General features: G+C 39.7%; 3 protein-coding genes across 9 annotated transcripts; 1 reads left to right on the forward strand and 2 right to left on the reverse strand.

Annotated features, from left to right (window-relative positions):
* Window positions 1-5037: 5037 nt before the first annotated feature.
* Window positions 5038-58022, reverse strand: LOC111580709 (SH3 and PX domain-containing protein 2A-like). Of its 2 annotated transcripts, XM_023288570.3 has the most exons (14): window positions 57722-58022; window positions 51492-51572; window positions 45447-45522; window positions 44658-44734; window positions 43747-43838; window positions 36503-36534; window positions 26456-26584; window positions 15465-15578; window positions 12675-12758; window positions 9747-9864; window positions 9330-9658; window positions 9180-9229; window positions 8210-8329; window positions 5038-8012 (listed from the first exon to the last, which is right to left on the reverse strand). In XM_023288570.3, exons 1-14 carry the CDS (start codon window positions 57791-57793, stop codon window positions 6084-6086), a joined length of 3303 nt encoding a protein of 1100 aa, XP_023144338.2. In that variant the 5' UTR covers window positions 57794-58022; the 3' UTR covers window positions 5038-6083. The 2 variants fall into 2 exon arrangements, with proteins under 2 accessions (XP_023144338.2, XP_054874504.1); XM_055018529.1 differs by lacking the exon at window positions 12675-12758.
* Window positions 58023-61246: 3224 nt separating this feature from the next.
* slka (STE20-like kinase a) lies at window positions 61247-84871 on the forward strand. Of its 4 annotated transcripts, XM_035956487.2 has the most exons (20): window positions 61247-61854; window positions 64683-64847; window positions 67995-68043; window positions 68587-68736; window positions 69597-69669; window positions 70052-70246; window positions 70472-70553; window positions 70789-70920; window positions 71025-72275; window positions 72360-72490; window positions 73021-73144; window positions 73426-73605; window positions 75332-75424; window positions 76988-77059; window positions 78172-78301; window positions 78959-79083; window positions 79180-79374; window positions 79955-80080; window positions 82817-82930; window positions 83107-84871. In XM_035956487.2, exons 1-20 carry the CDS (start codon window positions 61705-61707, stop codon window positions 83251-83253), a joined length of 3684 nt encoding a protein of 1227 aa, XP_035812380.2. In that variant the 5' UTR covers window positions 61247-61704; the 3' UTR covers window positions 83254-84871. The 4 variants fall into 4 exon arrangements, with proteins under 4 accessions (XP_035812380.2, XP_023144335.2, XP_035812381.2 ...); XM_023288567.3 differs by lacking the exon at window positions 76988-77059; XM_035956488.2 differs by lacking the exon at window positions 75332-75424.
* Window positions 84872-84928: 57 nt separating this feature from the next.
* Window positions 84929-114112, reverse strand: col17a1b (collagen, type XVII, alpha 1b). Of its 3 annotated transcripts, XM_023288564.3 has the most exons (55): window positions 113638-114112; window positions 112463-112515; window positions 110192-110242; window positions 109938-110045; window positions 108379-108690; window positions 108213-108269; window positions 108045-108080; window positions 107863-107913; window positions 105957-106103; window positions 105083-105511; window positions 102496-102579; window positions 101848-101910; window positions 101610-101768; window positions 101086-101178; window positions 100959-101003; window positions 99994-100137; window positions 96672-97220; window positions 96532-96582; window positions 96417-96434; window positions 96293-96319; window positions 96132-96194; window positions 95937-96041; window positions 95770-95832; window positions 94915-94950; window positions 94728-94781; window positions 94586-94621; window positions 94464-94499; window positions 94297-94359; window positions 93932-93967; window positions 93685-93756; window positions 93572-93598; window positions 93087-93122; window positions 92964-92999; window positions 92799-92879; window positions 91764-91799; window positions 91572-91664; window positions 91106-91186; window positions 90955-91014; window positions 90791-90850; window positions 90681-90707; window positions 90483-90542; window positions 90291-90377; window positions 90131-90169; window positions 89865-89975; window positions 89658-89777; window positions 89450-89560; window positions 89103-89255; window positions 88901-89020; window positions 88588-88767; window positions 87929-88078; window positions 87512-87793; window positions 86315-86479; window positions 86105-86185; window positions 85945-86028; window positions 84929-85849 (listed from the first exon to the last, which is right to left on the reverse strand). In XM_023288564.3, exons 2-55 carry the CDS (start codon window positions 112503-112505, stop codon window positions 85794-85796), a joined length of 5367 nt encoding a protein of 1788 aa, XP_023144332.2. In that variant the 5' UTR covers window positions 112506-112515; window positions 113638-114112; the 3' UTR covers window positions 84929-85793. The 3 variants fall into 3 exon arrangements, with proteins under 3 accessions (XP_023144332.2, XP_023144334.2, XP_035812373.2); XM_023288566.3 differs by lacking the exon at window positions 112463-112515 and having other exon boundaries at window positions 113638-114111; XM_035956480.2 differs by lacking the exon at window positions 113638-114112 and having other exon boundaries at window positions 112463-112565.
* Between the last annotated feature and the right edge of the window lie 1947 nt (window positions 114113-116059).

Below are 116059 nucleotides of genomic sequence, written 5' to 3' on the forward strand. Positions count from 1 at the left end.
GTGGAGGGAAAATGTGCGGTTGTGTTGTGCAACATTTGAATGATGGCTAAGTTTTCTTGTGTGCCTTTAAAAAGAGAAGTCTGGACAAACTTTGGTGTGTTAGGCTCCTCACTGTGAAAACCAGGAGGAATACCGAGGTTCATTTTCATCTTAAAGTCACTCTTTCGTGGTTGTGATGCCTCTGACGTGAGCAGGTGTAACTAACGTAGATACAAAGCTATCGTGTGTTGGCACGAAAGCAAATACTTCAGTGTGCTTAATATCAGTGCGTGCATTTATTCACTGCTAAAGATGAAATGTTTAAATATCGCCTTGTTCCCTCTGTCTCTGCATTGCATAATACTGGAATTTTGTTGTGAGTGTTGAGAGATGCTCAGCTTTGACATGTCTACCTGGTTTCTTTTTTCTTCCTGACCAAATATGACCTAGCAGAAATCAAACATTGTGGAACATTTTTAATAGAAAAAAATACATAGTATTGAGGAGTGTTATATTAACTGTACATTATGAGGTTTATTTATTTATCAATGCTACTATAAAGAATTATCACTGTTAGTTAGTGTCCAAAATGTAAGAAATATTGTTTATTTGAAGCTGCATAGTGGAAGACTACAGAAAACTTTATTTCCTCGAAAGGCCCTGTGGTTGTCAGCTGATTTTCTCTTCAAGAAGTACTTTGACATTTTGGGAACTGCTTATCCACTTTGTGGTAGAGAGTTAGATGAGAAGATCAATACCACTCTCCAGTGGCTGCATGCAGCTAAGTGCATTAACTCAAGCACTGTACTTAACTACAACTTCACTTGAGTATTACCAAATTATAATTAGATATAATATGTATAATGCTCTTCTTTTAGTCGCTCTAGACAGTGATCTCAAAGCTCCAGTTGCCAGCTACGTTGCATATTATCCGACAAAATATGAGTTAATTCTCGACCATGCTGCAGCTTTGAACAGCTGTATACACACACCAATGCACCAGTTTAATAATTACTGCAACAACAGGACATTTTTTTCTAACATGGTGATTACTTCTTAACTTCAACTTAAGCCATTCTCAGGATGCAGGCTTTCACGTGTGATAGAGTATTCTGACAGTGAGATATTGCACATCACTTTTACATATTGATATAACTGAAATGTAATGCATAAAATGACAATATGGAAACACGGCGTTACCTCAATCTGCAGCTTCGCTAGTTCAACGAAGCTTTAGGAGTCAGGAAGTTGAGTATTTCCCCCAGAAGTTCACAGAGACCAAAAACAGGACGCTAAATGTACTGGACTCAACATTCATCAGGTGAGCAGGAACACAACTCCAAATAAATGACATTGCTTCTGCATAAATGCTGGATGTGTAAATAAGAAACTAGGTTCAACTACGTTTAAAGTTGATGTTACGTTTCATTTACAACTTGTGGCCAAATATTCCGAAAATAACGCTACATGCTACACCTTAGCTTAGCAAACCGACTGGAAACAGGTGATGCTAGCTTGTTCTGATTAACGTAAATCAATCCGCTGCAAAGCACGACCAACGACTTCCTTTTTAACGTCACTGGTTGCCAGGCAACTGGGTCCTGCCAAAAAAAAAAAAAAAAATAGTGCACCCAAGTCCGGTACATAACCCACTGTAAAAATAATGAATTGTCATTTTCACACTTTTTAAAAATCTCAAATGAATTACTAAGCTTTTGCCGTGTCTGTAGGCGTTTTTTTGTTCGTTCGATTTACCTTTGTACGAAGTCATGCTAGCATCGCCTATTTCTTTGTGCTAAATTAAGCTAACTAGCTGCTAGCAATATCACTTTCATATGAGAATGGTATGGATATTTTCATCAGTTTTTTTTTTTATTTCCCAAAATGCCAAATGTTTTAACATATACTACAATATGGTTTTAAAAGAAAATCAAATGGTTACAGCTGGCATTCTTTACCTTTACCTTTTGGTAATATTATGTTTGTTCTTCTTGGGTATATTTAAATTGTGCTTTAGTGAGTAGTTCCATTAATTCTGGCAGCCTGTTATATTTTCAAACGTGACCAAATATTTTCCAGTCCAAACAAAACAAAACCAGCAAGTAAGCGAAGGTGGGCACTGTGTATTTTGGACAAGAGATTAAGAATTGGCTCACAGCTTTGGTTTGCTGGTTTGGGATTTGTATTAGTCATTAAAAACATTCTCAGTGGTTTTTGAATTTGCTAATTATGTTCTGTTTGTTAAATAAAATTTAAGTCGTAATCACTGGCTCTGCTTTGTGTCCGTTATTATTCATAGCATTAAAAAGGAACATTATGAGCACAGACAGCTCTCCTTTAGATGCAGAGGCAGGTACATCCTCTACTTTGGTGACTAATTTGGTGACTCAGTTGCAATAAAAGTGAGAACTGACCATTCCCATTTCACTGTTGTGGTCCTTTTATGTTTCAAGCACAGCAGGAAACTGAAGTCAATCCGGCACAGATGGGGAATGAGAGCATTAGTGCTATAACTTTTTTCCCCCAAAATGATACAAATGTTTGATGATAGGATTACCTCTTATACAGGAAAGATTCAAATTTACATTCAAATTGGGCAGCAGTTTGTGAGCAAAAAGGCGGTCGTCTCTCACATACCCAACACAATCACTCTCCACAGTAGTATACTTGACTAACATCCCGCCATATACTATATGAATAACAAAGGCAAGGGCTTTTAGTAAACGGCTATAACTCACAGGGAAACTGTTTAGAGTAGTGGTATGTAGACCTGGCCAGAGTGAACATCATCTGTTATTTACTACCCTGCGGGCCTGGCTCTAATGCAGCACTGTTTTATGCTGCACTCCAATAGGCACAAATACAGCTCACGACGTCCAGACATGAAACAGGCAGCAGTGGCTGCCGTTCATGGCCAAGTGTTCTCAGAGGTGAGAGGGAAATACACAACCGGGGTCTGTGAAAGTGACATGAATACAGTATATCTCGCCGGTGTCTGTGTACACACAGACTTTCCACTCAGACCTCTCAGTGAACCTGGCTTCAGGCCTTCTGAAGGCTTAAGGGCTTCACAGATTTGTTTGAGCTGTGTCGTGGTATCTCTTCTAGACAGCCGTTTGGTCAAACGCACACACCGTCTATTAAGGGTTTTCAAATTTGTATTCCAAATAGCATGACACTATCGATTTTGAATTTTAACGAGACATCAGACGGTATGAGTTTGTTCCTCTGTTGTAGCTAAGGCTTTAAGCTGTTGGTGCTCAGTGTGATGTAAAATCTTTTCCTCAGTCAGATTTGCAGCATCAAGGGACGATCTGCAAGGAGAAGTGTAATGATATGGAAAAAGTAAAACTTTGTTCATAGTCTGAAATACCAATTGAGTGGCTTGACTCCTAAACTCTCTAAATACTGGGGTGATGAAGACACACATGAAGGTTACAGTGATGCACTGAGATGCTGAGTGCTGCTGCCCTCCAGTGGATATAAACATGTCGAACACGCGGGAGAGAAAAACCACAGGCCAAACATTAGAGATGTGTGATGGGATTAAAAATTTTTTCAGTGCATCAGAAAGGAAATCCCTTTTAACCACCCATTTGATATCCAATAAGTCTGTCTAATCTTCTGCATTTTATAAATAGTAATAAGAACAGACTGGGAGAAGGCCAATAATAATAATAATCACTTTCTTTCACAACAGAGCCACAATATTGAATTTTGACCTTAAAATAGTACAAAAAAATAGCACCAGATTTACATCTTCTTATTTTTGTCATGAACAGCCAATTTAAGAGTCTTCATGTTCTGGAATGATATTAATACGCAAAAACTTGACAAAATACCCTCTTTCCAGAGCATTAAATCACATTTATGTGCGTAATCGGTTTGCTCAGGAGTCAAACTACTGCTTTAAAGATAAACAATCAATTTCCACGCTCACTATAGAGTTTATATGCCACACAAGATGTTCCTTTTGGAAGTCATCACCGTCTTACTGTGTCAGAGTCTCACCTGCACATCTTGCATTTCATTCTTTTTCTCTTGTTGCACCTGTGATTTATCATTTGCATGCTCAGATGAACAAAAGTTTTAAGCACGAGTTCACCAAGCAAGCAATACACACATTTACACACAGCCAGCAGATAAACAAATTAAAAAAGTGATGAACAGACACCCACAATTAGTTCCAAGCCAATGAGTGTTGAGATCCCAGAAGAGAAAACAGCCAGTGGAATAGACATATTTCACATTACATTTGGGTGGCAAATCTTACTTTCTTTCACACAAAAAAAATCCGATATATCAGTGTCTGATTCTACAAAACTGCACCATTGTTTAGATTTTGTCTCTCTGATGATGTCTGAAAGTGACAATATTATGGACTGCAGCCCCACAATGGTAACTTAAACTTTTGCTTTGTCAGTTGACGGCAGATTCAGCAGCCCGGTGACCACAGAGTGAAAGCCATCTAAACCAAAGTCAAATGTGCACGTCGTCCTGACTGGCTTAGTGCTGCGAATGAGAAATGAAGGGAATGCTGGTATGATCTCATCTATTTGCATAACATCATCTCGCTGGTCAAACACTTCAGCTGTGTTGCATATACACAGATGTGGGATTATGTAGACGTAAACACACTTAATGTGGAGACCTCTCACTTATTCCAACTAAGGCATGAATTACTAGTGATTAAGGCCTGTGATCAGTTTTCATTACATTGTTTATTATATGGGACATTCATTTACAATTAATTTAGATGTTAATTACTTCTTTTGCACATGATTTTCAGAGGTGATTGCCTCTAAAGACACTTGCAGCACTAAAGGAATTGGGCTAATTTTGGTTTACAGCTAGTATAAAATATGCAGCCTGAAAGTACAGTAAATTATTTCATCATTCAGCTTCAAATTATAATATCAGTGTCTCATTTCACACAATTACTATTGTTAAAAAACATCTGGTTTGAGTTTGGGAACCAGTACATCAGATAAAAAACCTGATGTGTGGAGAAACTGGTTAAACAAAATAGTAAAAAGGAAAAAAAGAATGTACTACTGATTATTCAAAAGTGCATTTATTAAAGCAATTCTTTTAGCACTTTAGTTATCATCATCACTGGTCAAACCATTAACATAAAACAAAAGTGAGCATCGTTCCCTCCCCTCCAAAAGAAAGTTAGGTCAAATTTACTGCCCAGCAGAAATTCAAAATGTTATTATGATTAATAGAGCAGTTAAGTTTAGAAATGTTGAAGCAGATCTGATTTTCTTTTCAGTAAGAATATCAATAATAATAAAATAAGTATTAATATGCTTTTAAAGAAATGAATAAATACATTTTCACTGATGTTAGGGAAGTTTTAAGTTGGGACAATTTGTCTCTGAAATGAAAAAGAAGAGCTCATCAGTGAATGTTTTAACTTTAAGGGTAAGAAAATACTGTGATAATCAGAGATGCTCACAAATTGTTTCATGTGGACAATATTTCACAATTAAATGGATAAAATATTTCACATAAAGATGACATACAGTATAAAGGGATATAAAAAAACATGCAGCACCAAGATGAGACTAACACAAAGCAGCTTCGGCAACAACTGAGAATTTCTTTAAGGAAAGGACATTAAAAAAACGTTTAATTTCAACAGCTCAAGGCGTCGTCAGTATAATGAATCACTTTGAACATGCAGTAAGCTTTTAACTTCTTAAAAAAGTGTTTAAAAATTACATTATAAACTTACAGAAAAAGGGTTCAAGGAGTAGACACAAAATGACATCTTATTTCAAGTTAAAGTTAACCACTGGAGAATATCATTAATTCACTCCTCCGCTCTCTGGTGTTCTCTTTGGCTGTGTCATTAAGTCCCACTATATTGCTCTTAATGCAAAGTCTCAGGCACTGTATCATGTAGACTCATTTTACCAGATGTCTCATTTCATTTCAAAGTTAAAATTTGATCTGGCTGCTTGTTTTGGCAAAGGTACCGGGTCAGATTTAAATCCTGACTTAACTTCTTAGGGTTAGCCTCTTTCACAAAATAAATGCATCTGTTAGAGTAGTCTTTACACGCATGTCCAGAGTTCTGCCAGCTCCACGCATGAGTGCTAGTGCTTTTTCTCGAGGTAATTTGAGGGAACCCATCCTTTCCTCGGTCTGCCATTGTCCAGAACCTTGCAGTACCACCAGCCGTTGGGGTTTCTTTCAAGAACCTCCAGACTTGTGCCCTCAGGAAACCCCATGGTTTCCTCGTCGCCATGGTAATCTGCTATGGAGACATACACCTCTCTGAGGTTGTTATGGATGATGTGGGGCTTGGGTTTCACCGTGGATACAGGGAGGGCATTCTTCTGAGAGCTGAGGCCGAGGGATTCAGAGCTACCGGTACCGGATCTGTTCCTGGTGGGCAGTGCTATGTTGTTCGGTGCCAGGCTGCGTGGCACAGTGCCAAAAGATGCATTGCGTCGCACTGTGGGGCTGGCGCGTGGGTGATCTGTCGAATTGAGGGACTCATTTCTCCTGAGAGAGCCAACAGGGCTGGGACCGTCTCTGATCGGGGCTGAGATGAAGACAGACTGAGGTCTGACAACCTGCTGCTGCTTGGTGCTATTCTGCTTGAGAGAGCCAAACAAGCTGGTGGGTTTGGAGAAGCCACCGGGAGGCTTGGAGGGGATCGGTGGGGTGACCTTCTTTAGGTTTTGGTTGATGTTGTTCAACGCCCTCACCCTTTGTTCGTTCTTCTCCAGGCTGTTGGACTTGCTCAGGCTTCCAGGTTTGGTCGGGGTGCCGTCAGATTCGGACCCCGCTATGTCATCTTGTTGCCTGACGGGCTCCAGGTAATAAGTTGGAGCCCAACCCTCTGCATCTCCCCAACGGATATACCACCAACCACTTTCCTGCTTCTCCAGCACCTCCACCTCCACTCCAGCAGGGAAGCTGAGCTCAGACTCTTGGACCTTCTCATAAGGATCTGTGGTACGATACAGGATGCAGCCTTCCAGGTCAGAGTCGCCCCGGCTGCCTTTAGAATAGATAGAGGAGAGATCGGATGTGCTCTGAGAAGAGAAGGAGTCCTCAGAGGAAATGACTGAAGCTGTCTCTGAATCTTCACCTTTAGTTTTGGTGCCATTCTTTAGCTGCCCTGTTGGCCGCAGCTGTCTTCTTAAGGTGCTGATGTCCATCTTCTCTGCACTGGACGCCTTGGCTAGCTGTGGTTTAGGCCTCACCACAGGCCTTAGCTTAGAGGAAGACTTGGTGGAGGAGGATGCTTTGATTTCCTCTTGGTCTTTCTTTGGTCTGGACAGATCTGGGGTGGACTCAGTGGAGGCAGATTTGGGACTGGATGCCTCCTCTGCTTTGTTTGAAAAAGGGCTCCCATTCAAGTCGATCTTGAGCTTGTTACCTGCAGGTCTCCATCCACCTGATGTTGGGTTTGCAGTCTTGCCAGTCTCTGAAAAGACACTTGTCTTGGAGGAGTTTGAGTCCCTGCTGCACTGCCTCTCTGGGGTCTCCCTGAAGGGTCGGAAGCCATCATTCTCATAGATACATTCTTCTTCTCCCTCTGCCTCCCCCTCTGCCTCGTGACCATCTTCAAATGACTCGCCCATTTTGAAGGAGGCACTGTGGAGCGATGAAGCTGGAGAGGGTTTGGAGGACAGATGAGATCCCCTCTCGGAGGAAGTGTCTTCATTCTTTGCATCCACCAAGGAACCTTCTCCCCTCAGAAACTCAAACTCAGACTCCATGTCCAGATCGCCAATGGCAGGGACATCATATTCTGGCTCTTCATACACAGGTCTCCCAGGAGACACAGGCGACTCTGGAGCCTCAGACCCGGGGCTGCTGGGAGGTGCAGTTTCCACTGAGTCTTGTTTTTTAACGGGCGGAGCTGGAGGTGGAACCTTTGGGCGGCACAGAGTGCTTGTTCTGCGATTCAGGTTGGGCTTTTTACGTTTGTCAATGTAGGAGCAGGGAGCCCAGCCTTCCTTCTCCCCAATCTGTACATACCACCAACCACCAGAGTTCTTCTCAATTACCTAAAAAACACAAACCAAAAAACAAATCAATCTTTATGTGAAGGCAATTCTATACATTTTAATTTGATTTAGATTTTCCCTTAGAGACCACAGAGGTCTGACTGGGCAATGATGAATAAATTGATACAGCAAGAGCTACATGGTGGCAGTTTATGATTATCTTGCTTTGAAAGTTTAGTTGGAAATGCAGTGCTTACCTCTGCTTTCTGTCCTCCATTGAAACTAATACCATCAGATATACAGGACTGGAACTCTGCAATGGTGTAGTACTCTGCTTCAACTGTAGGGGGCTCTGGTGGGGAGGGCAACTGAAATCCCTGAGTACAAATAAAATAGACATTGGAGTCAGTGGTGGAAAGAACAGTAACTTAATTTATGCAAGTACTGCGTTTATGTCTGCATATGAGGTAGTTATACTTGAGTATTTCCATTTTATGCTACTTTATATTTGCACTCCCCTTCATTGTCGAGAAACATAATGTTCTTTTTACTCCACTATATTTATGACAGCTATAGTGCCTTTCATATCAACATTTTACAGTAAATATTAAATCCGTTTCCAACATTTCTGGCCTGTGACTTTTTACAAAACAAAATAAAAACAAAAATCAAATAAACATTTGTGTTGTTTTGCAACAAAGCAAATATTCGAGAAATAAAGAACAAGAACTTTGCGTTCTCTCCTTTTCTAACCAATTTATCATTACACAACCTCTCAGAATTATCTTGTGACTGCGTATACCCCTCCACTATCAGTAAAACAATGCTTACTTGTTGAGGAATTAATATTAACTACGTACAAATGCCATTTCTAAAAATATCAGTCACAGAAGCCACTTTTCTGCTCAATGAATACTTTAACCTTTAATATTGCAAACACATTTTGCTGCTGCATGGTTAAGTTTCTGAGTGCAGGAAATTAACATTTAACCAGTAAAATTTAAACTAATAATATCAAGCCCTTCTAACACTGTCTATGTACCTTTTTCACTGAAGATTTGTTTTTTCCTGTATGGACTGACAAAAATAAACTACACACCTCATTTACAATTACTAACAAGTTGTATACATTCATTTGCTTCCTTTCAATTTTTATCAACCAACAAAAACTGATCGTCTAAATGATTAAAGAGATGGACAAATGTCTGAAATATCAAACATTCTTACCAAGGTTGCATCTCTCCGTGGAGGAGGTTTTTGCCTGAGAACGGGAGAACCTGTTAAAAAAAAAAAAAAAAAAAACCATACATAGTTATTTGGCTACCTTTGATAACCAATTTTATAGTATCTATCCAAACTGATGTTGACATAACTAACCAATTTCCACCCGATGTGGGGCAATGCGGGCTATAGCTGGTGAAGGAGGCTCTGCTTTGCTTTTTCCATCGTGTGGAGCATTAACAGGACTGGAGTCAGTGCAGGGCATCGGCAAGCTGATCTCCTTCCTGGCGACCTGGGGACTCTCTGGGACACCTTCAGTCTGCACGTCTTTCTCACTCAAAGCTTTCTTGTTCAGCAGGTTGCTAATCTCCATGATGTTTCCGATGATCTCCACGGGGCCCGTCACATTCTTCTTACGGGGAGAGAAGTCATCCTTCACTTTCTTGAGGTAAGAGGCCGGAGCCCAGCCCTCCTTGTCCTGGTACCTGTGAAGGCAGTTGGAAGAGTAATTTTTGTAATGAAAGACAGAAGATATAAGAAATAAAAGTCCGAGGCAGATGAGCAGAGGCGTACCTGATAAACCACCAGCCTTCCAGGTTCTTCTGAATCACCTCCACAATGACTCCTTTCTCAAAAGCAATCTCATCCTTCCCCTGGCTCGTGTAAGGCTGCACTGTTACGTACTTCTCTTCTGCAAAAGCCAGAGCAGAGAAGGACAACAAAGGTAAGATTTTGACAGCTGTGAGACCTTTCAAAACAAAATAATCAATGGAAAAGCGATCTTTTCTATGGACTTTATATATTTATATGACCATACTGCAGTAATATGAGACACGAGCGAACAAATAATTACCATTACATCATTCAGCAATACATCATGATAGATTCTCTTGTGAGACATTGGCACCAGTTTTGTGATATGATACTGGAGAAGAGGTGTATCTTTCTGGATCAGACTTTTGGCAGTAGATTGAGCTGCCAGATGTGCAAATATATGTGCTGCATTTGTATGTCTTCAAGTGTTCTCTGGCACTGAGATTTGTCTATGACTTTTTGTTAAGCTGAGAATTTTATATTACAAGGAATAACTACAACATAATAAAGTTATGCCTTTAAAAATATAGAATTTGTAACCTTAGCAGCATAAATTTCTCTAGAGTTCCACAGGTGGGATGCACTGTATATTAGATAATCGTTCAGCAATGCATCACATAGCAAATAAAATCACTTGGGGTGTTAGATATCATAGGCAATGCATTGTGACAGTATTGTATTTCGAGTTCCAGCCTGATTCCCAGCATAAATTAGGAGCACTGGGGCGCCCTGGTGGTGGAGGATAGCTTCACATTGTTTCGAGTCTGCCTTGAAATAATACTCATATAACTATATGTACATTGAACGCACTGCTGGAGAGTGAGTGATAGGAAACAAAACAGTCCCACTGATGGGCTAAAAACTTCTTCACAGTTCAGACAAAGTTAATTCAAGCTAGAAAAAACAAACAGGTATCTTCTTCCTTCTGTTTGTTACTGTCCTTCCAGCACAGCTCAGCAAGGAAGCACTGTCTGTGGAAAGGGGAAATTTGGCAGAAAGAAGACAAAGTATGAAAAACACCCTTGATTTAACCTCGTATTAGCTTCAGTGGAATTTAGGAGTTTATTTTGTGTCCCTCAACACTTAAGTTCTAAGCACTTTATGGAGGGATCTGTTTGCGTCAAATGTGGACAGAAGAAAAAAGAGAGATTAAAAATTTCTTCAATGCACATATCGGCATTTTTTGTTTTAAGACCTTATTTACTACAATCAGTTATCCATTAAAGGCTTAAATACCCAAGAGGTGTGATTGGCTTGCTCTGGGGGTCAGGCATATGGGTTCTGTAATGCGTCTCGAGACAATTTGACTGTAATTGGCGCTATATAAATAAAATTGAATTAAAAAAATTTAAAAATTAAATGCACTGCATTTAATTTTTTAATATTGCCATAATATTAACCACTCTAATGTAAACAATTTAATACAAAGGGTATTGACCAAGAGAAATTAGTGCACACTGGCCACACTAGTGTCCTAGCAGCGTCCTTGGCTTTGCGACAGGGAGCATCGCCAAGCTCAGCACATAATAGAGAGAACAGGCACCACACTGATTTATGCATTCCCATGAGGCCACGGGGCAGAGCAAAGTCATCGTTTCCTGTCATTATGGCAATTCCTGTCTAAACACAGACAGCACACAGAGAAGAGGTGTGTTCAAAAAGGAGAAGAACACATAAAAAGCTCTAATATATGCTGTCTTCCCAGTGAGTACACAGGAATCAACAGTGTGGTGACAAATCATTCCATTTTCCTTTTCTCCACCCATTTCCAAGGTTGTGTAGGAGCCGAACAGTTTTTCTTTACTTGCACTTCTTTACTCCATGGGTAAAGGATATTTCTGTATGCTTTATTTTCCTACTGCCTGCTTCTTCCGGCCTCTTTGTGTCGGGGGCTGGTAGATCGTTTTTCTCTCGCCAACTTCTTTCAAACAATATCCAGCAGTGCAATGAAGGGAAATTCTGAATCAGATGTTATGTTAACCACAACATGCATCGCCTGCATCAGTGTTATAAATTATTCGTGTGGAGTCAGCAAATATCTCTTTCTCTTTTTTTTTTTTTTTTTTTTTTTTTAAAGCAAAGCAGGATTTCAGTCATAGGGTGGAAACAACTCTCTCTCTCCACTCCAGAGAGCAGCACGCACTGCCAAGCACAAAGTTTGGGCTGAACTCAATAGCCTATCCTCACCCCTCCAAATGCATCTCCTGTGAAAAAAGAAAAAAAAAAAAAAAAAACCTTGGCTTTGCTAAGACGAACATGTGCAAGTTTGTGACTGAATGTGATTTCCTTGCTTTATAAGTGAGACATGATTAAGGCACTTTGTTTATCGGTCAGTACTGGTTGCTATCTGCACCACAGCAGGGTAAATGCCTGTTTCTACACTTTGGTAAAACACACTCATTAGAAATCTACATGCACGCTTCATTTGCTCATAAAAAGCAAAATATGGCTCTAAAATGCAGCATAAAGCATTCCAAAGTCTATTACGCAACTACTTTCAGATGAGTGGGTAGTCTTTTTTTTTATTTCTATGATTCTGAGAAGATTGGTTTTGGCACACAGAGTATAATTATAATGAAAATGCTTACACAGAGCAGTTTTGCAACATAATTTGGGCTTAGCATCAATAAATGGTGTATATAAAGTTGCTGATTTCACCTTTGCTTTCCAGGCTCATTTCATATTAATGTCAGTTAGTGGTTAGTTGTGGTGGATTGTGGCTCATGATAAATGCATTTGCTGGAAGACAACACGGGATGCAAGACTCAGCAAGTATGTGCATGTGGAGAGGAGACAAGTTGAGCCGTGTAATAAAAGAGATAATATATCAGAATGGGTGAGGAGAACAATAACAGAGGGAGAGGGGAAGGGAGGGAGGGAGGTGATGCAGCGTCTATCTCAGTTCACCTCGGCTCTGCTGCCTGCTGATGACACCCCCCAACGTCCATCTCCGGTCCAGCCTCTTCAGATGAGCCTTTTGTCGCTTAGTAACTGACACACAAACAAACACACACACACACACACACACGGTGACCAGACGACAACAAACAAACATGGAGACATGAAGAGCAAGTACAAATGTTACACAAAACAGACAGCACATGAATGACATGGAGCCGACCAAAAAAAGCCCCATTATTAGCTACATGGAGGACATAAAAACAAGACCGCAAAGCAAAACATGGTGGACAGTTAGAGTGGATGGATGGATGGATGGATGGATGGATGGATGGATGGATGGATGGATGGATGGATGGATGGATGGATGGAGGTTACGGGGGAAGTGTTAAACCGAGACATCTTCTCTGTGGCTTGTAATTAGGATGTTGTTAGCATGGTTTTCCCATCCTGTTGTGTTAGAGCATCTGGGACACACATTGCTGCTGCACGAATGCCATCCAATTAATAGAGCAGCTGAGAGCACCGCTGGGTGGAAATGGGAACCTCAGAAGATCTCTATTTTGTAAATAACACAGTGGGAATGGAAATGATATCTGACAGCTGACACATCTTTTGTGAAATTGTTAATAAAAGATCCTTGTCATCAGTAACTACTCTTTCTAACTTCCACTGATGGGAATACTAGCCAGGATCTAAGAGACAGATTGGAATAAATGATTCTAGGCAGCTACCGAAAGCTGCCGGTTAGCTTAACTTTGAACAAAGACTTGTAATGTTACCACTAAACACATTTTGTCTTGTGTGTTTAAATGTACACAAATCAAAGTGTAAAAAAATATCAATTTGCTGTATCACAGGCGATTATGTACGAGGTCCTTTCTCCACCAGTGTCCACTAGTTGCCTGGCAACTGTTCAAAGGCAAGAAATAATCTGTCATATAACGCTTCAAAGGGTGGAAAATTGTTGTTTTATCTTTCAGTTTGATCAAACAAACTAGATATGGGTTGTTTAGATGTGCTGGTAGGCAGATCTATTGCACATATGCAGGGTGGCTGTTTATCCAGTCTTTACACAAAGCTAAGGTAACCAGCTGCTTGCCTCAGTGTCATACTTATATAGGCATCATGTGTCAGTACAAGTGGGATCAATTTCCTCATCTAACTGTCTGCCAGGCAGCAAACAAGCATATTTCACAAAAGCAATCTGTTTATTTCTATATAAAATCTGAGCAAAACGGGGAGGCAGAGGATGTTTATACACTTTTATCAGTTGGTAAACTCAACATCAGAAACTGCCTGAGCATTTAACAAGACTCGGTTTTTGGCTTTTTGAAAGAACTATCACGAATTCAGAAATTTGTGCCTCTTACTGTGACAATGTGATGGCACGGACGGCTGAAGCCCCTGAACTGACAAAGACATGCTTTATGAGTTTCATGCCATTCCTATGACTGAGTAGACACATAAACACTAATTACACTGACAGACTGTTCTTCCAGAAAGCCTCTGGCAGCTCACTCAGCTATCAAACTCCAGCTATCTCTAGATTGAAGCTCCGGGTGCAGACGTTTGCATTTAGGTATGTGTGTATGTGTGTATACCTGTTGAAATCTTCGGTGATAAAAACATAATCTGTGGGTCCAAATGGGGAAAATTGGACATTTTAACATATTTAACATACTGTAAAACCTTAACACAAGTCAAGCTTTGTGTATTCTCTCACTCTCTCCATCCTTGAGTCATAAGATATACAACACCAAGGGGATCCTGGCTTCCATTGTTACAGAGCACACCAATTGTACAGCAAAAGATGTTTGGCCAGAGTGCTGGAAAATCTTGATGTTTGTTTGGAAGTGTAATACGCAACTTAATTATTTCCGTGCCTCCAGTATGTTGGGTTTTCTCTAACAAAATGTTGCATAAATCTTAACAAATATACTGCAGTTACTGCACTACCTGTCAAAACGATCAAAGTCTTAGCATGTGACACTAATTGAGCTCTATTGATCAGAGATTGAAATGTTTTCCCTCAAATATTTCAAAATGCTTGAAGAATGAGACAGCACGAGCCGCACATACACGGCTTGATAACTGCACCTGACAGGGCTGTCAAGATGATTGGATGTTGTATTCAGCTTCACACGGCAGCTTTACATATTCTGGCAAACCAAACTCTACATAGGTGTGTTAGCTATCAAGTTTCTGGATCGCTCTCTGACTCCAGTTAGCCCATGAAACTTAACATCAACACTAATCAGCGATCCACAAAGATGAGAAGACATTGCATGGAAAAGCCTAAGTTGTGTCAGAGCTTGCCCTCATTAATGATAACTGTAATTTAAAGAGCATGGCTCATGAAATGCTCTGTCTTCTTCAATGCTGCTGATGAAAACACATGCTTCTTTCATGAGCTCACTCCATGGCAGTCATATCATTTAATACTACTCTGTATCTTCCTTGTACAGTGCATCGCTGTAAAGCACGTCACTTCAGAGGTTGTGGTCTGGCCTCTCCTGGCACTCCTCCTTGCTGTTTACTCAGGTCTGAATCTACGCTCTGTTGAATGGTGCTTATGATGGCAGGCAGACAGAGAAAGGTGTTCACACCAGCGCGGCCTCAGCTGTTAGCGTAGGCCGGCAGCAGTGAATTAAGGCCGAGTTTTCTCCATTTTGTCACAGATCAAAGCCTGTGGATTTAGGGCAGAGGTGGTGACTGCATGTGGGTATATAACAGAGTGTGTGAGGTAGTGTTTGTGGGTGTGGGTGGGCAGAGACAGGAGCATTTGCAGTAATTTACCCTCCCCAGCTTTCGAGGCGCCAAGCTCCAAGTCGTCCCGTGTGCCGCTGTGTGAGTTGAGATAGGTAGCGGGGACCCAACCCTGCTCCTCTGCGGTGCTGACAAACCACCAACCTGTGGAAACATACACAGACTCAAAATCAGCAGGAAGATGTAGGGCACACCGTCATTAAACAAACATCTCATACAAACGTATTACACAGCGAGATGTAGTAGGTGTGGCCTAAGCTTTGAGTAAAAAGAATTAGAATGTCTTCTGAGATTTTGCAGTTGATTTCTGGCCTACGATAAGATTCCCAGCCCAAAAAGCGTACAAAATAAATCTCTACAAAGACAGATGAAAAATGAACACAGAAGACATGTACTGATGCGAACATTGATCTTGTAGTTTGGCTTTTAGCCCCATTAAATCACTTCATCTTTGTTTTAGCATTTGAGCCCTTATTTGATAAAATATCTGAAATCACAGGGATGAGCTACAAATGAACATGAACATGAGGAACCCGACTGTGTTGCCAAGAGAATCTATAACCACGGTCAGGGCCAAGAGCATTAGAGGGAGCATCATTTGGCTGTGGCTCCACTCCTGACAAGGTCTTGTTTGGTCTAGGTTTCATCAGGATCACTCATGATTTCAGTGGGCAGGACACTGTTGAAGTGAGATAAATATCTGTTTGCTATGTTGCAGTGGATTTGACTTGGTTCTTCAGGGTATGACAGCTTTGCTCTATAGGACAAATACATCAGCTGGAGGTATTTCAGTTTAAAGTTGGACATGAATCAAGTGAGTGGATAGGGTGATCCGTGAAAGTTTATATGTTCACCAATCAGAACATTTTAAATGCTAAATCAGCCACTTTTTTAACCCACACTGACAAAAAAATAACTCCACTTTTGGGAGGCTGTCAGCTCTCTGCAAGAGACCTGGGTGACAAAGTTGGCAGAAAACCCATCCTATATGTGGTGCGCCACACACACGCTATTTGTTGTGGTAACGGGAGTACAATATGGCTGACAGCTGTCTGGACAACCCATAAAGACCATAGGAGTGTTCCATGACACTTTCACAGCTGGTCCAGTCCTCCGGTGTACATTTTTCGACAGAAGTGTTGCGTTATGAGGTAGTTTAGTTGCACACGGTCAATAAAAAGAAGCAGGATGTATTATGATAGGAGCAGAAGGAAGATGTATTGGTTAATTAGTGATCTGGCAAAGGACAATGCAAAATTACAGGATGCTAATAAGGAAATGAAAGTAAAAACATTGTGTGAAATGTGTTGTAATTATGAAAGCATGCATTACAATTAGATGGGTAGCAATTAAAGGCCTCTATGGATCAGAAGCGGTTACATGCTGCGTTTTGGATAGACAGGATGGTACACAGGGAGGCACCCTTTCATCAGCACTCCTGCTTTATACAAAGAAATAACTCTGTACAGTCAAGGCATTTTTGAAATCGACGATTTCAACAAACCATAGCGGAGACACAAACCTCTGCCAACCTGTTGATGAATTCAGAAACATCACGGCTGTCATTACAATTCAATGATTTCTGCTAAGATGACCATAGGTTTGGGAATCTAGTTGTCTCCTCCGGCTATTTCATGTAAAGTTATAAAGACTCACTAATTGTTTAATGCTGGCAATCCTAATTTCTGATGACTAACATGACTGAATCAAATTGATTCCCTGGCCATCTGTCCACTAAATTAAACTGGAATCTAGAGGAACTACAGATATCCTGCTGACAGACTAATGCATGAGTTTCTCAGTGGAAGCAATAACAGACAAAATCTTTCCAGGCCTTTTTGGAACTTACACATGCAATCTCTGTGATTCGTGTGAAGGATGATTCATTTAATTGATGACTGCACAATAACAGCAAGATGAAAAAAACAAACTTGATCAGCTGTACAGTGGGGCTATTTTGCATAGAGTTAGGGTGGGTCCAGATAGGAGGATGTAATTTGGCTCTGAGCACACTGCTGGCCAGGGCTCAGGGACATAACAAGCCATGTAATGTGCTCAGTCTTTGCACCAAAGCTTTGGCTTGAACAAAAGCCCACGCCAACAAATCAGGCCATGTCGGCAGGCCACAAAAATCACAAACTGGTATCTACAACTATCCAAAGGGCTTAAATACTGATTTTTTTTTCTTTCCTCAGTGAATTGAAAGCTTGTGAGAAGAATCAAGCATTATATTTAATTTTACATTAATTATGACAAAATCAACACTTTAAATTGAATTGAATGTGCCAAAATGTTGCAATAGCTAATTTAGTCTCTGCAACATTTAAATATATCAGCAAAGAGCAATATCAGCTATTAATGGTATATTATATTGAATCAACCATTATATATATATATATATATATATATATATATATATATATATATATATATATATATATATATATATATGTGTCTGCTTGGAAGTAGCAAAAAAGTCAGGAGTTGACTCAGTAAAGAAAAAAATCCCTACATTTGCAAATTGCCATTTTCACACTGACATTCCAGTGGAAGGTAAATGTCATGTTCACTTTAGCAAAGTGACACATGATGCAAATGAAAGCAAATATAAGAATAAAGCGTTGGGATGTACTTTAATGGTGAGCACTTAGCTGTAAGTCTGAATATACATGCTGTCATTATAAAAGGCCTGAGCAAATATATGTTGTTACTGATGGCAAGGGCGGCTTTCCCTGTATTTTTCAACCATCCTTCCATATGGCAGGTGCTTAGGCTGAGTTCACTGAACCTCAAAAGAAGCAATAAAAGCACACTAAAAATGCACACACATTACGCAAGTGCTGATTTCCTGGCTGTCACAGCTTTATATCAGACAGGTTGCAATTATATGAAATGCAGGGAAAGAAAACACTGCTACACATCTTTCATCGCATCCACAGTTGATGCATATCGACAACACATAATGACAGCTTTCAGAAACCATGTGGCTGACATGAACTCATTCAATTTATATGCGGAGTTTGGGGCTTCAGATTTCAAATTTAACAACCTCTCATTACCTCATATCATGCTTTATGTTCTGATAATTTCTCTGGGATGTCTTTACCCTATAAGGGCTAGGTGGCAAATGTGATTCTTAACTTATGGACAGTGTCAACTTTATTCTTGACACTGGCATTTGCACAGTCTCAACCACGACACAAACCCTCAGCTGCGGTCATTACAAAAAGAAACAGCTGGTTTGTGGGTCTCCTACTGCCAAAACAGCAATTTTGCAGTACTACACAATGACTAACATCTCGATGAAATCATACTGGTAAGTCGGCATGGTTTTCTGAAATTTGTTAAGCTTCATGTTACCGCAGTATGACCCAGAAGGCTTCAACCTGTCGGATATTAAAATCTCAGACTACATTTTTAAAAAATAAGCAACAGATTGCAAGTTTGATGTCTATGTTATCCGACAAAAGATTAACTGTAGCATCACTAAAATGCAAAATGAGCTCGCATTAATTAAAAGCAGCAGTAAGACAGTGAATGAATGAAGAGGTGGATTCAGCTGCTGAAAGGTGAAATGACAGATAATGGAAATGAGATTAAGAGAGTAATGTGCTCTCTCTTCCTCGCTTCCGATCATCTGTACAGATGTGGGAGAAACGTATGAAGGAAGCATACTTTATGTCTGGAAATATGTGTGTGAGTGAGTTTTGTACGAATACACTCATCCGCACATTTGTCTGATTCTGATCCACTGACTGTCTTGGTTCCCACAGCAGAGAAAGCAGACATACATTACAAAACTACACCTGCATCTTTAATGGTGCTTGTGTATCGTCTCTTGTTGTCTTTGATCAGTTTGTATCACAACCTGCTTTTCTCCGTGTCTCACTGCCTCGCTATAAAAAGTTAAAAAATCTTGGAAAGCTGTTGCAGAGTTCTAACCACAAAGGAAAAAAAGAACACAGCCAAATGCTGACTGGCAATACACTTTGCTAAACATTATTCAATGATACGATTATAGCTACTTAGTCAACATCCTGAGTAAATCAAAAAAAGCTTTTAAAGTGTTTGAGCAGAGTTTAGTTTTGTAACCTTCACCGTTTTGGGGTCATTGTTTGCATAAGACAATAGCTAAGACCACCAGCCTCCAGTGGAGATCTCATATAACACCCTCACACTATAGGATCATGACCACAGACGTGAGCCTCAAATATTACAGCCTCAGACAGGAGTTTGTCTTGACAACGGAGCTGTTTTGCACTACAAGGACACCAAGAGAAACTCAGTGTTTTAAGCAGAGGATGAGTTGTAACTAATTTTGTACCTCAACTGCCTGCTGTGAGGTGCACAGCTCTGCTCAAGTAAATGCCTGCTTCATCCCAATTATCTTCCCTTTTTACAAAAAAGGAAATTATGTTGTCAGCCTATTTCAGACAGCATGACAGAAACAGATCCAGATTTAAAAGTTTCACATTTGGGGAGTTAGATGAAAAGTCAGTCTGTTCATTACATACACAGCCAGCTGCTAGTTAGCTTTGCCTAGAACAAAGAACAAGAGAAAACAGCAAGTCTGCACTGACCAGCAGTGCCAAAATCTGTCTACCAGCACCTCTAAACTTTACATTTTATCTTCTAACATCCTCAGAACTCTACTGGTTGCCTGGCAAATTGCTGTTTTAACACTTTTAAGTAGGTATGGATGAAACCAAGCAGCTTATCACATGTTAATTAGCAAGCTTTAGAGGTGCTGGTGGGTGGATTTTTCTTACAGCTGGACAGAATCAGTCTAGCTGTTTCCCCCATTTGCAATCATTCTGCTGACATTAGCTAACCTGCTGCTGGATGTAACTTCATAGTGAACACACAGATGAATGATAGTGGAATCAATTTCCCTTCTCATCACCAATAAGTGAATAAGTATTTTTCCAAAATGGTCCCATTGATTGAACTGGACTTGATCAAGATATTTCCAAACTCTGTTGAATGTAAATTGAGCTGTTTTGCAGAAATCTAGAAATGCAAGATGAGAAGGCTGCTGAGAAAGATATGTCTCTATTATTTATGTAAACAGATGCCCCTTCCAAACTTTTATGGGGCTGTCCTTTTACTTAACCCATAGCATATTCTACTCCTGAAAGTGCAGATGCAGTGGGCAGACATAATAGGAGCAGACGGTATTTCTAAGCTCTATTTGTCTCGCATACATCTGGAAACTCTATCAGCTTTAAGACCCATGCTTCATTTTTACTGTAATCAACAACAGATTCTCAGCTGCAACAAAGTAACGGGATTTATACAACGCTGGTCTTTTCCTAAGGTGAGTGGAAAACCTATGAAACAAAACTGCAATCTATGAACACAGTCAATCAAGTCTAATTCCTAAGCAATGACATGTATAACACAATGCGACACTGCAATGCTCCTTAATCACTACAAATTCATCATTAACACAAACAGGTTTACAGCTGTAATGAAATTTGGAATCAGCATTGCTTTGTGCTTTGGAGAAACTTCTCACAAAAGAGAGTCCTACATGTCTAGCATGAATATGAGAACCACAGATTCAGCAGCACAAGGAAAGGTTTTTTTTCACGACCTGAAATGATGAGGAATGCAGGGGCTCAGCAGTCCTGCAGATATCTGACACCACTGTTGAGTAGAGCAGGAGAAAACCCCATTCATTTCCAGCTTCTGTATTTATTAACAGTAGATCCAGTATCAAAGCACAAGGGGGAAGGTATCGAGCCCAATACACACACTTCCAGTTTTCATAAAACACTGGGTTTCAATTACCTGGGTGGCTCTGGTACGTGGAGGAGGGGGCAAGACCGGCACAAAACGACTTTCAAGAGCTAATGTTGACCTAAGGAACAACCTTCACTCCCTCCTAGCCTCTGAAAGGATCCCCTCATGGTCTCAATGAAGCAGTAGCCCCTGGCTTGTGTGCTTTCTAGGCTCCATTGATTTGGAGACACAGCAGTCCTTGAGTGTCTGAAAGCCCACCCCTTAAAATGTAACTCAATGGTCAATTCTTAAGTGAAAGAGAGGTACCTTTTTGGCTACACAGACTGATTCCTGTATGCTGTATTATTACTACTATTACTGCCACTTAAATCCTGTTATCACTCCCATTTTTCACCTCCATTGCCTCTGTGACAAGATGCAAGTAAAATAGAGTAGTAGAAAGCTATGTTCAAATGCCTGTTACAAACCTCCAATCTGAGTTTCCATATCTAAAAATACAGGATAAGGTCAATTTCTTGAGATGGTCATTAGAACTTCCTATGTTAGGCTGAAAGAATGTGAAGGATGGCGATTACTCTGAGTGGATAATGTGTCCTCCATCTGCTGGTGCAACTTCTGCTTAAAAAACACATTTAACACTTGGCACGTTTTCTGTATCATGTCTTTGGTGGTTCGTTGACAAGAATTATAGGGTTTTTCCTACATTATACAAGGAAACATGGTCTTGCTGAAACTGCACATACCAAATTGGAAAACTGAAGGTTTGAGCACTGCCAGGCCCTGAGGCTCAACACTGACCTTGCCGTTTATACTCCCACACATCAAAGACAGAAAAATTGCAGTAAACACAATGTTGTCACACTTCAAGGAACCATTGTAGCTAAAATCTGCAACGTAATTGCAGTTCTCTAGTTTATTGAGTATGAGAAACAGCACACTTTTTGGTGCTATAGAAGAAAATCAACTGGCATTCTAATAAGCTGTAATCTCTGGAGCACATCCCAAAAGAGACTGCGAGCTTCAAGGAAATGCAGTTTATTAGCTTTATCAAGGTCATCTTCTCATTTTGTTTGTGCATGATAGCTTAAGAGCTTACTAGAGCTAGCAGCTCTATGAGGCTGTGCTATGGCTCAATGGTACTTTGAAATAAATGCTAATGCCACAATGCTAAGAGTGTTGCAATGACAACATGCTGATAATTAATGAGTCCCATGTTTACCATGTTTGCCATCTTAGTTTAATGTGTTAGCATGCTCTGTGATTAGCTTCGCAGATGTCTGGTCAGAGAGTCAAGAATTAGACAAAAAGAAATAATGAGTTTATGATGGCACCAGATAAACAGTTGAGATTTATCTTGATTAGAACATGTAGGTCTACGCCAAAGTTCATGGCAGTCTATCCAATTATTGTTAAGAATTTTACTGGAGGCCTCCTGGTGACATTCTGGATGACTATCTCCCTCAAATTTTACTTCTATCCATTTACCAGTTGCTGAGACATTTATTTTGGACCAAAGCTGTGGACTTACTGTCTGCTTGCAAGTTCAAAAACAAAAGAAACTGTCCAAAAAAAAGCTCATTAAACTCTAAGTATTTATCTGAAGCTTGAATTTTTGCCAATTCCTAAATACTGCTATATAATTTTATAGATAGCATTAAAATTTACAGGCATTATCCTTCTAAGAGAAACATTAAGTCTCTGTTCTTGGAGTGGACACCAGATGAAGAGGAATCTGTCTCTCTGAACATCAAGCTCCTGCTGAGCTTAGCCCTGAGATCATCTTGCTTCCAGCTTGGAGACAGAGAGCAGTGATATTACTGTATTAGTACATGCTTCCATGTGAAGGTACAATAGACATCCTGCACATCAATCATGCCATGCTGAGGGCCAGATCTGTTTAATCTGCCAGCAGTCTCTGAGGGCTTTCAGCCAGGCAGTCCAACATCACCTGCAGGAATACCCCTTTCTTTCCGGCTTCTCTGTGAAGCATTGTCCAACGTTAAATCATTGTTGCTTGTGAAGCCAAAGGGGCCAATTTTATACAAGATTACTCTCTTGGAAAGTGAAGGCTTTTCCTGAAGTTCCACTCACTCCACCCTGCTTATGTAAGCTGGGACGAGCAGTAGAGATACAAAACATACTGTCCATAGGTGTTGCCAGGGGGTCTTGGGGGAGATGGAGGGACTGATGGTGTTAGTTGCACCTTCCAAAACAGACAGGGATTCCTGGAGTTCATCTGGCAAACTATGATTCATAGAGGCTCATCTAGTTTGGAACGGAGATGTTAAAAGCTGACTGTGTCCACACAGGACTGAAGGCAAAATGCCTGACACTGCTTTTGAGGTGGAGGCAAGCCGGCTGCAATAAATACAATATTTCCAGAAGTGCCTGCAAATTATTTTTTCCTTTCCTACATGCTCAATTAAAGGGCAAAGTTTAAACCACTGAATACAGAGCATTTGAACTGACCAATAAGGCTGCTAGCTTAGCTTTTGATTAACATTTCTCCAATATAGTGTAAACTGAGGAGGCATCCTGGAGGATCCATTAAGCCATTATAATGAACCAACCTCTCTGAACCACTAACTTTGGCAGGAAATTGCTTTTTCCATTTTCTCCCGAGTTTCTCCCTGCACTACTCTCTCCTCCTGAGCCAGCATCTCCCCTGGTAAACTCTTATAAAATAGACAAATAAAATTACTGCAATACGAATGGGGACAAAATTAGTAATTATAGAACAATTTTTAATCGCTTCATAGTTTTTGACAAAACTAAACTGTTACCTGTAAGATTTCCATATTGCTCCATTCGATTATTACTTGATTTGTATGTGTCTTGGATAAATAGTAACTTCTGTGAGTATTATTCCAGAGAAACTGAATCCTTCAAGAGAACCCCAAGCACTCATTGGTTTACCCTGTTTATTTATCACTGCACCTATTTCAAACCCAACCAACCAGCGATAAGTATAAACTGCTACACCAACTGAAACAAAGACCACGACACAAACTGTATCATGAAGCCAGTGCAACGGAAAATACTTCCTTGGCTCGGGACAGCAGGCTGGAAAAGTGGAGAAAGCTGAGCTCGCTTATAGGTCTGACCTAGATTCGCTGCCCTGTCAAAGGCATATATTATCTAATCCAAGGTAAGGAAAAGTCGATAACTGCACTGGGCAGCAGTCACAGTCAATGTCTATGGTACAGTAGCTTTAACAGCAGGACTTCTGTTGAAAGTCTTGGGTGAACTGCAAAAACAATATGGAGCTGTAGTTTTCTATATCTAGATCTGTCTCTGTTCTACTCCTATAGCCTCACACCTTTATACAAAAATCTCCTATGAAATTAATCAGACATATTATTTGGCATTATGTGGCAGCATGACAGAATACAGATATTTTCCACTCAGTGCATCCAAAGACTCAGCAGGGAGACCCATGCTGTTTTAAATCTGCATGGCTTGAAAATCCATACAGGCCTTTTATCATAACAAATGCAGCAGACACTTTTAGTGCCTCTAACTCAGCATATTCACTGCGTAGCTCTGTAATACAGAGATCAATCTGTCAGAAATCATTAAAGGGTTTGCACTTATCCTGCAAGGGAATGGATGCTAAATCAAATGAACTCTGAAATCATCCTAGCACACACCTGGTCTTGTTAGTATTGGCAAAAGGATACGGACTGATGTCAGCCAGCCAAGTGGACCAGCATTAACTGACTTCCATTGCAGGAGGTGTTGAGATTGCCGCTAAATGCTAGCTGTGCTGCTGGAAACAGTCTGCACAGCAGAATGTGAGTGAGGGGGGGAATGTATTTATTTCAGATCTCTGTGAAACTGTCAATGTGTAATAAAGCTGTCAAATAGCCTTAGGATGTCTTCGAAAAAGCCTAGTTTACTGATTCTCTCTTTAGAAATTCATGAGATATCCAATAAATGAATGAGCTGAAGTGAAAGTGGCAACAAAATATAGCTTCCTTCAGAGAAAATGATGAAACAAAGCAATAATAACATGAAACTAAATTGCAGTTAAACCATAGAAACCAAGAAATCATAAATCTTCCATGAGATGTGCACACAGATCACCCACTATACCTATGGACTGAGGTCAGCCGAAATGCAAAAGTGAAGGGGCCTCTTCCTAAATGCACAGAACCATGCAGTTCAAATTCATGGAGGAAAGCACTCATATAAGGCCCCCGATAAAAGGACTTCAAGGTGTTGGAATATCCGCCTCACTGTGGCTCCCCATTGGGTTGAAATCCTACTGGAGCAGGGAGTGAAAACAAATACATGAACCCGAAGGCAGGACACGTGACACTTCAAAGCGATCTCACTCTATGGACCCTCTTCCTTAAGACCAGTGTGGTACTCACACCCATCATGAAACCCAAATCCAGTTGCCTTCCTGGTCACTGTTTCCTCCTCCATCTCTCTTTACCCATCCTCCCTCTGAAGAACACATGAGTCCCATTACTGTTTTACTGTCTCAGCACACCATTAAAGCTGAACATCAGATGTTGTTACTGAGCCTATAGCTCTCCAGTCACTCTTGGGCTCTATATGACAAATTTCCTTGAAGAAATGTGATTCAGACAGGTGCTTAGATCCGGGTGTCAGTTATATGAGTAATAAATCAAGTCTTCATTTTTTCTGTATTGCAAATGTGCTTACTATATATTGTATTTCAGTTAATGCATTTAAAACAAAACAATTAAAGCCTTATTTAAGTCCTCTTCCACCTACAATAGATATAAGCCCTGGTAATGTTGCAGCATATTGAATAACATGAAGCTGTACTCTCGGCTACAGACTCATTAAACATGCAATTTTGTCAAACTGAATGACACAAACTCTAAAACACAATCTTGGTCCCGTCTGCTAGCTCTTTCCAGAGGTTAAACAGCTGACTAAGGACTCTCTGCAGCTGGCATTTGTAAATCCGGCATGTCTTGCTGGCTTTCCATTAAAGTGAGGTGGAATAATTAATATGAGTCTGGAAGACATTCCTCTTGCTAGAGGCAACATTCTGGCCCAAAGCCTAAACCAACAGTGGGAAAAAACAGGGCTGACTGCAGGCCAAAGCGAGCCTCCAGATGGGGCTGAGTAACAGCTAGCAAGCTTTGGACAAAGAAGGTGAAAGGGTTGAGTGACAGAAAAGGGCAGAATGTTTGAGGAACTGCAGACTGAATCATGATTGTTCCTGTTTGTGTCTGACATACACAAGTTATTCCTGCTGAGCATGCCTTTGTTGTGCATTTGTTTTGATTACTCACCACTCTCACTCTTCTCAATGACGTCGACCACCTCGCCTGCCTGAAGACTGATTTCTGCAGGCTCTTGTTTCTCGTAATTGGCAACCACCACATATTGTTCCAGGAGCATGGGGTCCGAACCATCCAGACCTGGAGTTGATGGAAAAAAACATGCTGTCAGCCAGCTGCCAGCCATAGGTCCACGAGAACGACTGTTGGGCACTCGCTGTGCCATAGGCCACTTTGTCTGTAGAGCTCAGCCAATCACAATATTCACAGGGTTCAGTGCATCTTCCCCAGAGTCTAGCCATAGAGCTGCATCCCTCTCCAGCCCAACATCAAGGGCAATGGAGATGCTGAAATTCTAGGAAAAGAACCTCCCTCCAAAATGTCAAGGATCAAACAGTCAACAGCAGAAAATCCATTCTGTTTCACTGAAGAGACCCCATCCTCATTGTCCAACAAAGCTGAGTACAGGTCAGTAGATACACATAGACACATGAACACAGATTAAATAGAAGCAGCAATGAGAAAGCAGAGGGAGATGTAGCAGTGACAGAAAAGTGAGCTAAGCCAGCTGAGGACAGGACAGTAGAGTGGGAGAAAGAAATGGTTTCCCTTAGAAAATAAAACATCTGCTAAAAAGCCTCCTTCTCCTCAGTTAGGGCTGGAGCTGGAGGAAGAGTAGGGGGTTGTGTACGCCAATCATAAGAGTCGGCACTAGGGGCCTTAAATAGAACCAGATGAAGGGGCTGGAGTTGTGCTCAGAGGGATGGCCCTCTGTCTCCATGAAACACTAGAGCTCTGACTGCAGCGTGCAGCCCAGCCAATGGAAATCTTTCTTTCTCTACTTGACTGAGTTAACCATATAAACACCAGCATTGGCTTAGTTTCTTCACATAGCATATGCCTGCTTTCCTAACTGGGTCAGCACCCATCATTTCACCAGATTTTGGTTTTCTAACTATCAGGAAAGAAAAGAAACAGATGTTCTTCTTTCATTTATGAAGGAATTTAAGAAACGTATAGTGCCCGATACTTTACCAGCATCCACGTTTTTTTCCCACCACAAGAGTACGGCTACATTAACTGAGCCCGGCTGAAGCCTTAATCATGAAAAATCCTTAAAACAAGCATAGCCGAAGAAACTAAAGCAGATCTAACAAGTGTCAGCTGGAATCCAGACGCAAACCAGCTGACGTTCAGTTCACACATTAACAAGAGCTTCTACTGACCACCAAGTTCAAAGCTGCAAACAGAAGGAGCTTCTGTCTGTACGCTTTATATCTGTTTACCCTCAAACTACTTCTGCAGCAGATATGTGCATTTATGGTGCGATTTAATAACCAGAAAAGATCTACAAACACTGTTAGGACTACAATCTCTGTTCATGGTCCCACTCGTCTAAATGCTGCTTTTACTAACTGCCGTCAGTTACTGTTGAGCTTTTGACTCACATAATCAGCAAATATTTCCAGCAAAATACTGAAACAAAAAAGAGGCAAGCAAGTCCAAATAAAATACATGTGGTAAACACAGTTTGTGGAAAGAGTACCTCCGTTTTATCCTGTGGATGGAAAGTAAGAAGAGTTAAGTCCAAGAAACTGAAGGCTTGAGGCTTAGATAAGGAATGATTGAGAAGGTCTGGATTAAGCTGCCATTCCTCCAAAGAGCTGACTTGGCAACAGTCCCCCCAGACTTGAGATTAACATTTCTCTCAATCTGGATAATATTTTGCATTCAACTCCGGAGCTCTATTAGAAATGTCAAGAAGCTAATAACTCACAAAAATGAACTCAGCACCATTAGCGTCTCTCATGTCAAAACTGCCAAAGAGTCTGACACTGGAAATACTGTGGTCAGGCTGTGGTTTATGAAGCTTCACGTTATTTATACAAGATCTTTCATCTAACCACAACGCTGGGTGCAGAAACAATGGAAAGAGCTTTATTTAAACACTGCCCTGTTGTTCTTCAATGTATGATATGACAGCAATTACTTTATTTACAACAAACAGTAATATCTATCTTATATTCATATATTCTTATTTCTTTTGACACTATTATCCCTCTGAGCCTTCTGTTGCTCCTGCCTTATTTTTACTCACTGTGGGCTCATTTGTCACTGCAATGTAAAGTCACGTGCCTTTATAGAAACAGCACCACCATGGGCAGAAGTAGAGAGAAGTAAAAATGTCTTCTCTGCAGTATGACACTGCTATGATCGTAAAAATCATTTTAAAAAAAGAAAGAAGTTAAAACATAAATTGAATTTCTTTGGTTCTTTATTTTCCAGAAATTAAAAAAAATGTGGGATCAACCTATACAACACTTTCTAAGTGGTGGTATAATATTTGGAAAACAGTGGCTCTATGCATTATAAATATTTCATTATTATCATTATTACATTTTTAATTTGTCTCCATACTTGTGCCCTATCTGCTCTGTATAAAACAAAGCCTGCAGTTCAGCACAGTTGACTGAAAAAGTCCTTGAATTTTTGGCATTTTTTGCTGGTCAGACTTGAGTCAGTCACGGCTGCTCAGTTGTGCTGAGTAGCACACAATTATTTGCTTTTTTAAAAATAACTGTAGAGTAAACATGTTATTATTCCACAATTTTTTAATGATATATGAACAATAACGTGATTTTGTGTTACGCTTAGACGTGGGGAATTTTCTCAGCAGAAAGACACACCGCACATGATTATTCCAATGACCAGGAAAGTTGAAAAAACTGTTTCTGTTTTGTTTTTACAGGATCTGGTGACATCATGACAAACGGTGTAATTTTGGTGATTAAAAAAACATAATGTTTTTTTCAAAAATGTTTTGTGGTCTAGAAGATTTACATTTTTTTGTTGATTTTTAATGGTTTATGTAAACTCAGACGAATTTAACGCTCAACAAGGACACAAGACAACTGACTCTGACTTAGTTGTTACAGTTGCAGTACAACTTCAGTCAGTTATTTTAAAAAAACAACTTGCAACTACACTTACATATTTGAGTAATTTATTTTAATCAGCAATTGCATTTTATTCATAGTATATCTGCTATTATATCTTGTTCTGCCATATACTGCTTATTAAAAGCATCTGTCAAGTATCCCCAATTTTGTAGACTGCAGAGATGGTCAAGATATGGGTAGTAAATATGGGATTCTGAGTGTGTTTAAATCAAGTTCCCAGCTATCATGTATGGGTTTTGGGTTGTCTAGACTTAGAGATTTATTAGTAAGCAGCACCTTTACTAGGAGTAATTTAAAATTAACTCCTCTTTGCTTTTTCATGACCAGTAATTTTCCCACAGCAGCAACCCTGTGGATTTATTGTGCAGCTTTGCCCACTTAATGCTGAATTTGGCCTTGAAATACGTACTGTCCTGTTGGGAACCCAGATTCAAATATCTTCAAACTTGGACATTGGTTCATTAAAAAAAAAAAAGAGAAAGAAAACACACAGTTTTCAAGAACATAATTTCTCAACAGAGGGACATAAAACTCAGCAGGTCATGATCTAATGAAACCATAATCTATGTCAAATGATGTAAATGTAGCAATTAACTACTGCTGCGAGAGAACAGTCAATGTGAGAGTGAGTAAAGACTTTGTCAGCAAAGTCAATAGGCTTGAAAACACAAAAGCTAATATTTCAGTCTCATTCAGGAAATGAAATGTTTTGCAACAGCAGGAAGACAGAGTCTGAACATGGAGAACATGTGTGAGAAAAATGAGGTGAAGCAGCTCTGGACAGGATGGGTCTAATTTCAAATGAACTTTGTGCAAAGAGAGCTGAATATAGAATGAGCTTTATAAATCAGGGTTTCAGCTAAATGTAGCACTTCAATAAAGTTTCAGCACTACTATCACTCACTCCCTGGTGGGGAGGTGTGCGAGAAGAGTAATACATCACGAGGCACATGGAAGGATTATAAATCAACTAATTTGAAAAAAAAAATAGAAATTACAATTTCATTAAAAATACATGCAGCATATAGCCACATACAGAGGCAGCTGAGAATGCATGAAAACTATTAGGAAGCAAGTAGGTGAATAAAATAGTTAATTAAGTCTTTGAAAATGTAATCAAAAAGATAAATGGATAGTTCAAACATCAAACTTCTGCCGCTCTAAATGACAGTTGCATGAATGAACATTTTACCAAATTTACTTTTAAGTTAAGGTCGGCAAAAATCTGGTTCACAATTTGAGAATACAGCCCTCTTCCCTGTCTGTCTGAACCTCCTTCCATCAGACGAGGAATCATCTAGCTAAAAGTTAATACAGTGGGTCCTAGACTTAAGTCACAGTTCCCTTCCTATGGTGTGATTTAAGTCAATTTTTGCTGTAAACTCCAGTGAAAATGTAAAGAAAGCCGTTACGTGCATCACAACATTGATCCGTTTACATATCTGTACAACTACAGTAACAAAAACAGTCATTAGCTCCCACTGAAACACAGTTCGGTAGGAAAATACCGGCGAAAATGTAAACTAAGTCTGACTTACGCTTGGGAGCCATAATGAAGTTAGCGAATGTAGCATAATCCAACGTGGTGGCAAATGTAAACAAAGCCGTCTTATAGCGCCGCGTGACTACTGTACATACAGTATTCATCTACTTGCCGCGTGTCTACATATGTATTCGCTCCATTTGCCGCGAGACGACATATTCATCCGCTCCATTCGCCAACTAGTTTCACTGAACCAGTTCTGTCGTAACAACGAAACGCCGTACATTAAACCGAGGACGGCCCGTGATCACTTTGCACCTAACGGCGAAATGACGTAAGTCGAGGATGTCGTAAACTGAGGACCTCTTGTATTATCTTGTGGCTTTACCCAGGATTTAAAACTTGCTCTCCTGAGTTTAAGTTCTCCACCTAACTCATTGCACCACCACATCCTAATGCCACTGCTAACTCTGTTGCTCTATGTATAATCTCAGTTGATTGCCTAAAGTCTGCCTTAACTGGCTGAATTTTTTGAGGTTTAAAACCAGAGCCAAGAGAAGGTGCAGAAGTCTAGTTTCCTCTCAGACCATATGAATTATAATATGCTTAAAAGTTGTTGTGGAAGTTTGTCCAATAATGCCCCCAAAAAAATCCTGCTTACCCCAGCTTTAATAGACAGTTCAAATGCTTAACAAATATCTAAGTTTTATATTTAAATAAACACATTTGGATTTACTTTACTGACTGTGAATAATGTGCTACTCGAGTTCATTTGTTAGGGTTGTGTGGTATTTCTGAGAAAATACTTGAGAACTGCCGTTATAGGATGCATGTGTGTTTTCGTATGTATATGAACAGTGACGACCGAAAGCATTTATGAGCCTCGAAAAGCATTTTCTTCTTGGCTTCCATCGCATGCCGCTATTAGCCACTCGCTTTATCTCTCCTCACTCAGATTTATACATGTGCTTCCTGCTCCCACCCTTGCACTCCCAGACGTCCTAACTCCATCCAACCCCCAACCCCACCCCCACTTACCCGTCATCAGCTCCATCCAAAGATGATGACAGTTAAACTTTGCAATAATTCATCACCAAGAGGAGGAAACCAGGGAGTCTAGTCTAAACCGTTTATACCCAGGATATTTTCCCTGTGAACATGTTTCAAGGATCAAGCTTTTTGGTTGATAGCATAGTTGGCACTGGCCTTCACATTTTAGTGCCACATTTTGAACCCATGGGGTAACTTTATGAGAGCAGAACTGGGTTGAGAGGAGTAAAATTTGGCAAAGTGCAATGCCTTTGTTTGGCTCATCAGCAGCAGATGTGCAGCTGGATTAGAAAGGGACACAGAACTGCTGTTCAATGTAGTACAGATGTACTCATGTCATTGAATCAGTATGTGGCCCTGAGGGAGAAGGGGCAAACCACAAATAAATAGTACAGAAACATTCCCCCAAAATCATCATACAGTAAGACAGCCTTCACATGGCAGTTAAAAATGTCTAAATATCTTAATTATCTACACATGATTTGCTGATTTTTCAGTATGTTAAAGGTTTAGATAAACATGTTGACGTTACATAACATATAGTATTAAAGTTGCATTAGATGGACTTTCAACTGCTTATTAAAGGTCCACTGTGCAATTTCTCGTAAACATTTGAAGTTATGTTTACATGTGCTTATCATGTGTTTACATGTTTTTCAACAAAATGCAAATGCGATGCCCTCCTTCCTCAAGAACCATCAGTGGAAGAATTTGACATTTGTATTGTTTACATTCAAGTTTGCTTCAGAGCAGTCTTCTGTTATGCCTTTATTTGCACATTGCAAAACATTTCTTTAAACGTAACCACAACCAAATGCCAATCAATAAAATTAAACCACTGCAGGACTGTGCATCATGTAGGCTGATTTTGTGTGCAAAAACGTGACAACAAAACAGGGACCCACTCATAAAAAGTTGCTCCACAGTGCTACTAAAGGTAAGTAGCTCCACAGGGACCCTTTAACTACAGTACAGACCTTTGCACTGGATCTTGCTAACACAGAATGTTTTCAAAAAGACTGGAATCAGAGTCAAACCGCTAAATTAATGAGTGGGACTTCAAACTAATCCTACACTTCATCAGGTTTTCCAGTAGAAACTCTGACGCCTTCACCACTTGACAACTCGTACACGGAGGAAAAGGAGTGTAACGTATTCCCCAACTTTACAAAATCACAAATAAATTGCAAATTTGTGATCTCATTCTCATACAGAACAGATTCTGCCTCGAACGCTGTGTTTTGAGCAAGAAGCTTAAGCTCTGCCTCCAGGGTGGGAGTCCACTGGGACAAATGGTCACTTATCAGAAACAGAGCGGCCTGTATTGGATATGCTCTGTGCTGCAGGAGGTGGAGCTTTGACAGTCAGAGCTTAGTGGAAACCCTACACATTTCTATGCTGATGTTTTTGCTGTATGCATTAAATGAACAGCACTATATCAGATTTTTAACAACATCTAGGGGAAAAAAGAAAAATACAACATTTGATTTAAATTTGGATTAATACACAAAATGAAATCTTTCACTAGGAGACTCATTATTGTGCATTAGTCTAGAAAAGGGGGGGATCTGAAAAGGCCCAGTTTTCAATAGCTGTTCATTAAGAAAGACGATGGTTGTTTAAGTGATTTGGAAGTGCTCATTTGCCTTAATGACTTCCTACCCCAGTTTGAAATCGTATCCATCTGCAAATACAAACAAACACACAGACCTCTTGACCCACCCACCATCTGACTTGTTAACAGATTAACTCTTTCTCCCCGCAACAAGCATGCTCATAAGCATGCATACCCACATACAGTGTGTAAAACACCCACACAGACACAATCCCATCCACGCACAGAGACCTTGTCAGTCCCCAGAGACCCGCAGCTCAAATAAAGACAGCGAGTCTGCACACATAAACACACTCCCACGGCCTGTGCACAACACTGACATGGTTTCCACTTGCCACGTAAACCTCCTCTCCAGCTGCTTTTCACATGCACTACACCCCCGAGCGCTCCACTTCTTTCTCTCTCCTACTCAATTTCTGTCTGCTGCTCATCTAACTTTTTTATTTCGAACACAGTTAATTCCTAATGCTTTGAAGAAGCTCCTGAACTTCAGCATCCAGAAATGTAAGTAGCAGCATTTCCTTTAGGGTTTGTTATGACATCATATCTCTTCATCATTCACTGTCACTGTCTGACAGTTATTTATGCTGACAAGCTGAATATCAGCAGTCAATCCTGACAACGTCATTATATGTTAGAGAGAAGATAGCATGTCTGTCTTTGAACCTTAAGTAAATAGTGGCTTGGCAGTCAATCACAGACTTCTTCAAACCTCACAAGGCACTAGAAGTCACAAACAATAACTGAGATATGGCTCTGAATCTTACTGAAAACGCATCTCCAATTCCCTTTGAATATACGTCTTTTTATCTAGTACCAGTTCTACAAAAAAGACAAATCACCCATCACTACCAATCACGATGGTAATGAATGTGATGACAATTTTGTCATCAAGACAATGACAAAAACAAAACCATTAGGGAGTGATCATCTCTAAATATGTAAACCGAAGATATTCCTTTGATTTCTTCTGCTTGCCAGGTAAACAGAGTTCCTAGTCGGACCTCTAAATGCTTGCAGTTTTGTGGTCAAGGGCTACATTCTCCTGTTTAGGGCAAACTCTTATGGGAGACATGCACCATGTAATTATGGAAACCGTAAGCTGCAGCTACAGCACAAATTCACCACAGACTCACTGCACTTTATCTGCTGTCCTGCTTTAACAGAGAAATATCAGTCTTTAACCACTAATGTCCGGCATGGGGAGTATGGTGAAAGACTGAAGCTCAAGAATGAAGAACTTGTACAGTATGTGCTACATGTTAACGGCGAATAGTAAATTATCATGAGCACCAGACATAAACTGTGTTATTATTGCTTTCATTGGTAGACTTAATTCAACTGAAGGATTTAGAGAAAGAATAAATGCATGTACATCTTAGAAAATAAATAGTGGATTTAATATCAAACCAAACAATTCAGAACAAAAAAAAGCTAGAACTGTGCGTGCAAACGACAGCCACTATATGACGAACTTTCCAGGCAGCCGATATGAATATAAGTGGAAGCCAATCTAATATCTTGCACAGACTGAATGTAGGCTACGCAGCACACACACACGCACACACACACACACACAGAGAGAGAAAGAGAGAGAGAGAGAGAGAGACACACACACACAGCTGAAATAAGACAATTTTTCCATTTCACTATGTAGCTGGAATTCCCTGTTACATAAAGCCTCAATACCATGGAACACATAATGAAATTAGGTTGGTTTCTTATTTCATTTGGTGGCAACTCCGGCACAGCTTTTCCTCAGAGTAGATCACCCACAGAAAATTCACTTACAGGTCATTGACTAAAACGTTCATAGCCCGGCTATGTCAACTGTGGCACACTGCAGAAAGAACAGCCACAGCAACTTTGCATCTGATTGCAGGACTAACGTGTAATTTAGTAATGCATGTGGGTATTCTGAGACTATGCATGCAAGTGCACGCTCACACCAATACACAACTATTGCACAGCTGTTCACTAAACCCCTCTCACACTTTTCCTGCAGCCTCCTACGCTCCTATCCCCATGCTCAGCCGAGTCACTCACGCTTTCGATCTTCCTCGCATTATCTCACACATACAAACACAAATATATTAATCCAACAATCTCAGAGCAAATACAGAGGCACAAACAGGCGGTATCTTACATCTTTTATTGTTTTCTTAAGTGTTTAGGGCAGGATATATACATAGATATGTGAGTGAAGAGCATGTGACACTGATTTAGCATTGCACTGCTATAGCAATGACAGACTCATTTTGACAATAAAGGGAGATTTTTTGCATTCCAGTTAGGGCTGCAGCTAACAATCAGCTTCATAATCAACCAATCTGCAGATTTTTTTCACATTAATTGTCAGATCTGTGAAAAAAAAATGCCCTAAACCCAGATATAATCAAATTTACTATGTTATGTAACAATGAAAAGTAGCGAATTCTCTCATCTGTGAAACTGAAAGCATAGAATACTTGGCATTTTGCTTCAGAAATATCCCAAAGCATTAATCAATATGAATTAAACTGTTACTAATTAACAGATTACTAGACTATCATTGCAGCTCAATTCCAAACATTCTTCCTACTCATCAAAATCTGGGGCCTACAGTACCCACAATGCAACTCGATCACTGCCAGTATGCTCTGAGATTTTTTTTTTCGTTTTCAAGTCTCCAGTCTGACATCTTTTTGATTAACTCCCTGATACTTTTGTACAGACATTGAGGAGTAGAATTGGCAGAGTTCCATTTTAAAGTTCGAGCGGTTTTGTGCAGCTGTTTGAAAACTGATGGAAACTGTACAATTTCTACATAAACAGACTTCAAAGTCATTTAAGTAAGCAGTATTTAGTTAATGAGTCATCGATTAAGTAAGAAGAACACGATAAAATGGACTGAGTAGAGAATAACTGTATAAAACCCTCTACTGACTCAGGTAAAAAAAAGATTGTCTTACCTGATTTACGTTTTCCGGAGCCTCCACACTCTCTAGAAAAGAAACAACACCAGAGCAACATGGTCAGTATGAGTGTGTGTATAAGAGGTCAAAGCATTGATATGACTCGATCAATCCAGAAACTGACTACAGTTGAATCTCTGCCTGGGACCATTCAAAATGCAGTTGGCACACAAGTACCAGCCAAACCCTTGTTGAGAATGCATGCAGAACTTGACCCACTACCCGAGGGAGGGAGACAGGGTGGGACACATACTGGTGAGTCCCACTGTAAGTATGTCAAGGACAGTAACACAGCAAAGCATCAGCTCTTTTAGCTAATATCCCGTCATGTGTGTATGCATCCGTTCAAATGGTAGACATGGTGTGTATGAGAGTGATGCAGCTGCCTCTGTTCAACAGAACAGCGTTTATTTACTTGACAACAGTATCATATCCCCCCGTTAAGTCCCATTCATGTTCAGATGTGAAAGCGTCTTTCTGTCCCAAAGCCTGGATTGCAACAAAACGCTGAAAGGAAACGCATTAGTATCAATGAACCTGCTCTGTGCTTTGACTCTCATCACAGTCACAGAGCAGAAAATTCACTACACTCACATTTACTGTACATGTCTATGTGTGGTGCAGAACATTGACCTTCATCAGTTCTAAGTTAATGTTTAACAAAACAGAAATATACAATCAATTACTGAAATGAGCTGCAAATAACACAGGCTACAATTGAACTGTTTGCAGGGCTGCACTAAGGAGTGATTGACACAGCTTGGACATGTTTATTGTTGCCACGGTGATTCATAAAGATAATTAAGTTGGCAATATGTCAGTAAAAGTATGTAAAAGTCTATCTACTACATATATATAAGGACTGTTTTTGGGATTGTTTTAACTTCATAAATTATTGCAGATTTGTCTTGTATTGTTTTCTGTATTTGCAGCTCTTTTTTTCTAACTTGGCAAAGATGTCTTGATATGCTTGTGATTTCTCTGTGTGCATGTTTGTTCTGTATTTGCAGTGTGCTCAGCTCTTAGTGCAACCATAATTTAGGCTAGGACAGATCATCTGTAAACTGTCAATGTTGTTCTGTTCAGGTGGAGAAAATATACAGCGATAGTTTTAGTCTGACAGAAATTTCTCATTTAGAAACAAACAGTGAATGCATGATAAATACATTTTAATTATTCATTAAAGTGCATTCAGAATTCAGATTGTTTTGAGTGCTCATGCTTCATTTACTGTAACGCAGGTACATAAATAATGATGTTTCACAAGCACTCAATACACTCAGGTTGATGCGAATTTGCTATGAAGAGGAAATACATAAACATTTCAAAATATTCCCAACCAGACCATTTTAGGAAGTTTGGGCTGAATGCATGTTCTCAGTTTGTGAACTGCAAATAGAGAACTAGCTAGAAAGCTGAGGTTTGACACAGATGGGAACAGGCACCTGGCTCTCTGGAGAGGCCAGCAGCAGGACTGGAGCCATGGCCAGTTATGGATATGAGCACATGTTTGGATAAACCTTGTCCAACATTTGCCAGGTTACAGCCTGTTCATCAGCTCTCTGTGTTTCATTGATTTCAGTTAACAAGAAAACGTTTCACGAGTATTTTGCAATGTAAAAAAAAAAAAAAAAAAAAAAAGTAGATTATTTTAATCTGTAGTACAAAGACGCCATTTCACATTTGGTTTTGCTTTCAGAGGACAAAATTGAAAATGTAAAACCACATTGAAACTATAAAACTGGGGTAGGTCAGTGTCTGGCAAGCGCCACAGCATTACCTTACTTCAAGCTAAGCAACAGCAGTCGTTTAAGAAAAACATTTCTTATCAATAACTGTGTTTGTTGCTTTAGATAAAGTCATTTTTGGCATATGGCTTCGCTGTTTCCAGATGTATGAGCAAATACAAGACAGACAGTTGAGACATTTCTAATCACACACGTAATAGCTTACTACTTAATTGCTTTATTCAAAGCATAAATGATATGCTTAGTTAACTTTGAAATAAAACAACCATGAATTGGACTGCAAGAACAATGTTTATATTGCATCTTCCAGCAACATCCATACTGTGGAAAATCAAATGCAACCTCAGTGCAATATGAATTTTGTAACTTTATGATAGGCAGAAAATACAATAAGGGGAAACATTTATGCCAAGCCAACATAAATAATTGTAGTTTATTGCAAAAAAAAATAGTATAGTCTAAACTGATGACGCACCAAGTAACACTGGAGGCAACTTTAAAATTAACTTTAGAAGAGAAAACCAAATATGTAATAGGTTTTCAAATCAAAACAACGCACACATTACCTATGATGGTTTTAGTTGTTTCTTTGGATGAAAAGGCAGCAAGGTGAGCGACGGAAACATTTAAACATTCAAAATATGCGAAACTAATTGTTTTAGACTTTAATTATTAATATGTGATGCATTCTGTGTTTATTTTTGCCAAAATCTGTTGGGTGGAGATGAAACTGAGGGAAACACTGTAGAGGGCTAAGGAGAAATGATGGGGATAAACTAGATGCCTGACCTGCCCCGCTTGCTCATGACCCTTAGCGCAGAGGTGGAGTAATATTCCTCCCAGGAGGAGACTGAGCACACAGCTCTGGCTCTGTGCGCCTTCCTCCTATCACCAGTAAAATCTAATAGATGAGGGGAAGGTAAGGGGAGGGAAAATATGTCCAAACACTATTAAATGTTTAAGACTTTGTGCCTGCGTTTTTAGAGGTACATTTCAACCTCCAGTTAACAATGGGGAGTCAGAGAAGTTGAGAGATAAGTCTTCGCAACTCATACAGTTTGGTTTCGTCATACAAACACCCATGCCAGGAGATGCACATACAGTAAACGTGCACGAGGGCTGAACACATCATTAAAAATCCAAACCCGTGAGAATCCGTCCAAAGCTAGAGTTGAGAGTAACCATCTGTTTGTGCATAACTGCAGCTCACTCTTTGTAGGTGGGCCTGTTACAAAAAGGAATGTGTGAGATATTGGGCCTTTCCTCACATTTTTCAGTCGAGCCAGAGGACTGAACTATCTGCTTCATGTATACATTACACAGACACTCCTGCATGACCTCAGATTAACCTCTGCAGGAGTAACCCCCAGCTCTGGAGTCAATGGGTCGACGTCATTGAACAGCAAATCATTATGATACAGCACACATCTGATTTGCACACAAAAATGTTGCAGCAGGAGTTTCTGTGTGCATGCTTAAAAAAGGTAATAGTGCTGCTTACTCAAATCCTCACAAAAGTGCACACAAAAGCGCAGCAAACTCATGCATGCTGGCTCGAATCTTCAGCAAAGCTTGGCCATGATTACACTCTGATGTCAGGGTAAAAGAATGCTAGTTTGACCACGTATCAACCACTAATAACTTCCTTTGTGGTGAAACACTGATGTCAAATTAAGCTTCAGTCTGTAAAGAAAAGACTTTCAGACAAATACAGTGCTACTCATAAAAATACATTGCTGTGTAGTTGTATTAATCATGTTCTGTTTACACATTTACAATGTGGAGACAAGAAGCAGGTTCCCACATTAACTTCTGAGGTTAGTACTTGGGCTTTGTATGAGGTTATCATTAGGGTTACGCTTGTAATGATTATCATTAAGATTTCAGTACATTTCAAGGAAATGAAGGTAAATCAGAACAATGCCTTCTTAAATCACAAAGTTATGAGTGTGCATTTGTGTATATGCATGGTAGCTGTACCATCATATATGTAAAAGTGTTCTGACTGCATGTTTTGCACCAGCAGCATGATCACATGTTTAAAAAGAATCTACAGATGAGACACTAATGTTTTAACTAAATAAACTGTCTTCATCGCATGGACAATAAATCTTGCCATGATTGAAAGTCCACCTTCTCCTGTCTTGTAAATAAAATGAAGAAAAAACAAGCCACAACTCATGGAACAAGTCCTTTGACCCCATGAATGGAGCTAGATGGAGCTTTGACCTCGAAGGTCAGACACCATGGAGGTTATTTATTTTGCTGCAGTCTGCCTTTCACTGCTCGGTCTATTCTGTTGTGAAACCTTGGCGTCAATGTCACAATCCTGTTGCAAATTATTGCTTCCTAAATTCCAATATTATTTTCTCTTGGACAAAAGTGGTCCAGATTTGCTGTACAAGTCAAGTACAGACAAACTGTCTAAGTCCACAAGGCAAAAAAACACTCATTTGACCTGAAAGCATAACACATTAATCTAAAGATATAACTAAAACAACCTCAGTGCTAATTTAATGTGCAATTAAACAGATCATCATCATCATGGCTTAACAATTAACTGACAATTTTATAACTGACATCATAATGTTTACTGGCGTATTCTGACAGTAACTTACACACTTCAGTAGTAGTGTAACACCATAACTACAGGCTATAATATCCCATTCAGTATCAATGTGACTTTCACGCCTCTTGTATTAGTCAAGGACTGCTTTGCATTAGTAACCCCCCTTTTTAGCTTTGAACTTGCATTTAAAATAAATCTTTCTTTATTTCTTGTTTGCTGATTTCTGACAGCAGGACTTGCAGCTCTATAGCGTGACCCTTTTGTATACTTCTGTGATTGAAATTTGGCCACAAACAGTCAGTCCTATAAACTCTATATGACCTCTATATGACCTCTGTGGGTCAAAGTTGTAATGTGTGTGCATTTTTTTGTATGCTGAGTCAGTTGCTTACTGCCAGGCTCCATGAGCTCAGACTAAATGTAGTGGAAAAGCTTAAGACAACATCCAATCAACTAAACGTCCTCAAAGTAATGAGAAGCTCCATCTATAGGATATAACACACATAGCAGGAAGTCTGTCACTGATGAATAACTACAAATGAGCTGCCTTGGTTTAATCATTTTTTAGCTGTAAGAAAAGTACAATGCCATTTAAAATGAAGATGATGGATAAAAGCTCTGTTTCAGGTACTGGTGCAGGAATTAAATAAGCAAAAACATGGGCTGGCATTAATGGCACGTATTACCTCAGCAAAACACCTTAAACTAACCAATGTCAAAATTATGAGCTGAATCCCTGCTCTGCAATCAACAAAAAGATCCAGTTTCAGCATAACTGTCAAACTAACACTGCAGTGTTGAAACAATGATTGATGACTAATGCTTTGTCTTTTGATTAATTCATTATATCTACCCAGTGGTATCCATTATCATAAAAGAAAACTAAACTCCACCATTTAATATTCTCTGGGTGTCCTCTATTACAAACTACTTGGACCCCGGGCTGTAAGATGATTTGTAAGAATGTGTAAAAATGTGATTCTGTCACACAAATGTATTATAATATCTCTTCTGAAAAGTTCCATTTTCTTGTAAAATATTCAATAGCTTTCAGGCATTAGGCTTCTGAGACTATTTGAAAAGAGGGTATCACTTTTTGATTCAACTGTTCACTTCTGTGTAAAATCCTCTCTGTGGCCGGAGGTAAGCATTATTTTGGCTAAATGGATGTTAAGCTAAAAAGATTTAAATCACTCTCACTACAACAATGGCCCATCAGTCATTGTAGATTTCTGCAATTTCAGTCACTGACTTCAAACAAGATGTCTGAGAAATATTGTAATTATTAGTTAAACTTTTTGAAAAACAGTGTTAGTAAACTTCAAGCATCAGAAGAGATTTTGTCAACTCATTTCACTATATTCTAGCAGCAAAGTTTCAACATGGCTGGATTTTATATACAATACTTTTCTTGGAAAGCTCATAAAGCTACACTTTTATCAAACCAGTATCAACAAAAGTATCAATAACCTATGTATTAATATACTAGTAAATCTATAAACCTAACCAAGACCTTGAAAGACAGTAAGACATGATTTCTCTTTGTGTGTATTTTTTATAATTCTGTCTACACTATTATGATAAACAAACACGCAATCTCTGTTGAATCTTCCATTCACTAGAAATCTAGAGAAACATGTTTCATTTTCAAGCCTATTGTGTGGCTCCCTCTTGTGATAGAGTAGCATTACATCCACTTGTTTCTGAATGTTTAAACTCTATGCAGTGTCAAACGTTGACCATTAGATGGCAGTAGAAGATGTGAGCTCAAGCAACAGTACCTCTCTGTTGGGCTATTACTGACCGACTGCCCAGTAAAATGTGTCTAAATCATCTTTTATGTGGGAGAAAATGTCACCTGTAATCTACTCAGTCTAGGCTGACTGCTTTTTTTTCTTTTTACAACTTGTTCTCATCATGTTTCAGTGACTGTGAAACCTTGGTCACTTGAGCATAAAAACATTTTTCATTTTTTGCCCAAAAAATGCAAACAATCACTTCTATGCTCTATTAAAGCACCTAACATATTATCAATAAATGTTTCCTTACCATACCCTACACAGTGTATTTTTATGGCATCACAAGAACACCGCTCCTGTAAAGTTGAGCAGTTGTGGAGTAAAGGAGTGGCATCCTAAAGGTCATTTTGAATTGAACCAGATCTCCTAGCACTGAAGTGAGCACTTGGGTGGCATGGCTTTTAGACCTTACCACTCAATTTAAGCTGCACTGGACTGTCTCGGAGACTGGAGGAGGCAGAGTGTCACTTTGAAGTGAGATTAACATGTATGGGTATTGGGGGTTAGAGGTGATGGGCTGGGCGGTAGAGAGGAGACCACTGAAGAAGTTATTCTATCACCGTTTTCTCCTTCAGTGTTTAGAAAGGAGCTACAGATTTTGATGAGTTTAAATTCAAACTTTGGTGCGAAAAATACAGTCGCAGATGCCCTTCAGCTGAACATAAATCAAACGGGAAAAAAGGATTTTAACAAAAAGTAATCTTGCAGCCAGCCTGTAATTACTCCCACCATGACTTTGACCTGAGTATGACAAATGACTAGCCCGAGAGCCTCATTTGCCCTGAGACTTGAACTCAGCCGCACTCTCATGACACCACTGATCCTTCCCCATTTGCTCTGGCATCAGGTGTCACCTCCCAGAAATCATTATTAATAAAACACGGTGCCTCTCAACTAGCATCAATCAATCATCTTAGACACAGCAAACCCCTCTGGATCAAGGTGGGTCAGTACAAATAAAAGGCATTTATCCCAGCTGTTGAACCACACAAGCACTCATAGTTTTCTGTCGTATCCACTGTTTATAACTCACCAGAGGGCAATGTTTGGTATCTAACAGTTCATTAAACAGACAGAGTGCTAATGCTTTCTGTTAATAATTTCTGATAAAATGTAGTTACTCACTCAGTGGGAGGGTTGAGGTCCTCTGACTTAGTCTCAAAGAACTTAAGGACCTCCTCACTTTGGGAAATGTGCGATGGAAGCTTCATCAGAGCCTGCGGGAGAGAAGGGAGGGAAAAGCTACTACACATACATAAAAGGTTGCATGTATGTTTGAAAGTTCTTCAGTTTGCTTTGAATGGCAATGAGTAACCAATTCATAACACTTAGTCACTGCACAGTCAGTCAGACGAGAAGCCCAGGCAGAGATGTGGAGGGTGTGGAGGGGAAGGAAGAAGGCCCTGAGCCCAGAGTGAATGTTAAAACAAAGAAAAACACAGAGGGGTTATATAGTGTAACAACCGGTTGCCTCAGCTCGATTAAAATTCAAATTGAGCTGCCTCAACCCACTGCGCTTGAATTAGAAAAGACACAATCATAGAAACAAAATTCAAAAGAAAGCCTCCTGCCTTCACAACAAATCTCGTTTAGTTCCACTAAATGAAAACTGCTGCCACACTTGGCAACACACCTGCCCCAAATTCACTTCTCAGACCCGATGAATAGAAGAGGGTGAGGTAGCCATCTGCACTCACTACTACACTTAAAGTCTGCTGATTCATTCTTAGTCTGTTTTACCCTTGTGTGCCCCCATTTCCCTCGTTTCCTTACGTGCTGCCTATTTACACTGGTGACAGGAAACGGCCCGTGCAGATAGAGCAGTTGCTTTCCTGTTGAGGCTGGTGTGGAACATAAATGTTGAGGCCTGCCTAAAAAATACTGCGGCAAATATTCAGGGAGTAGAGCGCTGATGTAGATAAAGTACTCTTCCAACCAATACATAAATGGAGAATGAGTAGTCTGTCCTAGAAGACAAGATGTATTGTACTAAAAGTGCTGGACACAAACTGAGAAAAATACAGTCTTTATCTTACTTTGCAGTAATTATCCAGGTGCTTCAGCCTCTTGACTGCTACATCTCTTATGTGACTTCGGCGAAACAAGACTTTACCTGAAGAAAGATGAAGCATTGTTAGATGTATACGCATCTCCAACAACAATTAGAATTAGAACAGTTAACATTAAAATCAGATTTACCAATAAAGTCCTGCTTTTGGCTAAACATTTACAACAACGCAGTATGATCCTTTTCTAGCAGAGTAGATTCAGATTCAGCCAGTACTGACGGTTGGATATATACTCATTACTAATGAATGAAAATCGCATTAACAGTAGTGAAAGTAGGACACTCTTATTCTTGAATCCCCAGTTTCTAACTCCTAGAAGACTGACTGCTAATATTAGTGTCAAAATCCATGAAACCCACAAAAAAAAGTGAAACCTTGCAAACTGCTTGCTGTGTGTAAGTGAATACAGTTCACCCCATGTTGGGCTTGCAGAGAGATCAAAACAGCGCTGGTCAGCCTCAAGCAGCACAGCTTGTCTAACAAAGGATCTCTTCACTGCTCTGGCCCACAATGACTTTATCAGATTAGACAAATCCCTCTCTGCTAGCCTCCTACTGACATGGCTGACCACAAATTGATTTGGCCTGGGTGGAGTATGGAAGTTAATAAAACGATGCATTGTGGTAGGCCATGTTATGGAGTGTGTAGGAGAACTTCAGTAGTGCACGGCAGATGTATTACAGTGCTCTTGGATAAATCAAATGCTGACTGTGATGCTGTCAGTGATATCAAAGTGTTGTGCACTAAGTGTATTACCTGGCAAAAAGGGAATAATTCTCTTTTTTGGGTCCTTCTGCCCTCCTTCAATCGGGAATTTGTCGAGGATTCGCATCTGCAAAAGCAAGAGAAAATATAGTGTCACAAACTCAAAGCATCCCTTTTTATTATCACTAACAGATACATGCCAATATAAAAGGCAAGCAATCACTGTAACTGTATGATAGAAAAACCACATGAACTGCCTTTCATCTACCACAAGTTTATCAGTCAGCGTTGAAAGTGTAGTAATCTGCGATAAGAATAGAAACAGAAAAAAGGGGGTTGGAAACTCTCTAAAAACAGCTGACTTCTTTGTTAGAGTTCATGAAGTCAACAGAGGGTTTAATTACATGTCATCTGAAAAACTACTGTGTCGTGGAACTGCAAACAGATTCTCTTTGATCGCTGGGGCAGAAGACAAGGTTACGTCACCCATGCTCATCTGAGAAAAAAAAAACTCAAAAGCTTAAGGAGCTTAAAGAGCCATCAGGGTAGATAATTAGCACTTTGATGTTAACACTTGATTCATATGTCCATTTACAGGATCGATCTCTTGAGAGATTGGGTATGGAGTTGAACAGACACTAAAACACATACAAAGCAGGCTGTGTCAAGTCATTTACGATGGCAGCAGATTTTAAGAGTAGCAGCTTGTCTGCTCAGATATGTGTGCATCCGTTCCATATGCCGCATACTCTGTGTGATGGATGAGCTTGTTTGGGTGACTGCTGAATAAAACATGCACTGTGAATGTACTAAGTATGTCTCTGTAACACGGACAAGAATTTCCAGTTTCCTCCCTCAACAAATTACGGCCATATCATGAATGTACATGAGAGCATCCTACAGTACGAGCAGGCTTGAGATCCAGATGTAGCCCCACCTTCGTTCGTTCTGCCTTGCCTCGTTCCAGATGTGCTTTGTTACAGAGCAAAGACTGTGAGCGTCAAGCTAAAGCACACTCAACCCCGGAGGAGGAGACCATGAGGCTAGTCTCAGTCAAAATGGAGCCAAAAAGAACCAGGTGGACAAACAGAATCAAGCTTGGAGGGTAAAGTTGGACCCAGTCTGTCTGGGCCTGTAGGAGTTGTTTGTAGGACCTCTCCAGTAAGAGGTGGTTTGGTTTTCCTTCTTGTGGTTCTTTCTTTTCCACTCTCATCTGCTGCCTTTGCTAAATCTTAAAATTTCTCACAGGGCATAGCGTTTCCCCCCTCCTCCAAACTATAGACAGCTAACGAGAAATGGTTTCCTATCATTATTGTGTTTTAAGGGCAAGCAAAGGGCTGAGTATAAAGAACTGTCCTGGTCAACCACACCTGCACACATGCATGGTGAGATTTATGCTCTTACTAAGATTATAGTCTTGTGCCAATGAAACTGAAAAGGCAAAACTTCAAATGTGTACACAAACCAGACTGTTTTCCTTTATGATACTATGCCAATAACACAATTTTACAGCAAGAGTGGAACTTCCAAAAATCCCAGTCGTTGTACCAGTGCATTGGCTGCCGTACTGTTTGTCTGTCACACGGAGCTGCACACTCATCATGTTATCAGCCTCACAGCTGGATGTAGCCGTATACTCCCTCTAAGATGGGAATGCTCACTCAACACCTTCACAAACCGCCTCGGCTGAGAGAGAAGCTTCTCATCCAGAAGTGAGGATGACATCACCCCCAGAGTCCTGGCTGGATACACTCACAGCTCCGCAGGACAGGTGTGAAAACCGTTTCTATGGCAACTTGGAACAAAACTCTGAGGGAAAACATTTCTCACATTTCGTATACCTTTAATTTTGAGGCTTCGGAAACCAGAGACACTGTAATTAATCTATATTTCTCTCCCAAACTCTGGCCAGGAGACTTCAGTGTATTAAGCTGCAGTGTTCCCAGTGGGAAAATGAACATGTCCATACAGTAACAGGTGCTATGACATAATCTCATTTCCCAGTCTCTTTCCACATGCTTGATAATCAGTGCTGTGAATAAATGCCGGAGGTAGGAATTGCAGAAAACTCTCAATCATCAAACATATCTCTATTTTGGCCTGGTGATATGATGAACATAAATTATGGTGACAGGAAAACCCAAAACAGCTTCTGTAAACTGTAATGATAATCATTTTGTAGCATTTAAACTTAAGTGTGCTCAGAGAAAGGAGGGAGGAAGAGACAAAGAGAGGCTGCTCTGTGCAGCAGACAAAGAAACTTTTCTGAATCTCAGACAGGGGGAGTTTGGAGGAATGTTTGAGTGGGAAAACAATCCCATTCCATCCCTGCGTTGTGTTGTGACATCCACGCGATAGCTGTTTACTGCAGAGGACTCATGGCGCAACAGCCATTAAGAAACTGTTTCACATTAACTTAAAGAGAATCACATTTTATCATCCACAATCCTACAAAAGCTGTTGCTACATTGTTATTAGACACAAGTGAGAAAGAGTGCATTTAATACTACACTGAAAAGTGCTCAGATCTTTGGTTAGTTTTTCTCTTCAACCTAAGGGCTCAATTTACTATAATTTGTTTATTAACTAAAAGGGAACACCAACAATTTTATGCATCGAAATACATCTCAGGGTCTAATATGAACGCAAAGAAAAAAAAACCTTTTGGGGCTCCAGAAGCAGCAAAATGTAATGTGATAAACTGTGTCAAATTATGTCATTTGAGGTAGTTTTGGTGGGAGGCAAAAACTACAAGTTTGGAGATGGGATACAGATGGCAGTGCGGTGTTAAAAGGAAGTGAATTTACTCATCTTTACTTGAGGTTTGCACCTTGAGACCACACCCTTATGAGTAGCTACTCGTGTAACACACCCAAATTGCAGACTAAACAGTCAGAGGTTGCGATGTATTGTGAGCAATGTAGGCACCAGGATTTGACACAGTGAAAATATACACAGTGTAAGAAGAAGTATCTCTGGTTATGCTCATAGACGGTACAAAAACAATGGCCATAGCGAACATGACATCAGCCACTGGCTTCTGAATTATTGTTCTGAAGCCTCGAATTTGGCATTTGGTCTTTTGAAACGGGACATGATGGATCTGTTTGTCTGCTACACACGGTGATACAGTAGCAACCTGTCAATCACGAGGTAACCCTGCCCCTAAATATAGTTTTATGCATTATTGTCAATTTTGCTTTATATGGGAACTTAATCTATTAAATGCTGTATAATGCTGCTTTGAAAAAGTCTTAAGCTTGTGATTGAGACCATAAACACATTAGGAAAATGTTTACTGAGGTAACAAATCAAGAGAGAAGTATAGTTGTTTTCTCATTAGTCTGATTCACCAGATGTACGAGCAGGTATGAGCCCTCACACATTTCAAGCGGCTTTGTTCTACTTTCCGATCCTTGTGTGTTACGGATTTGTTCACTACCACACTGAAAATCATGGTTTTGCCAAGAATTTAGATCGTGCAAAAAGCCAGCCCTGCTATTTTTTTTGCGGTGAATTATCCATTTTAATCACAGTGCTCGCCTCCCTGCATGTAAAGGTTCCACCACAACAATTCCACCCGCCACTATTTCGGGGGGACACCGAAGCCGCATCCTTCGCTTAGATCCACTCACAACAACTGTGATTGGTTCAAAGAATTACAAACAAGTCAGAGCGCTCTTTTCCCCTATGGCACAATAGTACGATATATATACTCTAAAACTGCTGCATCAGTTGAGAATGTATTGCTACGGGAGGGCAACATACAAATTGCTGGGCTTATGTGAGACCATATATGCCTCCAAAACAGCCCATGTTTGACAACAGTTTTTGAGAAAAATAACCTTTTAAAAGAACCCAACTTGTGTCAGGAATGTAGGCCAGACAAATTATAATGCAGACAGGGTAGAGCTGACCATGGTCCAACTCCCCAGTCCAAAAATAATGACGACTAAGGGATTTTTGGAGAAGTTTCAGTCCAAAAGAAAACCAGGCCAGCTTACACACTCCACAATCCCCCCGTGGAATGCAGTGACCCGTGTGCTCTGTCCGCTGTGGTTGAAGGGTGTGTAGAGGGGGAGACCTCATGCGCTTGACACACTGACCAATTCTGCTCACGTCAAACATGTGTAGGTCAAAAACATTTCCCTTTGACACCAGACTCAGCACTATTCTTGCATGAAAACAACTGTTTCTAAAACAAGTGTTCAAAGTGCTCAACTCTACGCACACATCACAAAGAGCACACTTCACTGTAGGTCAGCAAAAAAGACAAAGAAAGAAGGAATCAGACAAAAAGGAGATGGGATCCTGGTAATTTATGATAATTGCCTCCCAGAGGAGCAGTTATGAATTTAGTGTGCTGGAAAGATTTAAATCATTTGCAGTGAGTGCATTTTTGGATGTTCATTTGGCAATAAAAATGGATACTTCATCTTTAAAAGACAATCCATAAAGCTGCCTGTTGTTGACGAGGACTTTTATGTGGCCAGCAGCGTAGTGCTTACCAGTGTTAGACATGATATGACAGATCTAAAACTGCTTAAGAGGCTTTTTTTTTTTTTTTTTGCTGTGTGACCTTAGTTAGTTTTCATTCTGAATTCATGCTTATCAGATGAGATCATGGTCACATTTGTCAGTCCAAGGGTGTCAAATGCATGTTTTCCCTGTCAGCTTCTTACGAACATAACACATGCGATTGTGCTGCAAAGCGTTTGGAAAAAATAGTAGGTGTCAGTTGGCAGACACACAAACAAAAGCTCAGTTTCTGCATGGAGAGAAGACAAGTATTATAATACAGGCATTAGAAAAATGAGACTATAGGAACACTGTCATTCCCAGTGAAATCATATGAAAACATGCTAAAGTAGCATACAGTAGTTGTAGACTATCTAAACATCCAATCGAAAGCTTATTTTTGAAATCTTTAAATCCAAAGCTTCAAAGCTGCTCATTACCCCAACACCGTACCTTTTATATGCCACAACTTCCTATTCATTTTATCTTGTGCATTCTGGGACTTGTATTTACATTACTTAACCTGTATTGTTCTTCTATAGGAAGCTTTATGCAAATTTCATGGATTTAAATGATGTCAACAAAAATGGCCTTGCAGGTATTTATTAATTTACATAACTGTAAGCAATGTTCTCTCACCTAAGAGTGAGAACATGCTTCTGTTTTTTACGCCACAAAATAATAAAATATAAACAATACATTTTCTTTCAGTGTGCTTCATTGTTGACACATATATAAGTATGTTATACAAATAAAACACACTATCCCCAGGCATTTTGTATAGACAGCTGCAGATTGTTGCTCTTCACGGATTACTATGGCCAGACAAACACACCCCGTCAGCAGGGATCTATGGACAAGACTAATGTTTACAGAGACAGGAGAGAAGCTCTGCTTCAATCAAACAGACTAGGGCAGAATTTTCCTGGCTATTAGCAAGAGACCAGAGAACAAAGGGTTTCCTATAGCCAGCCCACCAGAGCCACAGCAGAGTAGAGTGCAGTCCTACTGAGAGGGTTATCAGAGAAGAGCCAGAGACAAGGCTTTTACAAGACAAGTACTAGATAAGGTATGCACTTATTAAGGTTTTAACCCCACACACTGTTGCTTAGGCTGTTTAGATATTCGATTTGTTATCTTTCTAACAAATAAACTATAGTATAGAATATCTGTTTGGTTTAAATGTACACTTTATCCACTTTTAGGAAGTGCAGATATTTCACTGAAGGCTGCTGGATCAAGGATCAGGACTTTGCCCCATGCTGCATTCTGCATTCTGACTGAGGTCATGTTTTTTCCTGCGTCTGCTGACTGGATTTCCCCCATTTTCCGATTTCCAAGCCATCGTCTTAAATGAGACCTTTCGCTAAGCCCAGTGCTTTCCAGCAGCTGAACAGAAAGTCGTGACCGAAAGGTTAAACTGACTTCACAAAGCTTATTATGGCAATATGATAAAGAGATATTAAGACAATTTAACATTAACAGAAAATGTAAAGCTTTATGGTTTTTGAGCAACTTCCTATGCAAATGTAAATGAAAGCTGTAACAGTACTTTGTTATTCTGAGAGTGTAACTTACCTGCAGGTCAAAGAATTTGCTGTATCTCCTATAGATGACATGTGAAGTGGAGTCTGAGTAAGTGACATTGATAAGGTACACCTAGAGAGAAAAGCACAAACAAAAGAGGTCCATTAGGGGCAAAGTCGCTTTGTCAAAGACACCACGGCACCGCTTTAGCCCTCCAGACTAACTTCAAAAGGTCGTCAAAGGTCAAATAAACTCATTAAGTTCCTCTGTTTCAGTCACACATTGGAAAGCCATCAGGGGTCAATGAGAGGGCCAATGGATTTCAAGTATTATGTCATTAAAACCTTTGATAATGAATTGCATATTTGAGTGCAGTTGATTGAATGTGGGTGATTAAAATATTTCGAAACAGCCATGCATTTTTAAATTAGTTCTACAGGTTTTATTAAAAAAAACAAAAAATAACTGTGAAGCTGTCTGTTCACAACAAGCACCATTTCAACATCATGCTTTTAGTAGCAACATATCTTCAAAGTTTACTTTACAAAGTCCACCTGAGTCCATTGTTTAAGGAAATGAATGATGCTCCCATTATGTCAACAACATCTAGCAGTTTTATCTATCACAGTAAATAATGGAAGGGGAAAAGTGCTTATTCGTTCTGAAGCTGAAATGGTACTATCACTTCCTTGGCAGACAACAGTCATTTACCGAACAAAACACTGTTGCTGGAAATTTCCCAAAATAAATCCTTTATTTACTGCAACAATAAAGGGCCCAGAGAACAATTGTGCAAACCCTGAGGTTCGGAAACAGATGGCTCCACCTAATGCATTTCCATCTAAGCGCATGGCACTGAGTGTTTATAAAAGCAGCATTTACACATATGGTGGCAAGCTGCACAAGGACATCAGTTGCTGGTTTGAAACAAAGTCTTCTTTCTGCAAACACTTTATTACAGAGAGATTGTGCAGCGAGACCGAACGAGTTCTCCAACAGCTCGCTAATTAGATACAGACACCCTGACCAAACACTGAATTCAGGTCATAGCATGAGCCACAGTGGTGGTGTGTGAGGTCAAGATACATCCCAAAAGAACAATGAACCATGTTCATGTTTGAGCATGCCCGCATAACACAACAGAGAAAAAATTCTGAGATTAACAGATTGAATAATGTGTCATTTTTAAGGATTATTTATGGTAACGTCAGGAATTAATTCAGATGGTTGTAGCCATTATTACTAATCTTTTATAGAGCTTTTGCAGTTTTATGATAGAGAGTTACACTCTTTACAGCGAATTCCAAATAAGTAAACAAATAAATGCACATAAATATCTCTGCGTGCGCTCACTTGCAATATATATCCATAACGGGTGGTCATATATAGCTGATAGGAACATTGTTACTATAAATATTTAAGTCTGTATTTAACAAGGGTGTTCATGCAGTAAACTGAAGACTTGTCATTGATCTCATCTCTTCTGAATGATCCCCCTCAGGCAATGTATGTAAACAAGGATTAGCTGCCATGCACTCTGCGGCTCCAGTGCCATGAGTCTGTGGAAGGAAGTCACACTTGAACAGTGGGGACAAAAGACAAAGGGCTGCTTCTTTCCTCCCTCCAACCGGATAAGCATTTCCAGTTGCTTAGCTCATAGATAATGAGATTTTATTTTCTTCCTCTTCTTTGCTCGTGGGGACTTCCCAGTCGAACCTCACCTCCGGCTTTAATCCCAAGAGAAAAGTCTGTGCCCTGTGTTTAGTGGCTTTCGGGAGTCTCCCTCAGCGGGAGATGGATGATGCAATTGATCCCAACTCTCAGGTTAATTAATCTAATTGGACCTGATGGACTAATTGATTTTTTCAGTCCCGCTGAGACATGTCTCATGGCTCATCGGATTTGATCGCCCAAGTCAGGAAGATAACACCATGGTCAGACCATGCAGTCAAACAAGACTAATAGTCTACGGACATGATAGCAGTTCTGTGAGACAATGCTTAAGCACAGCAGTGCTTTGTGATAAATGCTAATTTTAGAAAGCTAACATGCTAACAGTGACAATAATAACATTCTGATGGCAGGCAGCTGCAATGTTAAGTGTAGCATGTTAGCATGCTACTGTTTTGTAAATGGCATTAGATACAAAATACAGTTGAGGCTGACGGTAATGTCAGCTACTTCAATAAACAAAATGCTGGACAAACTGACATTTTTAAAACTCACCAGCATCTTTAGGATTCATCCTTTGGGCAGCATGAATGTCTGCACCAAATTTCATATCTATCTAGCTAATGACAATGGACTCTAAAACCGTCTGCTGCCAAAGGTTGCCACAAAAAATTTCTAAGTCATATTAACTTTTATTGTCCACTGAAGATCAATCCTACAGATTTCCCAATCCCCCAGACTTTTCCTTTGTGCTACCAAGAGACCCACCTTTGACACTTAGAACCAAATGTAAACATGCTAATATGCTAAACTTAAAATGTGAACATGGTAAACATCATACCTGCAACACGTTAATATTTTCTGTCCATTCAAAGCTGCTGTTAAACAGTATTTTGGAGGAAAAAAATCTTCTTCTTCTCACTGCTCTAAAACATAGCACTGCATGCCAATAATAAAACTCTCAAATATTTATCAGCCAGAGACTATGACTACCTTACAACCCAGTTTAACTTTTCTCTGACTAATTATTGTGATGCAAGGTCAGCTGTAATTTATAGTGGATCCTACTGTTTTGAGCATATAACTGTATTGTAGTAGGAGATATTTGAAAAATGTGTCAACCAAATGTTACGCCTTTAATAGTCAATTTGTGATTATCTCTTGTCATGTTTAGTTAGTGTCTAGACACAATCACTTGAATAAACTCTTTATGCTTCCATTCAGCAGATTGATTCTGAAGAAAAGCGAAAAATTCAATTATGTCTATGGCTGAGGGACTATGACTGTGACATTTATTTACTCATTTGTCTGGTGGAATGAAGCATAAAAATGGAGTGCAAAAATAAGTCAATTCACTCAATGCACAACACACTAAGAAAATTGTGAAATATATCATTTTTTTAATCAATTCATCTCTCTGCAATATTAAAGCGAGGTTAGTCTCCTTTTAAATCGGAACTTTTCTCCAACAGTCTCCAAAGGGGATAAATCGGAAAACATAAAATAAAAAGAAAAGGCTATTCTACATTTATCAGCACTAATTGTACATGTTTGTATTATCTTGTATTTATATTGATTTTGTCTGGCAATGTTCATGTAATGATTTGTGAGATCTGTAAATTAGATAAGTCCTTTATTTCTCCCCACACCAGGGGAAAGTCACATTGTTACAGCAGCTTATGTAGCAATAGATGTAGTAGTAGAAATAAAATAATAACAGAACAACAGTAGTAATATTTACAATATGTACAGGGATGAGAAATGAGGATGAAATTAAATTGTTTATTTGTTCTGCGTTAGAAACAACCACTAGCCATAAATTTCTGTTCATAACCCTTTGATGCGCAGTGTGGGTCAGGAGATACCTCCATTCCATTGGATTTGAGTCACTTTTGACCCATGTTGCACATCAAAGAATCTAAATCTCTCAGTACTTCAACAACTAATTGGTCTTCACTTTGTTAATATACGTCTGACTAAAATGCTTGATGAGTTTTATGGGGGACAAATATAGCAACCGGAACTTCATTTCAGGTTTACCTCTGTAAAGATTTTGTTGACCACAAAACTATGCAAGAAGATGAAAGCCAGGATGGCAATCCCTATGTATACTCACAGCCAAGATATTAACAAAAAATGCTGCTGCCAACATCTCAGGCACCAATCCTTTTTCTTATGAGATTTGAGACTTTCTTTACAATCATCACTGTTGCTTTTCCCCTGTGATACTGGTCTAAGGAGCTCATGAACCTGGAGACATCTTCTTTCTGTTTGCCGATACAAGCGCACACCAGCTACAACCATGAAGAGATGCAGTGCAAAACCTCTCTTTAGCCTAAATAGAGGTTACACAAGGGCATGTGGATTCAAAGAATCTTTAGCTTCATAACAATGGATGTTGGTTTGGTGAGAAAGACTGAACAAACTCCTGAAACTAGACACAATGACATCTTCCAGTGGAACTTTCATTAGTCATTTTTTTAACGTCACTTTGAAGCGGATACTCTTCCTTTAAATGAATGGAACGCAAACTGCCCACATGCTCATTTCCTGCTTAATGGCGATGATGACATCTTTGCCAACAGGCAAAATGGTTGATGATCTGTAAGCTTCAGTGACACTTATGGAAGCAAGTACCTCTTTACTGGCTATACATAAATACAAGCAAGTATTTTAACGCAGTTCAAACCCCACTACTGTGGTTCTGCCTTGCTATACAAAGTTACATATACAACATGTCCCAGTTTATTCCCATTTTTCTATGTCTGGCCAATTAAGACTGCATCTGGATCTTTTGTGGGTCTAAAGATGCTAAGATGATACATTCCCTTCACTAAAGTAGATAAATATAACATTGGCCTTATCAAAGAACTGGAAATTCCTTAATATAGCAAATATGTATGTTATGTGGTACTAAATACATGACCCCGGTCTGCTTTTGGTGTTGCAAAATGGCTTAAGAAGACCAAAATTGTAACTTACAGGTGGTAAAATTGCTTTTCATCACTTTGCTTACTGCAGTTTACAGATTAAGATTGAAAACAGATGTTTATTGATTCAATCATGACAAAAAGATTGAACTGTTATATCATTCCCCTGTTACAACTACTACTTAGTTGTCAGCACAGGTCAGACTTTGCTTTTATCTTACACCATTTTTGTGGATAAACAGTCAGCCAGACACCCACTGGCACAGAAGTAGAGTGTGACAAAACATGGTAAACTGTGTTTTCTATACAGTATTTGATGAAGATCACAGATAACGTCAGTTTAGGAATGCCTCTGTGTGATTTTTCCTTGAACTATCTAAGTGCGGGAGAGTATATGCATTACACATTTATGTAACTGCGGTCAGTTTGGTGTTGAATTAGTGGTGACCAGGATGGATATCGGTGTACAACACATGACGAAACAGAAGCACAGACTCATCAAGATTTAAAGAGAAGTTTCTATATATGTTCCCAGTTCATTATGATGTCTTCTTTCTCTGCATAAATACACTGGAACAAGGCTAATTCTCAGTCAGACTGTGCCTCAAGACACAGACTATGAACAACAGCCTCAGTTAACGTTCTTTTTATCCTTTTCAAACTTACAAACACAAGCACTTGACTTGTCCTGCACCTTAGCTTGTTGGACGAGCAATATAATGAGTAACTGGTGGAAAGGGGCCAAGACACTCGTTATGTTGTTGGTTTTCAGGTCATATAGCCAATTAGCACATTTAACTGCATGTAAATGTTCCTGCAAATACCACATCTGTGAGTCTGGATGCTGGTGTGACCCTGAAATCTTCAATTCCACTTCTGGCTTACAACCTACAGCCCAAGTTTGTTTACTTTTTCTTCCCCTGCCAGGGCTCAGCCTGTGGGCTGCTGTCCATCAAACACAATCGCATGTACATACATATGGCTAACATCAAAGGAAGCATTTCTGATGTTTCCTATAGACCCTTCTTACTCCTCTATCAGTCATTTAAATGTAGAACATGCTGACATATTTGTTTTTGCAGTGAATTAGTCTTTAGTCTATGGCTATGCTGGCAGCAAAATGAGGCGGTCCTTAGACACAGTGATGCACTGCACTAAATGCCAAAATCAGAATACTAACAAACACAATGTTTATATGTAAACATGGCCATGTTTAACATGTATAATAATCACAATAACTGAATGTATTACCCTGCTAAAATTTACCAGCTACTGAGAACAATAAAGTTGAGGCTGATGGGAATGCCATTAGTTTTCAAAGTATTAGTTCAAAAATCTGCAAAAGAAAACATGGCAAAATGTGAAATTGTGATCTGTTGATGTTGCAAGATGGAAAGTTGGGTGAACCGTTAATGTCATAGATTCATATCATTCACTGCCACAAACCATCTCTCAGTGGGACAACAATAACGTGCTAGATTCATCCTCTGATCAGCATGAATGCCTGTGCAACATTTCATGGCACATCCATCAAGTTGCAGATACGCCGCCATCCATAAACCTGCTATAGCATGGCTCAGATTTCCAAAGAGACTGCACACAGTGTGGAGTCTGCGCTGGCGACGTTATCTCCACTTTAACAACAGGACTACAGCAACAGAGAACAATGAGGCAACTTACATAGTGTTTGGAGGGATTCCTTCTCTTCTGCACGTCCACAACATTCACGTCGAGGACAGTGCGGAACTGCATCTTGTCAGACCAAAAAGAATTTGCACCAAGAAACACTACAAAAAGTACATACGGAGAAGTTCACCCATGAAAACCTGATTATCAGAAATCACAAGGGAACTGCCTTGTGCGGTCACCAAGGAGAGAAAAAAGTTGAGAGGATGAAAAAAACTGAACTCTCCGCACTCAGGCTTTGGGTGCATCCATGGAATGATGTTGTCAGACGGTCTCGGAGCTTCTGAAGTCCTTGTGAAACATGACAACGCAATAAAACTGGCGTTTAATCAGAGTTCTCCTCCCCCAGGAGGGGCTGCACCGCTGCTGCACAGAGTAAGAGGGGCAGAGCAAGTCAATATGAACGGGGCGGTCCTGCTGCAGCTGGCTGGGCGCACTGCAAGCGACCCTTCAAAAAGTGAGGTCGGGCTGTTTCTTGGACTATTTCTTGCTTTTTTAAAACGCATGAAACAATGTACCAAACATCCATGCTCAAATCACTCATAGTTGGGCCAAACTTTGGATCCTGGAGCTGGAAAACATTAGATGCTGGATTTTACGCACTTTTTCTTGTGCGTAAAATGTGGATGGAGAGGAGAACTACAACCTATTTCCCACAATAGGCTGTGCACAATAAACAACTGCGACTATACACCGCAGCGGAAGAGAGAGAACTGACATGTTTGAGGTTTTGAAAAAAACATATTTGTGGCATTATACATTCATACTGAATGCCGATGTCACAGCTTTGCCCTCAACACGCACCAAAAATCACGACCGCAACATGCAAGCAAACATGTCATTTGTCTACTTCGCTGACAAGCGCATAACGTATCATTTATGTCGTCGACTTTGGCTTTCATTTCAAAGTCACATTGGCATTTCTGACAGCACTTAAACCAAAAGAACCTAGAAAATGACTTTGCTCCCCCCCTAGTGGATGAGCATGGAGGTGAGGAAGACAGCAACATCTATTTTCTCCACATGGTGGCGCTGCACAACTCAAGTGGTGCATCTTTTTCTTCATACTATGGAAATAGCAAGAAGAATACTTTTTTCTCCTCTGCATTCATTGGACAGCTATAGTTTCTCAGTTTTATAGACTCAAAATTACATATTATATGCTCATAAAATTTGTCAATTTGCTGCCAAATTGTTTTTCAAAAATTATTTGGACAATAAAATGCTTTATAATCCACCTGAATGATATAGCACACTGAGATGCAATTTTACCCGATGCTTTTTTAAAAGAACTTTTTATAATGAAACAGGATTTAGATAGTATGTGCCATTTGTACTTTTATTTAAAGTCTCTCTCTCAAAAATGTGTTCTGGTCTCTTGGATGGTAGTCTTTGCAGAGCTTGAATGGTTTGAATTTTGCGTGCACTAAAAATCCTAATTTATGGTGTCTGTCTGCAAGAATAATTCGCTGCATCATGATGTGGAAGCAGGTGGAGATGACATTATAGGAACTTTTAGCCAGGAAATTAAAGTTTCATAATGGAAAGCTCATATCACTATTCAAAATAAAATATTGATTAAATTTATTCAGTCAATATTTGTCTGGGAGAGCTTTAAGTGAAGGATGTGAGTAAGCCTACAGTAGTAGTAATTACTTCTAAAGAGAAGTTAGAGATGAAATCCTACTCAATCAGTTTCAACACAAATATGCCTCATAGCCTACATGTTAATAGGTAAAGCTGACAGAGTAATTCAGCAGTGTGATATAACACACTGAGAGGCCATTCTATAAGACTTTTAGTTTTGATATTTAGGTACATTTTTCTGATAACCCTTGTACATAAGAATGTTTGATTGTAACGGTGTTTTTATGTTATGTTCCATATCTCTTTTTACCTGAAGTCCTCAAAAATGCATTTTGATATGATTGCCTTTGTAGACTTTGATGTGAATGTTTTCAAATCCTTCTGCCTCAAGAGACAAGCACTGTGATCCCCTAAAATCTTAGCTTATTAGCAAATTACTATTCAAGGTAAATATTTGTATCTATATTTGTAATTATATGGGAGGATCTTTATGTAAGCTAAACCTAAATTTATGTGGATTACTACTAATGAAAAAGAGGTCTTGATGTATTTTACAATATCTTATAATCCATGGATGAGTTATAAGTTGAGGAAGCCAATATTATTGTGTGTTGTGGGCCAGCTTAATTTAATTATATCCTTGCTATATCCTAGCTTTCTTAGCTCAGCCTATTAATTAATGGAAATTAGCTGATCTTATCACTTTTAAACACGGACAGTATGCTGACAATACAAAATGGGCCAAAATGGGGTTAAAATCTAAATCAACTTCTACCATTTTCTCCTCTTCATGACGACAGGAGCAGAAGTAGCATGCGTGGTAGAGACGAGGGGGCTGAGCCCGGCAGAGCCGCTGAGCAGAGCCCGTCCTGCCGCGCAGATCCAGGAAACAGACGCCGCTACCCGAGTCCGTCAAGCTACCTGCTGACAGGACGAATAACAGCGGAAATACTTGTATTTAACAAACGACGTAAAGGTCTCTTGTTATGTCTCGGCTGCACACACCCAACCATAAAATTACAATGCATTTGCAAATAGAAATACATGTGCAAGTCAGTGCTATGCCTGTCAAATGGACTTAAATCTCCAACATAAGCATGAAAAGCCGAAATTCTCCATTAACACGATAATGAAACATAACAAACAAAGCCAATATAGAATTGTTTTTGCTGCAATGAAATGTAATTTAATTTACTTCTCTATCTGCTCATTTCAGTGTCCAGAACTTGGTACTTATGCAAAGAAGTAACTTTTCTGAAGTGGCTCTTATTTTAGCTGCTACATAAATATTGTTCAAGTACTTTTTGATTGTTTTTACAATATTCCTAATTAATTTTGTCCTGACGAGACATAACTATGCCAGAACTTATCATTGATATTTGAATTGCTCACATTAGAATGTCACATCAAATGGAAAGGCTACAACTAGCAAACAATTCAAGCTAGGTAGCAGGTGCTATAGCAAGCTATCATAGCACAATGTTATTAGCTTAACATAAAGTCAACTAATTGGTATTAAAGACACATAATAATACATTTTGACAGCTGGTTAGATGCTATGTGGTTATACTACATAATGGTGTTCATACACTTGGTGAGAAATGTAACATTAGCAAGGAAAAACTATTCAAAATGACTGGTTCCAATGGGGGGCTGCTTACCTCTTCACCTGCATTTAAATCAGTGAGGGGAAATTTGTGTTCTATATATAGCTGCTAATTATTAGTGCATTTTGTTTGTATAATATTGTAGCTAACACTAAAGTTTTAATTAGTAAATCAAGTTTATATTCCTCTATTAGAATGCACTTTGGCTAAACGTGCGTTCTTTTAAATGTGCTTAAATGAATAACGTCTCTCATACGACGGTATGGTTTCATTTTGAACGATTTTAACGGAAATGTTAACATGAACGTGCTAGCTAGCTTGACTCTCGTTTGCTAACTTCTGTGTGGTCAACCAACCGAAACATGAGGTCCGCTGACTGTCCGTTTTTTCCTTTGTAACGTCAAACGGTAAAAAGGTGTCGTTAAGGGTGTGATGATAAGGCCGATATTTGCGGCTTAATTTTATTCCTTCTGTCTGAAACGGAGACAGCAGCATTTAAGGAACAGCGAACTCTTCTCTGTATTCCTCACCTCGTCCGCCAGCGTCCTGCGAGGGCTGCTAGCTACGATGTGATTGTGAATAACCGCCGTCGAGGGAAGTTATAATTGACATTATCATAGCTGAATGGCTCCAGCACCGACCTGTCTGCCTTCATTTAACGCCTGCATGCTCCTTTACTGATAGCCGTTTGAGCTCCGCGTCGGGAGGAACCGCTACATTTTCTTGGCGGAAATAACCGAGAGAGACCGCATCCACAGCGCTGTAGTTCACATCTGAGGAAAGATGTCTTTCTTCAATTTTCGGAAGATATTCAAGTTGGGGCCCGACAAGAAGAAGAAGCAGTACGAGCATGTACACAGAGACGTGAATCCGGAGGAAATTTGGGAGATTATTGGGGAGCTGGGAGATGGAGCGTTTGGGAAAGTGTACAAGGTAAGTTAATGTTACATCCGCCTCGTGTGTTTTCTCCCCATTTCTGAAGAAGACACTCGCTTCCATTGTGTTGCATGTTGTTGCATGCTGGTCACAAGATAAAAGCCTAATATGACAGCAGTGATGGCACAGTCCTTTCTCAGGCCACAGTCTCTAAACCTCCCTAGGCCACTAACCCTCTGTCATTTATATTTCAAATGAATACTACTGTTCAATTCAGTGCTTTAACTGTTACCTCCCTTGTTCATCTGCCTCTTGAGTAAATGTGACCAGGGAGCTGACAGCTTAACTCTCCAAGTCTATCATTTCCCATTTTGGAGATTTAAGGCAGGCTCTATTTAAATTGCCAGATTTTAAAATATGACTTTGCCATGTCATTGAGTTGCACTTGGCTGTGGATTAAAAAAAAACAGTTGAAGGTGTGGTTCACTTCCACAGAATAAACAGGGCCTCACATATTCCAAACTGGATTGTCTCAGGTTACTTTGACATCATAGCATACACAGATAACAGTAAAAGAAAAAAACAGAGCAGGTGTCCTTAAAATTAAAATCACTTCCAGCAGAAGAACCGTAGAACTGGCCAGTGGTGAAAATGGATTCTGTTTATGCCATACACTGTGACAGGTGCGCAGGTGTGGGTGTAAATTCAGTGTAGTGGCGTGTCACTTCTGGTTTATCGTGTGTTTGTTTCATCAACACACACAGATGGGCACAGTACCTGTAGCGCCAGAACACTGGAATACAACTTTATGAATTAGCTTCAAAACAAATGCTGCCTGTGTGGACCTTTTCAGTTATCGATGTGAAAGTCAGAGTGCCACAGAGAGGTTGAGTCTTTATGTAGGCTGTATTTTGCAGTGCATTGTATTCATGATTTTTTTTGTCCATCACCTGTAATCTCTGCTGGCTTACACACCGTCCCATGTTATCTTTGTATGGTTTGGGTGGAGAACACTATCTGAAAAGGCCAGTGTCAAGTGGAGGTCAAATAGCTATTTCTATTTTTGAGCATAATTTTAATACAACCTCCTTTAGACAGCTTTTACGAAAATGAATTAGGAGTCTACCTTAATATTTTAGAAGTTAAATGGAAATTAGTAGGCATAAAGTTGCATGAGAAAGCTCAATGTCTTTAGGCCTTTAGACTCCTTTTTTGCAGTAATCCCTGTGAAACTGCTTTCTTTCTGTGCATGCTACTTATGTTGTTCCTTCCTGGAACTCATGATCAAATAATGCAGCTAATAGCCCATAAATTTTCATTTGCCATTATTTGTTTCCTAGTTTTGTTAGCTGATGGGCCAGTGGGGATGAAAGCCAGTGGCCTTTCATGCCTTCTTTGACTAAAGCTCTACAGTAGGCAGATATAGGCAAAAATACACCTGACAATGTACCGACTGCCACATATAGAGGAGTGGAGAAAGTTCCCTCCATTAGGTCACAATAGTGTCAACACACACTGCACATTTCATTAGCTATGTCACAGGCGCTTGAGGGCTGCTTCCTTGGGTGGGGTGCCTAGGGTTGCCAGTAAAGTGTGAATCAGATGTATGAGTTAGAAATGAAGAGAGAAGACTTTCACATGCATCTTGCACAGGTTGTCTTGTCACTTTTAATAAGTGAACAGGTGTGTCAGACATTTTTTGAGTGAACACAAGGCTGTTTACACAATGAGTCATTTGACATAGTTGTAATACTGTACTTATGCAATATTGTGAGAGACAACGGTTCTCTCCAAATGGAGTGGTGTCAGAGTCATCATTATTACTATTCATAGGCATTTAGACAGGTTATTTAACCTGTGTTATGACACTCACAAGCACATTCAATCCACAGTTCAGCAAACTAAAATGTCCAGTTCATGTAATGGAAGATCACAGGTTCCTCTTAAATAACTCAGAGACAGACAAATCATTGCTGTCCTCTCCATTGTGAAGCTTGTACTGAATCTGCATGTGTTAGTGATGTGTGTGTCAGACAGGCGTGAGCTAGTACAAAGGGAAAGAGGCTGGGAGTGTGTCAGGTCAGAACTGTGTAAATATAGGGTCTGACACACTCTGCAGCGGTTGGTCTTAACACTCCCTCCCTTCTCTTTTTCCCTAACTCCCCAAGATTGTGTCTGTATCCATAAACATTAAGCCTAGGGCTCGCCTTAAAATAACTTCTCAGCTACTTGTTTCACAAGGACCGTGGTCATTTTTACTGGTCTCTTCAGTGCAGGATAATCGTGATTTAAGCTTTTGGAGTGTTGGTTACCACCAATATCAGAAAGCATTTAAGTCCTAGATGTATTTCGTGTAATCTCTCACTTCATATTCACCCTGCATTATGTGTAAAAAGTAAGAGGAAAGGAAGGAAGTGAGCAAGCTTCACAATACGGCTTTTGCTAGAGTAGGTCACAGGATGATGGGGTTGATTGTAAATGTTTTGACTTCAAATGGCTGCTGGGGGATTTTTTTTTTTTTCAGAAATTTCCCCCATTCAATATATAGCAACATGTTATCAGTCTCTATGAAGTGTATTTATAGAGATACCGTCCTCTAGGAGAGCCCCGTATGCAGCACAAGCCATAAAGCCCTTTAGTGTTTATTTCTCAGGGTCCTAAAAGGCTTTTGTCTTAAATGAAACTGTTAATAGTGATGGATGCTTCTCTACTATACCTACTCTGACAAATGGTTGTTCTGTAACATGGCCAGCAATATCGGAATTATACTGGCCCAACGCACTCAGCTGACACAATGCCCATGCTCTTGGTCCTCTCTTGTTTTATACATTTTATGTTGTGAGGATATACTCCATAATTTACCATTGTGTAAATGTTGCTTTCAGGCACAAAACAAGCAGAATGGGACACTCGCTGCTGCTAAGGTTATTGACACAAAGACAGAGGATGAACTGGAGGATTACATGGTCGAGATCGACATTCTGGCATCTTGTAACCACCATCACATTGTCAAACTGCTGGATGCCTTCTATTTTGAAGGCAAACTTTGGGTAAGTAAGCAAATGCCTGACTGAGAGTTCTTTTTTTTTTCTTTATGTACTAACAATGATTTGAATCCAAGGAGACATAGAGGCAGCAGACCAGTCACGCATGGAGATACACAAATTCATCACAAGCTACTATTTGTTCTGCTGTTTCTCTAAGGACTCTTACATCATTAAATTAAAGGATAATAGCAGTGTTTTGTTTTTGTTTTTTTTTAAAGCATTTAACACTGATCATGTGATACAGTCAGAGGCTTGTACAACAGTAGGACTGCATGTTCTACTGCAGGATTTCCTGACCATTTAGTAGTCACAGGTCATAAACTAATAAAAACTACTACATATCACACACTGTCTTATTTATAGTGATGGATTTTGTTTATAAGTAAAATAGTCTGTTTCTGCAGCATAGATTTTTTTTGGTTTTGTTATATAGACCACATTTGACTTTCTTCTTACCTACCAACAAACTGTGAATATGCTTTCCTTATAATGACAGATCCAGTCTCCTGTCTGCTTCCTTATCAACCTATTTTACCATGAGCAGAAAGTGCAGTTTTAATACATGGTCACTAGATCTCATTCTGTGTGCAGTAAGAGGCCCCAGAGCAATTAGGTCCTGGCAGGTGGTGTCATGTGGCTCTCCCTTGTGGACTGGCCACAACTATAGAAAGATAATGGAGTGGTTTTGGTGGCTGGAGAAAGTGCCTGTGAATAATTCAGAGCTGCATGCAGGTTTTCCCTCTGGCCCCCATCTTTAAGCAGCATGATAAATGTGTAACTGCCTCCTCTTTGCATGTGTTTGGTGTTGAGTTAATGCATAATAGGTTCCTTTTTCCTACAAAGGAAAATGTGTTGCTGGCAAAGAGGGGATTTACATGCATGCAATATCTTAAAATTAACCCAAGTTAATGACCAGCAAATTTTGAATTGTGCACACCTATCAACATAAGAAGAATTTTAATTATAAGTGAGATTCTTGCGGCATGATAAATTGTTACGCCGAACAGGAATAGCCACTTTGTGCCGTCTCTTTGTTTGAGTGTCTGAATAGAGGGTGGTGTTCGATTGTAGCTTTGATTGATTTTTGTGTATCATCAGATACCATGAGCTGCCAAGCAACGTGCTGGCAAAGGCAATACAGATGAAGTGTTGGTCGGATACATTACATCAGCTCTTACAACTGAGGTCTGGAGCTGTCTGGGTTTACATCTCACAGTATTAGAATATGGTGTTAGGTTCATGTAGTTCACTGTGGCTTCATGTAGTAAACTCATATGATCTTTAGTAGTGGCTGAATCCACAGTCCTTGCACTGTTAGGGTCACCTGTGTTAAATACGTCAGAAGATCTGTGTTGTGTTGAAAGCTGCGTTGCATTGAATGATATGCTAAAGGCTGACAAATTAACTTTTAAGTCGAAATCACAATTTTAAACAATGCAATTAGCAAATTTGGCATTTAGGTTATGCAGCGGGATTCAAACTATTGTGTTAATGTGTTTACAATTTCATGCTGCCCTCCTTGTCTTACAGTCATGTTTTAGATGTTACTTCACATGGTGTTTCTCCATCACATTTTAATCTGTTACACAGTGAATATTGAACTGAAGTTTGACTCCAGAATATTGTATCACACATCAAACAATAATCACACTATCTTTCACAAAAATACCAATTAGACATTTTTCACAAAGTGTTGTCTACACTTATAGCTTTAACCCTCTGAGCCTGTAATCTGCCGGCAGTTTTAAAAACCATGTAATCTTATAAAAAATCAACAATATTTAACCATTTTTCATAGATTTTCAACTAAACATGTGCCATGTGATTCTGTCAGGAAAACTGTCCAAATGTAAACTTAAAATAATGATATTTTCATCCAATCACTTCAATCTACACGTAATTTAAAGATTCCCATGATAAAAAAGGACTTTTTAGCTTATCTGCAGGCTGTAAGACAAGCACAGACACATACTAGAGAGGTTAAGAGAAAAATAAAACATAGATGATTAACAAAATAAATACTGCATGTCTAAAAAAAATGGTATTCAGTTGAGCAGGTTGTCAGCAAGTTGGTGAAAAATGCATTCAGCATGGTGAACCTTTCTTTCTAGTGTCGATGTGCAGAGTAGTGTGAAGAACACCTAGTTTGTAGAGGTTGTAGAAATGTAAGTAGTGAAATATCTATAGTATGTAGAGCCACCTTTTTTCCAGCATTACTGAGGCGTGTTGGCACTTCCCAAGTTTTTCCATTTTTGTAGGTTAAATAATTCAGGAAATTCAGCTTTCTATTTTTTTTTTTTTTTTTTTTGAGTTTGCTTTAAAAGTAGTCATGGTTGTGATGCTTCCACCGTATAGAGCAGGACTTAGAAAATTAGTCCACAGTAAGTAAAAATGTGACAGGAACTAAAAAGCCCAGTAATTACTTTAGTTTCTTAAGGATTATGTTATGCAGGCTTTCACTTTGCATATCTGTTAGGAGACCACTGGCATGCTTCCTCAGACTATATCACCTCCCATGTTCCTTTAATACAAATACAATGGTTTAGAGATGGTATGAGTAGATAATAATAATCCTCACCCCAGGAAAGAAATTTGAGTGTGCTGGCTGTATCTTTTAAGTTTTCTGTAGTCCTTACCAAAATGGGGAAATGGTTTTTCATCAGAATGTATGATGAAACATCCTGGATGTGAGTCATATGTGGACATATAGTAAACACATGACATTAAACAGTACAAATTTGTTGAGTGGTAATGGCTTTAACACTAGCAGCCATCACAGCCCGCTCTATATAGTGGGAGAGGATCACAGTCAACATTTAGTTTGCAACTAAAGCAGCTGCTGATGTTTCAGTCCAACAAGGAAGGAAACATAAAGAATGTCCTGAAATGGAAAACAGAGGATGTATCTGTAGAGGTTGCTAGGAATGGCTATTTAGTAACGGATTGATCGGTTTCTCGGAACGTCTCCACAACGTAATCAATAACTTTGAATGGGGGGCTCATGTCTTTCCAATAAAGGTCATGTTGTTCACCTACTTTGAATGGCACAAGTTCTTTATTAAGGCTTGTCATGTGGCGTGAGATTGTTACATTGGGGCTTCTTCACATTATATTACCGTATTACTTATTGCTCCACTTTTACCATTGTAGATTCTGATCGAGTTCTGTGCGGGTGGTGCAGTGGATGCCATCATGCTGGGTAAGTCCCTCATTCACTGAAGGAAACAGAGTAACACTATGAAGTCCCGGGGCTTTTTCTTTGCTCCGTCCTCGAGTGCCAACTCTTTTTATTCCATCCAGAACCCTCCACTGTGGGATTTTTTTTCCCTCTCCTCAGTTGGAGAGGCCATTCCAAGTGTATAATTATTGTAGCTCAGGTTTCAAGGAGCAGTTAGTCCACTTCTATTGCATGGAGTTTCTGTGTCTTGTTTTGAAGCCTGAAAAAACACCTCACGACTCTTTTACATGTAAATTACCATGACAAAGAAGATGCCAGTTAATTCTCTCCACTGCTGGATGTTGATGTATTGGGCATTCTGTGGTCTGACTCACCTAGAGGAGTCCAGGCATACATACTGTAGGGGTGGAGTTTTATTCTCCAGTTGCTATTGGATACCATCAAGGCATCACATTTGATGTTAATATGTCCAAATGGCCCAGTTTGTCTGTAATTGTTCATCACGGCAAAATATCTAGGAAAAAAAGGAACACGGGAATTCTGTGTGTGCATGTTTATCCACAGAACTGGAGAGACCCCTGACAGAGCCCCAGATCCGTGTGGTGTGTAAGCAGACCTTGGAAGCCTTGATTTACCTCCATGAGAACAAAGTCATCCACAGAGACTTGAAAGCCGGCAACATTCTCCTCTCTTTGGAAGGAGACGTAAAACTGGGTAAAAATCTCTCATCTTTTGCGTCTACATTTGCATTAATAATTTACTTAATGTGACAGTTAGGAAAAAATCACTAGTGTTCCAGCTAAGTCCCATGTTAGAATACCACTAAGAACAATAGTTTAGTCTGTTGAGTTCTCTCTTAGGTGTATGTCCTTGACTAGCACTAGTAACCTTTAAAAGGTACGAAGGAAAGTCAATTGTGGATCCCTTTGTGATTTGACTTTGGGAAAACTGGTGACAATTGCGTCAGCACTGTGTTTACTTATGATAAAGCTGTAATGAGTCATACTCATGGCATCCATTTCAAAAAGATACAAAACAAAGTGATGTGCTTTCTGTACTGTATTTTTTATACACCACTTAAGTACCCAAGTTGGTGATACACTGAAATGGTTGCATAATATTCCAGAAGTAAAAGTATTAATGTTGCTGCTGCAGCATCCGTAGCTGCTGGCTCCCTGATGATTCATGTTCTGTAGGCAGAGGGTCATGACTGAGCCTAGCAAACAATAATTATCAAGCCAGTCAGCAGGGACTTAATGATAGATCGCTTTTCTCTCCAACTCGAAGTGATGTTAAAACAAGACAGCAGGCTGAAATAGCAGGTAACAGAAGTGAGGGAAGGATGATCTACCCTTTGAGCATTATGAAAAGGGAAGCTGAGGCTTTTCTGCTCACTTCTGGAGTTCATATTTGAAAGATTAAATCCGGTTCTGCTATAATCGTGTTGCTCTTGTAGAGCTTTGCTATGTGTAATTTTATATCTTATGTTGTAGTGAATTCACTGTTTCACACAGTGTTATACAGTCTTGCTTGATTCAGTGATGAAAAGAATCATAATTCATTTCTACTTTCAGCTGACTTTGGGGTGTCTGCTAAAAATACCAAGACGTTACAGAGGAGAGATTCTTTCATCGGCACTCCATATTGGTGAGTCATCATGCATGGTTACAAGAGGGCATTCACCCATTTCCATCTGATGATTGTCTTAGCATGTCCCACGGCAAGGGTGATAATTTTTCTTTGTCATGTCACAAAAATCAGCATTGACTGTGGGATGAAGGAAAAAACCTCATTCAGCAATTCAAAGGTTAAACATTGGCTGACTCTATCTTTAAATACTGAATAGGCTTTCTATCTTTCAAGTTTCAGAATAAAATGCACACACATCCTACTTTGTTAGCTTTTTTCCCCTGAAAATTGAAAAGATGACCTTTAAGGATCAAAAAGTTATTCTGAATCCACACATTCACTTGCAGTTCAAAATTTGCCTAATACATTTACATGCCCACTGACTGACTGAATTTTGCAGGATGGCCCCAGAGGTAGTAATGTGCGAAACTTCCAAAGACCGTCCGTACGACTACAAGGCCGACATCTGGTCCCTCGGGGTAACCCTCATTGAGCTGGCACAGATTGAACCACCCAACCACGAGATGAATCCCATGAGAGTGCTGCTGAAAATAGCGAAGTCCGAGCCACCCACACTCATGCATCCCTCTCGCTGGTAAGATGGTGTGCTGGTGATAACTAGAGAGGTGGCACTGGAATGTTTCCAGAATGGAGATAGGGATATGTTTAGTGTTTGAAAGCATCATGAATTATTACTGCTTATCTGAATGGCGACAGAAGTAAGAATGGCATTAGTTTGATTCCACGAAGCAGGACTCAGGGACACTTACTCTGCTCTATGGCCAACAAACAACTTCTGTTTTTGATTTGTTCTTGAAAGGTCACCAGAATTCAACGACTTTTTGCGGAAAGCACTTGATAAGAATGTGGACAATAGGTGGGGCGCACCACAGCTTCTACAGGTGAGCTGCCCTACTCCACTCACACTCCACCGTTATCACAGAGTACACACACACGTGCAGACTACAGTATAACCCACTGAATGCGTATATATATCTGTCATAAAACATTTGTCTTATTTTAAAGGTCATTTTCAGTTTTGTCTTCTGTTCATTTATTTGTTACAGACAGACAGGTTTTGAGAGATAAAGATTTCTGTTTAATGTATATGTCTTGTGTCCCTTTCCATCTGTTTAGCATCCTTTTGTTACCAGTGTTACTGATAGCAAACCTCTTCGAGAGCTCATAGCTGAGGCCAAAGCTGAAGTCACAGAAGAGATTGAGGATAGCAAAGAGGAGGAGGAGGAAGAAGAGGCTGATACACCTGTGGTATGTATTTTACCATGTGTATATACAATAAGCATAATGATATACAGCAAAATGTTTAAATTATATGTTGATATTGTGATTTTCATATTTTTCTGTTGGTTCAGGCTGCTCCTGGGCATAAGCGAGCGCCATCGGATGCCAGCGTGGCCAGCTCAGAGGATGACAAAGTCCCACCGACTCCCTCCACCCTCGAATCTGTTACAGAAAAGACGGAGGCTGAGCCTGCTGAGGACCGGACCAGTGATAAGCTCTCTGATGAAGGACTTGGAACAAGTGAAGTAGACAAGACTGAGGAGGAGAAACTCAATGAAGTGTCTGATGCCAGTAATGAAGATCTGCCGTCTGGACTAATTGAGCCGGGCAAGGACTTGAGCTCACAAGATTCTACAGAACCTAAACCAGAAGATAATCAAGCTGAAGAGATTCCTGCTGAGCCTGTGGTATCACAACCAGAAGAACCCGTAGACACAGCAGATACTCATGAACTTGTCACAGATGGTAAAGAAGCAGAGGAGAAACAGCAGGAGACAGAAGAAAAGAAAATAATAGATGAACCCCCCCAAGTAATAGAAGAGGAACAAGGGCCAGAGGTGGTCAAACAAGAGGAAGATAAAGAAGCAAGTACAGAAGAAACCATAGAATCACAAAAGCAGCCTGAAGATACACCAGAGAACACAGAATCCATATCAGGAGAAGTGGCACAAGCAGAAGAACAAGGCAAAGAACCAGAGGAGGAAGTGCCTCAACAAAAAGTAGCAGAGGACAGAATAGAAGACATGTCTAATGGCACAGATGTGAACACAGACACAGAGAATATAGATGTAGTAGACGCAAACATAAATGGAGACATCAACACAAAGTCAAGTATGGATGAGTCCTCTACTGAGGTTCTGGTAGAAGACAAGGCCACAGAAAGTCAGCCAGAGGAGAAGCCCAAAGATGAGGCCTCTGAGGAGCCACAGCAGCCTGAACAAGAGAATCAGATCAAAGAGGAGGATAAACTGGAAGAACAAGCACCAACTGAATCCACAAATGGAGTCAGTCATGAAGCCAAAGACAGCTCAGATGATTCAGACCAGGTGGTCCCATCTAAAGATGTCGATGTAAAGGAAGATGAGCAGAAAACAACCCATGCAGATGAGAGCACTTCACAAGATGCCGTTTCTGTTCCAGAGAGTGAAACTGATTCAGAAACCAAAATGGAGCAAGGAAGCCCTGCTGTGATTAAGCCATATGGGGAGAAGGATTCTGACTCTGGCAGCAGCTCTGCTGCTGATAGCAGCAGCCTCGACCTCAATCTGTCCATCTCCAGCTTCTTGTCCAAAAGCAAAGAAGGAGGCTCTGTGTCTATGCAGGTAATACAAAGTCTTACACCCTAACTTAGTATATTATCGACAGCATGTTGATCAATTGAGCCAAAAATCCCTGTTTTTTGATAGGAGTCAAAACGTCAGAAGAAGACTCTGAAGAAGACAAGAAAGTTTATGGTGGATGGTGTGGAGGTCAGCGTGACGACATCAAAGATAGTGACAGATAACGACACCAAGAATGAGGAGATGAGGTTCCTAAGGTACGTCTGTATCCAATCTGCTCGACATACTGTTGGTCTAAATGTGGGACATGACCTATTTAACATGTGTGCCTTAAATAGTTCTCGTTTATTTTACAACTCCCACTGCTTTTTGCAAGAGCCAGATGGGTTATCTCATATGATGAATGCTGCATTATATTACTGTCATCTCCCACGTTGCCTTTTAAAGACATGAGACATGCTGCTGTGACTGTACAATTGCTGTCTGACTCTTTGTTGTTGGGTTCATAACCTTGTGTCAGTCATGGACAAGGTGAACATGTATTTGTGTATGTAACAGCCAACGATTCAAAGGCATTCAGACCAGAATAGGAATATTAAGAGAGAATAACTTTCTATTAAATATGAATGCAAAAACTAATTTTGTTATCAATATTTTGTTCCACATCAGGAAAAAAACTTACATGCAACCACAAAATCCCGTTTAAGGAACCGAGTATATATAGATATACTTGTGAATAAACCGTTACATTTGAGATGAATAAATACTACTGGTGTGGTTTCTTCAGGCGGCAGGAGTTAAGAGAGCTGCGCCTTCTTCAGAAAGAGGAGCAAAGGGCCCAGCAGCAGCTGAGCAACAAGCTGCAGCAGCAACGAGAGCAGATCTACCGGCGCTTTGAACAGGAAACTACTGTGAGTCAGTTTGTTTGCGCGGCAGTAGTGTGATATATTTCTGTTCTAGGAAACAAGCTGCTTCATCTAAATCTACAAGCCAGTTTGTCTCTATCTCTTAGCATTTCTGCTGTGAAATGTATTTCTCTTTAACCAGTTAATGGTATCAGAGATTGTATACTGAGCCTGAAAAAACATGCATATACTGTTTATCCTATTGATCTTAGGGTCCTAAGTCGCACACTGTATAAACGCTTGCAGCTATCCTGTCAGGCTGATGCCAGTGTGTATTGATTCTGCAGGCTAAGAAGCGTCAATATGACCAAGAAGTTGAAAACCTTGAGAAGAAGCAGAAACAGACCATTGAGCGACTGGAACAGGATCACACCAGCCGGCTCAGAGACGAGGCCAAACGTATCAAAGCGGACCAAGACAAGGAGCTCTCCAAGTTCCAGAACATGCTGAAGAACCGGAAGAAAGAGGTAAGGACCTGCATGACTCTTTCTACACGTTGGTGGCTTCAGTGGGCTGATTAGCTCTTAACTTTAGGATCTGAGGGTCATAAGTATCTGCATGTGATGTATGTGAGCTGTTTAATGGTGCATGTGCTTAACAAATTCGCTGGTGGCTTACTTGGCTGTGTCATACTAATCCTATGGGAACGGTGTGCCCTGCTGTTCTGCCTAGGACATTATGTGTGCAAATGATAGCAACAGAGAGGCTGCACTGTCTTTCTCCTAGATGCTTCTCGCTCTCTGCTGTTGTATCCATTATTCATCTGCCTCAAGGCTTCTGGTCGCCTCCTAAGAACTGCTTTGCTACTAGAGTCTATTTGTTATTTTTAGAGAACTGTTTAAAAAAAATTTTAGTCTAGTACAGCTATGGATAATATCTTATCATGATGGTGTCTTAGGCTTGTTATACATTCATGCTTGTCCTTTGTTTGCTCTTTAGCAGTCTTTAATGCTTTGCTGGGTGCTTTTGATGTGCTTTCAGTTTGTAAGTTTTGTTTTACGCAGCTTATTTATGGCAGTTGTGCTGATTGTCATCTATTGTGCGTTATGATACTTGGTGGTTGTGCTGCTCCCAATTGGTTTCTGGGCCACTTCTCTGCTGACTATCTGCAGTGTACTTAAAAATATTATCATAACACAGGTTGGCTTGCGGTTGCTTCAGGCCTCTGCTATGTACTTTGTTGTTGTTTAGATAAAAACACAAGCATTTGACTCCTGATAAAATGTGTGATACTTTATTTTGTTGATGCAATGTTGTTTTCTTTATTTGAAATGCACTGGAACTGTGTCTTTAACTAACCATGTCTTTTGTATGAGTGTGTGAGGTGGCTTTGGTCATGGGATGGCCAAATTCTAAAGATTTTTCTAAGTGGTGTTGGGTTCATTTGGGTGAAATAATTACAGCCTTGCAGCAGAGTAACTGATATGGAATAGTCTTAAAAAGAGCTGTAGCAATTAGTAGATAAACTGAAATAAATCCACAACTATTTTGAAAATTGGTTTTATTATTTGAGCAATATTTTAAGCAAAAATGTGCTGTGTTATGCGATTCTACACTAAATATTTTTGGAGTAGTTACCTCTGACATTAGGAAATTGTGTTGCAATAATGGAGAAAAGAATCATCAGATTAATCAATATGAAAAATAGAAACTATTTGTACTCTTGAGTCCTTGGTGAGTTGTTAGATTTAAAGAATTCTACATTTTATCTGCTGACATGTCAGTGTTGATCTAATATGTATTTATCTAGAAAGTGACATTTAAGCAGTCCGCAAGTCATAACTACCGAACCATTCCAACTCAGTTACTCTACTCTTTTAATTTTAAGAGTCAAAATAATCATATTGATGGCTGTGGGACTTACTTGAATGCAAAGTAATGTAGGTGGAGCTGTTTTTGAGACTAACATCTCCTGCCTTGCACCAGTCAAATCTTTCTTTTGACGTGAATCTAATGCGAGCCGTTCAAATCTGACAGTTCTGTTGTGCTCACAAAAAACAGCTAAGATTCGCTCAAAGGAGCATCAAACGCGAGCCGTGGGAATTAAGCATGCTGACTCGCAATCAGTTGGTGGCTGGATGCAGTATCTCTCCTGTCAAAGTGGGCCGTGCATGTCTCCTACTGTTGTTGGCCGGCTTTGTTAGGTTTTCAGAATATACAGCATCAACCAGTTTCTGCATACACACACTGTAGGCCAAGCAGGAGGTTGGACAGTCACCCAAACACATGAGAAAAGAGCTCATGAAACGCTTAAAGGAGGACCTGTCACTCCTCAAGACTGCAGAGGTAAAGCGTCACCTTCTGTCTCTTGATCTATGAAAGACTGAGATATGACTTTTTCTGTCCTTGTCTCATTTTCCTTCTCCTTTCTTGTGACCTGATTCTTTCCTGTAAGATATACATATAAGAACAAACCCAAAGCATGGCTGTGTCTGCAGTCAATCCCTCTTTGCTACCTTTTGACTATATACATTTCTCTAAGATTTTACCACACTAGTATGTGTACTCTGACTATCTGTTGTGCTGTTATGAGCATAGAAGCAAACCAATGAAAATAATTCCTTTGTGGCCACATTAGATTTACAAAACAATGAGTCAGAAATTAAATGTAATCAACGCTTGTATTTAAATTATTACATAGTCACTCTCTTTGTGTTATTGCATATAAATGGCTTCTTAACTGTGCTTCACTACCAACCATACACTACTGTGTGCTCTACACTCCTGTGTTTATTTGCTATACACTTGTACAGTCTAATGCAATCCAATACAAACGTTCAGCTGTAAAGGTTGTAATTACTTTACAGTCTTAGCCACTAATTATGTGTTACTCTCACAATATGAAATTCAGAGCAGAAGCAAGTAGTTCGATATTTGTTTACTTTCTCCACAGAAATTAATCAGCTGCAGTTTAAGTAATATTTTAAGCAACAGTGACGCAAATTCAATTTCCCAACTTTCTTCAAATGTGAATATTTACTGTTTATCTCAGTCCTCTGGGATCTTAAAGTGAATATCTTTACGTTTTAAATCACTGATCGCCCAGAATAAAATAGCTGTGAATAATAAACAATTGTTAGTTGTAGTGTATAGATTTGATCCTCATGAAATGCCCGCAATGGAACAAAAAATATTATCAGTAACAGGTGAGCTGCTGCTTACAAAACATCCCACAGTGCAATTCTTCATCCCTGCACCTGACATTATTTATGCGAAACAGTTATATCATCGTGCACTTGTCAGTGGTGATCACTCGGTTTATGATGGAGATGATGACTCATAAGTGTCCACTCTCAATTTCCCAGCTCCCTCAGAGCACCCTTCAGTATTCATCGTGCAGGGAACAGTGAATTAATGAACGAGGGAGCGATTGCAGACACAGCATTTGTTTCCACAGCAGACATCTGTACTGAAAGCTCTTTCCAAACTTTGCTTTCCTGTGCATCTTTTCTGAATTAGACGTGAGTCATGTGCACAAAGGCCTTCTTTTCTTTGAATGGTAACTCTTAGATTATTAACAGCCCCATGAGCCAGTAGCATGGACAGTAACAAAACTGCTTTTTTTTTTTTTTTTTTTTTGGCGAGCTGGATTCAACTGAAATGCTGGAATTATGAGCCGCTTTCAAGCATGACAAGGCGAGAATTAATTGACTTCCTCCTAACATTTGTCCAGAATTGTGCTGCGCGCCTTGAACTCACCGACATTCCCAAAGTGGAAAACCCATCTCTTCCCTAACTTAGGAAGAATCGAGTGAGTGCGGGTGCTGATGTGAGTGTGAGATTCCTTCAGCCTGCTGTGTGCTGTCTGTCCCTGATCAGGGCGAGTGCGCTGTGTGCTCTCCTCCACAGGCAGTGGCCCAGGTTATGATACAGTCTTTTCAGTTGTCCTCATGTGCACTCTTCAACGCTCAGATGCAGGATGTAAGTGTCCCCCTTCCTCCCGCCCCGTTTCTCTCTCCCCCCACCGTCTCTGGCCCATACTTAGATGTGTGTGAAGTTAAGTGACAGGATTGTGATGGTGCAGTTTCTCATTTTACAGCACATGTAAGCATGGGCGGCGTTGTTTTTTTTTTTGTTTGTTTTGTTTTGTTTTTAATTTCGTGCTGCCATCACTGTTTGTGCAGTGGTTCTTTCTTCCTCTCCTGCTCCGTATTTTCCCTCCACCGATCCACAAATGTTCTACATCTAGTCTGTGTATTTTTATATGGTATTTCTATTGCTTTACACTGTTTGCATAAGACTAGATTGAGTCTAGAATGTGCAGTGGTGGTGCAGCTGTTGATCCCCTTCTGTCTGGATCCATGTTTGTCTCTGTCAGCCAAGGTCCAAATATAGACAGACTGCCTCACAGGACGGATGAAAGTCTCCCGTGTTGTGCACAAATTGATTATTGTACCACATTTTAACCATGCTAATTTGGAATTCAGATGTATAATGATAATGTTACGTCGGCTTTCTACTGATAACGCGGCTTCTGTGTAATTATGTGATCACTTATGCCTAATCATAGTAAAGTAATAGCAGTGAGACCAAAAATTTGCCATGAGCAAGGTATTAGAGATCTGCTATAAAAAGCAGATAATTACAACGTCCTAAATGAAATATAAAGAGAGAAGAAAAATAAAATGACCGGATAATTCTGGCTTTCTAATGAGTCATGCATAATGTAGGCTGGGTTTTGGATGATGTGAATGTTAATGTAGATGTTGTCTTACATAAAACTGTGAATCTGAATCTCTACTGAATTGTTAACTTTTCTTGCTTTCTCTCTTCACTTCCATCATGGATCTTTGCTTCCATAATTTCTGAGTGTCTCCTTTCCTGAGTCTAGTTGATGCTGTGACATCTTGTGTTGTACTGAATTTGAAGTGGATGACTAGATCACATAATGTCAATTCTGGCAGTTTTGGTACTTAAGATGCATTTGTACTGTGACATCTTCTTGTGCTTTCTTTGTCTCCTCTTTGCTCTGTATGATGTCTGTGGCTTCCTCTGGCTGTTGCTCACTGCTCTTCGTCTGTCTGACTCCTCAGGAGCAGGAGTTCCTACAGAAGCAGCAGCAAGAGCTGGATGGAGCTCTCAAGAAAATCATCCAGCAGCATAAAGTGGAGATCGCGACTATTGAGAGAGATTGCCTCAACCACAAGCAGCAGCTAATGAGAGGTAGGAGATGGGGAAATCAAAGTCTGCCACATTTTTTTGGTATAAAAATCATCTGATTCTAGTGACATGTAGTTCATTATTGGTTTTTTTGTCAGAGTTGTTTTCATTTCATACTAAAGCTAATGAAAGCACTGACTGATTCAAAATTTGTACACTGGTAAGACAAAAAAACAAGATGGGACTTCAGGTTCAGAATACAGCTGAAGTTACCATATCTTTTATCAATCCATCCGTACACTATGTCACCATTAAACCTGACAAAAAGGCAAAACAACTCAGCATCCTGTGCTGGTTTCAAGTCTCAAAGTTTCTTTTCATAACGGCCAGACATAAAACCAACAACAACCTGAAAGATACATAAGGAAAAACTTACTTTTGATTTACTGTCAACATGTGAAGGAAGTGTATGTCAGTGGTGCCTTCTTTGCTTGCCAAGTGTGTAAATTCTGACTCTGACATGCAGACAACTGAGAATACAGACGTTCTGTTTGACTAGACATGTTACAGCCTGTCCAAGTCGCTGCCAGTGTTGCCTCTCTGTTCTGATTTCATCCCTCTACTTGTCACCAGCTAACATGCATGTGCATGTTTGCTAACTCACACTTAAGTAGCCTTGTCTGGTGCATTAGTGTCTGTGTTCACGCGTGTGTTTTGTAGCTCGGGAGGCAGCCATGTGGGAGTTGGAGGAGCGCCACCTGCAGGAGAAGCACCAGCAGCTGAAGCAGCAGCTGAAAGACCAGTACTTCATGCAGAGACACCAGCTGCTGAAGAGGCACGAGAAAGTAAGACCTGACAGAGACCTCTACCAAGAGACATGTTTGGTCTAGTTTAAGTAACCCTGCTGAACACAAAACCATGGGCTTGTGTGTCTTTCGCAGGAGATGGAGCAGATGCAACGCTACAACCAGCGTTTGATAGAGGAGATGAAGAACAAACAGACTCAAGAGAGGGTTCGTCTGCCCAAGATCCAGCGCAGCGATGCCAAAACTCGCATGGCCATGTTCAAAAAGAGTCTCCGCATCACTGCGACGGCATCTGTCACCCCGGAGCAGGAGAGAGAAAAGATTAAACAGGTACGCACACTGTGGCTGATGTCGTTATTACAATTTGTTCTTGTCACTTTAAGGAGAAGTGACTGAACATGCGTCGTCTTTTTATAGCAGCTCTGTGTCACACTGGAGTACAGTCACACCTAGGATCTGCCCCTTGCAAACACAGTACACATAATTATTCCACCCTGTCAGGATCTCAGTCCAGCAACTTTCCACTCCCTGTTTTACAAGCTTCACTGGCTCTATCATATTTAAAATGTCGCTTCAGTTTAGTTTTGTTCACATACGATGAGTGAACACTCTTGGAGGAAATCTTTAACATCTTTAAAAGCAGCAAGAACGAGTTACAGATATCTGAAAAGCAGATACTGAAAAATATTATGTTTATTTTTGTGTTATAATCAGTGTGTTGTTTGAAAAGGACCACTCCCTAGTCAGGTTTCTCAGTTGCATAATCATTAGCACTCAGTGTGGGAAAAGCAGCCCTCCTTCCAAAATCCAGCCCTTGTGTGAAAACAACAAATCACTTCCTGCCGCTATGTTTGGGGTATTAAGGAATCACTGTGACAGCTGTCTGTTGTGTTTTGTTTGTGTGGTCCAGTTTGCTGCGCAGGAAGAAAAACGACAGAAAAACGAGAGACTCCATCAGCACCAGAAACACGAGAACCAGATGAGAGATCTGCAGCTGCAGTGCGACTCGAACATCAGGGAGCTGCAGCAGCTGCAGGTGGGGCTAAAACACACACTGTCTCTTTATGCGTTTACATATTTAAAACAAATTTTTTTGAAGCCTCAAAGCACTCATTAAATATGTATTCACATCAATGGATTTAGTAAGAGAAGTCAAACATTAACTTGTAAAGTTATCTAAGTATTGATTGAAATGTCTGTTGTTGAAGATGCTAAATCTATTATGCAATTACTGCACACAGAAAGAGTTTTCTTTTTTTTGTCTTTAGCATGGCCATAAATGCTTTCTGTGTGGCTCATTGTTGAGATTAAAGTGGTTAAACAGCAGCAGCAGCTAAAGTTAGCCTTATACCACTGCAGCACTTTAATTTTAAAGCCGTCCATCAGAGAAGACACAACTGTTCAGAGTAAAACCAAACCTTTGCTGTGGTTATTCAAACCAGATTTAGCTACTCGTGCTAACACTGACAATTGGATGCTGTATTCAATGTTCTTAACGTTTGATGGAGCAGCTCTCAAAGTCGGAACTCAGGCTGGAAATTTTTACACACTGATTTCAGAGAAATAGATGTTCCTGGTTGATTTAAAATAACCTCAGCAGTAACATAAGGAAATAAAATGTTTTTAAAAATCTAATAATATCATTGATTAAGTAACACTTTAAACCAGGGGTCACCAACCTTTTTGAACCTGAGAGCAATTTCAAGGGTACTGAGTAGTACGAAGGGCACCTTGTTTGATAAGACTGATCACATTCATGTTAATTATTCCTTACAATAATTATTAACAACGATTTCCACAACAATGACGGTAGGAAACACACACACACACACACACACACTTATATATGGAAATCTGTTCCAGTATTTTAAAGTCAGAGGTATCCCATCCCTCAAACTTCTGTAAATATCTTTCTTGGCAGTTTTGTATGAATCAGCATATTTGCAGCATTTTGTTCAAAATCACACCAGTTACATTTCTGTGCAAATTGTCACTTCTAACATTTTTAGGAAATGATTAACTGTCATCAAATCATGCTTCATTTGTGCAAACCACTACCTTTGTAACATTTTTGAACAATTCATGAACTCTGTCCCATGTTTGTACAAATTATCAGTTATGGAAGAAAAAAATCAACTCTTTTACATTTTGAAATGAATCCTATCACATTAGTACTAATCACCAGCATTTTTCACCAGCATTGCAACATTTTTAACAGATCATAACAACAAATCATTACATGTTTTCAACAAATTATTTTTCACATTTTTGTGTAACGACACGGTGTTCCGAATGACAACATCTTACCTCTTTCTTTGTCTGTAAATGTGTGTTAGTGGGAAGCCTGGCATTGCAGAGCTTATCATGTCTTACCTTTACTTTGCAGCTCACAGTTCAGATGGTTCAGTTTCCCAGTGATGTCCGTTAAAAATGCCAGGGCAAAAATCCAGTGTCCTCAAGCAGCGAGATGTCTTCCCCTTTGGATTGCATCAACTCTCTGATTTCGGCCAACAGTGACAAAAAACGCTGCAAAACTGTTCCCCTGCTGATCCATGGGGTTTCTGTGTGTAGTAACAGGTCATCATGTTCAGCTGACAGCTCCTCCAGCAGCACCTTCAATGTCCTGGTTGTTTGGCTTTGGAGCCATTTATGATCTTCACGACATGAGTCATCACATGATCAAATCCGGCCACTTTTGTACATACATATGTCCTGTTGGTGAATGCTGCAGTGGTAATGTAGGAATGTTGGGAAGTCTGGATCACCTCTGCATCGTACAACGAAGCCTGCATGACGACCCGTCATGGAGGAGCCCTGTCCGTCGTCACGAACAAACTTTTCGCCGCGTAGCAGATGCCAAAGCTGCCTTTAAGTCCGGGGCTTTTCCTGTCCATAGTGCGCATACAGTCTATGTGCGCTAGCAGGTGGCTAGTTAGCATGGAAGCTTTTGTGGCGAGTAAAGTAGCGTCTCTCCACATTGTGCCGCTTTGCCGACGCAATAGTCGCCCCGCAAATAGGACACTTACATTTATCTTTCACTGTCGTGAAAAGGAACTCTTCCTCCCAGTCATCGTGAAAATAGTGTTTTCTCTTTCACTTCTCTGTCATGTTTTGGGGGTAAAAACTACATCTAGCTTCCCAAAGTGTCTGCGTCCGGACGCTTCCGCAGAGTGACGTGGTGGTTTGACATGCGCAGTGAACTCTGACTCGGACAAGGTCGAAGTTCATTTACACCGAAGACTTTTTTTTTTTTTTTTTTTATAAATCTAATAAATATTGTAATTAAAAATCTGCATTAATGTAAGTATTTTTGATTTGAAAAGAACAGCAACTATAATTTTTAAAAGGAATTTCATGGTGACTAGTGTTATTTTTAGAACATGTGTTGGTGGCAACTCACATGGTCTCTGCGGGCAACCAGGCACCTGCGGGCACCGTGTTGGCTACCCCTGCTTTAAACCAATAAGTTGAATTAATATGTAATATATTATTGGTTCATTCGTCCTTTATACAATTCAGATTAATATAGGATTTTTTTTCTAATCTTTTTCACTTCTTTGATATGGAACATTGGATCATAAATAGAAAACAGTGATTTTAGAAGATCGTGAAACAGACTGAGTGAAATGAAATAAAAGACCATCTAAGACAGCTTGCTGATTTAAAAGCTAGAAAAAGCCGAGGCTTCAGTATATTCCAGTGCAGATAAAGTAAGTAGAGTGCAGGACTGATAAATCCTGACTGCACTGTGTTGACCCACATTTTCTTTCAGAATGAGAAATGCCACCTTCTGATTGAACACGAAACCCAAAAGCTGAAGGAGCTCGATGAGGAGCACAGCCAAGAGATAAAGGAATGGAGAGAGAAGCTCAGACCCAGGAAGAAGGTACATTTAATGTACACGCTCTTTGACATAAGGCTTTATGTCTCTTACAAGTTCTCTTTACATCCTTACAATGTTCACTATTAAGCTCCTGCTCCGACTGTCTTAACAGATTCTCAGATTTCTTGTGATGTAATATGAAAGGCGACTCAGTTGTTTGTGTCTGCTGCCCCCTGCAGGCGTTGGAGGAGGAGTTCACACGGAAGCTGCAGGAGCAGGAGGTCTTCTTCAAGATGAGCGGGGAATCCGAATGCCTTAACCCCACCACCCAGAGCCGAGTATCCAAGTTCTACCCCATCCCAAACCTGCACAACTCTGGTTTATAGCCTCGCGAGTGTCTGTGGTGCAAAACAGACTCCCGGCAAACTCGGCTGCGCTCACGGACTTTTTCCCGGTGGACCGACATCATTTCTCTGACCGTTAGCGATTAAAAATGTCCTCACTGCTTTGATTCCACCATTAGTGAGCATGACGTGCCTACACACCGTTCCCTCACTTAAGTTTTCTCAGCTCGCTGGGAAATCTCGAACTGATAATATGCACTTTTTTGAGCATGTTCAGATTTTAAAAGTCTGCGGTTGGTAGCTAAGGTCAGTCATGCTTATCAAGTTATTGTAAGCACAGCCTGCTACAGTATGAATGATCTCCAGTGCCTCATATGTTACGTTTTCTCTGCATTTAGGCCCTTCCTGGCGTTTTCTACAGCTTGCAGTAAATGCATTTCCCCCTGAATGTTTTTGCACTTAACTGCTTCTCATTTCCGCTCATGATCGCAACATGTCGAGAGATTTATTTTAATCATTTCACACAAGCTGAAAGTCAGTTTTGGCTGCATGTAAAATAGATCTCGATGAAGGGAGACGTACCGAGGAGTCAAAAGAAAACAGTCTGTAGTTGTAAGACGTTGTCATGGCCGTGTCGTCTTCTGTGTCTGATGTCGTCATGGGAGTCAAAAACAGCGTCATAAGGCTGTGAGCTCAAACGAAAAAGAATGTACTGTGTTGCAAATGTGTACCTACATATGAAGTTTAATCAAATGCTGTGCTTACCGCGAGCATTTTTACCGTCTTGATAGACGAATGAACAAAAATCTATTTATTTAGCACATAATATCATTTCAGTGCTGTAAAACACACATCTCCCAGTTCAGTTAGACACCGTTAACCTGCTGCTTCCTGAAGAATTTTGTTTTATATATAAAGTAAATCACTTTACTTTCTGGGAGTTCATTTGAGTGATATTCTCACAAATGATTTGCTGTAAACTATGAAACTTAAGGAATGTAAAGCTGTTGATTTGCACTGTTTTGCCACTTGAGCTAAAGAAAAAATATGCAGTAGTATACTTTTCCCTTTTTATCTTACCCAAGCCTTTTCAACCTGCAAACTGAGTTGTTTAAGCATTTTTTCTTGCTTTTTAAAAAAAAACTTATAATTTTGCATTTTTTTTCAAATACGCCCGTAGTATTTTACAACCACTTCTGTTGTCTAAGCCTGTATTCCTGATATATTGCTGCTGTTATCGCTCTTTACGGCGAGCTTTTGCTCTTGTCGAGACCAGTGCTGTAACTGTATGAGTCTCAGTGTGCGAGGAGACGCCCTCCGCTGTATTTTACGAGCAAAGTATTGACGGTTCACAACACGAGATTAATTTGTTTCGCCACTGCATATCATCGATGCATGTTCTAATTTCTGTATGCTGACATCGACCCGTGTTTTGTCAAATGCTGGATTTTTATCGGCGTTGTCGGAGGCTGTCATGTGAATTACACCATTCGACCCATAGATTTCAAATATTTTTTTATTTTAAGTTACAGCATTTTGACGTGTCATTCTACCACAATGTATATTCTTAGTATATGCATTTTTGATGTCAGATCAAATGTATTTAATGTGTCTTTATAAATGGACTTTTTTTTCCTTGTAAATAAAAATATTGACTGTTCATTTAGCACCTCGAGTGACATCAATTTAGTCATATACAAATATCAACACTCACAAATCCAAAAATAGATTTATTTTTGTGTCTTTCAGACATCGATCAAATGTCAATACGTTCAATCATGTAAAACATAATCCGGGAACATTTTTATAATTTAATCTTTCCAACACTTAAAGGTATAAAGAAAATATATCAAATTCAGTGCGCTTTCACACAAAAATATACAATCCAGTCAGCTATTTCTTAGAGATCATCTGAGTCGCTGTCTTTCAACCGTCCAAACAACTTGATTTATGTCTTTTCTCACCAACAAATCTTTCAGTTAAATCATCAATTACTTACCCACATCTAAAAATGACCCTCACTCTGACTGAGACTGTCAGGTTCACGTAGTGATGCATTGCTTTATGAAGAGCATGTCTGCTAATTTGTATGGGGTGAATAGATAATGGATGTATGTAGGACTTACATAGTCCTCAAAACAATATATTCCTCAAATGACAAAAGTTACAAAAAAATAATACACCAGACACTCAGTGGAAAAAGATGCAATAAAAATATCAGCGACTGCTAGTTGATGCTTAAAAATATATATCCTCTTAAACAAAGCTGCCCCTGGAAAAAAGTCAGAATGCAAGCTTCTAATCAAGCAAAAGTAAACATTATACACCCACATGTCAAAAAGATGAAGTCCGTGTCCCAAAAACACTGACCAGCAGCTAAATCTTTACCTCTACTGAAGTCGTGTTAAAGACACTTGATGCATTTTTATGGCTGCTTTTATTTTCTTAAACTGACTTTTCTACAGATGGCATCAATAAAGAGTTTGTTTTTGACTACTTGTATTGATGCAGTTGAACACCTAACAAAGAAGACAAGTAAAACTGAAAAGAAACGTGACAGGTTACAGTAGTATGCTAGCTCTTTAGCCACCTCTGGCCTGACCGCGTTGCCTCTGACGACGGCTGACCACTTTATTTTCTACAGCAGATGAAAAGAATAGTGTAGCAATTAGATACGACACATGTGTGGTCATTATTTAATGTAGTTTGGTGTAGTATTTTGACTTAAATTACCTGCATCCCTCTTCTGCACTCTGTGTGGAATTTGGACAGTGTATGACCCTGGCATTCCAGGTAAACCTGGACGTCCGGGATCACCTGGAATCATACAAAACTCTCAGCTTGTTGCTCCACTACAGTGTGACTCTGGGGAATGTCTCTTCAATGCTGTTACCTTTTTCTCCTCTGGGTCCTGGGTATCCTCGGTCTCCCTTCGGTCCTTGGACTCCAGGAGGGCCGGGGATGGTGCCATGGACTGTTCAAGAGCAAAAAGCACAGCTTTAATCGAGGTGATGCAACATTTTCCAGCTACGCTCATGTAAGTCAGTGTAGTTTTCCATTACTGATACAGTCTGTGTGGAAAATCATAGCTCTGTATCCTCACTTCTGAAGAAGTCCATGAGGTCAGCTGTGACGTTGCCGTAGGCCGCGATGACACGGCTGTAGCCAGGTGGACCGGGAGGGCCGGGAGGACCAGGGGGACCTTGAATGGCTCTGACATTCGCCTTCAAAGGACCCTCAACCAGATACTCCTGGAGCAGGCCTTGATCTGCAGAAGGGGGTTTTAGAAAACAGGTATGTGGTCATGTAAAAGTGATTTTCACTTACTTAGACCCTTTACTTCCTTCCAAATTCCATCAAAGACACTTATTGCTTTCAAAGTTCCCCCAAAATGTCTCTAATCCACAGAGCCCAAGGTTGTTTATTTTGGTCCAACAGATGTGGAGCTGTTAATATTGCTGATTGTACTGACTGGCTTGAAGGGGTTAAATCTGCACTTTCAATCTCAAACACCACCTGTTTGCATATGAATGGACAGAGGAGAGTCAGTGCTCCAGGAGTATAAACACGATGCTGATGGGACATTCTGAGCCTTAATAATGTCAAAAATGTACTGACAGTGCAACATGGGAAAGGTTGAACATTAATGGATCCTGTCGCTCCTACTTTGCTATGATTCATGATTAGTTTAAAATATTTGTTTATTCATATAAAATATGACATCAATGCTTTATCTTACTTCTAGTTGGGGGATAATCAATGTTGTGGTGTTTTGTGGATGTAACCAGACAGTATAATGTCACAACGGAGTGCTGAGCCACATGCTTTAAGTACATAATAATGGCTCTACACACTGAAGAAAACCAAAAAACATGAGGATTATCTGCAGTTCAAAGTAGCATCTTTTACTCTATGATTTATGATTTTCTCCATTTGCATTCTTACCTGCAACACCTGAGAAAACGAAAGCCTCAGAGAGCTTGAGTCACACTGAATAGGTAAATACTTAATGTCTGTGTGATAAGATTTGATTCAAATTTAGCTCCAGTAGCATTTTTTGCATCACGTCTCTATTTTAACTATATCAATCACAGCTGCCACCAGTACATTGAATGTCGTCTCTAATATGTTATTTTCCCACATAGCTAACTCACTGAATGAAAAGCAATAGCTGCCAATGCATTGTGGGAACTGTAGTTCTAAAACATAAAGCAAATCCACCAAATAAAGCTAGACAATAACTGCAGGCCTTTGCTAACAGTGATAAAATCTCTATGTCTGGCTGCTGTAATCTACTCACTCTTGATGTAGTCTGTAACTTTCATGGCGACGTTGGAGTAGTCAAGAGTCTCCGTGAGCTTGCTGACATCAACCTGTCTTCGGTCAGTGCCGTAGCGAGGATCGATCTGAGAGTAGCCCTGACTTGATCCGTGGGCCTGACTTGGTCCGTAGCCCTGGTTTTGTCCATAGCCGTGGCTTTGTGCGTAGCCCTGGACGTAACCCGGCTCTCCACGTTCTCCCTTCTCGCCTCTTGGACCTGGAGGCCCTGGAGGTCCGATGATGGTACGACGAATGTTGTCACCTGAAAAATCCACTTCCTCTTGATATCCGCACTTATGCTCACTTCAGTATTACCCATGTATATACAGATTCTACACATTCATCAGATTATCCTGATCACATGTCTTAGTCTGTCTGTGTGGGGATACAAGCTTACTGGTCAGATACTGCTGAACTTCAGCGCGGATGCTCTCCTGAGGGTAGTTTCCACCATATGAAACTGATCCAGAGTAACCACCTGGTGGACCCTGTGGTCCCTGTGGACCTTGGGGACCAGGAGGGCCAGGAAGACCTCTGAAGCCAGAACCTGAGAGAGAGTGCAGAGCAAGATGAGGACATTTTGCGTAATGCCATTTATGCAAGTAGATGGCAAACTAAAAAATAAGGAGCACACAAATTAACAACTGCCAACTGGCATTTCTAAATTTGGCACTTTACAGTGTAGAGAATTAAATGAGAAGTAAAGACTTGAAGACATTCATGTGGGGTTTGATGCACGAAATAGTATGTATAACAATGCTGAGTAGGCCCAGTTGATGTAAAGAGGAAAAGACTTATGTGACTGTGAAAGAGGGTTCACTGTGGCGGCACAGATGGCAGGAGCTTTAGTCACAAAGACTGTTCTACTCGCGAATGTTTCAATTGAAACAGTGACTAAAGTGACATCTACATTTAAATCTATAGGAAAGACATCAGTAAATAGGCTTGGAAATTGTGGTTGACTGCGCACATTTTGTGATAATAACCTCTGAATTCAGAATAACAGTCAGCCTACATCAGTTTATACATGACTGTCATCCTGTCTGCCAAACTCACCCTGCAGGTAACGCTGAATGTCCTCCATGCTGTAGCCATGACCTCCTGCCCCAAACACAGTGGAAGTGGAGACTCCTGGTGGCCCCTGAGGGCCAGGAGGGCCAGGTCGGCCTGCAGCACCCGGAGGACCAGGAGGGCCTTGGTGTACGTTAGAATTCATCCACGAACGGAAGTCTGGATCTAAGTAGATGAATATATGAGGAAGATGATGAGAGAGTAAGCAGATATAAATCCAAATCATGGAGTCAATAATTACTCTCCAAGTGAATAATAGTTAGTGTCTGTTAATGAGAATATATACTAAAATACTTACTTCTCATTAGTGCAGAATAGTCAATTGTAGCGGCACTGTAGCCAGAGCCTCCTGAACCAGGAGGCCCAGGAAGTCCACGAGGACCTTGAGGCCCAGGTGGACCTCTAGCAATCCCTCTGTCTGAAAATAAAAATAAACTGATTAACTGAAGTCCAGATATCGCTTCCAGGGTGTCTGTTTTCTGTTGTGACAGTGTGCTCACCATTCATTATATTGAAGACATATTGGGCTACTTCTTCTACTCTGTAAGTGCCTGAAAGTCCTCCTGATGCCCCTGACGCCCCTGGTGGTCCTGGTGGTCCTTGTGGTCCTTGTGGCCCACGTGGTCCAGTCATGTATCTCCTCACATCGTCTCCTGGTCAGATCACAGTAGAGACACACTGTTCAGGCCAGTGCAGCATCTTAAAACAAGACTTTTATATCTTCAGTCAAACTAGATGATGATGAGGAGCTTAAAGACACAGTAGGCTCCTGTGACTGTGGAGTTCAGTGTGGTGAAAGTATGTCTCTGAGACCAAATAGCTCAGCAATAATGTATATTGTACTCACTCTGAAGCATGGTGATGAGAGCATTAACTGTGAAGGATCCAGAACTAGGTCCAGGAGGACCAGGTGGTCCTGGAGGACCCTGACCACCAAAGTTGAAACCAGAATCTGAACCTGAAATTAAGCAAAAGATTTTCAGGTGGCCCCAAACCATAAATTATGTCCCACATGTACATGTTAATCACCCTGATATAGTAAAATAAATCCTTACGTCGCAGGTATGCAATGATACGGGCAGAGATGTCCTCCATAGAGCCAGAGAAGGTTCCAGGGATTCCTGGAGGTCCAGGTGGGCCTGGAGGTCCAGGGATGCCACTCTGAGTCGCTCTACCTGCATGGAGCAAAGATTAGGTTTATAATCTGTTCTGTTCCCCAACAGTGACTGATTTACAGTCATATCACTTCAGAGACATCTTACCTATATACTCAGTAATGTACTGCCGCATGTCACTGGAGGAAGAGAAGGAGCCTGGCAGGCCAGGAGGACCAGGAGGACCTGGAGGACCAGGAGGACCAGAGACTGATCCGCCTGAAGAAAAATATAATAGTTATGAGCCTGTAGAGCACAAACACACTCAAACCTTAAAAGCCACTGTCAACTATTGGTGCCTTTACAAGAAAGTGACACTAGACTTTGTGTATAATTGTAAAGAGTATTTATGAGACAGTTATGGTTTTCTCTACCTCTTGAAGAGCCTGGAATCCCAGGAGCTCCAGTGTCCCCTTAGATATGATAAACAACCAAAGCATGATCATCATGTGACACACACAAACAGACACAGTGCTGATGTACAGTACAGACTATAAAACACTGACATTGTTCACAGATTTGAGTGTGTTTAACCTTTGTGTCCAGGTGGTCCTTGAAGTCCAGGAGGTCCTGGTGGACCTGGTGGTCCAGGGATCCCGCGTACTCCACCATAAGATGACACTGTAGGAATGACATATAGCATGAATCTCCTGAGCAACACTTGGAGCTATATATTGTATATACTGTAATGTGATTATTTGTGTTTGGATTGACTGATGGTCTGACCCGTCTCAGAGGCTCCTGGTCTTCCTGGATTTCCTGGCACACCTGGCTGGCCTGGTTCACCTGAGACACAAATGACAGTTACCGATGCTGGAAAGACTCTCAGCTAAGTCTAGTCATACATAAGAGTCACAAATGCAAATGCTTGGTGAAAAGTGTGAGTGACTTCAAAAAGACACACAAATAAAGAAAGACAATTACCTTGGTATCCCCTTGGTCCTGGAGAACCTAAAATAAAAATGAAGAATGTCAGGATCAAGTTTTAAAAAGTTAAAAAAAAAAATCAGGTCACTTTACAAAAATCTAATCACCTGTTGATCCTTTAGGCCCAGCAGGGCCAGGTGGTCCTGGTGGTCCAGGATAATATGATCCTGGAAGAATAGCACAGTTGAAATCAATGGTGTCACCATGTTACTGCTAATTACAAGTCAAACTCAAAGAAAAACAAAATACAAGCTTTGATTTGGGATCATACCAGAGTTGGATGAAAAGCCTGGGTCTCCTTTGTCTCCCTTAGGTCCTGGTCTTCCATATCCTAAACATCAAGAAAGATGATAAAAAGTCTGATATGAAAGATGGATGAGCTTCACATAAAAACACTGCATGATCCACTTGCAGATACTTACCTGGCTGGCCTGGGGGCCCGGGTGGACCTGGTGGGCCAGGTGGGCCAGGAAGTGCTGCACCTCCACTGGCACCGAACTGCCCTAAAGCAGAAACAAAAACATCATTTTAATTAAAGAAGTCTTGTGTGGAGACTGTCGATCAAGGGTGGAAGTCTAGAAAACAACAATAAATTTCCCTGTATATTAAAGTGATCCTGTGTAAGAGGTTACTGTGGCCACAACAGACTTAAATACAGGATAATACTAACAGTCAAGTCAAGAAACTGGCTTTGGGGCATCAGCTGAACAATAATACCTGTCTAAGGTTCTAGTATTAGCCACCATCAAACACCTGAGTGCGCTGAGAGGAAATACATTATTCAGAAATTCAATATTTGAGCTTCTGTTCTTAATTTTTCTCTGAAAAAATAACATTGTCTTCTAAATACTGCATGTCTTTAAGATAATCATGCAAGGAAACACTCACTCTCTGCTATGCTGGAGCTCACTCTCTCACTGCTTCTCACTGTTACTCCTGGTTCTCCTGCGTCTCCCTTAAATCCTCGGTCACCTTTAGGACCTGCAGAGACAAACAAAACGCAGCATGTATGAGACTCTGGAGGCCTCATTCTGAATCTCAAAGGCACAATTTGGGAGTAATAAAAGCACAATGACATACCAGGTTGGCCAGGAAGACCAGCAGGGCCAATGGGACCTGAGGAAAGTCAATCAATAAATAAACGCTTGGAGGTTGGTAGAGTCATGCAGGGCTGAGATACATGATATGAAAAAGGTCATGCAGTTTCTTTGTGAGAGCTGTCAAAGGCAATCCTGATTTTAAAGAAAATGTTTCTTTAAGGATAACATTTTTTTATTATTAAATTCTATAGAAGAGTCTGTAAAACTACAGACACTATATGTAAATTAACCCCAACACTTATCTTAAGTATTATGCAACTTACATGTATTTTTAAAGAAACTTTACTATATTATTTATACATTATTTTTGTTGCTTTCTTAAGTTACATACAGAATTATGTAAAATGACAATAACCATTCGTAATTAAATATTCAGCTCTTTACAATACTGTACAAAGACACACTGCTCTGTAGTTGGTATCTTGCGCCCCCACTGGTCTTGCAGTGGCAGTGCTACGCAAAGTCAGAGGGTGTGTTCATGTTTATATTTATTGAGATAAAACTTAAAAAAAACAAAACAAAACAAAACTTTATGTTGCAGCCCACAAGCTGAATTGTACCACAGAGAAATGCCATTACTAGTTATGTAATTCCTTCTGAAGGGTTCTGCAGAATTATTTGTGAGAAATTTGTTCATATTGAAAATTTTCACATGAATAAATTAAATAAAATGTGCTAGAATCAATAGTGGTGTGCATTTTATTTGGCTTAATTAATTACTGTCTGTACTATCAGTTAGATCTATCAGTTTATTTACAGTGTTTGATTAATATAATTTAGAAAAAAGTTGCTAAATAACATGATTTCTCTGAAGAACATTTTATAAAGATATCTTTAAATTTATTGTTTTTACCCTTTATTTGAATTAAGACATTCTACTTCAATTTACATTTTTTTAATTATAATTTTTTGGCAGTCGCTGTTAGTTTTTTGACAGCATATATTTATTTGATTGTTTGTTTAAATTTACTGTTTTTGTTCTCTTTTTTTAACAGTGACATATCAAAAGGTGAACCTGATAATCCTGGAGGTCCTGCAGCGCCGGGAGGACCAGCAGGCCCGGGTGGTCCTGGGATGCCAACAGAAGTGGAGCCAGCTGGAAAACATAAGCGATGGTCAGATCTCTAGCTGTCGTCTCATCGATGGTGTGTTAAAATACCAGTTTTGTCTGGTCTCTTACCTGCATTGATGATTCTGCCTGCCTCACCAGCGTCACCTTAAATAAACAGACACACCTCAGATAAGAAACTCACATAAACAGGACAAACAGCGTATTTTAGAAAGAGTTTTTCAGTGGTTGTACCTTTGGCGCCAGGTCTTCCTGGATTCCCTGCAATTCCTAAAAACATTTAAGTACATTGTTAGTGTGGAGAATAATACAAGTAAAATACTGTTATGCCACAGAATTAATATTATGCTACAATATTCAAAAGTTTGGGGTCACCCAGACAATTTCATGTTTTCCATGAAAACTCACACTTTTATTCATGTACTAACATAACTGCACAAGGGTTTTCTAATCATCAATTAGCCTTTCAACACCATTAGCTAACACAATGTAGCATTAGAACACAGGAGTGATGGTTGCTGGAAATGTTCCTCTGTACCCCTATGTAGATATTCCATTAAAAATCAGCTGTTTCCAGCTAGAATAGTCATTTACCACATTAACAATGTCTAGAATGGATTTCTGATTAATTTAATGTCATCTTCATTTAAAAAAATGCTTTTCTTTCAAAAATAAGGACATTTCTAACAGTTGTGTGTGTACATATATATGCCTCATACCTGGTGGTCCTTGAAGTCCGGGTGTTCCTATGAATAGGGAGATGTTATTAATATACCTTCTCATATTACCTACTACTTCTGATATGGCTAAAGATTAGATTTCATAGCTTTACCTGGAAGTCCAGCATCTCCAGGAGGCCCAGAAGGTCCTCTGAGTCCAGGTGGTCCAGCAGGTCCGTGGTCACCTGAGGGCCAAAAATAGAAATATAGGTTATGATGAAGTAAAGATTTTTCCATGTGTGTAGAAAGGAAAGTGTTGCTTTTAGCTGAACTGTCGTTTATCTTTGAATTGTGTTATTGCAATCAAATAATATTTAAATACATGTATTTGCACTGCTTATATAAGGAGTTTTTTGTTACCTCTTGATCCTTTAACACCATCTTGTCCAGAAGGTCCTGATGTAAAAAGCAGAAATATATATTATACTAAACAAGAATAAGTAGTCACAGCCAGGACAGGCTCACTGCTGCACTGAAATCAGTTCCAATAGTTTTATAATAGTTAATAGCTTATGATTTCAGAAACAGGGACCTAGTAAAATAATTATATACAATTTTTTTCAGAGATTTTTCCGTATTTGTACATGGTAAAACATCTGATATAGTCACACGCATCACCTTCATTTAACACAGTCAGCTAACAAAACCACAGTAAGAGTGTTGAAGAATCAATGATTTAGTAATTATGTAATTTCTTATGAGAATCTGGAGGTTCTTTTACTCACCCATTGATCCTTTAGATCCTTTCTCTCCAGCTGGTCCAACCAGACCCGGAAAACCAGGATCACCTAAGAAATGGAACAACCGGATTAGGAAACTCATGCAGACTACAAACTGTAACGTCCCCGTCTGACATCTGCAAATACAGTTCGATTAACAAACTTGTGCTGACCTTTAAATCCTGTGAGACCTCTATCGCCAGGTTCACCTAAAATAAACAATGAATTAAAGTATTGTTAGAAACATTCACTGACCCGACAAATTCTGCAAAAACCTGATGGAGACACAACAAACCTTTCATTCCCTGGAACCCAGCAAGTCCTCTGTCACCTGCAGAGTGACAACAGTGACTGTCAGTGACATTGTAGAGTATAACATTTTAGAAAACAACCTTTTTTCCTGTATTTAGAAAGTAAATAACGTCAGTGTTGCCCACCTTTAGGCCCAGGTGATCCTGCCTCACCACGGAAGCCCTGAGATCCCGGTTGACCTGCAACAAAACAGTTCATGTAAACATCAAGAAAAAAGTCAAGGTTGCCAATATTATTTTCAGCTGATAATATTGAACTGAGCACGTAAAATAAATAACAATTTAATATGCTAAAGGAATGACAGAACCTTACCTGGTAGGCCTGGAATCCCAGGAGCTCCAGATGAGCCTACAGTGAAGATATAATTATTAGAGGGAAAACCGCAATTTAACAAAACCAAGATGACAGCTTCTACACACCTCATTAATCACATAAAATTAAATACATAAATCAAACAAAATTGACATGAACAATAATGTGAATTGACAAAAAAGGTTTAACAAATATTTTATTATTTGAAAAGTCCCAGAAGGAAGAAAGTCCCAATATTCAGGAATAAAATAGCACTTTATGGATACCTGTTCTTTCTGTAAACTTCAGAATTTATGTCAATTAGATTAACTTATTATGTACATAATTATGCAAGAACTCTGAAATTCCTAATAATATATGTGAGTAAATAAAGTAAAATTGTAATTAAAAATAAATAAATAAATGTGTATGTTAGTGTGTTTTAAAAACATTGAAGCCCAATAAGTATTTATATTTTTTGCATCAGGGGACATATATAAGTACTTATTGATACATTTGTATGCTGTATAGGCAAACAGGTTTGATTATCTCAGTGAAACAGCACTTTGTGGGTGTTAATTATAAGAATGGATGGCGGGAAAAACACATTTATACACAGCATTTGCACTGGATTTATTAAAGTTGTTTGCGTGCTTTTAATTGAAGTAGTTAAACACAGAATACATGTGTGTTAAAAAGTCTATAATATGATGTCAATGCAGTAGAAGCAGCACGTGTAGGTGAATGAGGCACTATTCACAGATTGGCTCAATGCTGCCACCTGGTGCCCTCTGTAGCTCATATACCCATCATGAGGCGATAAACTCATTTATTCACTTAATTATGACAAACAAAAGAGAGAGAGATTGAGCTCACCTTTTGGTCCAGGAGGACCAGAAGGTCCAGCAGAACCAGCAACCCCAGGATCTCCGTTAGCACCTACACAAACCAAACAAACACTATGAAGATCCTGCAGTCACTTATTGTTTCTAAACAAGGAGTTATTAGAATGACGACAACTTTGCTGTGAATCCGAATCATACCTCTGTCGCCTTTAAGTCCAAATCCTGGAGGTCCGGGTTCTCCTCTGGGGCCAGCTGGGCCCTCACGACCCCTGAGACCTGGTGGTCCCTCCACTCCATGATCACCTGGTCAGACATTTAACACACAGACACTCAGTCCCTGTAAATCAGCTCAACAGTTGCATCATGCAGTGTGAAGTGAAGCGCTTTCTGTACCTGCGCTTCCTTTCTGTCCTTTCGGACCTTCAGGACCTGCGTGACCCATCACACCTGGAGCACCTGAGGTCAAAGGTCACCATCAGTAAAATGACATAATGATGCTACACAACACTCAGAAGAAATGCATGAATTGGTGAAGGGTAAAGAATATTTCTTACCTGGAGTTCCAGGGAAACCGTGATCTCCTGCAAGCGAAACACATAAATATATTTATGATGAGAAAATGAAGCAGAACTGTAAGTGAAAAAGACTTCTAGAAAAAGTGTTTTTTTTTTTTCTGACCTTTAGGTCCAGTGTCACCTGAAAAGGATTGTAAAAAAGATAAATAAATTAAACACGGCTAACCTCAATCTGATTCACTCAAAAAGATGCAAGTTTAATGAAATAAATATTTCACCTTTAGGTCCGGGTAGTCCTCTCTCTCCCTGCACTGAGGATGCTAGGAAAGCTGAGAATAGCAGAAGATGACAGTTCAGTGGTTGTGAACTTTGTGTGTGTGTGTGTGTGTGTGATTGTGTATGTGTTTGTGTGCAGTACCTCTGAAGGTCTGTGACTGCATTTCAGATCTTAACATGTGTTGGATGGCCATCTGAAGGGAACCAGCGTCGATGTGTCCTCCACTCACACCAGCCCCGAGGCCAGTGCTGGTGGTAAAGCGGGTTCCGGTACCACCAGTGCCGGCACCGCCATGGAAACTGGTACCGGCACTGGTGCCGACACCGCCACTGGAGCCGCTGCCCGCTGCTCCAGCCCTGGCACCAGAAGTACCACCAGCAGTAGCACCACCAGCACCAGTACCAGTACCAGCACCAGCACCTACGCTGATGTCAACACCGTTAGTACCAGCACCACCACCACCAGCACCAGCAGCAACCCCGACCCGTGTTCTGGAGCCTGAGCCTCCTCCACCACCACCACCAGCTCCCAGGTACAGCGTGTTGTCAGAGCCGCCGCCTCCTCCACCTTCCATGACGTAGGTGTTGACGTCATTAGAGGAGCCTGACAGCCGACTGGTGCGAGCAGCAGCGACTGAGGACTCGGCCTCCAACGTCGCCACTCGATTCTTCAGCTTTCTCACATCCTCAGCTGAGACAAAGGTAAAATATTAGATTTGCACACATTAATGCACAGTAATTTGACAGTATTTTCCACAGGTTAAGAATTCATCTTGTTTTACTACATTTATCCTCATGTTATTCCAACTGTCAGTGATTACTTGTGTTATTTGTCTGTCACGTTATCCAAAGGAGCATTACACTGCACTCATGCACATTATTCACAAATTAAACTCTGATTATAGAAGTCACTTTCTCTCTCTAAATGACTGCACATAAACACAACACTTGGACTGAAATTCCAAGGATGCTTTAGAAAGATGCAAAATATTTAACATTGTAAACACAACCTTTTAGTTAGGAGGAGGTGTACTTCTGTAAATACAATGTGTATGCAGGTAATAGGAAACTTTACACGATATAAATAACAGAAAGTAAAAACACTTCAGTTAAAAAATAATAACGAAGAACAAACAAACACTGTAGTTGTTACAAACTAAAAAAAAGGAAAAAAGATGTCTGACTCCTGAAACATACACTGCCAGTCAAAAGATTGGACAAACCTTCTTGTTTAATGGTTTTTCTTTATTTTCATGACTATTTACATTGTCGATTCTCACCGAAGGCATCAAAACTATGAAAGAATGTACCTACTACATAGAAAGCAGTCAAAATAAAGAACAAGAAAAGCACTCAGAGAGCGCAGTACTCCGCCAAGGCTGCTCAGTCTTTGCATCATTTCCGGCAAATGAAATCTTTAATAATAAATGACCTTGCGCTCAGCACAGGTGTGTGTTTAAGCATGTGTACGTTAGGTACGGATACCGAATAGCATGTAAATTACTCTTATAAGGGTCTGCTGATCAGTTCATCACTTTATGCAAGCCTTTGTTTTGCTAGTTTTAAAATAACCATTCCCTCCATGCTTTTATTTTGAAGCCGTTCCAAAATCTAATCATTTGGTCCTTGTGTCATTTCTGACCTTCCCTAAAAATTTCATCCAAATCCGTTGGTCTCTTTTTGAGGACGGATTCATGTACGCCGATCATCACATAAGTAAAAAAAAAAAAAAAAAACACAATGAGAAGGTGTGTCCAAACTTTCAACTGGTAGAGTTTATATCCAAATAGAAAATACAGAAAACATAGAAAAATAACACAACCAAATGGCAATTACATAATTAAACTATGTTAATGTGTAAGTTGCAGTTACTTTTTGTATATATATGCTAGAAATAAATAAAAAATAATTTCATTAATTAGAATCTGTTTTGTTAACCAATTAATTGTTTGAGTTAATTTTAAAGTAAATATATAGGCTTAACTATTAACCTCAAAATAATCAGCAGATAAATCCAAATTAAATATAATATTTGCAGCCAGTTCAAAAAAAATACTTCTGAGTTGTTGATATTTGTATAAAATACAATCTCTATATATCTACTGTTTTCATTTTAAAGACAGCATTATTTAACCAGCATCACAGTTTAAAACATTCAGACCTGAAGATGTGCAAAACAACCACAGTCTGATCTGAGCAGTTTAAATTCTTTGCTAAATGGCACCTTAGTGATGGACTGGACTGTAACTAAGGAGGGGCGAGTGTTGCTCTGTCATGAATTCTTCATTCTTGGGATTTAAACGGGCGACCTTCCAGTCACTGCTGCTTTTATTTGCTCTTCAGTTAAATAGCTGCTAACCTTTTACCACGACACGCTGCCAAAATCATCCAAAGCCAAAGAGTCAACGTCAACTTCTTTTGTCAGACACATTACCAAGGAAACAAATCAGTGTGTGGGCTCCCTTTTGCCAAACTTGACACTTTAGCCACAGTTTTTTGCCTATATTTGGCAAATTGATGCAATTAAACATGATATTAAGCAGTTCGACTTTGCAATTCATCTTTACACATACAGAAAGATATCACTTGTTTACTTTGATACTGAAGAAAACTAAAAAAAATGGGAGGATTCTTAAGCAAGGTCTGAAGTTACAAGCTCTCTTAGTGTTATCTTGGCCTTTCTGGAGGTTTTTCATAATGGAAACAATGGTAATGGTGTCATATGGAAGTGTAAATCAAGTTGAATCTTCATCTTAGTAAGGACTCGTCGTCTTCTTTACTCTTATAGTGTAAACACTTTAAGACCTGCAAGTTCACACACTTAGTATTATTCAATTCATGCTTAACTTAAGTGTCCCTTGAAAAAATAAACAAAAAACTATAAAATATAAAGATTATTGAACATCCTTGTGACCTTTAACCCACAACAGACCATCTATTTTCTAAAAATCATGCAAAATCGACTTTGAAGATGCACAAATATGCACTATAGAGGATACTGAGTACCAGAAAACTTCATTATATGTGTGCATCAGTCAATAACTGTTCAACAAGCTGTGATCCCTGCACTCCCAGAGATTGTAAATGTTCTTGTTGTTGTTATCACGTTTTTATCAGTACAAATCCACACCAACAGCTCTCCTGCTGCAGGGAAAACCATCGGAATCTCTTATGTCATCAAGCAACCATTTCCAAAGCTGCTCCGCTGACAATGAATGCCAGGCTTTATAGAGTGGGACAGCACCCAGAGATCACATTTCCAGGGGGAGGACTGCATTTATTGTCTCACGGCGCTGTGAAATAATGATCTTTACCCCATAAAAGCTGAAGCACACATTTTATTGCTACAAAAACAGTTACTCCCAGACACGGCAGAGCTTAGCCTCCCAAAGTTTTATCTTTAGGGAGGTATTTATGTTCCCGTATGAGTGTAAATCTCGTAATGTTGCAGAAGTGAACCTTACCCAGAGCGATGAGGCCGAACAGGAGTCCCAGCAGGAGCAGGGAGAGCAGGAGGAGACCCAGCAGCCACTTCCACCAGGAGCAGCATGAGTCGGAGCAGCAGCAAAACCCTCCACCTCCGAAGAGGCCGCTGTCCCTGTGAATCTCTGGAGGCAGAACCGAGAGTTAAATAATCACTTTCAAACACCAAACAGTGCAAAATCATGTAAACATCATCTATTATTTTCCTTATCAGTGAATATAACTTCAAAAAATTGAGAAAAAAAAAGTCAAAAAATGCCTTCAAATGTCATTTAACCCTCCTGTTATCCTCATTTACAGGCACCAAAAAATATTGTTTCCTTGTCTGAAAAAAATCCCAAAATTCAGCAAAAAAATTCCACAAATTTCTGAAAATTCACAAAACCTTCAGGAAGAAAATTCCAATAATTCCTTCAAAGTTTCCCTGAAAAGTTTTACTTACAAAAATTCCCCAAATTTGGCAAGAAAATTCTTGTAAATATTTTCAAAAAATGAGTAAAAATCTTCCAAAAAAATCCTAAAAATATCTAAAGTGATTACATATATATCGGTAAAACTTGTAATATTGTCTTTAAGAATATTTACATAAAAATCAACCAAAATCCAGAGAAATTCGCTGGATTTTGGTAGATTTTTTTGTGAATTTTCTTAAGAAACATTTTTAACATTTCTTTTTTCCACCAAAAAATGTTCAAAGATTTCCCAGAAATGTTGAAAATGTGGACATCAGAAGTTTCACTGTGAAAATACATATTTTTTTCTAAATTTTAAACTTTAAACCGGGTCAATTTTGACCCGCAGGATGACGCGAGGGTTAAAGCAATAGAATCAGAATATGTTGAGCAGTTTTCACCATTTTTCCAACAGCAATGACAAAAACAACTAAATCTGATGATCCAAATGGTCGATCGACTAACCAATTCAGCAGAAAAATCTGTGAAAATACCTGCATAGGTGGCTTTGTCTTTCATTACAACTCCAGGTGATCCATCTATTAAATAAACAAATTTAATGTCAATAATGTACTCTTATAATTGGACTCATTTTGTGTGATGTTCGTAATGGCTGCTCACAATAAGAGTTGCCTGTCTCTGACTTCAGCGGGACCATCTCAGTGTAGCTAGAAATAAGCTTCTCCTTCTTTATTGAATCTCCCGACAGAGAACCTGGAAAAGAGGAAAATAAGTTCACATTTTTAGTCTTTTTTTTTCTATTGTCTTCAAGCAGCAGATGTGTCAAACTGCTACAGACAACATAGATGATGCAATGCAGCTACACACAAGGCAAAAAACTAATTTATAGATGCAGAGTATAAAAGTGAAAAGGTACCAATAATGTTAGCACAGTGATAGTGATGTTATTATACTTTGGTAAGAAATAGGAACAACTTTTGAAGGTAAATTCAAATTCAGATCAGTTAATTCAGACTTTTTTTTCCTTCCAAATGACCAGTACTCTGGTTATTTAAATACAGCACTCACATGTGAAAACCTGCTTTACAAACTTGTCAAGAGAAGGCAAAACTGACTCCAAAGAAAGTTGGACAGGAGGGACGCTTCAGTTTCTCTCCAGAAGGGGGCAGCAGTCTGTGACTCACCTCCTCCTACATGGACGCTGCTGCTGCTGGTGAAATGCTTCCCGCTGTCTTTTGCCAAAATGAGCATTTCTGTGTCCCTCTTTGCTGGAACGTTCTCTTTCTCAGACACCATGAACTTATAGCCTTGCTTATAGGAATCATCAGTTTGGGATCTTGCGGCTGAAAACAAGAGAGAAATTCAGGAATCGTGTGAAAACTTCTTTATTAAAACAGGGGATTTAAACTGTTGCAGACTCACTTGTAGAGACTCCAGTGCTGATGATGGTGCCACCATTTGACACATTCTTCTGAACACCGTATCCTGAAACACCCACATAAAAACTCATGTAAGATTTTAAATTATATTACATGTTTGATGCTTTTAACCCTCCTGTGATCTTCATTTACAGGCACTAAAAAATGTTGTTTCCTTGTCTGAAAAAAAATCAAAAAATTCAGAAAAAAAATCCCCCAAATTTTTGAGTTTGCAAAACCTCCAGAAGACAACTCCAATAATTCCTTCAAAGTTTCCCTTAAAAGTTTTTTTTAAAATCCCCTAAATTCAGCAAGAAAAGTCTTGTAAATATTTTCAAAAAATGAGTAGAAAAATTTTTAAAAATCCTAAAAATATCTAAAGTGATTATATATATCAGTGAAACTTCTAGTATTTTCTTTAAGACCATTCACAAAAAATCTTGATTTTTTTGTGTGAATGTTCTTAAACATTTTTTTCAACACTTCTTCTTTTCCACCAAAAAATGTTTAAAAAATTCCCAAAAATGTTGAAAATGTGGACATCAAAACTTTCACTGTGAAAAAGTATTTTTTTCCCACATTTTCAAACTTCAAAATGGGTCAATTTTGACGACACGAGGGTTAAAATGCTACAGAAAACTTCCTGTCGTACCTCCAAGGTTGGCGTTAACGTTGGCTCCGCTGGTGGTGAGCACACTGCCAGATGTGGGCGCCAGGTTGTTCTGAAAGCCGTAAACTGGAAGCAAAGATGCAGATATTTGATTAACGTCATTCAACCTGGGCGTACCTGTGCCTCCAATTTACTGAGGCACGTTCACTAGAGAGGCCTGCTGGTCCTACTATGACTAAAATGGATGAAAAGTTAAAAGCGCTTTATTTTTGTTGCATTAAATTTCTTAGAGCTGCAGCTGAGAATTTTAGGAAAGCTTCACTAATACCAGCTATTAGTCTCCAACTCTCTGCTCTAATAATATATTTTTAGTCTCTGATTTGAATTTTTGATTGAGTGTAAGTAAAAATGCCAGTGCTTTTCAACGTCACTCTGAAATGATCGCTACAAGGAAACGTAATGTCTCGTTTTCACAGAGCACAAGGTTGATCATTTTGGCCTTACAGTTACTGATTAAGTTTAGGAACCTTTTTTCAGGGGTAAATTTCAAAAATTAGACAAAGGATTAAAGATTAAATGACATAAAATCATAAAACAGCACATGTATGACAAGGAAACAAGAAAAGAACACTGGATATACAAAGACAAATAATGAAAAAGAAATAAAAAAGTAATAAATTTAAGGAGTAACTGTAACACATACATGATGGTCTGCATTGTTCTCATGAAAGACTGACACAGATTCATTATTACATTTATAAAATAAGTGCAGATGTGTTGCTTTGTCTGTCAAATAGTGTAAAATCCAAAGATATTCAACTTAGAACGACAAGAAAAACAGAGAAAGCCATCACTTTTTTTCACATTACCTGAAACTCTTCACTTTTAGTTTGATAGAATAAAAATGTGAGGTGCAGTACTTGAACACATTTTATGACTTTTTGAATGACATACTATACTATGACATTTTTAGCGACTTTTTATTGACATACTACACGATGACATTTTTAACGTTTTGTCCATGACATACTATGACATTTTTTACATGTACGTTTGTGTTTTTTGAGTGATTTGAACATGCTACTGCTTGTTGCATGGAAGTTACAGTATATGTACTCTGCTTGTTTTGAAATAAATTATTTGATTGTATTCTGTTGTTTGTAGGACGCACATATTGTTCACATTCTCTTGCAGACATACAGTTCTGTCAGGTCTACAGCAAATGGAAGACAAGGAGAGTTACTGACCTGAGAAGTTTTTACTGTATGAATAAAGCTGATTTAAGGTAACAGATTCTTGCTTGAAAGGTTCTTTTTTAGTAAATACACATACAGTACCTTCAACATCCATATGAGACATACCATAACCTTTTAAATGACGTTATACTGACGTTTTTTTCAACATAGCGACGTTAACTTTTTAACTGCATACTATACTTTGACTTTTTAACAACGTTTTTAACGACAGTCTCATGCTATGACAGATAATTTGCTAACAGAAGCTATGTGTATATTATGATCAGAATATAGTCTGAACAATCAGACTGAACAACATGCAGGATTGACATGATGAGGTTTATTATTCTTACAGACAGACTCTCAGGCGTGGATTACATGGACAGTGAGTGATACTAATCCGAAACAGTTTTTGCAAAATTCAGTGAATACCTGCTCACTGTCTAAATGGGAATCAATGACAGTGACTTACACTAAACTATTCTAGCCTATTCTGAGCACATTCATGCCCCTGTAGCATGGAAAGGGAGCATGTCGTGGACAAACATGCAGCCTTAGAGTACTAAAGTATGTTTAAAACTAGGGATTTTCAATATTGGCTTTTTTGCCAAAAACCGATCTGTGGATATTGTCCAATTCTCAATTTCTGATTCTGATATTTACCGATACCAATATATGTGGGCTATTTAACTAATTTCAGGTAACATCACATATCTCCTGTCGTGGAATTAATACGTCATGTCTAATTTTATTGTGATGCTGCCTTGGATGCATTCTCAAATGCAACAAGGCTTTCAAAATGTAAACATTGTCTATGCAAAATAAGAAAACTATTTCAACTTAAATTATGGAAAAAATGCCATTTCTTTTCAGTCACACTCTCCCTCTCTCCCTATATGAGCCGGTAAATGCCAGTGAAATCCAGGCATTAAATTATCGGTTTTCATGATAGGCAAAAAAAACGATAACAATATTGACCGATTTTACATTTTTATGTCAATATATTATTGGACATCCCTATTTACAACTACTGGATTTGAAAAGTGTGACCCTGATTGTTATGATCTCTAAATCTCAAAAGAAAGATATTACACACCTTTTCATGGTGGCCTTGTTTGCTTATTCCTATGTTAATTTATTTTAGTGTTACTATATACAGAATGTAAAATAACACAAGTAAAAATATTTGGGCAATGTACAGGTCTTTGGACATTATTTTACTATGCATTATTTTAAGTATTATTGTACTATGAGTGGTCGGGTTGTTTTTATTTCTGTTTTTATTGTGCTGTATTGTTTCATCATATGTTGTGCTATATGTTCTGATGTTGCAGCTGTTTTGTAACACAAGACAAATTTCGTTTTTCTCATCATTCGTGGACATTTGGTCTCACCTGACAGCGATGAGGGTGATGTGGCGCTTAGCGGCGAGGTGCCTCCCGCCATGTTGTTCGTGCCGACCTGGTAGCTGTAGCTGCTGGTGTTGCCAGCGACGACCGTGGTGGAGGTGGAGGGCAGCGTGGAGGTGGACCACGAGAAAGTGGGAAGGATGGCGTCCAGCGTGTCATACTGACCTGATCTCATGCCAGTATCATATTGTCCTGACTTTAGACCAGCATCATACTGGCCTGATTTCAGACTGCCACCGTACTGGCTCGATTTGACACCAGTATCATACTGGCCTGACGTCACAGTGACATCATATTGGCTTGTTTTGACACCAGAATCAAGTTGGCCAGTTGTCAGACTATTATCATACAGGCCTGATATATCGATGGTGTTGAAGCCTGATCTCGCACCAGAACCAAATGAAGATGAAATTGCTAAAAAGAAAAGACACAAAAATAAATATTATATTATACATCATCGTAGACAGCATCTGTTTTTCTGAACTGTGTGATGGAGTATATTTATATATATATGTATATCTTGTTTCATTAGACCCTTGAAAAGATTTGTTGTGACATTATTTCCACACAAAGATTGATATTAATGTTATTTTACAATTCCTCTAAATGTTTTGTCATATTATAGATATTCTATGTTCCTCCACATTGGACTCAAGCATTTTTCCACTGCAGATTCCAGGTGTATTGTGACCAGCATAATCAGAAACATCTGTTATCAGAAAAAGTACCGTTAAAAGAAAACCAGATGCTTTGGACCAGTCGATGAGAGGTATCTGACACCGCCTGAAGTTATTTGAAAGGGAGACAGCGTGTCTGTGCATGTACAGTATGTGGATATGTGCGACTCTAGTAACTCTACCTGACTGAGAGGCCACTGAGACGGTCTTGGTCTCCACGCTGGCCTTTTTGGGGACAGGCAGCGTGATGGAGGCGCTGGAGGATCTCGTGGGGCTGACGCTGCTGGAGCGTCCCTTCAGCAGCTTCTTCACGTCGTCCAGCTCTGTCCCTGCAAATCCACAGTCGCACAAGCAACGCTCAGCAAATGCAATAGTACAACATCTCTGGGAAATTCACTGCAAAGTGTCAGTTTAGTCTGAAAGTCTGTTGGATTATATGCAAAGTACAGAACATGAGTGAAAGTAGTTTCCAGCTACAAAGTGGTACAGAAATAGAGACCATTATTAAAGCTCATTTACAGAGTTTTGAGCAGGACGGCAAACTGTGGCCTTACATTTTTTGTTTTTTTATGATTATTCCACAAACAAAATATCACTGCTATAAAACTTACATTGTCTAAAGACTGCATTTTACCTGGATACTGTTCACTGAATGCATGGCACAACATATATTTAAAAAAACAGTTTTTCAGCCATCCAGTCCATTTTTTTGATGAAAATAAACCTCAAGTACAGTCAATAATAGAAACAGTTTAACAGCAACAATAATTCATTGAAAGTATTTATATTTTTTATACTTAAGAATATGTGAGTGATAATAATAGAAATTTTCATTTCAGGAATTTTTCTGTGAGTAAGTGCAGTTTTTTGTGTGTGTTTTTTTTTTAAAGTAAGTGAAAGTACCACTGAAAAAGTATAAATAATAATAATCTGAATGATCAGGATTGGCACTAGAATTCCCAGTGGCCCCTGTGTGTGACATATCTGATTTAAATGTTTAAAATTATGTTGGTGGAGGAGGATCGAAGCTTAAAACTTAATATACAACTCTACCTAACATCCGTAAAAGCTGCACCGATGAACAGATTAATCAGTTGTCAAATATTAAATGTATTTGCAAGTATTTTGATAACTGATTGATCGCTATTGAGCTTTTTTTTTTTTTTTTTTGAAAAAAGGGCAAAAATTCTCAGATACCGGTACCTGAATATTTTCATTACTCCAACATTACCTTTGAAAATGTTATCTTGGGCTTTGGTAAAGTGCTGCAACTGATTTTTTGCCATTTTCTGGCCTTTTACTGACCAAACAACTAATTAATTAATTGAGAAAATAAACAACAGATGAATCAACAAAGGGAATAATCATTAGTTTCAGCTGTAATATCCTGCTGTGTAAAAGTTTATCTGTCAAATAAATGCAGCATGGTTAAAAAAAATGCAGTATTCCCTATTAAATGTTCTGAATTTACAGTAAAATGTAGCATAACATGTAAAGTCCAGGTGCTGGAGTAAAAGCGCTGTTTCTGATTTGTTGCTATGCAGTTTTATACTTCAGTGAAAGTACTTCTTCTTCCACTTCTTTGCAATAAAACACAGCAGTCTGAAGGGGTGGCACAACATGACTAACTGTTAAAAAATGTGGATTAAATGACAGAAAGCATGAATTTAAACCAGCAGAGGGAGGTGATGAGTGTCTGTGCAGCTTCAGACTAGGAGGTGCAGCAAGCAGTGACTCATGTGTGCCACTGTTTCCACCACAAGCTTGGCCCTAAACTTCTCCTCCATGTGGTCCCCTTCTCCTTCTGCTGATATATATCTTCTGCTGGGGGGAGGTAACGGCACATGTGTTACTAATTGGAATCTCGTGGACATAAACTTGCATGTGAGAGGCGGAATGTGAGTTTGTGATGTGCTGAAAGTCTGAGCCAGATGGTTTGACAGCAGCATAATTCAAAAAACACACAGAGAGGGGAAAAAAATTCCCAATCCAAGTGGTTCTTTGAATGAACAAAAAAAAAAAAGGATGGTTTGGTGCTTTGTGAGGAATTGCATAACAAAATGGACCAGCGTGTCTCAAGTGTCTTACATCTGCAGGCAGTTGGGGAGGCACTTTGTAATCTTGCTCGAATCTCGCTCTCTGGAAAAAAAACACAACACACAATGGACAAAGGAATCCTGATTTAATAAAAAAGTAAAGCCAGGGCAATTCAGAGTCAGATGGTGCAGAAATAATGAAGGGAAGAGGGGGAAGAAACTATTATTGAATACCTCTGCTTTCGCTCCTCCCTCTGGTGCTGCTGGAGCCTGAGAGGAAACAGAAAAAAAGGGGTGAAGAAAAAAAACAAAAACACAGGGTGAAATAAGGTAAAGAAGGGCAGAATCTGTGCAGTGAGGAAGTATTAAATGCTGTATTTTACAGCTGTCACTCTCACTTACAATAGTTTCCATAGTCTTTGCGTGAAAACTCTGGAGAGGAGTTAGCACTGGAACTCCCTAGAATAAAAAACACAGCAGTTAAAGCAGGCGTATAAATGGCCAGCTTCCTTCACTGCTTCTGTTTCATGCCAACCGTGCAGCTCTTGTTCTACAGACAGGATCTCACCGTCATAACCTCCCGAGCGGCTGGTTATGGTCTTCCTCTCTCGGAAAGCTGGCGACAGGCCTCCTGATGAGCCAGCGGTCTGGGCCCTCCTGGCACCGCCTGCTGAGCTGGACCGGACCTTTGTCACAGAGCTCACGAGATAACTGCCCCCTCCTCCACCTCCTCCACCTCCTCCACCTCCTCCTACCCTGCTTCCACTTCCGAAGCTTTCTCCATCTATGTAGCTCCCCCCTTCATCCCCTCCTCCTGAGGAGTCTCCTCCGAGGTAGATGCCAGAGGAGCTGTAGCTACCGCTGTTTACACCTACAGAGGCTGGAAAAACATGATGCACACCAGTTATTATTCATTTCCTGCAACTGTATCAACTCTGCAAGTTTTGTGAGAGTCACATGGACGTTTCTGCTTCGACTTCACTTAATTTCAAGAGGAAGTATTGCATTGTTTTACTGCAAAAACATGTTGGCAGCTGAGGTTATCCCAGTTTGTCATACAAAACATCCGAAAACATGATATAATGCATCTGAATATAAATATCTGATCAAAAATGAAAAAAATATTTGTGGAAATGCTGCAATTTACAGATTATTGACTAACATTCTGTTCAAATTTTCTGAGAAAATTCTATTCTAAATCATAAGCAGACATTTGTTTTACAGTTGTTAAAGTTTAATTAGAATAGTTCAAAGTTTAAATGCCTAATTTGTTGTGTTGTTTTATGAAAAATCTCAGATTTTCGAAGTTAAAATTCTGATAGCGCAACATGTTGATTTTTTTGTGTGAAAACTTTGCTCTTCATGCACTATGTACTCATTTTATGCTCACTAGCAGACAATTTTCATGTTGCTGCATGTCCAGTTTATTAGAATCAGTTAACTTTAAGTGGAAGAACTGTGTTCGCAAATTGCAGAGTTTAATTAAAATGAAATTGCAGCAAATTCTCACATTTGACAAATTAGAAACAGTCAGTTTGGCATTTTTTCCATGAAAACTCCCTTAACTGATTGAATAATCAACTGACTATCAGCAGCAAAGCACCACATTTTACATGTTCTTCATAAATTCTGTGTACAAGACTCTTAATTTGTAAAGTACCTGTAGTTATACCTGTCAAATAACTGAACAGGAGCAACAAAAATGAAGCAAAAATCCCTATGAGATGTTGTGGAGCAAAAAGCAGTTAAAAGATAACATATTTCACTCGTGGCTCCCGTAAATTAAAGTAAACTTGCTCAGACTGAACCAGCTACAACAGTAAAATGCTACATCAGTCTCCGTGTACCTGAGAACATTCGTATTTTTCTAGACTGAAGAGTTTTTAGTTTTGGAACTTTTATCTAACATTTCTACAAAGTGGTGCCTCTGCGTCTATATAAGCAACAAAATACAATAGTTCCTCCACTGTTGCCTAGAAGTTCTTCAAAACTTCACTAAAGCACAAACCCCAAAACTTTTTCTCTCTACTTGCAGTTAAAAATACAACACTGGGCATTTCATAACTTTGTCCGAAGACAAAGCCACAACTTCCCAGTTCTGGCCCATGGATGGAAAGTTGTTCTCACATGAGGAGAAGTAAGTTCCACTGCTGTTCTGGGTTAAGACATTCTTCTCCAAGCCCAGCCCTCCAGCACTGCTGGACATATTCCTGTGATTTGATCCGCTGGTTCCCTCTAGCAACGACAAGACACACAGCAAAACACGGAGACGCTCTTACTCATCGGGGTACTTCCTTCAGAGCTATAATTACTGCATTACACTTTTAGTTTACAGACAATAATCAAAAGGCAAACATGACTGGAAGACAGAAAAGACTCACTTGGTGGGAGAGAAGTCAGTCTGGTTGTGGTGGTTACGGTTTCTGTCACAACTGGTGAAGAGAAAAATGATTATCCCTGTGAACACTGAGTTTCTGTTCATCCTTGCTTCAAGCTGGCAGTCGTTTCTTCAAACTGCGTTCTTCAAACTTTGACATGTTAATCTCAGCTAACAGACTGGAGGAATCTTTACACGTCTAGATCTGAATTCATGTCTCAGAGATGGTGCTAAAGTCGAAATGCCAGTACAAATAAAAACATTTTTAAATACAGTAACTAAGGACTTATTGAAAAGGAATGATGGTTTTTATTTTGGTTTTGGAACGGTTATAAGAAATATGATTGTGTTGCCAGGTTGGTGTTTATCCTCAACCAGCAAGACAACCCTTTAATAAACTGTTCAGTTAAAACGCATATCAACAACTTAAGATTTCTGAGAATTGTTAGAAAAACACTTCAGTGATGAGTATTCTTTTCAGAAATTAAAGAAAAATTGCAGCACTTTGTATTGATTTTCTAACATTATCAACTGCATACTGGACTTTGTGAATGACTTGACTATTGACATCAACTAGAGAGACTTTTCACACAACCGTGGCTCTTCTTGGTGCCTTAAAACAGATTTTTCAAGTTTTAAATGATTTATTAACCATTAAAAAGCCATTAGTTGGACTTTAAGAGCTTTTTTAAAAATGTAATTATCAATAAACTGGCGCCAAAATGTCTGAACACTAAATTAAGTGAATCTGTTGAGGCAGCTCAGTTTGTTGAGTTCAAATCTTGTCAAAATCTCGTAAATCACGAGCTGCAGGAGATGTTCCAAAACTGAATATATAGAACAAAATATCAGACAAGTATTTATGACATGTCAGTCTTTTCTGGGGGCGTCGTGGTTTTGATTTTTACCGACAAATGCTTCTCAGTGCAAGACTCATTTATTGGAAGTTCCCAGAAACTTTGTTCTGAGGCTTTTATCTGCAGATACTAGTCCTGAGGGTTATTTAATAAAGTGTACAGCTAAATAATCTCCATGAATGATCCAGAAAAGTTTCAGTAAGTGGATCTTTGTGCTAAGATTTTTATTTTCATCATAAGACTTTTTCTAATGTCCTTAATGGACCTTCAGTCTCAACTTGGGTTTTCTTCTTTCACATGTTCTCACTTAGGCCAAAAACTTTCTCCACAAGTCAGCATCTGCTCCTTTTGTTTTATAGCAGATGGAGGCAAGAAGTGAAAGTTTTTACAAGATTAAAAAAAGAAAATCGTTCAATTAAAGTTTGTGTAATTTATGGGTACAGATAATTGGTTCTAATAACACCCCTCTTCAACCGAGAGGCGTTTTGTTCTCTAGCTGCAGCCTGTTGAGTTTTACTGGCTTCAATTGTAGATCATTTAGATTCTACTTAGATTTCATGCTGCCTCCTCACTCCTGTTCTCCTTCCTTTTAGGGTTTTCTATGTGTTTCAGGGTGAGGGCTAAAGACTGATTGTTCTGCTGCTGTTCCTTGACTCTGAAGAAGCCTCCAACAAAACATAAGCGACAAGAAGCATCTTAAAACGTACAAATTTGGCTTTTTTTTATGCTCCTCCAAAGTACATTATCTTGTCTGTCTTTTCTGTGAAGCATATTCTAACTACCGGTTTGAAAAGTACAACATAAATTTTAGTTCATTTGGAAGTGACATATAAAATAAGGGGACAGAGTGGCTGATTATATGTTTCTCTCGGTGGGTGTCAAACCTATAATCAGCCTTCATTTGACCTCTCCATCCTTCGTCGTGTTAAAACTCTTTTGGGCCTGGACAAGCTGTGCTTTGACATTTAGCTGTGACTAAATGGAGGAAAACCCGGAGGATGACTTGTATCCTTAGAAATGGAAACTGACACCACTAAAGGCATGCCGTGATGTTAGTGATAATAAGCCCCCAGAGAAGAGAGACACCACCATCACCAGGATGAAGGATTCAAGGAAAACTTTGTACTTTTTGGAGATCTTGAATGCACATTTAACTCCACAATAATCTGTCATGAAGGTCTAAAATGAGAAATCTGATTTTTTACATCTCTTTGCCACAATGAGATTTGTGGAAATGAGAAGTTTCTGCTTTTAGCAACATAAATAAAAGTAAATTCAGGAGTTTTGGTTGCAGATTTCTCTCAGATACACTCATAACTGTGTTTTTCATGTGTGTTTAAGTTGAACCGACCCTTTACCTCATGTTTGTTTTTCATCTGCAGTTTCAAAACTTGAGGAATAAAATGCAAAATTCTCACCCCTCTCTCCCGAGATGTCCATCTGCCTTGTTAACTCGTCCATCCCATCTTATCTGGTGATAAAACATCGACCACGGTCATGCATGTTCTGTGCCAGCTGTGGTAAAACTGAGTTTCAGCAAACATTTGGTGGGAAAAGGCCAAAAAAGTTACGCCTGGAATGACTCGGGTTAAAGGAGAGGCCGCTTGTTTACTGCGCTAATTGGAAGTTTTGTCCCACTGAAGACGCAAACATTTCATCACATCAGTCTCAATAGACACAGTTTTCAACAACCTGCTTCAACAAAGACACAAACTCTGCAGGAAAAAAAAAACACAAAAAACTTCAGCTGCTACCTTATAAGCAACTCTAACGTTTAACTCTCGTGAGATTCCACAAGAAAAGCTATGAGGCATCATCTGTAGATTTCAGCAGACTTTGTATTTACTTTTGTGCCTTTTAAAATGGAACTAACAAAGGAAACAAAAGGAGTACTGGTGGATCAGTGCACAGCTCTGAAAGACCATCCTCACCACACCCTGCCAGCCACAGACCTTTAACTGCATGTGCTTCATCTCCTGCACAACTTTAACATTTTAAAACACCAAAGATATCTCCACCAAGAGCCCCTTCTTTTCCAAAATCACAGCGTCTGCCCTGTAAAATCTTTCAAGCCCTCAGATAATCTCCAGTTATGAGAAAAGCAAACCAGTAATCCTCAGTGAATTCACTCCTCCTGACCATCTCCTTAAAGCTTTTATGAAGTTATCCGATATGAACAACAAATATAAAGGGTGCTGACACATAAAGCTTGATATAGTGGGGCCAGTTCCTGTGGTATATTTAGATGGATGCAAATAGCACGGCAAAAGTGGATGTAAAACTATCCTGAGATCACAGTAACAGATAAGTGATCCTTTAAAAAGTAACAAAAAAATCCCCCCCACTGGATTGTGTAAACAAGCCAAGAAGTGCTTGTAGAAGATTTGTAGGAATATAGTGGACTTAAAGCCATCCAAGCCTATAAAATCAAAAAATCACAACTCTGACAGCCCATCACCAAACTCCCAGAGTGCAGTTTGTTAGTGCAGAGATGCAGCAGCCAGGTGAGAAGAAACATCCAGCATCAACAACTTCTATTTTTTTCCTCCCCAAAGTCTCCAGGTTATTCCAGTGTATATTTCTCAGATCCTACCTTCAGCCAGCTCGAGCAAATCAAGGAGTTCCTCTCAGGATGATCCGCAGGAGGAACAATAAGTTTATGTGAGGCTGACGCGCCTTGCAGGGATGTTCTTAAACTCCTCGGTCCTTTTGTGCCTTTTCGCTCAACTTTCCCAGGCAAGTCAAAACAGAGATTTGGGCACCGGTCCCAGCCGCGCCCATCAGCGCTGCAGCTTGGCAGGCAGGTGTAGCAGACGGCACGGAAAGCTGAATTTTAAAAAAGAAAACAGCGCCTGAGGGAACCAATTAAGCCGTCAGTCTCAGCCCCGCAGACACAGATAGTCGACTGTAGAAAAGAAACGTGATGAACTCCTCCTGCTTCTTCTTCTGCTGCTGCTCGCTGCTTTGGTCACCACTTTTCAAAACTTTTGGGGGAGGAGGTGGAAAAGGAGTGATTTGGGAGGTGGGATTTCTTCCTTTCTTTTCTTTTTCTTTCTTTCTTTCTTCTGTGGACAGGAGCGCAGCTATTTCAGGGTCCGCTGATCTATTGCGCGCAGCCAATCCATCCTGTTGCAGCTGGATCACATCTGGCGCACATATTGGAAGAAGGAACACAGATTTTATTCCATACAATATGGTTTCAGCCACTGTGTTATTGCATAACCAAACTGCAGTTTTTTTTCCTCACTATGCTCCTCAACCTTTGCACAGATCATCATGTTCCTGCAGCTATCTGAGGATCAGTTTCTGCTTTTTCCTGTTTATTATCCAGATCTGATAGCTTTCATGTGACAGTCCTCAGATGATCCCACGTGCACACCCCCCAAATGAGAGGCCGTTTTTAAAACTGTATGATCATAATAATAAAAACAGAAGTTCCCACTATGCATCCATTCATTTACATTTATGCAATTTCCAGCCAAATTAGATGCTTTTATTCCTCCACTGGCAGCCGCAAGCACCAGTAGGCTCCCTCACCCACCACACCCTGTGCAGACATCCACCCACCCAGCATGACTCACGGCACAGTATGACTCTAATCTGCTCAAATGATGGAAAACAAATGGCCCCAAGGACAGTGAAAACTGGAGGAGGAGCTGCTCCGCTCACATCTATGTGCGAGTTTGAATAAATCTTAACGGAAAGCAACGGACTCCGGGAGGGTGGGGAGGAAAAAAAGTACAAGAAAAGAAAGAACTGACTTCCTTGTGAAGATTTTTCTTGGATGAAACACTCTCCAGTTTGTATTGAGGCTTCTCCTGATAAGGCTTCATTATTTCTCCAGAATGAGGGCTTCAAAAGAGCTTTAAAGAAGCGCAAATAGTCAAACACTTGTTAATCATTCAGGGTTTAATCAAGATAATGTGTCATGAACACTAATGATTCTTTGTAAATATTCATGGCAGAATGTTGTAGAGAAACCACAAGTTTTCCCCGGGTAAAACAGACAACCTGGTGCTACAATATCAGCCCTGACTGAGTAAATACTTTGGGGAACTGTGGGCTGTGTGGGAATCTGTTGCTGAAATGGCCTGCAGGCATGATTTCTCTTCAGCTAGTTTATTGTTAACCGTAAAAGATAATTTATAGGGAACAGACACGTTGGATATAAAGCTCAAGTTTATCATTTCAAGTAGGTAACTCTGTGTATGGAGTTAAACTTTTTGCTATGATAAATAAATTCCAGGAGCACACTTTTCTCCTGAGAGAAAGTGCAGACACATTTTGAAGAGTGTGTAACTATTTATTTTTAAACCTGTGTTGATCTGATTTGGTTTGCACTTGGAATAGTTTCGAGGTGAAACAGTAAAGTTTGAAATAAGCAGTTATTATTTGAACACTGACGCATTGTCAAAGTAAATAAAGTTCTGTTGCTGCTTTTCTTTGTCCCCTATTATAGTAAACTGAACATATTTGGGCTTCTGAGTCCTAATTAGACAAAACGTGCAAATTGTTACCACCAACCCTGGCCATAGGAAACCTAAAAGGATCTTTTGTGACATTTTATAGATAGAATTGTCAATTATAACTATATTTTTATACAAGATAGATAGATAGATAGATAGATAGATAGATAGATAGATAGATAGATAGATAGATAGATAGATAGATAGATAGATAGATAGATAGATAGATAGATAGATAGATAGATAGATAGATAGATAGATAGATAGAGTGAGTCAAGGAAAAAATGATCAGACCACCCTTGTTTTCTTCAATGACTTGCTCCTTTCAATGCCTGGTACCACTAAAGGTATAATACCTGAAGAATACAATGAACACAACAAAAAATGCAGCTGATTTCATATTACTTTATGTCCTATTTGACATGCTTAAGCTTCATTGTATTCCCAGGGTAGCACTGCACATGCAAAGGTCTAGAGTGGTTTCCTGCTTACATTCAAGCCGTAACACAACTCAGAAGTTGTGAAACCACATTGGCAGCCATTTTGGCA

Source organism: Amphiprion ocellaris, chromosome 16 (assembly GCF_022539595.1).
Source record: "Amphiprion ocellaris isolate individual 3 ecotype Okinawa chromosome 16, ASM2253959v1, whole genome shotgun sequence".
NCBI lineage: Eukaryota > Metazoa > Chordata > Actinopteri > Pomacentridae > Amphiprion > Amphiprion ocellaris.

Coding starts and splice junctions, on each gene's coding strand:
- slka (XM_035956487.2), top strand. CDS start 61,705: ATGTCTTTCTTCAATTTTCGGAAGATATTCAAGTTGGGGCCCGACAAG. Junction 79,084..79,179: donor TGCTGAAGAGGCACGAGAAA/GTAAGACCTGAC, acceptor TGTCTTTCGCAG/GAGATGGAGCAGATGCAACG. Junction 80,081..82,816: donor GGGAGCTGCAGCAGCTGCAG/GTGGGGCTAAAA, acceptor ATTTTCTTTCAG/AATGAGAAATGCCACCTTCT.
- col17a1b (XM_023288564.3), bottom strand. CDS start 112,505: ATGGACGAGTTAACAAGGCAGATGGACATCTCGGGAGAGAGGG. Junction 96,583..96,671: donor GCAGTCACAGACCTTCAGAG/GTACTGCACACA, acceptor TGCTATTCTCAG/CTTTCCTAGCATCCTCAGTG. Junction 89,561..89,657: donor TATCATTGCATACCTGCGAC/GTAAGGATTTAT, acceptor GCTTAATTTCAG/GTTCAGATTCTGGTTTCAAC.
- LOC111580709 (XM_023288570.3), bottom strand. CDS start 57,793: ATGCAGTTCCGCACTGTCCTCGACGTGAATGTTGTGGACGTGCAGAAG. Junction 36,535..43,746: donor GACCTCAACCCTCCCACTGA/GTGAGTAACTAC, acceptor TTTCTTTTCTAG/AGAGTGTGGAGGCTCCGGAA. Junction 9,230..9,329: donor CCCACATCGGGTGGAAATTG/GTTAGTTATGTC, acceptor TTTTTTTAACAG/GTTCTCCCGTTCTCAGGCAA.